Genomic DNA, 144,179 nt, shown 5'->3' on the forward strand with positions numbered 1-144,179 from the left:
ATTGTAAATTGTGCTGCTATGAACATTGGGGTGCACAGGTTCTTTTGGACTGGTGTTTCAGAGTTCTTAGGGTATAATCCCAGCAGTGGAATTGCTGGGTTAAAGGGCAGTTCCATTTTTAGTTTTCTGAGGAAAGTCCATACTGTTTTCCACAGTGGCATCACCAGTCTGCAGCCCAAAAAGCAAACAACTAATAGGTGGAGTAAGTAGCAGATAAACCGCAGGTATTACTGATGATCATAAAATTCTTAAATGGAAAAGGAAAAAATACAGATGATCAATATTTTCAAAATATGATATTTGAAAAGACTAATATATTAAACTGAATGTTCTGAAAAACTTCATTAAACTGAAGGAGGTTCTGAAAAACTCCTAAAATTTTGATATATTTTTAATGTGGGCTTCTAAATCACTCATTTTATTGGTATAATTAATATGGTCTTGAAGTTTTAAAATTTCTTCAGTGTCTGCAGGTTTAGTACCATTTTCTATTTTAAAAATTATCTTCTTTCTAATTTTTTAGACTTGCAAAAAGTTTAATGTATTAGTCTTTTCAAATATCATATTTTGAAAATATTGATCATCTGTATTTTTTCCTTTTCCATTTAAGAATTTTATGCTCATCAATAATACCTGCGGTTTATCTGCTATTTACTCCACCTATTAGTTGTTTGTTTTTTGGGCAGGGACTTTTTTCAAGATTTTGTTTATTTTATTTTTAGAGGGGAAAGGAGGGAGAGAGAGGAACATCAATGTGTGGTTGCCTCTCATGCACCCCCTCCTGGGGACCTGGCCCACAACCCAGGCAAGTGCCCCAAATGGGAATCAAACCAGCAACCCTGCGGTTCACAGGCTGGTGCTCAATCAATTGAGCCACACCAGCCAGGGCTGGGCAGGGACCTTTTTTAATTTCTAAAATTTCTCTCTTTTTTTAAAATGTGGAGAGTAGTTGTTTATATTCTTTTTTATGTTGAAGGCCCTTATTCCAAGAGCCTTTACTCAGTAATGGTGGATAATAGATAAAAATCATTGTGGGTATCCCAACAGATTTTCTTTCTGCTATGATAATCCCCTATTCCTCCAAGGGGTTAGGAGCTGTGTGGGTTAATAAACAAAGAAGTTCAAGCAATTACAAACAAGATAATATATAGGGAAAGCAGGCAATTAAATTTTAAATAAGGATAATTAGCGCTGAAATTGATAATCCAAACTGCAAAAAAGAGAATAAAGAGTTCAGGGATACACATAGTAAAGTTTCCCTAAAATGGGGAAGACATTAAATATAGATTGAGAAGGTAAACATGTTTCCAGGAAATTCTTAGGATTTTCCTGAGAGTGACCCCTCAAAATTATATGAAGCCCAAGTGATCATTCAAGCTTCAAGCATACACAAAAGGTCCCAGAAAACATAGCTCAGCAAAATCTAGCCAACAATAGAGTGAATCAAAATAAAAAACTAGAAAGTAGAGATACTTTATAAAATGATGGGTAAACAATAAATCTTATAAATACAGAACCAAGATGAAACAACTATGGAAAACTGTATGCAGAACACAGGATATAAGTTGTAAATAATATGTCATAAAACTCCACGGTGCATAAGGAAAGAATGCTAACTACATAATGTCTTATAACAAGACCTAGTTGGATAATGTCTAACCGTAAACTCTGAAGGTAAAGAGAAACCACAGGGACTTCTACTATAAGAAATAGCAGATTCTTACCAACTCTCTCACTGAGGACAACAAAGACATTAAGTGAGCTTGGCATTTAGAACTGCTCTTCAGCTCAAGATTTCAAGTAATAAAATAGATTGCAAAACTGATGAGTACTTTTGACAGCCAAATGTTTGTGTGTATATGAGGGAGGATAGAGAACTAGAGTACCCAGTTTTGAGGAGCCAAGGACTGCATTCCAGGAAGACCAGTCCACACAGGGACTCAAAATCAGTGTCTCATCATGTGTATATTTGTAGCTGCACTCAAGCAACACAGAATGCTAGTGACTTTGGCTTCTGGCAAAGATTAAATGTAATTCCTCTCTAGAAAACAGCTTTTTTTCTAGGCTTAAAATTATTTTTAAATATTATAATGACTAGTAATAAAAAAAATAAATAAGCACATGAGATATAGCATAAAAGAAATAATTTTTGAAAAGACATATGAGGGAGAAAATCAACAGAAAAACAGTATTTTTCATTAAAAATTTCATAAATCTCCTTTATAATTCTTGAATAATATAATTAAATTATTTCAGAGAGGAAGATAAAAAGGAAAGGAAGGAAGGAAATATGGGGAGACAAGTAGAAAGAACACATTACCAATATCAAAAATAAATAAAAGGGAAGACATCACTATAGAGAGCAAATGATTTTCTTTTTTTCCTTTTTTTTATTGTTGTACAATTACAGTTGTCCCATTTCCCCCCCATTACTCTCCCATGTCCTACCCATCCCCACCTCCCACAGTCAATACCCCCATTGTCCGTGCCCATGAGTCCTCTATTCATGTTCTTTTGCTTGCCCCTTCCCCTTCTTTCACTTGTATTCTCTCCCCTTTCCCTTCTCCCCTCTGGTTGCTATCAGTTTGTTCTTTATTTCCATGTCTCTGGTTATATTTTTCTCACTTGTTTGTTTTGTTGATTAGATTCCACTTATAGGTGAGATCATATGGTATTTGTCTTTTACTGCCTGGCTTATTTCACTTAGTATAATGCTCTTCAGTTTCATCCACGCTGTTGTGAAGGGTAGGAGCTCCTTCTTTCTTTCAGCTGAGTGGTATTCCACTGTATAAATGAACCACAGTTTGTTTGTTTGTTTGTTTTTTGTCCGCTCATTTACTGATGGGCACTTAAGCTGTTTCCAGCACTTGGCTATTGTAAATTGTGCTGCTATGAACACTGGAGTGCATAGGTTCTTTTGAATTGGTGTTTCAGGATTTTTAGGGTATAATCCCAGAAGTGGAGTTGCTGGTTTGAAAGGCAGTTCCATTTTTAGTTTTTTGAGGAAATTCCATACTGTTTTTTTTTCCCACCAACAGTGTACCAGGGTTCCCTTTTCCCCACAGCCTCACCAGCACTTGTTGTTTGTTGGTTTATGATGGCCACTCTGACTGGTGTGAAGTGCTATTTCATTGAGGTTTTAATTTGCATCTCTCTGATGGCTTATGATGCTGAGCATTCTTTCATACATCTCTGGGCCCTCTGTATATCCTCTTTGGAGAAGTGTCTGTTCAGGTCCTTTGCCCATTTTTTTAATTGGATTGTTTGTCTTCCTGGAGTGGAGTTATGTGAGATTATATATCTATATTAGATCAAACCTCTGTAGATCAGACCATTGTCCAAGGTGTCATTTGCAAATATGTTTTCCCACATGGTTGTTTCCCTTTTCTTTTTGCTGATATTTTCTTTAGCCATGCAGAAGTTTTTTAATTTGATGAAGTCCTATTTGTTCATTCTTTCTTTTATGTCCCTTGCTCTAGGGGCCATATTGGTAAAAATTCTGTTGCATGGAGAAAGTCCTCTAGGACTTTTAGGGTGTTGCACGGATAGTACAATATTTGCAATGAATAAATGCAGTACATGCCATAATTTTTCCCAACAAAAAGGAAAGACAAAAATCACATCATCATATCAATAGATGCGGACAAAGCATTTGATAAGGTACAACATCCATTTATGTAAAAACACTCAGCAATGTGGGAGTAGAGGGAGCATACCTCAACATAATAAAGGCCATATACAAGAAAACTAAAGACAACATTATACTCAACAGGCAAAAACTAAAAGCTTTCCCATTAAGATCAGGAATAAGACAAGCGTGTTCACTTCCACCACTTCTATTCAACATAGTATTGGAAGTCCTAGCCACAGTGATCAGACAAGAAAAAGAAATAAAAGACATCCAAATTGGAAAAGAGGAAGTAAAACTGTCACTGTTTGCAGATGGCATAATATAGATTCCACTACTTGACCTAATAAGTGAATTTGGCAAAACAGCAGAATAAAAAGTCAATATTCAGAAATCGAAGGCATTTTTACACAAACAACAAAATATCAGGAACAAAAGTCAGGAAAAAAGTCCCCTTTACTATAGCAACAATAAAAATAAAGTACCTAGGAATAAACTCAACCAAAGACTCAAAAGACCTTTACTCAGAAAACTACACAACACAGAAGAAATAAATTAAGGAAGACACAAATAAATGGAAGCATATACTGTGTTCATGGATTGGAAGAATTAACATCAAAATGCCCATACTACCCAAAGCAATTTATAGATTCAACACAATCCCTACTAAAATACCAATGACATATTTCACAGATAGAGAACAAACATTTAAAAAAAATTTATGAAACCATAAATGACCCCAAATAACCTCAGTAATTTTGAGAAAGAAGAACAAAGTAGGAGGGACCACAATACCTGATATCAATATGTTACAAGGCCACTTACTCAAAACAATCTTGTACTGGCATAAGAACAGACACATAGATCAATGGAATAGAACAGAGAGCCCAGAAATAAATCCAAGTCTGCTATGTTCAATTAATATTCAACAAAGCAGGTAGAAGCATAAAATGAAGTAAAAATAGCCTCTTCAACAAATGGTGTTGGGAGATATGGACAGCTACATGCAAAAAAATGAAACTCGACCATCAACTTACACCATATACAAAAATCAACTCAAAATGGATAAAAGATTTAAATGATTTTTATAATGTATTTCAGTGGTCCCAGTTAGTGCAGTAAGGCAGTAAAAAGATTTTTTTATAAATTTTTAAATTTATAAAGATTGCAAAGTAAAGGTAAATGCTATTTTTCAGAGAAGATGGCTATATACAAAGAAGATCCAAAGTTATCTATATTTTGAATCAAAAGTAAATTTATAAGGGGGCAGAAATTGTGATGAGTGCACAAAAAGCAAAATCAATTTGCATACCTATACACTAGAAATTGAAAAATGAAAATTTTAAAATGTCACTTAAAATAGTCACAAAATTATATGCCAATGTATGGCTGCAAAAAAAGATGTGTAAGACTTCTATGATGAAAAGTACAAAACAGTACTGAGGAAATTAATAACACCTACATACACATAATGTTCTATACTCAATAATTGGAAGACTGAGTAATATTAAAATGGCCATTCCTCCCCAAATTAAATGCAGTTTATATATATTATACACACAATTAATTATAATGATAGATATAAAGTTACAAGTTGGGGACAAGAGTAAAATAATAATATTATGTGCTCTTTGATTGACAAAGTTGAAATGATACATCAAACATGGGAAAGAGATAGGAAAGGGAATAAACATCCTCAAATTATGTATCCCAGGTGCCTCTCTATTCACTCTAGTCTTGGCTGTGATATACCCAATAAATAAAAAAAGCTTTTCATTATTTGTTAGGAAAACCCAATTTAAACTATAAAGATACCATTGTACAAATACTGAGTTCTCTAACATTAAAAATACTAACAATACAATTATTAGTGAAGGTGCAGAACAATGAAAATTCTCTTACATTGCTGGGGAGAAAAGAAATGGGTGAAGCTACCCATTTACACATTTGTACTACAAGATATGTTCAAGAATGTTCATAGCAGCATTATTTGTAAAAAGAATAGTAGAACATAGATGAATTTTAAAACTTCAAATTAAATACAATACAATGAAAAATAACAAATTAGAACAACATGTAACAGCATTAATTAATGCCGAATGCATAATGTTAAGCAAAAAAAAAAAAAAAAAAAAGGAATGTGTATTAGTTTCCTGAGACTGTTTTAACAAATTACCACAAACCTGGTGACTTAGAAAAACAGAAATTTATTCTTTTATAGTTCAAGAAGCCAGAAGTTCAAAGTCAGTTTTGTAAAGCTACACTCTCTTTGGACGCTCTAGAAAATAATCTGTTCATTGACTCTTGCAGCTTCTGAAGCCACATTCCTTCACCGCGGCCCCTTTTTCCATTTTCAGAGCCAGCAGCATTACATCTTCAGCTCTCTGCATCCACTGCCGCATGGCCTCCTGCCTTCTCTTTTATAAAGACACTTGTGATGATATTTAGGGTCCACTCAGATAATCCTGGATAATCTCATCTCAAAATCCTCAAGTATGTCTGCAAAGACCCTTTTTTCAAATAAGGTAAAATTTAAAGAAACTGGGGTGTGGACACATTTGGGGGGCCATTTCAGCCAATCACAGAGTGGATATATGAATTTCTCAATACCAGAAAAAGTCTCCTCCAAATAGTGGGTACCTTTGAAAACAAAAGAAAAGGTAGTGATCTATTTTGCAGAAAATATTTCTTCACTTGAGTAACACTTGTTCAGGTAGTTGGTTTGTGATAATTCTTTTAACTGTTTAAATTTTGTGCTCTTTTATGTTTTGGCTATATATATATATATTATATATATGACATATAGATATAAGTATAACTAAAATTTAACAAAGAAACTATAATGGCTCAATCACCTACTGTTTTTTGTATTTTTCTCTTCTTCATATAAGTGTATCTTTTAAGAAATAGTACAATCAGATAAGTAAATAAATGCAGTACTTATATGTAAAATAGCTGATTTCTTATGAAATTATCTTTCTCCTCTATTCCACTATGTCTACATATATCCATCTTCTATCTATATACCTATCTATCGGTCAACTGAAATTTTAGGATGCATGAAATTTGAAATGCAATAGTTTATTATAGCTTTTACATTAATAGTACATGCTTATTTTTTTTTAATTTCAACACCACCAAAAAGTACAAAGTAAAAACAAAAAAGAACATCTAAAATGTATCTTACTACCTGTTAACACTGCTTATTTCTGGCAATTTTAGGTAATTTGTTTGTTTCTTCTTTGCATTTTCAGATATTGTTCAAATTTTTAAAATAATAAATGTGTTTGGAAGTAAAGTTATTACTATGAAAATCGCTTAAATAAAATTTATACATAAATTATAATAATGAAAACAGAATATCTGTTTATATAGCAACTTGTTTAGTACCTACTGTATGTTATGCATTATTCTGTATGTACTACACTTGCTTTCTAATCTGTACAATAATTTTACGAGAGAGGCATATAAAACAGAATTGCTCATCTATCTTATAGATGAAGAAACAGAAGTGCTTTGTGAGTAAACGTGGCAGGCCAACAAACAAATTTGTTGGAATATGGTACCCAAGACAGTTGGCTTCAGAGTCAAAACAAAAAATTTTGCTATACTCCACCACCATCTACAATGACTCAAAGTCAGTCATGACTGAATCAGATGGCTGTGTCAGCATTTCACAGGTAAAGACTATTCAACGAACTCATCATAAATTATGCAGATGTTTGTATTTCCCCCAAATCTTGCTCTCCTACTTTATCCTCCATTGCCATCCCCTCCCACAACAACTATACAATATACCCAAATACAATTAGTTCTTTGAAATTTGAGGTCATAGCCATATATATATATGGCTATGTATATCAATATGTATATAAAAAATACATATTGATACCAGAGTCTAGCACAATATTTCAAGTTATACAATCACTCCCAAAATGTTTATTATGAATGAATTAGTGATTAGATTCTAGCATAAATCCATAGCCATCAACTCAGTTGTCACACTTCCAAACAGAAGTTATGACCCCCATTGAAACTATGCCATTGTCACTTATTGTCACTCATGCAGAAGCATTGCAACCAAAACCAGAGCTTGGGTAGTAGGCAGTAGTAATCTCTTTCCGGCGTCCCACACAAAAGGAGAAACTTCATGCAGTCTACCCAGAGGTCACAGCATCACTGTTATAATAGTGCTTGCTGCTATAGTCTTCCGTAAGCGATGCTAATTGAAACTGAGGAGAGACAAAGCAACATCAAACAAAATTAAGTAAGAGTCTGAAGTAAAAGAAAAAACAGAAATTCATAGACACAGACAACAGTATGGTGATTACCAGAGGTAAATGGGGGATGGGGGCACATAGAAGAGGGTATGGGGTGACAAATGGTGATGGAAGGAGACTTGACTTGGGGTGGTGAACACACAATACAGTGTATAGATAATATAGTTTAGAACTGTACACCTGAAACCTAAATAACTTTATTAACCAACGTCATCCCGATAATTTCAATTAAATTTTTTTGCATCTGAGGTTATCGTAAAGGAAAGCATTTCAGAGGTAATTACATGCCTAATGTGCAAGTCACTAACATGCTTGTCTAATGTGTGACTTCATAAGATTAGTGTTATATAAATGTGGGTGAAAGAAAACAATCAGGAGCCAAAATCGTGTCTTAGAGAAAGCACATATAACTTTGTATTTCCACAAAATCCCAAATAGTACTGATTAAGCCAATATGCATTCAAAGCAGCAACAGCCACAATGTCCTGCCTGTCTGAGGAAGATCATAAAGTTAATGGACTCAAATTTAATACCCTTAATTGTCCCAGCGTAAACAACAATGAAAGAGTATGCTGTCCTTTCCATAGACAATCCTTCAAACAGTCTTTTACTGAGTTTTTTAAACAGTATGTTGAAAAAGAAAATCCCCCAAACAAGAACATAGTAAAGGCAAGGATTTCCAAAATGCAATTCAAAGATTATTAAAATTATAGCAACAAACTATTCCTTTTCATAATTATAATGTTCTCTCAAGCTCAGATTGTCTTCTTGCTGCATCTTCTTCATTTCACAATTTCTAGACATTTATGCAGCCTTTATATAGGAACACTGAGCTCCATAACACCTTTCCTCAGTTACGGCCGGAGAACCAGAAGTGTGAAAACAATTCTAAGATGTAAATATTCCTCAGGGGTCACAACTGAATCTTTCTATTCCTTACTGAACTAAAGATTGTGGCTTTTATCCGCATTCCAGTTGAAAGAAAATAATATGGAAGTAAATGAGTATTTTAAGAAATACCAGTTTTCAGCATGCATTTCTCTTTTGTATCTAATAAGATACTAACTAACTAATTCTCCTTTGCATAAATAACTACTCAACCCTCTCCAAAAACAACTTGCACTCTGACAAATTCTGACAAATAGGGAAGTGATGCATATATGCCTTCCTTGCCTCCAGTGTACAGCAAAGGGAAAGAGACCAAATTGACCAACAGTGGGAAGAAAGATGATTTGTTCTTGAAGACAGACATGTAAGGTCAAGGTACAAATTTTAGGTGGACAGGGAACAGCTTAACTTTTGAAAAGAGAAACAACTTGGCGATATGCAATGCACTTGCAATGCCAGAATAAATAAAATATTACGTTTCAACGTCAAAGTATCAAGTATGGTATTATAGTTAACCTAAAGGATGTAGATTTTAGCGAGAACAAAAGGATCGAGAAGTCATTCTTGGCTGCACTTCTTCCAGGGGTTGCCTCTGGGTACTAATCAAACTAAAGCTCCGTTATATTTGGGAGTCACTGCTAGAACTTTAATCAGCTTTGTTGTTGCCTTTCATCTGCTTCTTTGTTGCCTCAGAACTGGATTGATTTATTAATTTTTATTTTCATTTGTAAGAATTTTAAGAAAGATCTTTTAATGCCAGACCAAGGTACCCAATTTATAAAGTGCTAAAAATATTTTGTGAAGATGCAGCCCTTCCACTGAGTTATTAAAGCACTTAATTGGCCTCTAAAATAATAAGCATGATTTAGAGGCTTGATTCCAGGTTACAAAGTGCTGGCTGGCTCAGATCTGTCCCTTTCAAGCTTAATGAATAGTCTTTGTTCAGCTTCCAAACACTCCTGTGGTTAATAGGGCACAATATTTTCAACCAGCAAGGGAAGTTAATACATTTACTCATAACTCCTAATTGAATAGCCAATCTAGAGTCAAAATTTAGTTTCTATGTCTTTAGTAATTTGTATGTGTGGGGAGTTTTAGGTTCACTAGATTCTGTGCTCTGGGGCCCTGGTAAAAAAATGTGCTGCCAGAACATGTGTGATTGATTTGGTTTCATTGCTGATACTCACAAAAACTTGATTTCCCCTGACTTCCCACTCAGCAAGCTAGTAGAGAAATGTAATAGTGACAATATCATAGCACTTTTCTCTGAGGAGCTCGAAGTATTTTCCAAGCATCTCTTCATTAATCCTCACAACTTCCTTATGAAGTTAACCAACAAAGAGATTATTTCCATTTTACAGTAGGGATCAAAGTCTTCCATGGATAGGTGCTGTATCCAGAATTTTGTAAGCTGTTAATGGAAAATCAGGATCACAATTAAGTTTCCCATATCTCAGATAACCATGTAACTTAATGTCCAAACGAGGGCACTGTGAAAGCTAAATGGGAAGCATTAATAATTATGCCGGGACAATAGTCATAAACTGAGATACACAGGCACACTGCACTACCTAGAGTCCACTGAATGAAATAGTGACAAAGCCACGATGCCCGGGTGGAAGTCAACGGTTTAAGACAGAGACATTGAACTTACTGGTGTGGAGAAAACATATAAAATGTAAGTCAAAGGACTTGTTTCATTATTTTGTTACTATACAATAAAATTTCACTGCTAGTAGTTAGTTGTATTTACTTTTAATCTTGTGCTGTATGATTTTTAGAAAATAGCTAAAATTATATATTATATGGAATTTAGTATTCAGAATTTTTAATTTGACATATCAATTTTTTTCTAATTTACTAAAAATGCTTCATAATTTTTTTTAAATTACCACATTATGTTACAGGATATAGCTACCATGATCAATAGCCATAACCCAATTATTATTTATAACTTTTCAGATTTATGAATAGCACTATGATAAGAACCTTAGCATATATTTAATGTGTTTAATAATTTCCTTACAATATATTTCTTCAATTGCCTCCAATTATATTGTGTATTTTCACTTAAGATTCTTCTTAATTCTTTATGATTTAAGTTTAGCTTTTTGGTGATTTATCCTTTAATCCTACTGTGATTTGTCTGGGTGTTTGGTTGAAGGTAAAAATCAGGTTTTGTGTCATTGTTATTTAAAAAATCCTATGATTATATTTACAAATTCTTCATTTTTGTTTTTTAGCTTTATATGATATTGATGTATTTCTATATTAATATTGTCATGTTACTTTGCATAAGAGATTGTTTTGTATTGTACTTTGAGCTTCTCAGTGTGAATTTGTTTTTTTGATTTTGATTTTGATTTTTACTCATGTAGGCATTTAATGCTATGCACAAATCTCTGTGCAGCTATGGTCTCATCACCCAACCCGATATACAGAGTTGGAGATTTCCTCAATTAAGTGAGCTCTGCTCTTTTAACCTACCTGTTCAAGGTCTCATCTCATCAATGGTCTTACTTAGTGCTGTCACTTGCATTATTCTCTAGACGACCCATAACTTTTAAATTTTCATCTCTCAGTTTATTAATATTGAGCATGATTATTTCAGTTCTTTGTCCTCATGAGATTATTTTAGGTTTTCTTACCTAAATTTTGGATTCTTATTTCTAGTTTGGGAGTATTTTTTTATAAAGGGTAAATACTGTATATTGTGAATTTTATTACTTTGTTATTTAAAGGATCATATCTATTGATACGCCTATAAAAGAAAGATAACACATGGGTAGCCGTGTGTACTTTTACACCGCAAGGATTTTCTTCAATTCTACTCTGAAATTCATATGGCCCATCTGGATGTGATTTTGCTTTACATTTGCTGGGCATATCTTATCCATCTTAAACCTCACCCCCTGCCCCCTGCAGACAAACACTTGTACAATTTTACTGGGTTTTAAGATTATTTTTGTAATCATCATAGGACCGAGGTTGTGTTTGACTAATTTATTCTGGTACTCTTTGCTTCTGCTAAGGAAACAAAACCGTTTGTAATTGTAATCATCTCTAATATTTGCTTGTATTATAGGCTTTGAGATGTTTTATTTTACCTAAATTTTATCTTCCTTTCTTGCAATGGAGTAAAAAGTTTTTACATATATTTAATGGATTCAATTTTATCAACAGCTCCTTGGTGCAAATATTAAAAGCTGACCAGTCAACCAGGTCACACTGTAGGTTTCATGGGAGCAGTTTGGAGCCAGAAGGTCTTCCTTGGGATCTTGATTCTGGTACTTACTAGCTGGGCCAGTAGCTTCTGCAGTCAGATGTAGGTATGCCATGAGGTGGACAAAACCATCCAATGGTGTGTTGAGATAATTTTTTTAGTAATTCTATTCCTATCTTTTCTTAATCTGAAAATGGGGAAGTAAAATAAGCTTTCCTAACATTACAGTATAGACTCATAGCAGTGCTCCCGATTGCTTGTTACATCAGAGTTGTGTTTTATCAACAGCAGCGGAACCATGCTGAGGACAGTGGCTGCTCCACCTTACAGAGAGGGTGGCAGGGGTGCCGTCTTTTATTTGTAGATCACAGAATATTGTGATCTACTGCAATCGACGTGAACAGAGTTAAATACATTTAATTAACTAACCTTCATAAAATGATCAATTACATTAAGATGATTTCTAAAACGATATTACATTTTTAACATAACCATGGTTATCTTAGTTAAGAAACAAGAATAAGGAAAATGTAAAATATATCCTTCTCCCTACTTTTCAAATAAGCTAGGTCTGTGTCAGCCTTATTTCTATTGCCTACACTGACAATCAAAACATATCTGCCAAAAATTAGACAAAATTATTTTAATAATCAAGAAAATTCTTTGAATGTGTTTATTACCATAAACTTCTTCAATGAAATATACTAAAGGAAAGTATATACATATATTTGAAATTATTATTGTTTCCTTAACTCTTACTTTTTCTTTTTATTAAATTTATTGAGGTTACATTGGTTATTTAGATTATATAGGTTTCAGGTGTATATTTCCATGACACATAATCTTCACATTGCATTGTGTCCACCACACAAAGTGAAATCACCTTCCATTACCATGTATCTGACCCCCTTGACCCTTCACTTCCCCCCCGAACCTCTTACTTCTGGTAACCTCCATACGTGTTGTCTGTGTCTATGAGGTTTTATTTGTTTTTCTTGTCATTTGTTGCTTACAGTTTATATCCCACATGTGAGTGAAATCATATGGTTTTTAACATTTTTCTGTCTGACATTTTGTTTAACATGATATCCTCAAGGTCCATCCATGTTGTTGCAAATTTTCAAAATTATTTTTTATAGTTTCAAGTAGTACATGGAAATTTACAAGCTATAAATATTCAGTTTATATAAAATGCTTTTGCTGATAGAGAGTCAATGAACAAAGTTGTAGACCTTTGACACTGAGCTTCTTAGAGGCAGGAGTGTGTTTATTTTGCTTGTCCTTATCATGAATTATGCAACTTAAGACCATGTGTTTATTGCCATAAACTAATCCCTAAAGTCTTCTCTTTTCTCAACTGTAAATGAAAAATGACATTTGTGATAATATGATTTTCTCATTTCTCATGTGATCACATGACTATCACATTTAATGAGAATGTCTCATTAAATGAAATAAGTCAGACATCAAAGAATAAGAATATGATTTCACTCACATGTGGGATGTAACACAGAAAGCAACAAATGAACAAACAAAACTAAGAAAACTCATAGCCACAGACAACAATGTGGTGGTTACCAGGGGGTAGGGGTGAGGGGAGATTGTACAGGGTAAAGGGGGTCAAATATATGTGGATGGAAGGAGTCTTGACTTTGGACAGTAAGCACACAACGAATGTAGAACTGTACACTTGAAATTTATATAATCTTATTAACCAGTGTCACTCCAATAAATTTAATAAAATAAAAACAATTGTTAATGCTATACATTATTTAGTAATGATTCCATGATTAAAGGAGCTCTAATGATTGCTTAGTACTCTTTCTATATTATAGAGAACAATGTTTGGAAATAGGTAAATGTTACTACATCATAACTTTTCTGTTTATTTAAATAACATAAAATAGATGTTTCTTCATATATATATATATATGAATGAAGATAGGGAAGTAATCTTGATATATATATATATAGATATATATATATCTATATATATATATATCAAGCTCAATGGTTTCCAAGTTCAGATTAATAATATAACTTGACATACTTACTGATGTCCATGAAAAGTTAGTCCCACAGATTACTAAATTGCTGAGAAAATGTTCAGGGAAAATAAACCTAAATTGATACTGCCTATTGGCACAATTTACTGTTCTGATCTCCTCCTTCACCATTTTAACACATAAATCAGACAAAATCTGGTCCCACTTAAAGATAACAATAGGAGAGATATCAGCATTGCACCTGCGCAAAATACAGGGTAGTACAAAAGCCGGGCTACAGTTGTTCATATGAAAATAACACAATAATTAATAAATAATAACACAAGAATAAACTCTGAGTTTTGCATACTCATATAAATCTACTCTTGCTCCACCCTGTATATTTCAAGTTGAATAAAGTCAGGCGACAGAGACAACATAACAATAAAAGATAGATAAGGATACGTACTACATTAATTACCATTGAGTCATAAAGTTAATGAGAATTTGGAAAACATTTCCCCATACAATAAAAACAAGCAAAAAACTTCTGAAACAACAGGCCTCTTCTTACACAAGTGACCAAAAATATGATAACAAGGCTGAAAGCTCGTTTTTGTTATTTACCCTGGGAAAACGTTCTTAGAAATTAGAAAGATGAAGTAGATCAAAACAATAATATGCATATCTTAGAGATATTACATGTATAAGTAGTTGATGTTAGTATTTCAATATTTACAGAATGACACTTTTAATTTCTATTTTAAATGTGTAAACGAGTATTTAAGCTCTGCTTTTTTGAGATGAAAACTATAAGAAGGCTTACTAAGTTGACAATAGTTGCTTAACATTTAAGACAATTTAAGATTTGTCATTTTGTTAGTTTGATTTATTATATTTGTAAAGATTAACTATTGTGGAAGGTTTTGTTTGATAGATAATTAAAATGTTCACAAAGGTAATTGAACATATTAAATTTACAAGTGCAGTTTAAAATCTTTAAGGGAGTTTAATTAAGTTGTAAATGGAACCAAACATTAATCAAAGTCCCTCTTAAAAATATTTTCAAATGTACTAGATTTATAAATAGGCTAAGATTTTTAATTTAAACTCTAAATTTTTAAGTGTGTTTAAACTTCTATTTTAATATACTGTAAACATTAATTTAAAATACTGAACTCACTGTCAATACTTCTTTTTATGTCAAAAAACATGCTGAAAAACACCCTCAAATGCTTACCGATAGCTACTGTAAAACTCTGTGAGCCGTAGTCCTGAATAAATTATACTCTCTTGACCTGAAAATCCTGCATCAATTCTCTCATTTTATTATTTTGTTTTTAATTTTAAAATGTTGTAAATATGCATAGGTTAAGGAGCCAAATAGGTCTCGAAAGTTTATGTACATTGGTAATATCCCATCCCTGCTACCCTCTTACCCCCCCACAGAAGATACTACTGTCAATTATTTTCACATTGCTTTTTGATTTTACTTCTATATTTCTAAATAAGAGCCGAATACTGAAACTTCATTATTGTTCATCAGTAAGTATTTTCTATTGATTTACTATTACGATAGGTAACAATTTAATTCTCCTTCCCATCCTTTCTGTACAATTATATCTTAACTTTGTTTGGATCAAGAGTTAGGGTTCACATTACATGACTAGGCTAATGCTACTCACAGCTGACCCATTTAGCATAAATGATAGTATTTCTCTCCTCCATAATATTTTTTTTTAAAGATTTTATTTTTTTATTTTGGAGAGGGAAAGGGAGGGAGAAAGAGAGGAAGAGAAACATCAATCTGTGGTTGCCTCTCACGTGCCCCCTACCAGGGTCCTGGCCTGCAACCCAGGTATGTGCCCTAGACTGGGAATCGAACCACTGACCCATTGGTTCACAGACCGGCACTAAGCCACAACGGCTAGGGCTATTTTCCCTTTTTTAAGCTGATAACTTTCTTGTTTTTGTTTTATTTAGTTTCTATATTTGTATCATAAAAAATGAGCTTTGCATTCTACTCCAATCATCTAAGGAGTCTATCAATACATTCAGAGGTATTAGGTACTTTTATCAGTTTTATCTTTTTGAAAATGTTTATTGTTCACTTCTGATTTACACAGATTGTGATTTACACATGCTCTACTTCCTTAACAACCCATAGATTCCTTACGCCGTGTGTCATTTTCTTTCCTCATTGACTACTCGGTTTAGTGGAACATTCTTCGCTAACTGTTTGAGATGCTATCCATCAGAAGTGTCATTTTAGAACCTTGCATGTAGAAAATGCTTTTAATTATTTTCTCTTATCTGATTGATAGTTCAGCTAAGCCTACCATTCTAGTTTGAAATTAATTTTCTCTTACAAATTATAAGCTTTTGCTTCATTGTTTTTTATTGACCTATCTTATTTTTTTCTCTGAGAAAACTTGAATTATTTTCTGTTTTGTCTCAGTGTGCTTATTTTCTTCACTGTTTTTCTTGGTGTTGGTATAGGTCTATTTTCACCCACTGATTGAACTCGGGCATATCCATTCAAATTGAAAACTCATGGATTTTAATTCTTACCCATTTAAAAATTTATTTAAGTATACCAAAACCCATTGTATTGTTCTCACTTTCATTATAGATTTCTTGCACTCCATATTTTACCTATTGGCTCAACAGGACTGATCGTTTAGTCCACTAAATTTTTATCACCTAATTTCCAACTCTTATGTTTATTCATTTTTCCAGAAAATGCAGTTGCCTTTATCCTTCAAATCTACTATAAAGTATACATTTTGCCAATAAAATTTTGAATTTTCAAGAATTCTATTATGTATTTTGGAAATTCATTTTATGTCACAACTTGTACTTGTTGCATGGTATATTGTCTTATTTTTATAAGAATATTAATGATAACTTTCTTTCTTCCATGTATAGATTCTGTTTACTTCTAGTTACTTTATTTATTTCTTTTCTTGTGTTTTATCTTACAAGTTATCCTCAGATTCTCATAGCTGTTGAGAGTGTTTATGTTCAAGAGTAGTGCAATAAATGTTCATAGTAATCTCTAAGTGCATGAGTAGTAATTTTCAATTGTGGTTTCCCTATAGGATAACCCAAGTGGATGGACTATTTCTTTAGAAAAAAAAACCCCCTCATAACAGACCCTTAAGTCTATTCTTTGGATTTTTCTTTAAAGAAGACCCTTCCAGTATCTGTCTCAAGGGTATAGGACTAACAGATCTTTATACTGTGAGCCAAGAGAGGGATACAGATTCCAGAGATCTCAGCGTTCATCAATGTGTGTTGTAGCCCCATATTTTATGTACAACTAACAAAGTTGATATCACCCATCCTGAGACATGCTGTTTTACCTTTCCAGAGGACAAATCTCTGCTTTTCTGCAAGGAGAGCCAAGAGGCATTCACTAGACATGGTCAATTTGGCATTGCAAATACTCTTCCAACCAGTCGTCCTGATTCTTACATCTACTTTTACCTGAATGTTCACAGGTATCTTGTGCTAATTTGTAAGTCTTTTGTGGGATCAGCTCTCCCAATGTCCGCATAGAATTTTGTTCTCTTTGGTCAGCTAACTCAGTTCCAGTCCTCTGTGGACTCTCTATCTTTAAAACAAATCACTGCTTTCTCTTTGCCTCTTAGGGTTTATATCCTTTTAACAAACCATTAGCCATTATTTTATACTGTTTCAGGAGGAAAAAAGTCTACATGCATTTAATATGTCATATTTGCTAAGATATGTTCACTTACATTATTGCCCTCACCCCACCTTTTCCTGAGGAGAAGAATAAACTTTCATTACCCTGGACAATTATTCTTCATAGTTTGGTTTAGTAATTTTCGTGGTGTTTATTTTTAACAAGATTGATTTTTTAATTTTTTTATATTTCTTTTTATTTTCTCTTGTTTTAGGAAAGAAATGAAGGACAAAGATATATTTCCTATATTCTCATTAATCAAAAGAACAATTCGAACAATGCAGGAATTAACTTTTCCATTAAGTTAAATAGGACCTGCATAAGAAATCATGTGGGCCACAAGCTTTTAGGTTGATATGACTTAGTGACCTTTTTTACTTCTTCTATGTTGTTGGTATATTCAAAATGTTTTCATTCCTCCAGATTGTTTTTATAGTTAAATATTCCTACATATTAACCTCTTCATGTACATTTTCAAATATATTGGCCAAAATACATATCATATTCCTTTGAAAATTTTAAATCATCCAGTTTCTCATTCTTTCTAATTTATATATTTATACTTTCTCTTTTGGGGGGAATGTCTAATGTATTTGTCTTGTCAAAGGACTCTTCATTTGATTAACATTAAAATTCTACTGGAGAAGGCCAGGATGGGGTGATCAGAGGCTGGGTGGAAGTGGGAAAGGAGGGAGAAAGTGGGGGATATCAGTAACAATGTCAACAATAAACAAAGAGATTGGTAGATAGATAGATGGATAGATAGATAAAGTTAAAAAAATGAAAGACCTTGTTGACATTATATCACATTAACATAAAAACCTATTTTTTGTTGTGGGGAAAGGTTAAATCATTTAAGTGGGAGTATATTAGTTTGTAGATTAAGAGTGATTGTGTTTATTATAAAATATGCAAATAGTGCAAAATTTCTTAAAGTAGGTAGTGGAATATTTTGTGTATCCATGTTTCTCTAAGGGGTACAATTGAGCCTTCAGACTAAACAATTTTCCCTTGTGCAGGATGCCTGGCCCAATACAGAATGCACAGCACTTCTATCTTCTACTTTGAAAAAATGTTAGTCACATATCTGCCACTGATAAAATCAAAAATGACCTATGTTTCCAAATCACTCTAAAAGGAGTAGCCCTGAGAAACTCTCAACTCCTCTTCTCAGATTTAACGACTATCAAATAATTGAACAAGTACACAAACTATTAATGAAAGAGGAGTTCAGAGTTGGAAAGTATGAAAGTATGAAAGACTGATAATTGCACAATTGTTTATAAAATGAAAAAATGGAAATGTCTTAAATTTTCACCAATTATGCTTGGTTTAAATGCAGGTATAAATTAACACTTTATAGTCTTTTTAAAATAATGCTAAGATGGTCAATGTATTTTGAATAATATATTGGGAACTATAAATAATTAGTATAATATCATTTTTTAAAAGATCCAGATATATATACTTATGAATTGAAGTATTTAGGATATAATCTAAATTTTTATCAGTGGTTTCTAAGGAAAAGGCACATCAGATTGTGGAGAAAGGTATATTTCAATTTACATTTAATTCACTTCTGGACTGTTTGAGTTTTTATATTGACCATTTATGGATGTTATTTCCTAGAAAAAAATAAAATGAGAATACCAAGTACCAGCTTCAGCAATTGTAGTTTTCATAAATGACAATTTCCTGCCTTCATGTTGCACTAATTGGTGGCTATTAAGTAAAGAGGTAGATTCCATACTGTGCAGTGAGGATAAAGGAAGCATGCTCATCTATGTGCCCTGGCTTCCCCCGTCCCTAAGCAAGCTGGGAAGCCATGGGGCCCAAGCTTCTATGTGTGTCAGTGAAACAAAGATATTTTGCTAAAGGCCTTTTTTTTAATGGTGAAAACATTATGTTAGGTAATAAGAAAGATACATTTAATATGCTGAGGAAAACTATGGGTCAATGACAGAGATTTTCAGTTCTTTTTGAGATCACATAGAGCAGTAATACAAGGTAAGTTTCAATCAGAATAATTTCTATAAAAATAAAGGATGCTATTGATCATCTTCTTGTCCCCTGAATATTTTTCTATAACTAAAAGCAAACAATAATTTGAAAATAGCATCACAAAAGTATACAATTAAATGCTGCATTTTAGGGGTGGCTTTATGTACTGAAGGAATTCACATAGGACAGTGATCAAGGTAGCAATAGATGAGAGAAGAAAAAGACCAAACCAGTCATTGAAGGATGGCTAAAAATTATATGGCAGAATGGAGAAGAAGGAGCATTAATGGCCAAGGGAACTCAAGGCAGAAGTCATGAGGTTTGAAAAGGAGAACACATAGGAAGAACAGAAAAGAGTATTTAATGTTCTTGGGAGCTGAGCTAGAAATACTTCAAATTTCTTAAAAAATGTAGTTAAGTATGGTGGGACCATGAAATAGAGAAAGACTAAAGCAAAGAGAAGAAAAGTGAGTATATTTGTATGTTTCTGATCAAAGGATACAATGATTAAAGTCAGATTATAAATTATTCTGATTGCAAAACTAATGATAAACTGAAAGAGATAAAAGTCAGAGAAACTAACCATAGCTTCTCTCTTAAGTGAACATAACTTCATTTTAGAACTTAAAGGATTTACACATCTACATTAATTACTTTGTTTATAATTTACACAAAAGTATCTGTATATAAAAATAAGTGTAGAAAACTAAATTGCATGTTTTCTAAAAAAGTAAAATATAGGATTTCACTATATTTTAGTGAAATAGGATAGGATAGGTCAAGTAGCATTTGTCATAGGTCCCAGAAGAATGAAACCCAAGAAGTCCAAACCAAGATACATTATAATCAAATTGTCAAAAGTCAAAGACAAAGAGAGAATTTAGAAAGCAGTAAGAGAAAAATGACTTACCACATACAGGGATCCTCCCTAAGACAGTGCACTTCTCAGGAGAAACAGTGATGATCAGAAAAGAAGGACATGATATATGCAAACTGCTAAAAGAAAAAAAACTGAAGGAAAAAAATGATATCAGGCAGAACCTAGACTTCAGAAATAAAAGAGAAATAAAGACTTTCCTAGAAAAACTAAAGTTGTAAGACTTCTTCAGTACTAGAGGAATTTCAAAAGATATGCTAAATGGAGACCTTTAAGTTGAAACAAAAGGTCACTTTACCCGCAAAATGAAAGCAAAGCTTGCTGGTAAAAGTAAAACTATAGAATAATATAAAACACTATACTATAGTAACAGTGGTATATAAATCATTTTATTCTGTTGTAAGACTAAAAGACAAAAAAATAAAAATATCTATAACTAGAAAAATGTTATTCGACACAAACTATAAAAAGATGTAATTTGTGACATTAAAATCTGTGTGTAGAAAAGGGAGAGGTAAAAGAATGGAGCTTTTGTATGTAATTAAAGTTAAGTAATCTGTTTAAAATATCTTGTTATAAGATATTTTCATAAACTATATGATAATCATAAAAATATACAAAAGGAAATAAGAAATCAAAGCTTGTCATTACAAAATAATCAATGAGACACAAAATAAGTCAGCAAGAAAAAAAAGGGACAAATGCTATAAGATAAACAGAAAACAATTACCAAAATGGTAATAGTAAGTTCTTCTCTATAATCAAATACTTTAAAAGTAAATGAAATGGCCCTGGCCAGGTGGTTCAGTTGGTTGGAGCATCATTCCACAGACCAAAAGGTTGTGAGTTTGATTCCTGATCAGGGCATATACCTAGGTTGTAGGTTTGATTCTGGGTTGGAGCATGTATGGGAGGCAACTAATTGATCTCTCTTTCTCTCTCTCTCTCTCTCTCTCTCTCTCTCTCTCTAATTTCCTCTCTCTCTCACTCTCTCTACTGCCTTTTCTCTCTAAAATCAATAAACATATCCTCAGGTGAAGGTTAAAAAAAATAAATGAAATCAACTCCCCAATCAAAATACATAGAATGATGAACAGAAAAACAAAACAAATCCAAGATACAACTACATGCTGTCTGCAAGGGGCTCACTGTAGATTTAAGGATAAAATACATAAATTAAAAAGAAGGGAAAAATCATATTCTACACAAACGCTATACAAAAGAGAGGAGGGATAGTCATATTTATATCAGACAAAAATCAACTTTAAGTCAAGAATGGTCACATAAATCAAAGAATATTATATAATGATAAAAGGGTAAATTAATCAGGAAGATATAGCAATTATAAACATATATGCACTCAACATGAAAACACTCAGATATATGCATAAAACCTTGACAAAACTAAAGGAAGATATACAGTGATATAATAGGAGTAGATGACTTTAATATTCCTTTTTCAAAATATATAGAACACCTAGACAGAATAACAATAAGAAAACAGAGGCCTTAAACATACCACATACTCAGTAGACATATACAGAACGTTACATCTAACAGTTGCATAAAACTTATTCTTCTCAGGTATACAGGGACCATGCTCCAGAAGAGATCACATGTTATTTCACGAAACAACTCAACTGAAGAAGACTGACTTCATACCAATTTACTTTTCTGACCAAAATAGAATGAAACTAGAAATTAGCAGTTTCACAAATGTGTGGAAAATAAACACAAAAAAATAAAGTTAATGGGTAAAGAAAAAATCAGAGTGGAAATTAGTAAATATACTGAGAAAAACTGAAATAAAAACAACACTACCAACACCTATGAGCTGCAGCAAAAGCAATACTAAGAGGGAAACTCAAAATGATAAATCGCTACATTAAAATAAGAAAGATCTCTTATGTGAAGTGAAATAAGCCAGTTGGTGAAAGACAAATACCATATGACCACATGTATGAGAGGAATCTAATAAACAAAATAAACTAATGGGCAAAAGAGAATCAGAGGCTTAGAACCATGGAACAGACTGACAGCAGAAAGAGGGGAGGAGGAAGAAGGGGACTCTCTGAAAGAAGGTGAAAGAATCAGTCAAAGAGCATACATGGAGTGCCCAAGGACATGGGCACTGGTAGGGGGTTGACTGTGGAAGTCGGGGGCAAGCTGGGTGGAGGGGAGTAGAGGGAGGTAATTTGGAACAACTGTAAAAGCATTAAAAATAAAACATTACAAAAATATATAAAAATAATCAAACAAAAAATAAGTAAATAAAAATAAGAAAGATCTCTCAAATAATCCAAATTCATGTCTTAAGTAACTAGAACAAACTAAGTCCAAAGTTAGCAAAATGAAGGAAATAATAGAGATTAAAGCATAAATAAGTGAAATAAAGCACAGGAAAAATAACAAACTTTCAGTTAGACTAAGAAAAAAGACAAATAAAAACATAAATGAATTAATGCTATAGAAGAATACAAATAAAAAGTTGTGATACACACCAACAAATTGAATAACATAAAATAAACAGATAAATTCTTAGATACATATCACCTACCTGAATTGAATCATGAAGAAACAAAATCTGAACAACACATCTATGACTAATAAGATTATTTAATCTCTGCTGAGTATCACTAGCCATCAGAGAGATGCAAATTAAAACTTAAATGAACAGACACTTCTCCAAGGAGGACATACAGAGGGCCCAGAAACATATGAAAAGATGCTCAGCATCACTAGCCATCAGAGAGAGGCAAATTAAAACCACAATGAGATACCACTTCACACCAGTCAGAATGGCCATCATAAACAAATCAACAAACAAATGTTGGAGAGGATGTGGAGAATAGGGAACCCTAGTGCACTGTTGGTGGGAATGCACACTGGTGCAGCCACTGTGGAAAACGGTATGGAATTTCCTCAGAAAACTAAAAATCGAATTGCCTTTTGACCCAGCAATTCCATTGCTGGGATTATACCCTAAGAACCCTGAAACACCAATCCAAAAGAACCTATGCACCCCAATGTTCATAGCAGCACAATTTATAATAACCAAGTGCTGGAAGCAACCTAAGTGCCCATCAGCAAATGAGTGGACAAAAAACTATGGTATATTTACACAATGGAATTCTATGCAGCAGTAAGAAAGAAGGAGCTCCTACCCCTCATGACAGCATGGATAGAACAGGAGAGCATTATGTTAAGTGAAATAGGCCAGTTGGTGAAAGACAAATACTATATGATCTCACCTATAAGTGGAACCTAATGGACAAAACAAACAAGCAAGTAAAATACAACGAAATACATTGAAATAAGAAACAAACTGACAGTAACCAGAGAGAAGAGGGGCGAGTGATAATGGGGGGAAATAGGGGAAGGGCCATCAAGGAACATGTATAAAGGACACATGGACAAAGCCAAAGGGGGTAGATTCGAGGGTGGGAGGTGGGGATAGGTCAGGTGGGGGAGGCCTGGGAGAGTGAAAATGGAGACAACTGTACTTGAACAACAAAAAAAAAAAAGAAAAAAAAGAAAAAAAAAGAATTTCTACAACTAAATATTTAAATAAATAATAATAAACTGATTAAACATGGGCAAGGGACTTAAATAGACATTTCTCCAAAGACATACAAATGGCAATAGATATATGAAAAGATGCTCAACATCACTATTCATAAGATAAGTGCAAATCAAAACCACAGTGAGATTTCACATCACACCTGTAAGGATGCCCATAATCCGAAAACAGAATAACAAATGTTAGTGAGAATGTGAAGAATTTGGAACTTTTGAGCACTGTTGGAGGAAATGTAAAATGGTGCAGTTGTTATAGAAAACGGTATGGAGGTTCCTAAAAACTTAAAAATAGAACTAACATAAGATCCAACAATCCCACTTGTGGGCATCTATCCAAACATATGAAAGCAGTTCTGGAAGAGATGTCTGCACTTCACCGTGTGCTATATGATGCACTGCAGCATTATTTACAGTAGGCAAGAGATGGAAGAAGTCTAAATGTCGTTGACAACTGAATGGATAGAGAAAATGTAGTCCACTGGAATATCATTGAGACTTAAAGAAGAAGGAAATCCTTTTATAGTTACATGGTTTGACTTATACGAGGTATATAAATTAGTCAAACTTACAGAAACAGAAAGTAAAATGGTTGCCAGAGGCTGGCAAGAGAGGTAAATGACAGGTGCAGTTTGGGGTACAGTTTTAATGGCAGGTGCTATGCAATGGGTATAGTATAATTAAGAAAATGAATACATTAGTGAGATCTGCTGTACAAAAATGTATGTATAATTAACGATATTGTTCTGTACACCTAAAATTTTGTTAAGAGGGTAGATTTTATGCTATGTGTTTCTTACCACTATAAAAAAAATTGTGAGTACGGAGGTTACATTTTAGTGGGAAAAGACAAGGATAAAGACCCTGAAGTGAATCATGCTTGGTTTACTTCAAAAGAACAGCAAGGAAATTTGTGTGGCAGACAGGAGTGGGGGTGGGGAGTTTGGACATTTTGTAAGTGAGGTAGTTGAGGAAAGGATCCTATAGGGGCTTTTAGGCGTGGTAAGAATTTTGAATTTTATTCTGGATGTACTGGGAAGCCATTGAAAGAAAGAGTGTTTGTAAGCAGAAGAATGAAATGATCTTCCTTATATGTTAAAAAGATCATTCTACCTGCTCTACAGAGTAGAAACTAGTGGAAAGCTAGACAGAAATCATTTAAGGGGCTTATTGCACAAATCTTATGTAAGAAATAGTGGCCATAATGAGAGGTCATCAGCTTCCAGCTACTATTCTTCCAGATAGCAGGGCTCAAAGATGTTTGGACTCCTCAGGGCTTCCTCACAATTTTTACATGTCTCAAGTGAAAACATAATCCCTTCTCTTCTGTGATGTGTTAGATCTGGATCCCAGCTAGAGAGTCAGCAGCCCACTGCAGTCCGCTCTTTTGTCAGTGTCCAAGACTTCAGATGTTTTGATATTGATACATTAATATAGAGGTCAGAGGCACAGGGAAGAGGCAAAGTTCACCTCCTATGTCCACAGAAGCACCAGAAGTGTTGAGACACATCTATACAGTTTTCCTATTAGCATAAGGTTCTTGTATTTTATTAGGGAACAATCATAAGGGATATATAAAGAATTTTTCTACCTATTTTCATGACTAGTCTTCATCATAAAAAGAAGCCAAGGCATTTTTGCTTCTAATTGTTCCTTTTCACAAATTCACCACTGTCTCTAGCTGAATTATTGATGCTTTTCCTCAAACTGTGGCATAATGTTGCTCTCCATTCTAAGTTTTCAATGGCTGAGTTCTGACCCTGTTATGGCCTCATGCCTGTCTTAGCAAACAGGACAGGCTGCATTGGAGTCACTTGATCAGATGTTGTTTTCATCCACCACAATTTTTCAATAAGGAAAAACATCAACACTGTTTCTCCTGACTTTGCAAAGAATTTCAAGGGAGAGCCCCAAAAAATCTAAACAGCTGCAAAATGTTACAAACCAAGGGTCCATATGAGGTGAGAGTTAAAATGAGAAAAATGTCCACATTACTTTGGGCAATGCAACTCCAGGGAAATAGTACCTGAGAGCTAAATAATTCTAGAGGAATAAATATATATTCTGGTGTTCAGGGGGAAAATGACATCATAGAGATATTATGTCCATTAAACATACATTTGTAGACATGACAGAGGGAAAATTGTTTTTAGAGACGGGAAAAGGAGAAAAGCTCATCTTATTTGGCTAACAATTCTACTGGGTGCTTTTCACTAAAAGAGAACCATCCATATGTGTATAACGGTGAGAGTGTGAATTGCAATATTTTTCAAATTACATGAGAACCTAAAGTAAATTTCTCAGTTTCAGGTCATTGAGTAATACCTCCTTGTACAGTGTCCCTAAATTCTGTGATTTTTATGAATAATTCAGAGCAATGATTTTACCTTCTTTTTCTACTACAGCACTTGGCAAGTTTCCACTTCATTTCTGTTGTAAAGACATAGCTGAGGTGCTTAGATTGGGAATATTGTTTAGAATGTATTTTTACCAAAGTAAAAAATATTATGAAAGGGGTAACTAAGATACAGTTTATAAGGTTTTCAGTTGTGATAACTAAGACAGACTTAGCCTCGAGGAAAACTGGCCTCTTGATAACTGCTGATGGTGTGAGAGAAAGAAGACAACATTGGGCCAGACTGGGGAAGGTGGATGCAACTCACTTATAGATCTGTCACACAAAGCATAACGAATTCAAGGTTGAATGAAGCTGATATTGATACTGAAATATTTTTGATAGGTGGAGATGGTAGCAGAGAAGGATGGCCATGTGAGCAATCAATTACTTTAAAGCAAACTCCAGCTACTGAATTATGAAACCAAAAAACACTAAGCAATGTATCAGTATATCAGTGAAAAGTATTTGGGACAGCAATGTAGATCAAACAGGGGAATTGTATTAATATGTAGCCAAAGCAAAATTGTAACCATAACTAATGGGAAAACCCACTAGACTAGGTACATGAGAAATCTATGATTTATTGCACAATTTGATTCAGGATTTAAAGTAGTATTTCAAATTATGGCTTCAAGTCTGATTCAATAATCTCAAGTGCTTCCAGCCTTTGGTTTAGGGACCGGCTTAACACTGAAGGTAGCTGAACATGCAGGTGTCTGTTTTGAGCTGAAAGAAACCAGGAGAAACAAGACTCTACCCTTAGAAAACACGAGCTGGAATTAATATTCTTCCCATTTCAAATGTAAAGACCAAAGTCTCCATCAGCATCCTTACCTACCACCACCACCCTCCCAGATAATATCAAGGATTCAAAGAAAGCAGCTTTTATTGATAAAATTTTGGGTTCCCTGATTGCACAAGAAGAAAATTACTCTGTGCCTTCCTTTAGCTATCTCTTCTTCCTAGAATAAGCTTTCTCTTCCTATGTACCAATCAAAATTGTTGCAAATTTTCCAAGAAATATTCCTGGGTAACTTCTCCCATTGCAGTCATAATTAATCTCTTGCTTATTTATCCATTCAAAGGATTACATGAATAGCACTTGATTTGAATATAGCATAACATTTATAGCTATGCATCTTGCATTTCAGTAACTTCCATGTGTTGCTAATTTGTATATATTGTCAGCTCTTATACAGTTACCAGTATGGCTTTCCAAACTTAAGTCTATCTCAATCCTCCACCCTATCTTCACTCCTTCTCACGATTAGCATATTGTCAATATCTATTCATTAAATTGAACCGAATATACCAATGCTCCAAATTCCCTAATTTGCATAAACGTCACGTGTGCATTCTCACCTAGGAGAACAGAAGATAATTTTTTGCCTGTGTGTGTATATGTGTGTGTGTATATATATACACATATATATAATTGATATATACATATAACAATTGTTATAAGATCAGCAGCCAAGCCTAATACTAGACATGCAAATCTTGCCAAAATATACATATTGAAAACAGCACATGGCAATTGCAAAAGGGACCCAATAAATGCTTTAATTTTTGCAATCCCTCCAAAATATTAAATCTTCTCCTGGTATTACATCCAAATAAAAGAGATTTTTTCCTCTTTGGAAAAAAAATAGTTTGTTACTATGTTTATTGAACTCTTATTGCACAACTGAATAGAGTCCATGTTCAAAGATTTTAAATGTTCTTATATATGATTGCTTCTCTCCCTCTCTTTCTCTTTCCCTCCCCCTCTCCCTAAAAAAATTAAAATCTTTTTAAAAAATGAAAAAAGAACTAACCATATGGGAAACCATATTTGCAAATGATACCTCAGACAGGGTTTGATCTCCAAAACATATATAGAACTCACATGATTCCACTCCAGGAAGACAACTCAATTACAAAATGGGCAAAGGACCTGAACAGACACTTCTCCAAGGAGGACATACAGAGGGCCCAGAGACATATGAAAAGATGCTCAGCATCACTAGCCATCAGAGAGATGCAAATTAAAACCACAATGAGATACCACTTCACACCAGTCAGAATGGTCATCATAAATAAATCAACAAACAAGTGGAGAAAAGGGAACCGTAGTGCACTGTTGGTGGGAATGCACACTGGTGCAGCCACTGTGGAAAACAGTAGGGAATTTCCTCAGAAAACTAAAAAATGGAACTGTCTTTGATCCAGCATGACCACTGCTGGGATTATACCCTAAGGATCCTGAACCAACAATTCAAAAGAACCTATGCACCCCAATGTTCATAGCAGCACAATTTATAATAACCAAGTGCTGGAAGCAACCTAGGTGCCCACCAGTGAATAGTGGATCAAAAAACTGTGGTACATTTCCACAATGGAATTCTATGCAGGAGAAGGAAAGAAGGAGCTCCTACCTTTCGTGACAGCATGGATGGAACCGGAGAGCATTATGCTAAGTGAAGTCAGCGAAGCAGTGACAGACAAATTCCATATGATCTCACCTATAATTGGAACCTAATCAACAAAACAAACAAGCAAGTAAAATACAACCAGATACATTGAAATAAGAAACAAACTGACAGTAACCAGAGAGAAGAGGGGCGAGTGATAATGGGGGAAAATAGGGGAAGGGCCATCAAAGAACATGTATAAAGGACATATGGACAAAGCCAAAGGGAGTAGGTTTGAGGGTGGGAGGTGGGGATGGGTGGGGTGGGGGCATGGTGAGGGGAAAATGCAGACAACTGTACTTGAACAACAATAAAAAAATAAAAAATAAAAAATCACCCAAAAACCCCAGACAAGTTCAATTTTCTTTTCACTAGTTTCTTTTTTAAAATTATATTTCAACATTTGCCATCACATTGTCACCTGTACATTAAATGTAGTGTCATCGACACTCTTCCAAACTTGAATTGAGCTAGCTGCTAATCACACCGTTCCATTAGCATTGCAACCATTATTAACCTACTTTATTTCCCTTTTATTTTTCAAATTTCTGGGTCATTGTTTACTTTCACATCAATTCCTATATGACTCACAATAATTTTATATCTAATTTTACCTAATCTGAAAATACTATTTGAATTTACACATAGGCATTTTTCCTTTGCCTTTGGAAAAATATTACTTTCATTGGGGATCATTTTTTTATTCCCTTTTAAGAATTCTTCACAATTCTTGATCAAAGCCTTGATCCTTGCAATGAGTAAAGACCTACACTATATTACTGTGTTTAATGTGTCATGGTTCCTAACTGGTTTAAACAGGAATCTCTAATTGTATACTTTGGCTAATCAATAAGTGTAGGGAGCACGTGCAATTAGTGGCATGTTTCTTCACTTATTTCTCTGATCGAGAATAGCAAATACAATAGGGTGGGGAGTGGAGAAAAGAAATTAAGTGTGGCTACATCTGCTAGTAACAATTGCAGCCACTTTGTCAAGGGTAAAGCAATTATCAATGAGCTATACAGATGGTTTGTCACCAGAATAACTGAATCAAGAGGTTTCAATTCATTGATTTTTTTCATTCCCATATGCCCGAACATCTGGGACACAAAGAAACGATAACGTGTGTGTTAATAGGCAATGCAGTGGTAATGACTTCTACCTACCAGAAGCAGTTATCCATTTTCTCTTTACTATCTAATTTTACAAGAAAATACTTTAGCTGAATTCTGATGGAAATTGAGAAAGAACTATGGCACATATAAATATTAAGGTAATACAGTAATGGCATAAAATTAAGGACAGCATGTTAGACAAATATTTTTAAGTTTGATTTGAAATAATAATACACAGCTAAAAAGTATAACATTCAAATTTTGTGTATAGCTTCTTAAATTCACATACTATCTTTTGGCCTAAAAGACAAAAAGTGGCGATAAATACTGTAGAGAATGTTGAATTGTATACCATGTTTATTCCTCTTGTGAGTCACTACCACATTCCAATAGTTCATCAGGTGTTCAGTAAGTTAACATTCAGTCTGTGAAAAGTACCACACGAATTATTATAGAAATACAGCAGGAAATACACTGTGGCTCTTCATATTCTCAAGTTTATAATTCAGTGTGGAGACTACACTACATCCTTGTGAAAATACCATAATCACGCTAATAAATTGATTTTAATATGCAAATTAACATGCTACAACTGAATACATATGTATGGCGGCCAAGATAAAGCAATGACCAATACCAGAGGGATTAATCCAGAAACAGCGTTTGCAGGAAAGTAAATTTTAAACTGAATTTGATATATTTATTTATTTAGCATTCATTTTATGTTTTCTATTTATAAAACTAATGTATTCTTATGGTAATAGATTTGCAAATTTCAAATTAGTAAGAAGAATAAAATAAATTAAGAATGTCCTATCTGAAGATAATCACTATTCAGGTTCCATTCTTTTCTTTCCATTTTATTCTCTGAAACTTCCTACATCGAAGCCACATAATATTAGATATTCAGTATTAATATCCTCTTTGTGGTCCGGCTGCCTATACAGACAGAGTTCGAGTGGCATAGATACCTCAAAAATTAAGATTAACATCAGTCAAAATAAATGTACCACATTCACAAACAAGTTCCCTTTAGCTAAGCCTGTAAGTTTTTCAAAAGTTTTGTTAAAATAAATAACTTCAAAAAATATTTTTATTGACTAATTTTCCCTGGGTATTATTTCCTTATGGTAGACTTCAAAAATTTATTATAATCAATCATAGATCATGAACGTTTTATGGTCCCTTATATCTGTAAGATTTATAAGTAATAAAAGCCATCATTTCTTTATAATTTCTTAATTCTGTATTATATCTTATTGCATTGTTCAGGATTTTCAGAAATGTGTCAAATGCTAATTATTCATTCTTAGATTTCTGATCATTTAATAGTAATAAATTTAGTAAATATAATGCAGTTTATAAACTTTACTGGCATGCTTGACATGTTAGTTAAGGAGACTGGCATTTCTATTCCCAGTAATTTTGCTTGTTTTTTTTTTAATCAGAAATCAACCTTGAATTGTTTTCAATAATTCTATGATATTTATTCCAATTTCATATTGCTTTTCTTTAACATAATGTCCATATTGAAACATAATCTTTAATGGAGTAAAAGTGAACCTACTGTAAAATATATTGTCATTCAACTAGGTTACTTGGACTCTTTCAGGTAAGCAATGAAAGGCCATTGATGGCTTATTGAGCAGGAAACTGATATGGTCACACAACCTGATGACCAGATGCAAGAGAAATGGAAAATATCATATAGGTATTGTTAGCTCCCAATGTGTCGTAGTTTGGAAACTATGATTTTCCAGATGACATATAACAGAAATCTGTACTGAGATGTGGCAATGCAAATGATGATGAAAGCATACTAAATATATTGCAAGGGCATAAAAACTGGATAGACTTGACAATTATTTATGCAAGGCATGGAAGAGTGAGGAGCCACAGATGACTATGAAGGTTATGAATGTCATGAATGGGAATAATATGGTATATAATTTTCAGCAAAATGTCTCAACCTTCAGAGTTGAGGCACACTGATAAAAAGTGTCAAAAGTAATGTAATACTAATAATAGTCTTATAATTATGAATAATTTATTCATTCATGAATTAAAGAAGATTCAAGGTTTTCCTCCAGAATAACACTGCTCACTTTCATTCCTATATTCTTTTTTCAGAGAGGAAGAGAAGTTGGAGGGTGTATTGTGAAAGCTGATACTTCTCTCTCTCCCATCCTGGTTGCAGAAAATGAGCTTAACTTTAATGACTGTAACAATTAAACATTCCTTGTCTTATTTTGCACTGTCTTCATCCACCTGTAGATGTCCCTACTGCAAAGTCAGAATTAACTTTGCTTAGAAGTCGGCCACTTTGGGGAAAGCACCAGTCTTCATTGATTTGGAGGACTGGTCTTCGCCAGGAGTTTCTGTTTTGTTTGTTGTAGTTTATGCCATAATGCAAAGGTATTTGGTTGCTTGTATGCTTCATTTGTATTTCTCACTGAGCTATGATATGTTTAGGCATGATGCAGGCAGGGCAAGATGTCAATTTTGCTTTTTCATTGCAGTTCTGGGACCAAAATTCAACAACAACAACAAAAATTTGTCCTTGACTTCAGTACTCCAGAAAATGAAAACTTTGGAGGAAAAGCTGATCTGTGGGACAAGAAAGGAAAAATGATAATGTTTACGTCATATAACACATCTAGAAGAAAGTCACTTTTCGATGGCAACTGGCTCCTGTGAGTAGATTCATACATGAAAAGATTCTCTTCCACACAACTTGCTTATGCTATTCTACCCCAGCCACACAGAATTAGTACTCCTTGCCCCTTGCACTTGACTATTTGAAGTTCCTCCTTTTGAAGTGGGACTCTCCCTTTTTCATGTTTAAAGCTCTAATACCCAGTATAAGCACAAAACCTGGTCCATTTACAAAATGGTTGGTCTTTTAGGCCAAAAGATAGTATGTAGAATTTCACTGAGGAATTTGTATTACTTTATATTTCTTTCAGAATGGACTATTAATTCATTACTATTACTGTATGTGTTTTGTAAAAACATATGTGGTTGGCAGAAAATATTTTGTGCCATAAAGTGATATGAGTACATTTTTTTAAACGAGACTATAGTTTTCTTGAAACATACTTATTCAATAAACATATCCCTTCATGAGAGCACATATTTATTTCTCATGGTACTACTAAAACCACTTTGATGAATTTTAACTACACTGATGAAATTAGAGAGTCTATAAAGCTGTAGGAGACTTACAAATACTGAAACTGTACAGTGATACATACCATGTGTCATAGCAGCTTGTAATATTACCAAGTTCACTGTAATTTTCAAACTTAATTCTCCTAAATATGATGACAGAGGAACCCTATTAGCCATAAGTCAAGTCCTCTTTTCTATTTCTTTTTAACATCAGTCACTTTTTTTTTGAAAAATTAAATTTTCACAGTTTAGCTAATCAGAATTCCAATATTGTGCATTTCATTATCCAGTCTTTCTTGCCTGAAATGATACCATATTCAACTTATTGTAATTATGTATTTGTATGTCAGTTTATTTGACCTTATTAAAATCTCAAGGAGTATTTTTCTATCCTCTAATGAAAAAGAAATGAGTACTTTGTCCTTATATGCAAAAATGATTGTTTCCTAAGTAATTTTCTTAGATAGAAAGCAAAGTAACTTTTCAGCAAAATATTTTTAAAAGATAATATATTCTAGGGGGATGAGGGTTAGGTAGAAGAGGACAAAGGGAGGATAAATAGTGATGGAAAGAAATTTGACTTGGGGTGGCAAACACAGTACTACAGACAAATGGTGTATCATAGAATTGTACACCCAACACCTATGTAAACTTATTAACCAATGTCACTCAACAAAATTCAACAAAAATTTTAAAATATAAGTTCTAGTGATCTCACCTATAAGTGGAACCTAACAACAAAACAGACAAGCAAGCAAAATATAACCAGAGACATTGAAATAAATAACAAACTGACAGCAACCATAAGGGAGGTGGGAGGGGATAATGGGGGGAAAGGGGGAAGGGTTTTTGGTAACACGCATAAAGGACACATGGACAAAACCAAAAGGAGGTAGGATCAGGGGTGGGAGGTGGGGATGGCTGGGGCTGGGGGAGGTGGTGAGGGGAAAATGGAGACAACTGTACTTGAACAACAACAAAAACAACGTGAAAAAAAGCTATAAAACTGATAAAAAATAAAAGTATTAAAAAAACAAAAAAATTAAAATATATTCTTAATATTTTCAAATGAGCATTTATCGTGATGAGATTTTTTTTAACAATAGCATGGCAGGCTTTTTAATTACGTGACTCTCTTAGGAAAAACTAAAATGATTCATCCACAGTTTTTTACTTTTGGGTACATGGGGGTCACAGGTGTCTAATTAAAACAATAAAAAGTAAACTAGAACAATTTCAAAGTCCATTAATCCTGGTGGCATTTAGGGTGTATTTTTGCTTCTGGTGTTGCATATGTATGTTTCTAAGTCATCTACAATGAGTATGTATTATGATGTAATTTTAAAGATCACTCCATTATATCAAAGTTTATATGTTTCTCATTTTATAAAGCAGGGACTTGGAAAATGTAGAGACAGCTATATGTAAAACGGATCCTCGCAAAACCCTGATTCTGGGCTAGTATGGTTTGCCTCCTTAATAAGAAAAACACAGGATTATGGCTTTGAAAGTATTTTAAGCCTGGCACATAATGAATCCATCTTTACTTTTAAAAACACAAATGAATAGAAAATATATTTTTATATATGTGGATTTTAATTTTAGGACTACATTTTGACTGCAGTCTTTTGCTTAACAAAATATATCTGTATATTTGTAAATTCTTTGCTGTGAGGCAAAGAGTAAAACTGATTAGATCTCAAATCTGTAAGTTAAAGGTTTACTTTTTGAGGAGTTATAAGTTAATATCCTGATTTGGGTTTTTCAAAAGTATAACTTCTTACATAGACTGCATTATAAAAGTGGCTCTCAAAGTATAATCTGGAACAATTAGGGGTCCCCAAACTCACGCCTCATTTCACAATAGTGCTAGAACATTCTTTTCCTTTTGCACTTTCATTCTATTACAAGTGTACGTTAGTATTTCACAGAAGCTGCGTGCATGTGACATCTGAGCAGATTGAATGCAGATATTCCTACATTCTACAAGTGCTTGAACTGAGATTCCTACCATCTTCAATTAATCCAGATATGGAAAAGATTTGGAAAAACAGCCCTGCCTGGCATGGCTCAGTGCATTGAGTGCAGGAATGCGAAGCAGAGGATCACCGGTTCGATTCCCAATCAGGGCACATGCCTGGGTTGCAGGTCAGGTTCCCCATAGGGGTTGCACAAGAAGCAACCACATATTGATATTTCTCTCTCCCTTCCCTTTTAGCTAAAAATAAATAAATAAAATCTAAAAAGAAAATATTTGCCAAAACATAAAGCAATATTAATCATTTCACTGATCTTTTTCCTTTGGAAAATGTAGTTAGTTTTCATTAAATTCTCATTTATTTTGATATGTGATAAAATTACTATGTCTATTATTAAATTAATATACAGACACTTTTAAATTCTGTTTTTATTGTTGGATATGATAAATATACTTATAACCAACATAAATGAAAGTTTAACTGTGACAGTGATTCTGACACAAAAGGTTGAGATCCCATCTACACCCTCAAGTTTAAGTGTCTGGGGTCTAAGTAATAATCACTGTGTAACAAAACTATTCATTCATTATGTTTTTAGTACTAGATCTAGACCTTTTAGTAGAACAAAAATCAACAAACTTTTTCTGTAAAGGGTCATATAGGCCAGTAAATACTTTATGATTTGGGGCCAGTCTTCGTCACACGTAGTCAATTCTGCCATTGTAGTGGGGAAGCATCTATAGGTACTATGTATGCAAGTGCATGTGGCTATGTTCAAATAGAGCTTTATTTACTAAGACACATGGTGGACCACATTTAGCCCACAGGCTGTAATTTACCAACTCTTGCCCTAACCTCAAATTTGCTTTGGAATGTGTGTGTATGTGTGTGCATGGGCAGGGGGAGGAATTAGAAGAAAATTCACATTTATTGGTGACTTCGAATGGATTAGTATCTAGTAACATCTATGTACTTTATGTAAATAGTTGTGTTTGTGAGTTTGTTATAAACAGTAATTTTTAAACCCATATTGTAGCTGAAGAAACCATGATATAAAAATGTGACACACTCTAAGTGTGTCCTAACAGAATCATGTGTTTGAACTGCAGTCCCTCCGATGGCCAGTGTGCCGAAACGCTTGCCATCATCATCAGCGTCAACACCAGTTGCGACACTTCCACACACTTTTTAGTATACAAGGTGCATAGATTTACCTCATTCCATCTCCAAACCCACACATACTCACACACACACCAAAGGAAAAAAAACAACACAAAAATAACAAAACTCTCTACCAGATAAACCAAGTATTATTGTCCTCAGTTTACAAATGAAAAGAATGAGGTTGGGATTATGTGATTTGTAGCTTGTCTGTAGAAGAGCCGTGGATCTGACCATATCTTGTTATTCCCATTCCTAAGATTCTGTTTTTACAGATCAGTGTGTAGAGTTTACCCATTTTAAGATTCCTGGGAATCAAGTATTTCTCTCTGTTTTTCATACCTAATCTTTCAACACAAAAGTTCAAAGTTATAAAATGCCCATTTTTCCAATAGAGACATACAGAATGGAACATAGAGTGGAAATGGGCACTTTATCTCCATCTCTGTGAAATAGAATTCGCGCTGAATCAATGGGAAAGCATCAAAGGTCACAGAGATGGAAGGGACCTCAGCTCAGAATTAGTAACATTTTCAATGATGTATTCTTCTTTGAAGCAAAAGGTCATAGGGCTACTAGGCCATTTGTGTGACCCAGTGTTATGGTGGATTTCATTCCTTTACACCTAGAATAAAGGAGAGTAGAAACCTGAGCATCCTACAGAGCTCAGACAATAATCTCTGAGTCTCTTAATGACCATTTGAAAAGTCCCACAATTACAAGTTGATTCATCTGTAGTGAAATTTAATGTTTTGTACAATATAAAACATCCAATGTGGATAAATATGTGCTTCAGGAAAGAATTTTCACAAATCTTTGAATTGAACTATAGTTTATACTTTTTTCTGAGTCCTGATAGTTATTCAAGAAAGGAATTCAACCAAACAGGATAACACCTAAATTGAAATAAACCAAACAGGATAAAATCTAAATTTATAATAGGCTTATAAAAATAAAAAGTTATTTGTAGCATCTTTTGTTTTAATGGGGTAATTCTTGGTGGGCTTCAGGTTGGGAGCTGGTTCAAGCCCTGAACCAAACCCTGGAGCCTGAGACAAGATGAAGAGGCTTGGAACTCCCTTTATCCCCTGGGAAGGGGAGAGGGGCTGGACACTCTATTAATGATCAATTGTGCCTATTTGATGAAGCCTCCATAAAAATCCCCGAAGTGCAAGTGGGGAGGAAAACACTCACATGTTGAAAGTGTGACACACCTCAACTGGATGCGGACAGAAACTCCTGTACCCAGGACCCTTTCAGAGATCATCCTGTGAAACTCTTTATCTATCTGTTTTTTTGGTGTCGTTCATTATATCCTCTTTAATAAACTGGTAAACGTAAGTGTTTTCATGGGCTCAGAGCCATTCTAACAAACTACCAAACCCAAGGAAGGAGTCATGGGAAACTCAATGTATAGCCTGTCAGTCAGAAGTACAGTGACAGCCTGGATTTATAATTGGTATCTGAAAAGGGGGGCAGTCTTGTAGGACTGGGCCCTTAACTTATGGGACCTGACACTATCTCTGTGCAGATATTGTCGGAACTGAATTAAATTATAGGATACTCAACTGGTGTCAGAGAAATGCCTGATGTGTGGGAAACCCGCACATTTGGTGTCAGAAGTGAAGTGTGGTAGCAATGTGAGAATACAGCAGAAACACAGAGTGTGTTTCTCCCACTTACAAGGAAAAATTAAGTTACATCTCCAGTAAAACTTTGATTCTTCAGCAATTATTGGATTGCAGAAGACTCAGCCAAAAAGAGAAAATAGAGGCCAAATTGCTTAAAGCAATGAACTTGGCAAAACACTCAGTGACCTATTATAGTGACCAACATCTCCAGGGCGGGGATGAAGCCTTGGTGATCTAGTAAGTGTTTTTCATCATAATTTTCATGCTTCTCTGATAATTGTAACATTGCTTTTTTGCTGTGTTATTCCCCCCATTCTGAGAAACTACTTCAAATTCTTGAGTGAAAGTCTGTGGAAATCAAGCTGAAAGGACTCTGAGAAGAAACGGTAAAGGCTAAGTTATTCAGCCACTACTGATTATTTTATGTAAAGCCAGACATTACTGATTTTTGACTGGCAGTCATTGTAGTATTATTAAAATTCTCAGAAAATTCAAAATGAAGACAAGTATAACTTCAGAAATTAGGGAAAGTATAAGGACAATAATCAGCAGCTGATTTCTTAAGCTAGTTTGGCCTCCACGAGTGAAATCATTCATGCAAAAGAGATCAATTTAACCAACTATTTTGCAACCATGTAATGAATCTGCCTTAAATGCATGATGACCTCAAGATGGGATGATAATTGCAAAAGGTTTCATCACATCAGAGGAAGAAATTCCAACATCAAGTTTCCTTAACACAATTTCTGCTTTAGAGGTCTTTGGTTCTCAAATTCTAGTACGTGTAAAAATTACATGCTTCAAAAATAGTGTGCTGAGGGAAGGGAAAAAGAAGCAAAGGATTACTTACTGTAGGCTCCATTTCGATGAGTCTCAAGAACAAATATAACCAATGTACATTGCAAGAATCAGAATTGTGCTTAACACAGTTGGAGTATTGAGGAGAAATGGCTACAAAGGGGCTAGAGAAACTTTCTGGGACAATGAAAATGTCCTATGTCTTGGACTAGGTGGTCATAACATAATTTATGTTACACAATCATATCTCTGTAAAGTATTATTTGAAAAAATCTACTGGCTATTGGGTTAGAAATGCAAATTCTCTGATGTAGTCCCATTTGTTTATCCTTTCCTGTATGTCCCGTGCCCTAGATGATGTTATTGGTAAAAATATTGCTGCGTGGGATATCTGAGATTTTCCTGCCTATGTTGTCCTCTAAGACTTTTACATTCTTACAACTTATATTTAAGTCTTTTATCCATCTTGAGTTTATTTTGGTATATGGTGTAAGGTGATGATCGAGTTTCATTTTTTTGCATGTAGCTGTCCAGATCTCCCAAAACCATTTATTGAAGAGGCTCTTTGTACTCCATTTCATATTCCTGCCCCCTTTGTCAAATATTAACTGACCATATTGACATGGGTTTATTTCTGGGCTCTCTATTCTGTTCCACTGGTCTGTGTCTGTTCTTATGCCAGTACCAGACGGTTTTGATTACAGTGGCCTTGTAATACAGTTTGATATCAGGTATTGATCCCTCCTATTTTGTTCTTCTTTCTCAAAATTGCTGAGGCTACTCAGGGTGGTTTATGGTTCCATATACATTTTTGAAATGTTTGTTCTATGTCTCTGAAATATGCCATTGGTATTTTGACAGGGATTGTGTTGAATCTATAGATTGCTGTGGGTAGTATGGACATTTTAATGATGTTAATTCTTCCAAACCATGAAAATAGTATATGCTTCCACTTGTTTGTGTCTTTCTTAATTTCTTTCCTCACTGTTGTGTAGTTTTCTGAGTACAGGTCTTTCACCTCCTTGGTTTTGTTTATTACTAAGTATTTCATTTTTCTTGTTGCTATAGTAAATGGGATATTTTCCCTGATTTCTGATTCTGATGTTTTATTGTTGGTGTATAAAAATGCCATCGATTTCTGAATGTTGACTTTGTGCATGAATGTTGCCATTTTTCCAAATTCATTTATTAGGTCAGGTAGCTTTTTTGGTGGATTCTATAGAGTTTTCTATGTGGACTGTAACAGCTTTGCTTCCTCTGCAAGCAATGACAGCTTTAATCCCTCGATTCCAATTTGGACATCTTTTATTTCTATTTTATTAATATGTATGTGAATTTTTTATTCTGCCACTTTTCTGAATTCTATTATTAATTATATTAAATTTTTGGTGGATTTACATACCCCATAAATTTTGCAAGTTTATGTTTTAATTTTCATTTGTTCTCAAGGTAGTCTTTGATTTCCAGTTTGATGTTTGTCTTTAACTCACTAGTTGTTTAGAAGCATGTTGTTTCATCTATACATATGTGTGATTTTTCAAGTTTTCTTCCTACAGTTGATTTCCAGTTTCATGCCATTGTGGTTAGAAAATATGCTTGATATTATCTCAATCTTCTTGAATTTTTTGAGAGTTGCTTTGTGTCCCAGCATGTGATCTGTCCTGGAAAATGTTCTGTGTGTGCTTGAGAAAAATGTGTAATCTGCAGTTTTTGGATGAAATGCTCTACGAATTGTCTACCAAGTCAAACTGGTCTAATGTGGCATTTAAGGCCATTATCTCATTAATTTTCTCTCTGGATGATCTATCCACTGAAGTAAGTGGAGTATTAAAATCCCCAATCATTATAATATTTTCATTAATACTGGATGCTCTTATATTGTATGTGTAGATATTTACAATTGTTATATCCTCTACTTGGACTGACACCTTTAAAATCATGTAGTGACCTTGTTTGTCTCTTTCAACATTCTTTGTTTTGAAGTCTGTTTTGTCTGATATGAATATCACTACCCCAGTTTTCATTTCTATTTGCATGAAATACATTTTTCCATTCCTTTAAGTTTGTGTGTCTCTTTCAATCTAAAGTGAGTTTCATGTAAGTAGCATGTAATATATATGGGTCATATTTTATTATACATTCCTCCACCCTATGCCTTTTGATTGGAGCATTTAATCCGTTTATATACAGAGTAATTATTGATATGTGTGTGTTCATTGTAATTTTGTTCATTGTTTTTTGGTTGTTTTTGTTATTCTTTGCTATTCCTTTCTTCATTTTATCTCTTTCCTTTTGATTTCTTGGTTTTCTTTAGTTTTTCATTGAATTAACTTCTATTCCTTTTTATGTATTTTTGTATGTTTTTGATTCATGATTACCATGAGATTCATATATATATATATGTGTATATATATATATATATATATATATATATATATATATAGTCCATTTTAAGCTTACAGGCATTTAAGTTCAATTGTAGTCCAAAAGCACTATATTTTACACCCCCACTTCATTCTTTATGTTTTTGATGCCATAGTTTATATCTTTTTGATTTGTATATCTCCTGATTATTCATTGTAGTTATAGTTAATATTGTTACTATTTCTTTTGACCTTTCCATTAGTTTTTCATTTTTTATTTTTTATTGTTGTTCAATTACAGTTGTCCTACTTTTACCCCATTGCTTTCCCCCGCCCCTCCCCCATACTCCCACAGTCAATCCCCACCCTGTTGTCCATGCCCATGGGTCATTTATACATGGTTAATTCATTGATTCTTCAATATTTGCCTTTTTTGTTTCCTGAGATTTTTTCTTTCCTGTATTTTCTTATTTCTGGTTATGGCCATTAATTTTTTTCATATAAAAAGATCCTTTAACATTTCTTATAACACTAGTTAGGTGGTTGTGAACTCAGTTTTTGCTTCTCTGGAAAACACTTTATCTCTCCTTTAATTCAAAATGATAACCTTACCAGGTAATGTTATCCTAAGTTGTCCTATTCTAAGTTGTAGATTCCTTTCTTTCAGTACTTTAAATGTCTCCCACCACTCCCTTGTGGCCTATAATGTTGCTTCTGAGAAATCAGCTGATAGCCTTATAGAGTTTCCCTTATATGCAACTTGGTTTTGTTTTTCTTTCTTCATTCTTCCTGCCATTAAGATTGTCTCTTTTTCCTTATTTTTGCCATTTTCATTACAGTATGTCTTGATGTGGGTCACTTTGGGTTTGGGTTGTTTGGAACTCCAATTAGGTAATCTTTGGAATTTGATTCCAAATCAAGTTTGGGTAACACTTTGAAATTTGCTGACAAAATAGATAGTACTTCCCTTTTAGATAGAGTTAGACGAGATCCTTACAGAGCATATTAGAATTTTTTTCCTTAGCTACAGGAGGAATTCTAGGTTCTTCCCTTCATATTTCTGTATTAAAATCCAGTGGATTGTTATGTTGCTGTCTTTAGTCTCCTGAGGGTAATTAAAGTGGAATAATCATTCCTGTCTCCTGTCTCTCTAATGCATGTCCTGGTCTATAGGTTCTCACAGGGGGAGCTTATGGATTTGAATCCCAATTTTGATGACTGACACCAGAGATGCTGCATTTCATGTTTTTAAGCTTCTACAGAGTAAACGGTTCAATATTCCAAAGGTTTGCCACATTTCCATGACCCCATGTCAGGGGTCATGGAAATGTGGCAAACCTTTGGAATATTGGTGAATATATGTACATACAAAAGTATTATTTTATTTTCTCAAGAGAAATGTCCATTATCTGAAAGCTAACATATTGTAGAGGAAATGTTAAAAATACAAGCTATAAAATGAGGTAAATTTTTGTCTTTTAGTATGATTTTTCAAAATCTTATCTTACTGACTTATAAAAAAGAATAATGATTTATATATATATTTAAACAAAACCAAAACAATTCCTGGATAATTTATTAAATTTTACAGATAGTTATTGAAATGTTTTTTTATTACAAACTATACACAAAACCAAAAAACTTTGTATGCAACTTAACACTAAAGATTTATCTCAGTACAGAAGTCATCTAATTCACCCTAGTTATGAAAAGATGGCTTTAAAAAGCATTATTGGAATTGAAGATGGCAGCCAAGTAGGTGGAAGTTGAGTCCAATTGCTCTTGTCCCCAACTTGAATTCTCAACTGATCTTCCAACAAATAACCTTAACAATCAATGAAATCTTAGCTGATATGAAGTTTTGAAGCCAAGGAGTACAGATAATGCTTCACAACAAAAGGAAATTTTATAAGTTGAAGGGAAAATACCCCATGCATGGCACCTGCAGCAGTGAAGAGACTAGTCAGAAATCACAGATTTGTGTTCCCTCACCTCCCAAAGCAGGGAGCCCCAGTCTCATGCAGTTAAATACCAGACCTTGGCCAGGAGTGACTTGAAGAATATACAAAGTTGGGGAGATCCAGGCTACACTCACAGCAAGCAGCACATCAATAGCCGCAGTGCCAAATGCCAACCAAGAAAGTGCTAGAGAGAGAGAGGGACTCTATCTCCTAAAACAATAAGGCTGCACCTGGGTTGGGTGGAGGCAGGCCGTGGCCGGCCATGAATGTGAAAGACTTTTGGCATTTTGGAAAGGTGGTGTGTGCAGAGAACTGGACAGTGACTCAGTACTGCAGTAGAAGTGCCACAGAGAGACTTTTTAAAAGGGGAGCCGAAGTATGCTGGGCAAGGACCCCAGCACATCTGCCCTGCCAGCAAGGCACAAGATTGAAAGCACAATTGTTGCCACAGAATGCATCTGGACAGGGAGATCAGAAAGTTGTAGAGCAAAGGGATTTTGGGGCCCTAGCCCAGCATGGCTAGCAAGCCAGGAGCTATGCAAAATGGAGAGTTTGGGACTGTTTCTGCTGCAAGGGTAGCATGCTGGGGATTAGATGGGCAAGAGTTGAACACCTGAGATTATGTACAGCCAGGCCGAACCCGCTTCTCCAGCAGAGTTCATATTTCTGGGAAGGGAAAGACATACCCTGCCCCCACCTCCTGTAAGACTATAAACATGGCATCCAATGGGGAAGCTCTGCAAAATAATCAGGACAGGCTTAAGAACCCCCTGCAAGGTGCATATCTGCAGGAGAAAGACTGGAATATAAATACCTAAAGGGCCCATTTTGTACTTCTCCCAGGGAAATGAAATACACTGGTTCCTAGAGCCCTATTCCGCTGAGACCAGCAAAGCATGGAGATAAAAAATCAAATTGTTTCAGCAAGGGGGAATCAGGGCCCTGTCCAGCCTTGGCTGGCACACAGAGCTGCCATCACACCAAGAAGGATGGAGGTGACCCTCTTACACAGATTGGTCCTTCCCTTGAAAAGGACAGTTAGTTCATCAGAAACTATACATTATTGAAAATAATCTGGGAAAGACCAAGACAGGTGGCACAAGGGCAGAGGAACACACCCACACTTTTTCCAGAAGACTGAACAGCACCTCCCAGGAGAGACCCAGGGGTCTCACCCTCCAGATTACAGTAGAAGTCCCCTCTGTAGGCAAGAGAATGTGATACATGTGATGCTGCCAGAAGTTGGATAATCCACCCCTGGACCTTGAGCTGGTAAAAAACTGGAGGCAGACCCAGAAGGAGAAGACAGAAGACAAACACCAAACTCTGCTGAGATGAAATCCACCTTATTCTTCTTCAGTAGTTGTTTTATTATTTTCTCTCACATAGCTTTTTACCATTTTTTTCTTCAATTGCATTCCAATTAATTCAGTATTTTTTATCTTTTATTTTTATTCTTTTTATTTACATTATTTTATTTTATTTTTATTTCAAATCTCACATTGTACCTTTCTCGTCTTGCTCCATTTTCCCTTCTTCCTTCCCTTTCTTATGTAAGTGTTGTTTTATTCTCCCTCCGTTCTACACCGAGTTCATATTCCTTACTCTTACTATTTCTCTTCCCTCTATCCTCTCATTTTCTTCCCTTAACTCAGCTTACAATCTTTTTCCTTTTCTTATAATATTCTTACTTTTTCCACCTTTATTAATTGTTGCTCATTTGGCATGGATATTGCAGTTATTGGTGTTTTTCTTCATTTTATTCCTATTTGTTCACTTTTTAAATTAAATCTCACAGGTTACTCTCCCCCTGTGTTACTCCATCTTGCTTTCCTCCTGCCCTTGCTTATTTGAGCTTGGAATTTTATTTTTCGCTTTCTTAGCCTGGATTCTATTCCTTACTCCTGTTATTTCTCCTCCCTCTCCCCCCTAAAAATCATTGTTCTTTCCTTTAGTCATCTCATTTTCTATTTTTTTATTTTATAATATTCTTAATACTTTTCCACCTTCATTAATCTTTGCTCATTTGCTGGGTATATTTTTGATGTGGTAGGTTTTTTTCATTGTCATTTTGTGGTTTTTTGGAGGGGTTTTTTTGTTTGTTTTTTTGTGGAGTTTTTTGCTGGCATGGGCTTAGTTATCTAGGTAGTTTTTATTCATTCTGCCAGCACTGGTACAACAGCAATAAAAACATGGTGGGGGTTGTGACTCTCAGTCAGCCAGCTGGAGGGGAGAACCTACCAATGAATGAGCCATCAATAACTAAAACCGAAGTACAACAAGAGAGCCCACATAAACTGAATACGGGCACCCTTAGAGCATCTAGCTCAGGATATAAAAGAGACTGCACCAACTGAGTCCCATAGATCCTACCACAGAAGGCCGCACCAAAGGGAGTCAAAGCAGCATAATCTGAGACACAGAAACAAACAGAGTCACCTAAAATAGGGAGACAAAGAAACAACCTGAAAGATACAGAATACCTGAATAGATTTATAACTAGTAAGGAAATTGAATCAGTAATAAAAAAATATTTCCTAACACAAGCCCTGGACCTGATGCCTTCATTGGTGAATCCTTCCAAACATTTAAAGTTGAACTAAAACCAATCCTTTTCAAACTTACCCAAAAATTGAAGTGGTAGGAACACTTCCTAGCTTGTTATGTGAGGCCATTACCTCACATTACCCTGATACCCAAGCATGACAAAGGCACTAGCAGAAAAGAAAATTACAGACCAATATCTTTTTAAGATTATTGCTATAAAATTCCTCTACAAAGTGTAATAGTAGCAAATGGAATGTGTAGCAGGCAACATTAAAGGAGTTAAGGGAAATAAAACACAAACACTGATGCAGAAAAAGGGTTTCACAAAACTCAACTTACTTTCACGATAAAAACACTCAACAACCTAGGAATAGAAGAAAACTACCTCAACATAATAAATCCAATATATGAAAAACTCATAGATATTATCATACACAGTGGTGAAAGATGGAAATTTTTTCAGTAGACTAGGAACAAAGCAAGTACACCTACTTTTGCCACTTCTATTCTACATAGTCTGAAAGTCCTAGTCATAGCATTTAGGCAAGAAAAGGAAATGAAAAGCATCCATTTTGGATAAGAACTAAATTGATCTCTGTTCATAGATTTTGTATGTAGAAAATACCAAAGATTCAGCTGCAAAAAAGCAAAACAAAACAAAACAAAAGCCTGTTAGAACTCATAAACAAATTCACCAAACCAACATGATACAAAGTCAACATAAAAATCAGTTGTATTTTTATGCACTAACAATGAACAATTTAAAAAGGAAATAAAGAAAACAATTCCATTACAATAATATCTAAAAAATTAAAAGACATAGGAATCAATTTAACAAAAGAGTTGAAAGACTGTACAGTGAAAACTACAAAACATTGCTGAAAAAAGTTAAAGAGGATAAAGTAGCTTTCACCCCATGTTCATTGATCAGAAGACTTAATATTATTAAAATGCCAATAACCCAAAATGACTTACAGATTTAATATAACCCTTATCAAAATCTCAATGACTTTTTGCAGAAATAGAAAACCCATGCTAAAATTTGTATATAATTTCATGGGACCCTAAATAGCCAAAATAATCCTGAAATAGAATAACAGAGCTGGAGGATTCACATTTCCTGTTTTCAAAATCTACTACAAATCTACAGTAATCAAAACAGTATGGTACTGGTACAAAGACAGACATAGAGACCAATGGATTAGAATATTGAGTCCAGAAATAAAACCTTCAGTATATTATCAAATGATTTTCAACAAGAATGCCAAAACACAATCTTCTCAACAAATAGTGATGGGAAAACTGGATATCCACATGCAAAAAAATTAAATTGGATCTTTACTTAACATTATATACAAAACCTAATTCAAAATAGATCCATGGCCTAAAACTTTACAACATTGGATTGGCAGTGATTTCTTGGCTATGACACCAAAGGCACAGGTAACAAGAGGAAAAACAAACAAATTCATGAAAAAAATTTTAAAAATTGTGTATCAAAAGGCACTATCAATAGAGTAAAAGGCAACTTAGGTAATAGTTGGAAATATTTGCAAATAATATATCTGGGGGTTATATTTCTAGGAGATTAATTATAAATATCATTAATTAATTATAAGACTATACAGACAACTCCTGAAACTCAAAAACAAAAAACCCATTCAAACACGGGCATAGGACTTAAACAGCAATTATCTGAAGAAATACAAATTGCCAATAAGCATGTGAAAAGATACTCAACATCCCTAATCATTAGAGAAATGGAAATCAAAACTACAATGTGATACCACTGGGATGGTGACTATTTAAAACATACAGAAAATAACAAATGTTAGCAAGGGTGTGGAAAAATTGGAATCCTTCTTGTGCACTGTTAGTGGAAATTTAACAAGGTATAGCCACTGTGGAAACAGTATGGTAGTTTCTCAAAAAAAAAAAAAGTAGAATTAACATACGATCCACCAATTTCACTTCTAGATGTATACTCAAAAGAATTCAAAGTAGGATCTCAAAACATATTTGTACAATCATATTCACAGCAGCATTGTCCACAATATCTAAAAGTGGAAGCAACTGAAGTCTCCATCAGCTAATGAATAGATAAGCAAATGTGGTGCAAGAAAGAAGGAAAGTGAAGGAAATTCCAACATATGCTACAACATGGGTGAACCCTGAGGGCATCATGCTTAGTGGAATAAGCCAGTCACAGAAAGACAAATACTATACAAATCCACGTATATGAGGTAATTATAACAGTCAAAATCATACAGAGAAAGTGGAATGGTAGTTGCTAGGGGCTATAGGTAAGAAAGACTAGGGAGTTACTGTTTAAATGGGTGCAGAGTTTCAGTGGGCAGATGAAAAGAGTTCTTGAAATGCATGCTGGTGATACTGGCACAATAATATGAATGTACCTAATACCATTGAACTGTACACTTAAAAATGGTTAAGAATATAGCCCTGGCTGGTGTAGCTCAGTGGACTGAGCACTGTGAACCAAAGGGTCTCTAGTTCGATTCCCAGTCAGGGCACATGCCTGGGTTACAGCCCAGGTCCCCAGTGGGGGTCATGTGAGAGGCAACCACACACTGATGTTTCTGTCCCTCTCTTTCTCTCTCCCTTCCCCTCTGTCTAAAAATAAATAAAATCTTTAAAAATAAAACTTATTAAAAAATTGTTAAGAAAATAAATTTCATTACATGTATTTTAACCACAATTTTTAATTGAAAAACAGGAAAAAAAAGACTGTAAGACCCCTGAGAATTGTGCTCTGATAATATCTGGAAGACCTAGATATGTGGAAACTTCCAATTAGACATGCAAGTAAATTGATATGTAAGTTACAAATAAAGTATTTCATTTACTTTTCATTTTAAAGCATAGAGTACTTCATCATATGAAACTTGCATTAAAATTGTTGTATGTACTATTCATATTTACACTATGCTTAAAATTTCAGACTACTCTTTATTTAAAGGAATAAAAATGTACTACAGATACAGCTAAACCCACCCCCTAGATCCATTTCCCTCCTTTCCTTCTCTAAGGGAACAGTCATCCTGAAGATGGGAAACGATTTTTATTCAGGTTTTTGCAGTTTTACTTACATACGTAGGTATCTTGAAACAATACATTTGTTGTGGGGTTTCTATTTACATATATAGCATTTCACTTTTTGAAACGTTTTTCACTCAACATTATGTGTTTGAGTTTTATCTGTATGAATAAAATAAGGGGAGGAGCCCATCTGAGGGCAACCTGTCACCGCCAGAGCCCGCGGGAGGAGGAGACCACGACTGAGTGCTCAGAACCCACATGCCCAGACTGGGAGTGGTGGGGAGAGGCCCTCCAGGGCAAAGAGCAAGAGGAGTCCAAATGCGCCCCCCAACACACACACACACACACACACACACACACACACACACACACACACCCTACCACGTCACTGTCCTGGCCCCCGTGGCCTCGGCTTCCATGGTGCACAGCTCATACTGAAGACAGGAGTGCTGCAGATGCGGGGACCAAGGAGTTGCTGGGCGGGAAGATGACATTGATGTCGCGGAAGATATGCACTCGGTGTCCACAGAGAAAAGGCTGCACGCCAGGTTCCCGGAGCACCACAGGTGTAGAAGGCACAAAGAGGACACACGTGCACCTGGCCAAGAGCTCCACCCATAACACGCCCTCCAACCAGGCCGGCCTCTGGCTACAAGGTCATGCCCCGCCCCAAGAAAAAAATACCTAAAATAGCTAGTTAAATCACTTTGATTTCAATGTAATATTTAGTTAATTAAATACAATGTATTGCAAAGCCAAATGTTTGCATTTTTCTATGAAAACATTGCTGAAGAGAAGAAATCCTACAACATGTTTACATGTGCAAATTTTTTCTACAAAGAAACCAAGATGAAAAGTTAATAGATCATGGAGTATGCTCATTTTTAACTTTAGGAAGTTGTTCCTCAAAGAGATTATGAAAAGCCATTCTTTGTTTACAAAATGCTAATGTAATGCATAATGAAGGAAAGGAACAACGTCCTTTAGGAAGAAAATGTTTACAGTCAGATAGGTCAGACCCCTTTATTTTGAAATATCTCACCCCTTATTTTCTTGTCAGATAATTTCGATATCCAAAAACTGGTTAAGATAGTCAAACACCTCAGTTAAAATGCATTTGGTGCACTGCTAAAAGCCTTTCTAATGGCATGAGAGAGGGAATACACTACTGAGGGAAGAAACACTGATTTTAGAGTATATGTTCATTAGGGAAATTAAATGAAGATTAAGCAAATTATATACATAATGAGAGGGAAAAGACATTATGGTCTTTGACGAAACTGTCAATTTTTGACCCCATTTATTTACAAGTCTAAAAGTAGTGTAGTATGTGGCATAGTTTGTAATGTGATAGCTTTTTGGGTTATTAGCTAACAAGTAAAGTAAGAAGTAAAATAACAATCATTAAGCAAATGCCAAACTTCTTAACCTTACCTTGAATTTTAAGCCTACGTGATTACGTGGTAAAAACAGTGGGTCAAAGTTACCTTCACTGAGTTTAGGAAGCAGGATGGCAAGGCATGTTTATTAGAAGCAATATTTCACTTACCTTTGGTTTTCCAAAATTCTGTAACATAAACAATTTACATATTCTAAGTCAAGCTTCATTTACTGCTTGAACGATCTATAAACATGTAACTTTCTCTTTTATCTTTTCCTTCTTTCCTTGTCTTTCTTATTTTTAAATGCAGTTGCAGATGTAATATTTCTTTCAAGATATACAAGGGGGCACAAAAAAACTCAGAATTTATTTATAAAATTGTGTATTTACTCTTACATGTTTAAACCTTAGTCACTTTCAAAGTACTCTCCATTTGAAGTAATACACCTAAAGAGATATTTTTTCCAGTGCTCAAAAACAGTTTCTGAACTCATCGATTTTGATGTTTATGCCTTCTAGTGTTTCTGCTGTTTTTTCTTTTATCATCTCTTCCACATCGGCAAAATATTTAGCTTTTAGGACTTTTTTAATTGGGGAAACAACAAAAAAAACTGTTGTGGGATGTGAGAGCTAGTGAACAGGGAGGGTGGGGCATAGGGGTCATGCTGTTTTTGGTCAAAAACTGCTAACACTCAGTGCAGTGTGGGCAGGTGCACTCATAGCTCATAAATCACCCATCACGAAACAGGTAAACACATTAGAGTTTTTTTTTTTTAAATCACTGAAACCAAATACAGCCTCTCACAACAATGCCAGTTGGTACACTGATACAGATGGGTTCCTAGAACACTCACCTAGTGGAAGAAGCCTGTACTACAAGGGGCCCGCTCTCCAGAAGATTATTCTGGATTTTAGGGGGGTTCCCTCATAAAGTAAGTACAGCAGAAGAAAGGCCTGCTTGAGTGTGGTTGGTACGGTAATAATATGGGTATAATAATTTATAGTTTTAATTTGAATATTTTAACTAAAATGTCATATGGTGTGCTTGAGTGTGATATTGTTATGTTATAGAATTACATGCTTGTGATTTTGTAATAATAAAGGGGTGTTATTTGTGCCAGACCCTTGTGTGTGTGTGTCTGTGTGTATATTCAAGCTACACTTTATTCTAGTAAATAAAACAAACCTCAACAAATTTTAAAAGATTCAAATTATATAAAGTTATGTTCCATGAAGTTATTAAATGAACATTGTGAGCAAAACAATGTGAAAAAAAATTCCCTACATATTTGGAATTTGAAAACACACTTCTAAATTATCCATGAGTAAAAGAGAAAGTCTCAAGGAAGTTTAAAAATATTTTGAACTAAATAAAGATGAAAATACAGCATACTAAAAATTTTGGAACACAGCTAAAGCCGTGTTTAAAGGGAAATAACTTAAATGCTCATTGAAAGATACAAAATCTGTAACCTTACATTCCACCTTAGGACACTTGAGAAAGAAGATGAAACCAAATCTTTTTTAAAAAGGAGAAATTGAAACAAAAATAACAAAGAAATTCAATGAAACCAAAGACTGGATCTTGAGAAATATAAGTGAAATTGATCAACCTCTATCCAGCTAATGAGAGAGAGGACACAAATGACAAGTAGTAGGAATGGAAGTAGGGACATCCTATTCCTCCCATGGAAATCAAATGGGAAATAAAGAAACACTATAAATAACACTATGCCAATAAATTTTACAACTTAGTTAAAATGGACCAATTCTTTGAAAAACACAAACTACCAAAACTCATGTTAAAAGAAATAAATAATATTAAGTAGTTCTGTATTTAAAGAAATTGACTTTATAGTTAAAATCTACCAAAACAAATCTGAATATCCAAATAATTTCACTAACAAATTATACAAAGATTTAGAATATAATATGAATTCTTCAAGTCTCCTCCAGAAAATACAAGAAAAATAAATACTTTGGAATTCATCTTATGAGGCCAATAATTCCACTGTACCAAACCAAAGACATTATAAGAAAAGAAAATATCAAATATAACAATATATAAAAAGAATAATACATCACGGATAAAGATAACATATCAAGTGGGATTCATTTCAAGAATACATCTTGTTCAGCATTGAAAAATCAATACATGTAATTTGTCATATTAGACCAAGAAAAAACAAATGATCATATCCATAGATGCAAAAATGCTGATAAAATAGTGCCAAATTCAACATCCATTCATAATAAAACCCCCAGTAAACTATAAATAGAAGAAAACGTCCTTTGAGTAATAAAGGGCATTGCAAAAAAAATATCATAGATCTATGATTCATCTGGAGTTAATTTGTATTTAAAGTCTAAAATATGTGTTAAATTTATTTTTGCATTTTGCATGTGGAGATATCCAATTGTTCTAACACCATTTGTTTAAAAGTCAACCATTTCTTAGGGGGGCCAGTGGCGCAATGGATAACACGTCTGACTATGGATCAGGAGATTGTAGGTAAAAGTCAACCATTTCTGTGTTGAATGGTCTTTGCAATTTTGACAAAAAGAAGCTCACCCTAAGCCATGGCCAGGTAGGTCAGTTGGTTAGAACATTGTTCAGATACACAAAGGTTGCAGGTTCGATCACTGGTCAGGGCAAATATAAGAATCAACCAATGAATGCCTAAAGAAGTGGAACAACAAGTAGACGTTTCTGTCTCTCTCTCTGTCTCCCTTCCTCTCTCTCTCTGAAGTCAGTAAGTAAGTAAGTAAGTAAATAAATAAATAAATAAATAGACCATGTAATTGTGGGACTATTTCTGGCCTGTATAAGTTGTTCCATTAATCTATGAATTATATCCTCTCATCAATCCTATACTGTCTCAGTTATTAAAATGTGATTAATCTTTACATTGAGTAACTGAAGTCCTCCAACTTCATACCTTTTTTCAGAATTGTTATGTTTACTCTCACTTCCTTCCTGTTACATATACATTTCAGAATCATCTCGTCAATATCTATAAAAATATTTTGGGGGATTTTCATTGAGATTCAATTAATATAGTTTAAATTTGAAAAAATGGCATCTTAATTTTCATCTTTCAGCTCATGAACACAGACTCTCCTGTCGTGGCATATGTAGTAGAAGTTTGATTTCTCCTATCAGAGTTTTGTAGTAATAACAATCTTTGTACTAACCAACCATGTAACAGCCCAAATGCCTATGAAGAGGTGAATAAGTAAATAAATTTTAGTTTCTATACCATTGAATACTAGTCATAACAAAAAGAATAAACTAATGATACATATGACAATAAATCTGAATTTTAAAAATAAGTATGCTAAATGAAAGAAGTCAGTCAAAAAATAGTATGTTTTATATGGTGTTATTTATTTAGATTTCTAGAAAGTGTAAGCTAGTCTATAGTGGCAGATCAATGGTGGCCAGTACATGGGGTGTGGGCAGACAGACAGGAATAGAATGGAGCGTTTGCAAAGGTACAGAGGTAAACTCTCAGGGCTGATGAATAGGCTCACTCTCCTGATTATGGTGGTGATTATATGGGTGTACACAGGCACCGATCAAACTGTGGAATTTAACTACTTGGAGCTTATTCTATGGACATGATAACTCAATGAATTTTGCTCATTTTAGTATCGCTAAGCTTCATTCTGGATGTTTGACAATATACTAATAACTACTATGTCTCTTACCCCATATTTCCCCCCCAAAAAAGGAATGTGGCAACCTTATGTAGATATCAATCTATGTGGAACTCTGATAACTCTATCAGGCTAGTTCTCACTCTAACATCTTTCTTTTCTAAATATATTATAATATCAAAGTAACCACATAATCACACATTTATAATTAAACACTCATCTAAGTTAAAAGGATATTTTCCCTTGGAAGTCAAAATTGTAATAATATATTGCATTAGGCAATCACAACCTGGAAGAATGGATGGTGTCCCATTCAGAGTGGTTCCTCTGGACATTATAATGGCACTGTCACATTCATCACAGCATATAACAGACATGACATTTAAGTACAATGGAAAGGTCATTAATGTAGAAAGGTTTTAAAACTGTCATCATATTCATTACAGTTGATACCAGTATTTTACATAAAAATTGCCTGCTGTAAGGATAAGCTATCTGAGATCAGATCTTTGAAGAAAATCAAATCAGATTCATGATTGCTAGGTGACATAGCTGTTAAAAGGACAGACACAAATATATATGAATAGGAGCTTGATACATTGAAGGCAGAAATGTCAAGAGAAAAAAAATTTAAGAAATAGGCTGATCCTTTGGCTAGAAGCTGAAATACAATGGAGCCCTGTTTTTTGAAATAGACCTGAGGATTATTATTTTTTGTCTATGGTGGAAAAATATTCATCAACATGTTCATATACTGTGGGCTCAGCCAAGTAATTCAATCCAAGTAAACTCACCTTTGTTCTCTTCTTTCTTAAATCTTGACATAGAAAATGTTACTAGAAATTTGTTTAAACTCAGTCTCGCAGTAGTAGGCTTCAAAATCAACATTAAGTTTTTCTTTCAATATTCTGATATTAAGCCATTTACTCTGATAGAGACCCAATATCAATAGATTAGTGGACAATGCACTTCAATTTGTAATAATAAGGATGCTATCAGGAGGACTTATGTTTAATACTAAACTGTAGGCATCTGTTTCCTCTGAGGCTACTACATTTCATATACTTAAAAAAGGGTAGACATTTTATTGAAAGAAGAAAATTTTGTCCAATGGGTTATCATGATAGGATTTTAATGAATTTATGAAAGGGCTGTGAAACAATCTGGTAATTATTGGGTCTTCCTATCACCTACTTGAAACTCCATTCATACCTATTTTGTGATCAGCATTACTTACCAGGATGGAGACACAATCCTATGAAGACCACAAAGATCATCACTTAGCTAGAACCTGAATGAATAACACGTGAAGAAGGAATTATAATAAAATTGCAGAGAAGAGTGTGCTAAGAAAGCGTTCTTGCCTTGAAGAACAATGAGGATGGATTTAAGAAGGTTCAAAAATGGTCCAAAGACATTCCTTCTTTCACTAACATCTTATTCTTTACTAAGGATGCTGATGGGGTGGCTCACAGAGTGGCCCCGCTATTTTCTGTACACATAGTACCTACCACCCCTGTACCTTTCTCTAATCCTGAGGTCATTTATGTTGTATATGTGGACATACACTTAATCACATGAAAGTCTGTTTTTATACACCATAGTCATTCAAGCCACAAAGAGCATCAAATTGTTCATCACTGAGGGAAAAGACCGTAGGTATATTTTTTCTTTTTTCTACTTTACTCCATATTCAGAATATTTCAAATGAGCTTATATTCATTTTTTCAAAGAGGAAAAGTTAAAATAAACTTGAAAATAGTAACTCATAGTAAACATCTGGAACTAAATCTGGCAGAGTAGCTAATTAAAGGGAAATTTTTAAACAGACATTATGCATCTTCCATATGACAATTTGGTAACATAATTGAGCAAAATAAGAGGAACGACCTGCCACCTGACTGACTGATGCAGTCTCCCAGTAAAACATCTTCAATTTAGGTCTCTGTTTCATAATTCATTATTTAATGTAAATAACAGCCTTCTTACTTCACAGTCCTTTGAAAGGAGAAGAAAACCTTTATCTCAGGTAGCAACATTGTTGCAGAGTATCTGCGTGGCCTCTGTGGTTAGTCCTGGGAAGAGCCACACGAGCCAGCTGGGATTAGTCCAAGACAGTGCACGGAAATGACAGTAGAGTCCCCTTGATGGGTCTAGTTCGTGATACCCTTTCTCTTACTTCTGATTCGGGGTCTGTAAACTGTTTTAAGTATATGCTGCTTTGGAAATGTAATTGGAAATACTCCACCCAAACCATTTTTAAATTGACCTTTTAGGTTAGGAAATTTCAGTGGGCCATTTATTAATAATTTCTGATCTTATTAGGATTACACAATCCTTAGACTCATGTGGTCATTAAAGGTCCCAAATAAATGATGAGTTCTTTGATATTTTGAGTTCTATATTATGAGTTCTTTGATGAGTTCTTTATATTTTTTATAAATTACTTTGTAGACATCATTATTTTTATTCTGATCATGAAATATGATGTAACTTTTGTTCTATATTAATTAATGTTTAGTTCATAATATGAACAGTTAGATTTTTCACACGTGTATGTGTGTGCTTGTATCTTCTGGGATAATGGGTTATACATAATTGTGTGAGTTCATTTCCTTTTAATTCTCATATTACTATTCCTTAATGCCCATTTAAACTATGATCTCTAACTGATTAAGTGTTATTGAAACTTCAAATGATGCCCACATTTGTTAAGAATGAAATTTCCTTTGATTTGTTCAATAAAAATACTTTCTAAAAATGTAACAAAAAATACAACTCCTGCCTTCTACATTCAGCTAAAAATTTTATTAGCTCTTAGCCATTTGCAAATGTATTCTACAAAAGCTGAAAATACTTACAAATTTTAAAAAAGGAAAGAAAGAACACACCTGTTTTGGACCCAATTATGAGTTGCAGAGAGCCATCATTCCTAATTACTAAATAGCTACAGAGTGCTCATTTAAGTCAAATCAACTACACTTGAAAAATGAACTTGGAATTTAAATATTATAATCATTTACAGTTCATTCTGCTTCTGCACACAAAAATAAGGCTCAATTCAAAAGCAAGTCTACAGTAGGACATGAGCTTTGCAATCTCACTAGGTGTTTTTAACACAGATGACATCAAATTTTGAAAATCTGAATGAAAGGCATTTTTTTCCTTATGCACATTCTGTAAATTAATCTTAATCTTGATAGCTTCCTTTCCCACTACTACAAGAAAACATAACCTATAATAATTCTAAACATATTTTAATGTTACCATTTAAATATTCTAGAAAACTGTAATATGAAATCAAATTTAAGAAATTTCCAGACATAAAATAAATACCTTTAATGTGTCAGAATGGGTATAATTAGATCTCAATGACTGAAACAATGAGTATCTACTACTCACATATCAGTAGAATCAATGACCCAAAGAACTCCAGTGATAGTTTCTCGGGTAAAATTACTGAGGCTACATGACTCTCGGACCTCAGATGCAGTTAATATTCTCCTAAGAAAGACTAACGTCCCCCAACATCAATCATTACTTTGCAGGCATATTGCAGTTCCCCCAATATGGACAGTTTTCGTCTTCATTTAGAAAGAGAGAGCATTTCGGTCATGACATAGATCATTAAAATATGCATATTATAATTACATCTTTCTTCAAAAAGGCATTTAACTATGCTTGAAACAATATGTGCTGTGTAGGAATTTTAATTAAAAAAACCATAAAAACAATGGCCACTTCTTTTTGTAACTTGGTTTTGTTAAACAAGGCTGCTCCTTTAAGTTATTTTAAACATATTTTTCGTTTTTGTTTTCATTTCCAGTTATAATGAGATCACAAATAACATTGTAGATAATAACAAATTTTCTTCCTCTAAAAGCCACCTGCTGCAACACATTTGCTCACAAAAGCACAAAGTGCAGGATTGATTTACAGGGACTATGACAACATAGATGGCAAAGTTTAGCATTCCCTGAAGATTCCATGTGCACATAACAATTTACAATCAGTCAAGTGTATCTTAAATTAAAGCATGGGCTGCATCGATAACGAAAACATAAGTCTCTGTGTTATTTTCTTTTCAGTTTGCATGGTCTCATTTTCTGAAATGTTCCATGTAAGTAGGGACACTTTTGAGTTCACAAAGAAAGGAATGGAATTCTCAGGCCTGTTGGGAATCAAGATGATCATAGGAAACCTCACTAATCCTCGATTGGGGTGGGAAAACAAAATTCCACCATTTTATTCCTGATGTATAGATCTGGGAGGGAGTAGCTTAGTGTATATAATTTATTATCCAGCTTTTGTTCTAATGGTAAAGAAATAGTCAAACACAGACTTTGGAATTGGCAGAAATGTATTTGAGCTCTGGCTTTGCCACTAAATGAAGTGTGTGACTTTGGACAAGTCACTAACATCTTTAGATCACAGTGTTATTTCCCACTAGAATAGGGATAAAAAATTTATTAAATTCTTATAATACAGATCTTGGCTTCTGTAATTAATGATAGCTAAAATCTGGAAACAGCCCAAGTGCCCATCAGTAGATAAATGGATCAAAAAGTTGTGGTACATTTACACAATGGAATACAGGGCAGCAGTAAAAACAAAGGAAATCTTACCTTTTGCTACAGCGTGGGTAGACCTGGAGAGTATTGTGCTAAGTGAAATAATCCAGTCAGTGAAAGATGTACATATACCATATGTTCTCACTTATATGTGGAATCTAATTAACAAAATAAACTGACAAACAAAATAGAAACAGAGGCATGGATATGCGAAACACACTGACAGCTGTCGGAGGGGGCAGGGAAGACTGGTTGTAAGAAGGTGAAGGGACTAGCCAAAGAACATATTATGCATGGCCCATGGACACAGACAACAGATGGCCAGAGAGAGGGGCAAACAGGAGCTGGGTGGAGTTGGGCAAAGGGGGAAAATGTGTGGACAACTGTAATCGTATAAACAATAAAAAAAGAAAAAATTCTGATGCGTTGATGAAACGGTACATGTAAAGAAATTAGTAGCTGACACACAATAATCAATAAGTTGTACTATTATTATTACTTTTGAGAGTCAGCTTTATGACAACAAAAATCATTGGTGAGTTTTCACAATGTATGGGGTAGCATAACTGTAAAAACTAGAATATTTCATCATCCTAAAAAGTTCCCACGTAGAGTCATAAACATTTAAGACTTGAAGAAAAGTTTGTGGCATCTATTGGTAGTTCAATTCCCTTATTTTATAGATGAAGAAACCAAGGTCCCACGTGGTGCAAACAATTATCCATGCTCACTTACTTTAGCAGTGTTAAAGTCGGTTAAATATCTCACATCTCCTTCCTCTGGACTCAGTTCCTGGCTGCTTTACACACCGGCTCCAAGGAACCGTGAGGTTCCAGGGAAGGCCCCTTACTGTAAAAAGCTATCCAAAGAAAGGCAGCCACACAGAGGGCCAGTACCAGGGAACAACACCTCGTGCCCTCATTTGGAATGCAAACACTAGAAAGATTACCTGCTCTTGTAGTTTGGAAGCCCCTAAACATTGCTCTATTTTTGGAGTCCACAATTTTCAATAGTGTATACCAAGGGTAACTAATATGTACATTAGGCAAACAAACTATGAGATTTGTGGGGGGTGAGTGTGCTATAGGAAAAGAACATTGTATTAGAAAAACAAGAAAGACTTCACACATCATAGTCACACAAATCATAAATTTTTTATCAAATTCTTTGTTGTTCTTAATAGAATTTGTTGATTCTTTCTTGGGAGAAATGTTGCCTTATCTGATGCCAAGACATGGTCCCTGAATCCTAGTCCCAATGGGGTTTTTTAAGTGTTATAGAGTACGTTGGTTAGGATCGCAGGATTTCAGCACGCTGGTTATTCTGAGATAAAAGGACCTCATACTTTCTACCATCTTCCCTTCATCAAAAGCCTGGGTGAAAGACCTGATGTTTACACATGGTAGATAAGATAGTGGCTTTATAACATTTTATTTTTCTTCCCTAAAATAATTTTGAAAAACTATACATTACCTTGTATATTTTAAGTTGACTTCCAAAATTTTCCATACTTTTAATGATAAGTAGTTTCAAAATGGTATGACTTGGTGTTTTTAAAATTATTAACATTTAAAACAAAATATTAGAGCACTATTTCAAATGTTTCCAATGAAATCTGATTATCATTGTGATTTGATGCCCACCATCTTCCATTAAAAGAAGAAAATAACAAGTTATTCTTCAAAAATTTGCCATAATTTTTTGCTTTGTTCTTATATTTCCATTTCATCTCCCCATATAATCTTGTCCTTATATGATCAATTTAATGTATGAAAATCTTTTCTAGATAATCCTATAATACTCAATTGCAGCAAATACATAAAACAAATATTTTTGTTTGTAATTTTCTATGACCATCTAAATTGACCAAGGCAAAATAAATTTGTTACAAATCTTAATAATCATTAAGGACAGTAAGTAAAATGTTATTAGGAATGCATTTCTTAATGAAATAGATGATGGATGCTCTTCCTTGTTTCAATTACTTTGTGTACTTTCTTTAAAATGAAACAAAGTTCAGGATCAATTTTATTCCTGTTTTTTATAAACATATTTATTTGTATAACTTATTCTCATATAAATAAATAAATGGGAATGAAAAGAGTTTTGTTATGACAATAAAACTCAATTCATTTAACTCCTTTCAATTTATAAGACAAAAATAACGTATTGATCTCTCATTAAAAATATCTGTAATGATGTAATTACTAAATTAGTTATTCATTCAATTTTACTGAAAGCAAAGAATTAGAAACCATCCAATTGGCAAAAGAAATTAGTTCCCACTCATTGGTATCATTTAAATTATTCCTTTGATTGGGCCTGCATCTGGAGATAATGCGCCATATAAAGATCCCCTTGTGTGAAGTCTATGACTTTCTTTTGCAAAGTGAAAGAAAAGCAATTGCAAAAGAGGATTAAAAAAGAGGAATAACAGGAATCTTCTAGTATGATACATTGGTCACTAGTAAATTGTCAAGCACATCAAATCTAGGAAACTACATGTATGGCAGTTAAAGATTTAAAAATGGGTTTTCTTAATACTCTTCCTGCCTGAGTGCCTGGTGGGAAGTCTTAATGGGCCCCCAGGGAAAATCATATTCTAGCATAGACACCACAATCTAGCTATGTAGCTGGGGAGGCCAAAATTTGGTCTCATGAAAATTACTATCCTTTGGGAAACTGGTAGTTCATCTGGTTTAATATTAAATTATTATGTACAACTTTCAAAGATTGTCAGATAAGCAAGAGTTTACTCTAACATATGTTTCATTTACAGAGTGTGTGTTTTTCTCGACCGTAATACTATATCTCTGCATGGTAGCAAACAGCTATTGGTCTCTGATTGCAGCAGCTACCAGAACTACGGACAGGACTCACAGCAACAAAAGTAACCAGAGTTGGAATGGCAAGGGTAAAGAGACCTCATTGCCTTGCTTCTACATTCCACCAAATTTGAAAGAAAACAATTCTGCAACATTTGTCTAATTTACATGGGCATCAAGTTGGGAAGAAATAGTTTTGGGGATTATCCTTCCTTAAAGACATATCATAATTTATTGTTTAAAAATTATGTGTTTAGCACTCATAAACCCTGGGTAGAATCTTGAGCCCATTATGGAATACCAAATCAATGAGTTCTCAAATTCCAAGATCTAGATCATGATGCATTAAAAAAAAATGACTAGATATACCAGATTAAAAGTCCATTCACAGTTATAGTGTTTTAGGTAACATGCTTTCGGACCATGCTAATTTGAGTCTCTCATTATACAGTTTTTACTGCATTAACACATACCTAAGTAGTAGTAGTATTTTTTTTGCTTTTTAAAGCATATTGTATTGATTATGCTATTACAGGTGTCCTAATTTTTCTCCCTCTGACCCCTCCACCCAGTACCTCCTTCCTTCCAGCAATCCCCCCTTCGTTCATGTCCATGGGTTGTGCATATAAGTTCTTTGGCTTCTCCATTTCCCACACTACTTATAATGTCCCCCTGTCTATTTTGTATCTACCAAATTATGCTTCTTATTCCCTGTACCTTTTCCCCCATTTTTCCCCTTCCCCCTCCCAGCTGATAATGCTCCAAATGATCTCCATTTCTGCAATTCTGTTCTTGTTCTAATTGTTTGCTTAGTTTGTTTTTGTCTTTGTTGTTTTTTTAGGTTCAGTTGTTGATAGTTGTTTGTTGTTATTTTATTTTTATTTTTTAATGTCATTTTAATATTCAGATTTTTAACCTTTTTCTTAAATAAGTCACTTTAACATTTCATATAATAATGACTTAGTGATGATGTATTCCTTTAGCTTTACCATGTCTGGGAAGCATTTTATCTGCTCTTCAATTCTAAATGATAGTTTTGCTGGATAGAGTAATCTTGGTTGTATGTCCTTGCTTGTCATTATTTTGAATACTTCTTTCTAGTCCCCTCTTGCCTGCAAAATTTCTTTTGAGAAATCAGCTGATAGTCTTATGGGAACTTCTTTGTAGGTAACTCTCTGTTTTTCTGTTGACACTTTTAAGACTCTCTCCTTATCTTTAACCTTTGGTATTTTAATTATGATGTGCCTTGGTGTGGTCCTCTTGGGCCCAACTTGTTTGGGTCTCTCTGTGCTTTCTGAACTTATATGTCTATTTCCTTTGTCAAATTAGGGAAGTTTTCTTTCATTATCTTTTCAAATAAGTTTTCAATTTCTTGCTCTTCCTCTTCTCCTTCTGGCACCCCTATGATTCAGATGTTTGCACTTTTGGAGATGTCCTAGAGTCTTATACTCCTCATTTTTTAAAATTCTTATTTCTTCATTCTGTTCTGGTTAAATATTTATTTCTTCCTTATGTTCCAAATCATTGATTTGAATCCCAGCTTCTTTGCCTTCACTATTGGTCCCTGTGAATGTTTTTTTTTTTTAATTTCACTTAGTGTAACCTTCATTTCCTCCTTTATATTTTTGCCATACTCAATAAGTTCTCTGAGCATCCTGATCACCAGTGTCTTGTACTCTACATCTGATAGGTTGGCTATCTCCATTTTGCTTAGTTCTTTTTCTGGGGTTTTGTTCTGTTATTTCATTTAGACCGTAGTTCTTTGTCTCCTCAATTTGGCAGCCTCCCTGTGTTTGTTTCTGTGTATTAGATAGAGCTACTTTGACTCCCTGCCTTGGTGCACCTTTTAAGTTGTATGGGGTGTTGCCTTAGGCATTGGCCAGAGTGGGGCAACCCGCTTTATCTCTTTGTGGATCTGTGTTGGGTGTAAGGGTCAGAGAGGGGACAATGCTACTGCCTGGCTCCTGGAAGTTTGCCTGGCACTTGCCCCATTTCCAGTCACTTCACCCACTTCTTGTCCAGACTTTCTTGAGAAACTGGCAGTTTCTTCTGCCACCCCAACACCCACTGGTTTTTATACCCAGAAGTTGTGTGGCTTTATCTTCCCAGTACTGGAACCCTGGACTGCAAGGTCTGCCCTGGGTCTGGGATCACTCACTTGGAAGGTATTCCTCCTGAATTTTATCTACCACACAGGACTGCCCCTCTGGCTGCCACTGTTGCATCCTCTCCACACTACACTTCATCTATATCTCCCTGTCTCCACATCTCCTATCCATCTGGATGAATGTGGCTTCTACATAATTTGATTTTCTGGGAGTTCTGGGTGTTTTCTGTTTAGAGGTTAGTTGTGATTCTTCTCATGGTTGTGTGAGAAGGTGGAGCATGTCTACCTATGCCTCCATCTTGACTGGAAGTCAATAGAATCAATAGAAATAGTCAATTAGAAAACAACACTTACCGCATTTATTATGGTTCTAGTTGTACCTCTAATATGAAAGACATTCTGTGAATGTAACTTCATGGGGAGGGGGACTTTGAATTAGTTTATTTTAAGAAAGTTAAAAACATTTCACTTGAACATATTTGTGAAGCTTAAGAATATTTTCTTTTATTGATATATACCACTGAATGATAAACCATTAGAGACCTAAGTTCAAACAGAGGATTGCAATGAACAATAAAAATACTAATGTGATGTTAATTAATGAGATGGCTTATAACCTATTTTACACTTTAATGACCTCTTTATTTCTTCTTATGTTCTGTCAGATATATTGTATAAGAGAATGCCTTAAAATTATAGTAAGCTTGATAAAATAATAGATCTCAGCTCTATTGTAAAAAAAGTTTCACATATGTATATGTAAAAATATTGGGAAAAACATACATATAAAATGTTAGTCACTATCAGAAAATATAGATATTTTTAATTTTCTCTGTGATTTTCTATATTTTGCCAATGTACTTTGCATAAATATTTTAATGTCATGGAGTAAATATGGATAAATATTAAAAATATGACAAGATTCTGACAGTTTATAGGAGACAAAGACTTGGAATTAAATAATACCTAACTTCCATGGATGGAACTGGAGAGCATTATGCTAAGTGAAATAAGCCAGGCAGTGAGGGACAAATACCATATGATCTCACCTTTAACTGGAGCATAATCAACAAAAGAAAAAAGCAAACAAAATATAACCAGAGTCACTGAAGTTAAGAACAATCTAACAATAGCCAGAGGGGAGGGGGGAGGGGACAGTGGGGAGAGGGGATTACAGGAACTACTATAAAGGACACGTGGACAAAATCAAGGGGGAGGGTGGAGGTGGGGGAGGGAGGTGGGTTCAGCTGGGGTGGGGTGGAGGGATGGGGAGAAAAGGCACACAACTGCAATTGAATAACAATAAAAAATTTAAAACATAAAAAAATAAAAAATAAATAATACCTAAGTTCCAACTATAGCATTTATAGTATATATATCCTTACAGGATAATATGCTTTATAATAATGTCATACTGCAGTACTGAAAAGATACTTTATAAAGTGGGTGGGCTGTGTGTCCCTCAGGACATTCAGTGTGGGGTTTCACTTCTGCAGTGGGCTTCACAGTTATTGAATACTTGTAAGATCAAGCATCCCATGCCTAACCTGTCTGTCTCCCTGTCTCTAGTCTCCCTCATATTGATTTGGATGTCCTTTCTCTAGGACAGGCAAAACATGCAATTATCCCAATAAACAAGAAAGTAATTAACTGGGGGAGAAATATGCCCAAAGTCCATTTTTATCCCAAATAGTCAATTAGTTAAGAGTGACTAGGGAGAAGATAAGCATGCTTTCTAAATAATCTAATAAGGTAAAACAAAACATAACAACAACAACAGGTGGGGCAACCTCCTTGTAACAAAATAGGAATAAACACACTTAAGAAAAGTCATGCAGGATACCCCAGCTTAGATAACACAAAGGATAACTCTAGAAAGATGAACTCTGGGACCACCAACCCATTCCTCTAAGCCTGAGGAATGAAGGAGGGTCCTGACCTTAATCCCTGCCCCAGGTAGCAGACATTATACTGTTAAATGAATGCTCTCTAGGGATAAAACATGACAAATATAAATAAAAAGGTCAGGTAGTCATGACTTGTATAAAATGTGAAAAATCAACTGCTCAATAGCATGTTTAGTAGAATAAATTTTCTAATTTATTTTCTGAAATCCTATATCCATTTATTCATTTGCTCATTCATCCATCTATCAAACATGCAGCCAGATTTGGGGGGCCAGAAGCTTATGAAATTTATGGGGTCCTCTATAATAAAAAGGATATAAAATTAGGACTACCAGCCCATGCAAGTGAGAGGTCCTGAAGCTTTAGTTTCATCAACTTTGTAGACACCCACCCTTGTAACGGGGTGTCATGGCCTTGTACTACAGTTTCCTCAATCCGGAATCTAGCCCCCCTGCCCCCGGCCCCACAGGTAGTGGCGGCCTGTGTAACTGATTCCATCTGGCACATGAAAGACACGCAACTCTCATCAATCTGCCTTTTTTTCTGTGCTTTGTCAATTTGCTCACCCAGAGATATTGCTGCAATCATCTGCCAAAGCAGTCAACTGTGTGACATGTTAGGGAGGTTAGACTCACTCAGAATAAGGTTACCAGATAAAATACACGATACCCAAGTGAATTTGAATTTAAGATAAACAATGAGTACTTTTTCAGTGTAAGCATGCCCCCTGCAACATTTAGGCATCCTGAATTTTGCTTGTTTGTTTGTTTTTGCTCATGCTTGCAACAAACTCAAAAAAGCACTGAATTTATTTCTTGACTTGGGTGCTAAGGTCATGTAACTGGTTATGTTACATGACCTTAAGCAAGTTATTTAACCTTAGACTCTCTTTTCTCTTCTGTAAAGTGGGTATAAACAATGTTCCTGACATCACTCTGTAACAATTAAATAAGACCATATATGTGTGTAAAGTCCTTTGCACAGTGCCTGGCGCTGGGTGAGCTCATCTTCAATGGTAGCTAGTGGCACTGTCAAAAGCAGGTTTCTGAGTTAGGCTTCTATAGTTTACATAGACCACAACAGGCCCACGCTTTTCCTCCTTTTTCTTTTTCTCCCAGAAAAGTACCTGACTTCTCAGAAACCCGGACAAATGCTGGAATGCCCAAGAAAGCTTAAACAACATAGCGACCCTCTAGAAAGGAATATAGGAGTGCATCTGGCCTTAGGAAGTCTTTTCTGCTCCGTTAATTGGATTCACTGAACTCTCTTTCACAATGACAAAAAGCAAATGTTTGGTGTAAAAACCTTTCCTCAGACGAGTAGAGCGCAACCATTACAAATAAACATTTTGATCAAACATTTCATTTCATAGATTGTGTTTGCCCACAGAGAAGCTTCTTCACCTAGGTGCTCTGGTTTTCTCCATCCCAAAATATTTGCCTGGCATTTTCTGCACAAGGGTTGAGAGCACCAAAAATAAAATATTTTTCTTTTCTTTTTATTATTTTTTCTTTTTTTACTGTCAATTGTCCAGACTCACTGTCATTATTTAATGATTTTTTCTTAGCATTTTATTCAATTAAGGCCTATGACACATGATAAAGAACATTTCACACTGACCGAATGAAGCCTTTTACTATGTTCTCTGGTTAATTTCCTTATTTTCTAGCTTGCAGATCAGGATGTCTCTTTCTTCCTATGTTCGGCTCAACTTCTGTCACCTTTATTTGCCCTCTCCATTGGCTTCATTATCATGGTTATGATATTATTCAGCAATATTATTTTCCAGATAGGGTTTTAGATCTGGAAGTACACAGAAATAAACTTCAGTCTTCTCTCTCGAGGTGCACAGGTCTAGAGGCAGAGACTAACAAAGGAGTGGTGACTCCACTATATTATCAAAAATCTGTCACAGAAATATGTCCCATATAATAAGGAAGTACAGGGGAAAAAAGTGGTCACATGTGGGAGGGGATGGCATGAGGTCTGAAGAGATGAGGATAAATAAGTTACCAATGAAGCCAAGTTAGAGAATAAATACAGGCTCGTGAAGAGTGCACAAATGGCAGTTAATCACCCGGAGGGAAGAACAGAGGCAAAGATCCCCTTGCCTGAAGTGTGTGAGACGTCAGGGGAAGTAGAAATACTTCGGTAAAGCTGAATCATAGGGTTCATATAAAACTTGAAAAATAGGTTCTGCCTTGATTTTTAAGAGACTTTCATGTCAATCTAAGGAGTTTACTTCACATTCTACAGGAAATTAGGAATTTGGGGCAGGCTTTGTGTTTTGGAAAGGTCAATCTGGACTACAAGTTCCATGAAAGTTGAACTGGTAGAGAAAGAGATAGACTTGGAGAACACTTAGAAAAATAGTAATATGTTTACTAAAATAGTAAATACAAGAGAAGATGAGGGTCTCAACCAAGGTAAGGCCATGAGAATGAGAAAGAGAAAATGAATTTAAATGTTACCTAGGAAGAAAAGTGAAAAGCAGTTAGAGACAAGTGAGTCATGATTGGTGCCCAAACTTCCTTCTCTCTGTGTGCCTCACAGAGAAGTCAGACACGCACACGTGCACACACATAAAAACACGCCAAACATAATATGCCCCTTAAAATATGCTGCGTGTGTACGTTGCACAAGAAATTTCTAAGCAAATTGAACGATTAAATGTGTTTAACTATTTATGAATGTTATTACTATTTAATTATTATGTTATTAATAGAACATGAGGCAAGAAATCCAAATGGCAATTTTCAGAAAATCTGTGATTAGCTACAGATTTTATGCTCCACAAGAAAACACACAAGGTATATTTACTTCTTCAGAATAAGCATATGTGAAATTTTAGTCTAGCCATTATGCTAAGTAAGAATACAATTTAATGCTTTCCCATTTATTTTAATCATGGTGCTATTATATGGGGAACTGTTCCACACGTGGGAAATGTAGCCCAGCTCCCACTTGGAAAAGCCAGTGGGTGCGAGGTTCGGCAGGCAGGACCCACGCCCACAGACAGGTTCTTCCATGCGGAATCAGGCCTGCATTGTACCTAGGCTGCTATGAGACTTGCTTTTGCTAAAACTCCCTCACCCTGAATTGAGGCAGCAAATGTTTACCAAGTATCTTTAACTTCCTAAAGTCTGTGCTAAACCTCCCAAGTATGGAGTATAACCAGTTCAACCACTTTCCCCCTTGATCTGTAACATCCTTTTCTTTGAAGTAATTAGCAGCATTCTGTCTTTTGTTGTCTGTAAAAGGTAATCACCTACAGCAAACCTGTGCATAGTAAATGAGGACCATCCTCGATGTAATGTGCCCAGAAAAGCAATAAAAGGCTGTCCAGGCAGGGGTCAGCTCTCTCTTGGGCTCTCTCTAACCCTCTCACCCTCTCACCCTCTCTCACTTAAAGAGAAGCCATGCTGTCCCTTTTTCTCCACAGGATTTCTGTAGTCCATGTGTATTTTTCTATTGCTGCCACAACACAGGAACCTGCTGGCCAGGATCTGCATCATTATTGCTGTTTTGATTTTTAATTGTGCTATTAATTATTAAATATATGCAAAATTATATTTATAACATATCAAAGTGTAAAGAATAATAGTAAAATGAAGATCCATATATTCCCCTATTCATATGTTCCTTTAGAAAGTGTGGCAAATACTTTGAAGCCTCTGTGTGCCCCTCAGGGATCTCATCACCTTCTCTCCACACACCCCACTCTTAGACAACTACACATTTGATTGTTCAGAGTTAATGATCTCCCTAGCTTTTTCCCAGTTTAATCAATATCTTCATATTCTTAATCAACCATTTTACAGGTAAATTAAATCCTACTTATATATTCTTTGTGATTTTTATCTTTTGCCAAATACATCGTGAAGATTTGTCCATTTTGATATACACACACATATAGACATATACATATATATACATATACATATATATATCTGTGCTATATTCATTTGACTCTGATGTAGGGTATTCATTATGAATACATCCATTCATAGATTGGTTTATTATGGACATTCACACTGTACTCTGAACATTATAGGGCATGTCTTTTTATGCATATAGTACATGAAAATAGTTGATCAGCTGTCTTTTGTTTATAATTTCCTGTTATATCTTCTTATATTCTTTTTCTTTAAAAATTTTGAGAATCCTTATGTTTTAAGGATATCTCTTGCTAACTATACTTGTATAGTGTTTCCAAGTCCATATAACCACAAACATACAAGGTCTGTCCTGAAGGTATCCAGTCACATAATATGGAAAATAGAGACATTTATTGAAGAAGATACAAGATACAAGAAACATGCACACAGGACAATGACGCCTCAGTCCCCTTCATAGTAGGCACCTTGGGACCTCACACAATTCTCCCAATCTCCATCAGTTGTCCTGTGGTATTTCACTGAATCTCATCAATGGTCTGAAATCCCTCCACTTTCAAAGGTTATTTTAATTTTGGGAAAAGCCAGAAGTTGCAGCATGCCAAATCTGGGCTGTAGGGTAGCTGAGTCACCTGGATGTTTTGATGGTTCACCAAAAAGCTCTGCATAAGACGTGATGCATGAGTGGGCACATTGGCCCATGATGAAGCTGTCAATCACCAGTTGTCCATAACTGCAGCCTTCTGAACCATCCAAGTAGTTTCCATGGAGGAATGTTCAAACTTAACATAAAATTTGATGCAGATTTATTGCTCTATTCACTCAGTTATTTTGAATGTGACAGCCAAACAATACACATGTTCACTCAATGGCGTCTACTGCCCCACTGAGTAGTACAGTGAAGTCGTCATTGTTCTCACATGTACATTCCAGTCCACTCTCTTTGGCTGCCAGGTTACATCGAAGTTGCACAAACCATTCTCATATTAACAATGGCTGGACTTTTTCCAGACAGTCCTCTTATATGTATATATATTATACAGTGGTACCTCGGTACTTGTAGTTAATTTCTTCTGGAACTTGTGATGAGTGTTGAAACCAACAACAACTGAATAACAAAGCATCTTCTCTTGTGGGATGGCATCATGATTCATACAAGTTCTAGCAGGTGGGACAAGTCCTGAGCAAGTGCCAAGTGCTAAAACATTTTTTTCTCATAAAAATGTGATGAGTACAGGGTTTGACAAGTTCTGAAGCTGACAAGAACTGATGTATGACTGTGTATGTGTATATATATGCTTTTAACAACTCCTAGAAGAAAAAATAAAGAAAAAAACTGTGTCAACTAGAATTGGAGAACTGCTGCTATGAGAAAGAATGAAATGAGATGCTACATTTATGGGGAAAAAACAAACCTTGATTAACACAATATTTATACTCAGAAAGAAATGCCACTAGGAAAGAACTGAGCATACACAAAGATAGCTCATGAAGAAATTGAAACATGAAGTGGTTTCTGGGAGGAATTAGAACCCTGTCTAAAGGAAGGAAGAAAAGAGGTGGAGTAAAAAAGAGATTTTACTAGTTCTGGAAGATTGCTTGGGGAATTCTTGTATCCAGAGGAGCAAATATGAGAACAGATATACAGTTGTACACTGTGCTAACAATATATTAAATCCTAAGGTCAAGTGACAATTACCATGACCATAATTCAGTAGCACCTCAGAAAATGCCAGGAGATCCTGAACTTGGGCTCGCTTGGACTCACCTGAGGTGGCAGTGTCTTTGTTTGATAGCACCACCATCCTGCTCTATTCCTAGGGCCTTCATGCTGCCTGCCAGCTACATAGAGCCCTCATATTCCTGCCAACCCCCAACACAGCCTTCCACGGAGTAGTCATGTTCCTTTACTCCTTTCCACCGTAAACTTGGTCATTGTCCAAGACTCGATATTGTTAGTATTCCTCCCAATTTTATGAAAGTATATAATTTATCCTTATAACTAAATCTCTCATGCAGTGACTTATGAAAGGCAGAACAATTTGTTGAACAGTTTGTGAAAGGTTTATAACGTGAGGGAGCAGATGACACCGTACTATGATGTCAAACTGACATCACGGAAAGGCAGAATGTTTCCTGGGTGGTGTGAGAACTTTGTCTCTTTCTAACAGCACAGAGCTTAGTTTAGATACCGAACAGTGTTCATAAAACAGAGGCGTGATGCTAAAGGTGGACAAATGAAGCATGTGATCATCGTGGGCACTTTCACAGAACTGCAGTCTTCCACTATGGTAGTGATTGTATTATGATAATTTTGCAGATTTTTCTAACATTTGTAAGTATGATTCAAACACCCAATGTTTGAGAATCTCAGGAGTAGCTGAAAGCTCTGTTAGGGTAATGAACTTGTCCAGCCTGGTGAACAAAGGCACATAGACAGTTGGATGAATGAATGCTTTCCCTTGCCTTGTTCTTTCCTAGGGCCAATCTGATAAAATTGTTTGGGTTAACTTGTTTAGGCTGATAAAAGGTGATAATGTTTACCTAATAGTTAAATATTTAACAGCCAACTCAAAGCCTTATCACAAGGATCTGTTCAGGTGGTGAGGAATTTCAGACAAAGGTGCCAGGCTTACAGGGAAACTAGGAATAAAAGTAATACTGAATTCAGCTTCCTTCCTAAATCACAAAAATCAAGGACATGAGATTGCGGCAAGGAACATGTATAAAGGATCCATGGACAATGCAAAAGGGGGGTAGGATTGAGGGTGGGAGATGGGGGTGGGCACGGGGTGGGGGGGAAGTGGTGGTGGAAAAGTGGAGACAACTGTCCTTGAAAAACAATAAAAAAAGGAACTAGAAGAAAAAATATGTGGCAAGATGTATTTATCTTGCCCTTTCCTTAAACAAGCGTTAATGCATACTAAAGACAGACACCCTGTCTTAATGGGAGGACATTGACAATAAATACAATAAATAAGAAAATTATGTAATATGTTAAAATATATTAAGTGCCATGGGAAAATACTTAGAACAAGAAAAGAAGTTCAAGAAAGCAGAACAAAGGGAAGTTAAAAATTCACTCATTCACTCACTTGGTCAGTCAGCCAGCACTTCCTAAGCATTTGCTTTGTCCTCACCATTCAGAACATAAAGACTATGGATGGCCCTGCTTAGTCTCCCTGACACACACATGAGCCACAGGAAGAGCTAAGCTCTCATTTTGTGAATAACCTAATAAAAATGGGCATATGGTATTGTGGGGACTCCCAGTAATGGCTAGCAATTCAGGGGTAGCTTCAGAGATGAGAAGCATTTATATTAGATCTTAAGAACGGGGTTAGATTTAATCAGTGCAGAGGAGAGAAAGGAAATTTTTGGCGGCAGAAACAGCTATTGCAACACCATGGAGATATGAAAGAGCATAGCAATTCAAGGAAAGGTGAAAAGTTTGTTGTAGTGAAAGCATAATTAGAGCAGAAAGCAAACAGGGGTGTGAGGTGAAGATGGGTGGGGGGGCGGTGAGGGAGCAGTTTTGCAGGAGTTGAGCATGGACAGAAATCACCTTCCCAACACACATTAAGAGTTTCAACGTACAATGAACGCATTTGTATGCTGCCCTGTATTTTGATCATATGAAACAGCAGGCTTAAAAGTACTGTGGAACAAAGCAGTGTACTTTTGTTTTTATCACGGGTGTGCTTGGTTTTAACTGGACCCAGAATACAAGAACATAAACCTGCAAAACAGATAAAATAGGATGTGATTATTTTGTGAACAAAGGGATTCTTAACTTTATAAAAGGATTTCCGTTCTTTGTTCTCAGATATAAAACTAGTGCCTGAGCTTGTCAAGTCTCTGGATGTCAGGGGTCCACCAAAATGTAGGTATTCCTGACATGCTTCTGACTCCTCAGTAGAACTATTTTTTCAGGCTTTGTTTTCAAAGTTAGAGTTCTGTATAAACAGAACTTAAAAACAATTCTATATAAGACATGAATTCGTATTTCCAAATGCTCTTAGTAATTGCTGTGAGTTCAGCTTCCAACCCCCACCTCTCGTATCCAATAAACAAACTGAAGGACATAAAGGGAAAGGAACCACTCAAGCAGCTTTCATGGGTTCACATCAGAACCTCCCAGAGCTGTGGCAGGAGAATAAGCTCATGGTGGAGATAAGAGTCTCTGAATCTGTAGGAGACACTAGTGGGGCCACTGAAACTGTATCACAACCAGCACCAAAGGTTCCTGGCAATGAATGGGGATTCAGGGTACAGAAAAGTCTTATGAGAGTCTTGATTTTCTTGATGGCAGCAAATGAGATAATCAAAATCCCATGGGGGTATTTGTAGCCAGGAGATAAACTTACCGAGTTCCTTAAAATAGTGATATTTTATGGGAATATGCTGTTGTCAGTCAATATCTTTGTTAGCTGTATTCTTATTTAAACTTTTAGAGAACTATTGTATTTTTTAATTTAAAAATAATACAAAAAAGGTTTAGGGAATGTACTCTCTCTCTGGTACTCTCTCTGTCGGTACTCTCTCTGGTACTCTATTACTGCTGTATCTCCTCAAAATACTAGTCCAAATACCTCACTTCATTAAAGGCTCAAAGTGTAATGTTTCAGTTGATGGACTGAAGTAATAAATCAATACTTATTAACTTATTAAAGTAATATTAATATTTTAGAAATAATATTTAAATATGTTAATAACAATTCAAATGGATAAACCACTTACCTTATTGACTGAATATGTTTTTCCATAACATTAAAATGTGTGTATTTGTGCATTTCTTTGTATGTACCCTCAGTATCTACAGCCAGCATATGTACTGGTAAAAGATAGAGTATTTGTCCCTTAAGACTGGGAATAAAGGTAAAAATGTCTATTTTCAAAACTTTTAATGAACATTGTACCACAGTTCTCAGCCAGTACAATGAGGCAAGAAAAAGACAAAAGATTTTTATTCTTAAAAGAAAAGATGGAAGGATAGAAGTAAAAATTTTCCTATCCATAAATTATATGATTGTCTACATAGAAAATACTAAGGAATAATTCTTAAAAAATACAAAAAAGTGAATTTGTATTTTTAATTTCTATATATTAGCAACAAACAATCAAAAATGAAATTAAAACTAAGATCATTTACAATAGTATCAAGAACATTAACTATTTAAGACTAAATTTAACAAAAATGGTGTAAGACTTCTATAGGTAAAACTAAATAAAGGGCATTGTTAAGAGGCATTAAAAGAATATCAAAATAAACAGAGATAAATGACTTTCAAGAATTGGAAGACTCAAATCTGTTAAAATACTCATTTTCCTCAGATTGATCAATGTATTCAATAAAATCTCAATCATATTTCAAGCAAGCTTTTTTTTCTTGTTAATGGGCTGATTCTAAAATTTATATGGAGAAACAAAACATTTAGAATAGTCAAATTAGTCTTGCAGAAGAACAAAGTTAGAGGATGTACACTACTTGATTTCAAGATTTAGTATATAGCTGTAGTAATCACGATAGCCCTGCGGAGATATAAACATGCAGGTCAATAGAACAGAATAGAGGTTCCATAAATAGAATATATGTGTGTGTGTGTGTGTATATGTATATATACAGTGGGGCAAAAGTAGGTTTACAGTTGTTCCAATGGAAAATAATACAATAATTAATAAAAAATAATGCAAGAATAAATTGTTTTACATACAACTGTAAACCAACTTCCCCCCTACCCTTTATATGTACACATATATACAAATATATATTCAAAAATTTTAGCAAAGGTATCATTTCAATTCAATGAAGGAAAAAATCTTTTCGACAAATATGCTAAAACAACTGAATATCCCTATTAAAATTAATAAACTTCAATCCAATATTACATTAAAATGAAACATAGACCTAAATGTAAAAGCTAAAACCCTAACCTTTCTAGGAAACACAGGAGGAAAACTTCGCGACACTGAGGTAACCAAAAATTTATTAGATACTGTATAAAAGCACCAACCATGAAATAAAGAGATAACAACCTTCAACAACATTAATGTTTTCTTATTGTCAAGCAACATTTTCAAGAAAATGGAAATGTGATCCACTGAGGAAAAATATTTGTGATACATGTATCTGACAAAAGACTTGTAGCCAAATCATTTAAAGAATTACTAAAACTCAACAATAAAAAGTCAATCAACTCAATCAAAAAAGTGGACTCTCAGACACAGACGAAGAGAATGTTTCCAAAAAGCCAAACTTCATTTCTTTTAACATTATTACTGTAATATAAGCCCCAGGATTTCCATCATAATTAGTTTTGGTGTTAACAATGCAGCGATAATAACCAAGCAGGATCCTCTAGAGTGGAAGCAGAAAAGCCCCACAAATAAAGGTGGTAAGTTTTTAATGGGCTATTCTGGTTTTATGCTAACCCAACTAATTATAGAGTTATCATTAGCTTTCTAGCATCACGCCATATAAATGCTAATTAGAGCTTCATGCTCTTTCCTCTGTCTTGGAATTTTCCCACGGCTATCCATTGAAAAGCAGACAGACCTCATATCAAACCCAATGGAACTGGGGTGAGAATTTTATGTTGGCAACAAAATAGACTGACAAAAATGTAATCTCTTTATTGGAATAAAGGGGGAAAATAGAGACAACTATAATATAATAACAATAAAAAATGATTTAAAAGTAAAGGAGGATATGTGCAATAAAAAAAGAAACAAAGATGTACATGGAAATGTTATGTATTAGTATATTTGAACATTAAATCTTATCAGAATATAAGAACTTAAAAACAGTTTTATTATACAGGTAAGTAATGTCTGTTAAGTCAAGTCTTAAATGCCATTCATGCTACATAAGCCTAAGAAAGAAGTTCTGGTTAGTTTTTCTTAACATGAAAAAGGAAGCTGTACATAGGAACATCTCAAATGTGCAAGACACCACCCTCAAATTTATAAATCAGGTTATTACAATTAAATCAACTTTATCAAATTGGTATTAGTTTGAGCTTATTTTTTCTGATGATGAAAAGAATACATGCTTATAAGAAAAAATGAAGTATACAAAATGTAAAAGAAAAAAAATTCACTTCAATGATCCAGAAGAAATAACTGTTAAAGGTTTCGGTGCTACTTTCCATTATTTTTTATATCATTTAAAGATTTCTTTATATACATGAGATTATAGGGTAGATATATTTCTTTAATGTTGCCTTTTAATTTACCAATATATAACTTATATATTTTAATTACCTATTTAGTTTAATTATGGGGTTAATTTTGTGTAAAATTTTGGACAATACAGAAAATTGTAAAGACTATTTAAAGTTAAAGACTTATTAAAATACTTATTAATAACTAAATACCATTTGAAAACTTATGAATTCCCACAGCCAAGAGATGAATTTTATTGTACATTGTTATATTTCTACCCAATTTCTTCTCTGTGCTTTTATTCCTATTCATATCTGTATGAAGTTTTAGACCCTCAACTAAGTTAGTTTAGTAACTAAACTGTGAGAAAGTACAAATTTTATTAAACCCCTTGCTAGCACTAGACAGTATAATTTTTAAAACCTATTTAATTGATTTGAATTATCGCTTTTGTTACATTAATTTCCATATCTTTGTTTCTCATGAGGTTAGGCATATTTTATATGTTCTTTGGTATTTTCCTAATGGAGTATTACTACTTTCTTAATAATCTGTAACCCTTTCTTCAAAATTAAAAATATTGATCTTTGCCTGTTATATCAGATGCAGAGTATTTTGCCACTTTCCCGTTTAATATGCTCAGTGTTTTGCTGTAGAGATGCTTTCGAATTGTCGTTTGGGCGATCCTGCAGATCTCCTGTCCTGTGATTCCACATACTGCCTTCACACTTGGACAGCTTCTACATGTCTAGCCCTTTTTTGATATTCACTTACATTTCCTTGAAAATTGTTATATAACTAAACATTTAACACTCTCACCAAATCTCTTTTACATTTCTGTGTGATACTCCTTATGATAAGTTAAGATTTTACATATATTAGCATTAGTTTTAGTGCTGTCTGTTCTGTTCCATTATTCTGATATTCAGTTCCGATGTACAGAAAATAACACTTTAATAACTGTGGTTCTGTAAGACCCTAAAATATGTATTACAGCAGTGTATGTTCTTTATGATTAATGCTTTAGTTATGCTTATTTGTTTACTTTTATTAAAGACATGTAGAGTCAGTATTTCCTATTAAATAAAAGAAAAAGAAAACGTTTGAGTTCATTGGAATTACCTTAAAGTAAAAAATTAATTTGAAATAGTTGAAACATGTTTACAATATTGAAGAAAATGGTTTGCATTGTATTATGTGCAATCAAATCATCTTTAAATGATTCTAGTGAAAACCATTAATGTGTTCCCAAGTATTAAACCACTTTGCATTTCTGGGAATGAATCCTATAAGATTAGAGTGGAAAAATTATTAAATGTGGTGTTAAATATGGCATCTTTGTATATTGTTATTGAATTGTGCCTCTATGTTATCATTGAGCTTTCCCTATACTTGTTTCTTGACCACTTCTTCTTCAGTCTAAAGATAACTTTTAAAAATTACTTAGTTTGTCTCTATTGTATTTTTAAGGTTATGGAATGTTTTGTGTAACTATAATTAATAATTTCTTGCAAACTCAGAACTTGCTTATAAAACTTTTCTAATCAAGGCAATTTTTGATAACTACCTATTAATATACATTTCTAATTTTCACCCTGATTTATATATTTTTCACAAAATTAGGACTTCCTAATATACTTGTATGCTATTATGCATTACATTACGTAAAGTTAAAATTTCTCCTGTATGTGTTTTTATACTTACTTTATTTTCTAGTAATTTTTTTCCTTCTAATATTTATATTTTCTAAAGATGTCCATTAAAATCAACATATTTTATCTACTCACTATATATTTTCTGTTTACTAATTCATACTTACCATTTACCTGTTTTCCATAGGGCTGCCTTCTTTAAAACTTTGTAACTTCTTAAATAAAATTTTTTTCTCATTCACTTTATATTTCTTAAATGATAGCACCTAGGGTATAAATTTAGATTTGTTATGTATTTTAGACTCTCCCAGAAACTTTGACACATATTATTCTCAGTTTAATTATGCTCTAAACACATTTTAATTGCATTTTTAATTCTTTCTTTAACTTAATTTCTATTTAATGTAATCTTAATTAATTCTTAGTTTTGTTTATTCTTGGACAAAAGGATGTAAACTGGCCCATCTGATTTCCTTTTTTTAACAGTTGAGTTTTTTGCATGGCTTGAATGTGATTAAATTTTATAAACATTCCTCAAGCATTTGACAAAGTGTATATACATATTTTTATGTGAGTATAAATTTATATTGTTCATAAGTATTTGTGCTTAGTTAATTCATGTAAGATTTGTCACAGTCTGATAGTACTAAGCTCTTTAGTACTATCTCACTCTAATTGTTTATATGTCAAATTGTTTCTAACAATTTTGCTGCTATATTTTGTGTGCGTGAAGAGGATGTATTACTGTTTGCCCTTCAGGTTTTATCAAGAGACCAGAATTACCCACTGTCCCATTCAATGCTTTTTTTCTCCTTGAGATCCACTTTGATATTATTATTGCTAAACAAAATCAGAATTTTGTTTCTGATTTCCTTTCTTTTTTTACTTTTGCTGTTAATAGAGGAGTTTAAACCTCATGTACATGTCACAATCATCATACTTAACTATAGTTCTATTATTTTATACCTTCTCCATTTCTTTTCTTCCTAATGACTTTGTATTGATTTTGCTTTGTGAGCTCTGTTTTATTTGCTTTTTTCCTATGTTTGCTAAATAAAATCTTATTGTTAGTTTTACTAGGATTTGCCTTGAGTTTGCCAAATATTTAAATATTTCTTATTTTTTAAGGTAATTGCTTAGGAATATCATTTAAAATAAAATTACTTAAACTAAGACCCAAATGGTGCTATATGTGGTTGGCATAGAGCAGAGAACCATGTGCGACTGGTACATCTCAGCAAAAACCTGAAAACTGTGACTATTAGGAAAATATGTCTGTGGTTTGTTTTTAAATATATTTATATAATTGCAACTGTGCTAGAATTCATAAAAGGAACAAGAAATAAACCAAAGTGATGATTTTCTTGCCACTATTTTCCCAACAAAATGTTACTACGTCCCCTTTGAATCGTGCTGCAAAAGTGCCAGCCTTAACACAACTCATGCATTTAAAATTTGTTTAATGATTTCTTATTATGTCCTACAGGCTATGAACAGATCAGATATGGTTCCTGCCATTATAAACATACAGCCTAGTTGGGGAAACAGATAATAAGCAAGTAAAAAAGAAACACACACACACATATCCTCCTGTCTTTTGGCCATTTTTTGGACTTACTTTAATGAGGTGGGAAGAGGCCTCACGTGTATGGAATATATATGAGTAATCCCATATATTAACATGAAAATTCCAACTTCAATTTTTATCTTCAGTGGGGCGTTATTTCCATCATTTGCCTTTAAGCCAGTAATGACCCAAAATATACTCACTTGAAATTTCCCTGTCCCAGAGTTTCTGGTAAAAATACTTTGTCTTTTACAGAGAATGACACAACTGAAAGGCACCTTAGCTAGCAATCGCTTAGGCCCAGGATGTTAGATGTCGGTCGTACTCCCTCCTCTCTTGGCCGTGGCAGACATTGCCATTCAATCTTGGTGCCTATTTGCTCCAAGGCTAGATAGAGCCGACAGACCACTCTCACTGCAGCGCTCTAGTCTGCACTAAACACTTGAAGTTTTTGAACATGAGATGAGGCCTATTTGACACAATTCTTGTTTCAGGGTGAACAAACGTATTGCTAACTAAAACTTAAAAACATAAAGTAATTACTAGATCTATATTTAAAAGAATCTCCACAAATAACAATTTTGAGAATCAAAATTTCGAGAGTAGGGTTTCATTTTAAAGTGACACAAATCAAAATGAATTCTGCCATACTGCTCATTCTTAGCCCTGTTCCTGCAGCTCGGACAATTTTTAGGACTGTTACTTGAAAGTCTTGAACAAGAACTGTGGCATTAGAACATTTGTACAGCAATTTCTTTGGCACATACCCTTTGTCCAATTTCCCCTAGCACACACACACCTTATACTTCATTTCTCATTCTGTTAGGCATTATTCTCTGTTAGAACCACATAGCAATACAAAAGCTGAGCATAAGTGTAGTCACAAAAGGATTATTTATGAGCATTGCACAATTGAGAGCTTTATTACTTATTCAAATAATATTGTGCTAGGCAATGTGCTGGGCTCTTGAGATATGTCACTAAACAAACTGAAAAAGTTTCAGGCATTGTAGAGCTTTCTAGTTGGACATGGCAGAGTTGGAAACAAACGACGAAGAGGACAGTAAATACTGTTGTGTATCAGAATAAATTATATTACATAGCAGAGCAGATGAAGGGCATTGAGAATACTGATGGGGTGCAATTTTCACTGAGGCCTCATGAAGAAGGTGAAATTTAAGCAAAGATTTGACAGGTAAGAGAGTTAGGTGTGCATACAGCTGAGGGAAAGGTGTTCTATGCAGAGGGAACAGGAGTAAACCTGGAGTGTTTAAGGAATAGCACGGGTTCAGAGACAACCAGAAAAAGAATGGTAGTTGGAGGTGGCAGAGGGAGGAAGGGACAGACAACTTAGGGCCTGTCCCTTTGCACAGGAAACCAAAATAGTACACAAGAAAAAAAATATGAATAGATATTAAATATGTTAGTGTAATTAGTATACTAAATTTAATTGTGTGTAGGTAGTGGGTTTTAGACAAAAGTGCAATAGGAACCTGATTCCATACAAGAATCCCCTCTCATTTCAAGCCCTTTTCAAAATTTCCCCATCTTTCCTTTAATTTAACAAGAGACCTATTTGTGAAACTTCTCTTTCCCTAGTCTTTGCAACTCACCCACCACTTTTCTAAATGCAATCTCCATAACAAATTTTCAGATTCAGAGTCTGTGTTTTTCTACATTAAACATAACTACCTGTGAAATGTTTTGTGATATTTCTGCAAAGTAAATTATACTACAGTGCATTTTGGGCTTCATTTACAAACTAAAACAATTGATTTGAGCTCATTGCCTCGTTGGCATCATGATGTGAACTGAAACAGTTTCCATCAAAAATGCTAAAGGTGTCTCACGAGTACCCTTCAGACTTCTCCGATGGCATCGAAATGAGGTGATGATTTCATACAAACTCAACCAGCAACACGTCTCTGTGTAACGTCTGCTTTCTTTGCAAGAAGATTGAGTCTCAGCCCTTAGAGACACAGAGTTATGCCTGGAAATTCAACTGCCAGGAGAAGGGCTAGCTCCTGGGGACACAGAATCCAGCCACATTGTGTGCAGCTATTGTGTGGCACAGTGACACTGCCCAGCAGTGTGGAGAATATGCTAAGATAAGGCAACTCTCACAATCTCTTTTGGCATTTGTACACTATTTTATAAATTTCAAAACATCCATGGTTTTGCCCCGGAAAGATGCACAACATGCTGCTTTTGTTTTTTTTTTTTTTAATTGGAAATGACTGGAGAGCCAAGCCATACATATGCAAAACTGACAGCAATCAAGTTACAAACTCCTCAGCCCCTGCCATAATTGCATCTGCACAGTGTGGAGTCACCCGAACTAGTTTTAAGTCCTGACTCTACTACTTACTACTACTTACTAAATCCGTAACTTTGGATAAATTAATAAAACTCCCTGTGCTCAGTTTCTCACCTGTAAGCCTGGGCTAGTTGGAAGTTAACAAGTACTATTCAAGGAGAGGCTTAATAAGTTCTTGCCCTTCAGGCTTTGTTCTCTTATAAGACCCATTCTTGGAAACCAGCCACCATATAAGGGGCTAGACAACAAAATCATGAAAGGCCAGAGGGTGAGAGGCTGTGGTGGACATTCCGGCCACAACATCTCTTCCAGCTAAATGTAGCCTCCTGAGTGACCTCAGTTACACTGTGTGGAACAGAAGAACCATCCAACTGATCCCAATAAACCCATCAAATTATAAGAAATAGTAAAACACTGCTCTTTTCACTACAATGTTTTGGAGTGATTGGTTAGTGACAATAGAGAGCTAAAACAGCCGAAATATACTTCTTTTAATATAATATTGAAACCATTTGGATTTGACCTTTTCAATAGCTTTTTATACATTGTACTGGTTGAGACAATAAGCAGTCAAGGAGAGAAGAAGGGTTCATAACTCTACCTGAGACTGGATACAGGAAGTAGGTGTAATGAGGTAAAGAAAACAATTAATTATTAATATCTGGCAGTAGAATTTTTTCTTAGGCTCAGAATTGCACTCGTTTGTAAAAAAGAAAATTATTTGGTAAGTATAGCAATTAGGATTAATATTGCCAACTTGTAATGGGAGAAAAAACATACACATAACACATTAGATGTTACATGAGATGCATCTTATGTAAGACGGATCTTTATTTTTCTTGCAATTGTACACAAAACCAAAGGAAGAGTCTCTGCTTTTCGGGGACCCAGGCTCCTTCCAGCCTGATCCTGTGTCATCTAATGGCACTGCCTCCTGGCCGTGATGGCCGGTCAGGCTCTGCAGTTCGGGTCTGTATTTCAACAAAGGGGGAGGAGGGGAAAGAGACTGTGCTAAACTTCTGTTTACTTCTTGAGGAGAACTAAGTGAAAATGCCAAACACTACTCTCAGGAACAAAGAAAAATGCATGATTTTATATTTCTTGCAATGTGTGATATGAGCAATCTATATGGCTGACAACTCTTCATAAAAACTACCCTATCAAATTACTCTGTGTGAAAGGAATGTGTATGTGTGCATTTTTGTATAATTTGTTGAAAAGACAGAATCATACATGGGAAGATGTGAATGGCAAAGTGATCCAATGTGAGGGACAATCCCAGGAGCAGAGGTGACCAGCACATTGTAAGCCTCCCAGAGTTTCCTGAAGAAATTGTAGGCAGGGTTTTATGCAAAACAGAAATTCAAGCAATCATTTCTTTCTTTACTTCTCATTACAGAAATTTTGAGACATGCACAAAATTAAAAGTAATGATATAATGAACCTCCCTTCCCATATCCAATATCCATCGCTCAGTTTCAATAATTTCAACATGTGGTGAATCTTGCTTCATTTGCATATCCTCCCAACATTGGATTATTTTCAAGCGAATATCAGACAGCATATTTAAGGTTAAGGTTTTCTAGATCACAAAGAGTCAAAGAATCTGAAAGCATCTGGATTAAATATGAAAAATGCATAGTTAAAGATTACAGAGTCATAGAGCAGAATTGGACAGTATAGAGAGAAAATAGTGGATAGTGTGAGCAGTTTAGAATTGAATAAAAATGACATATGAGAAGAACGGTAGGATAATTAAATAACCAAGATAAGAATAGGAAAAAACATTCCCTGGATAACATGAAATAGAAGGCAGTGGTTTTGTGAAATAGTGAAAAAGACCTACAGAAAGAAAAAAAGAAATTATTCAGGTTATAGAACATTCAAGAAGTTGCCAGTTGGATCACTAATGAAGACTTAGAAGATGAAGACAAAAGAGAAAGGTGAAGAGGTCAAAAACAAACACTACTAGTTACTTGCATAACATCCATCCTCCTTTTTCTCCTGAGTAACAGAACCTAAATATATTCAGGCAGCAGCGTGTTTGACTAAAAGTGACATTTTACTACTCCTCCTTTCACACAGAGTATGTGAAATTCAATGCACAGAGTCCTGGAAAGGCTCTTTAAAGAGGTTTATTCACCTGGGCTAACTTCTTACCCTTTTTGCCCTTTATCCTTTTCCCTCTCCTTCTAGTACATAAAGAAGTGACTACTGGAGTCCCATCGGCCATTTTCAGCTATGAGGCAGTTCAGGGGTGTTGGAGGCTGCATCCCTGATAACCCTGGGGCTGCCACGTGGGCTGTGACCTGCTGAACTCTGCATTCTGAGGCAGAAGGCACAAATACGAGCCACATTAGCTAGGAAAGCGGCGGTCTCTGTGGAATGAGGCCGAGATTAATTTAATTAATACAGGTGCAGTGAAGGAAATATAGTGAAAAGTCTCTGAATGAAAAATGGAAATTTTTGTTGAGGAAAGCAAAATGAATGAAACATTTTCCATTGGTCAGATGTTGTTATTCGGTAAACAGTGTCTCTCTCAATTGAATTTTTAGGTGAAAAATGTTAGGCATCAAACATTTCTTGTAGGGCATTTCTCCAAAATTGATCCAGAATCAAAGACTCAGAAGTGTTACTTGTTATCACTTTTAATTGTTAAAATTCTACAACTTTGTCAACTCCACGACACCTTCATATATTTTGAGCACTGAATGTGTGTGAATCATTATAGTTGACATGTCTGGGCTGTGACGCGCTGCACGGATCATGGTGTCAGGTAAGGCCAAACAGTAGCTCGTCTTTACTGATGAATTACATTGTATGACGCACTAAGTGAAATAATTTACAGATATTTTCTCATTTAATTTCGTAACAACTTTATGAAGTGATTGTCATTATCGCTGAGTGCTAGGTAGAGAATCGTGAAGTTCAGAGAGGTTGAAAACTCACTAAATTAACTCAGCTGGAACACAGGCACTGGGATCCAAATCAAGCACGGTCTGACTCCCATGTCTCCCGATGATTCAAAATGGGGGATATGCGGTGTTCTTAAAAAATGTAAAAATGGTACAAGTAAGAGTTCAGAGATGTAAAGTATAGAAAACTAGGGTCTTTGTTCTATTTCTACAGAAGAAGAAAGTAAGTCTCAGATAAATTAGTGACTTACCTCATATGACTTAATCTGTCTCTCTCATGTTTCCAATATAGGACACAAATTGTCTCCCTTTCCACCCTGCCCTTGGTACCACCCAATACACATCTAGTTGCCAGAAATCGTAGGGGAAATGATGTAAAAGAAGCCAATGATACTTACTTTATTTTAAAAACTTTTTAAATAGCAACACTTTACTTTGTTTAAATTATAAAAATTTTACACAATTATTTAAATAAAAAAAGTAATCTAAGACAATAGAAAGGCATATAGTGGAAAGTTACGCCCCCCTGCTCAGCCTCTTCTTTCACCTGTGAAGTAGTCGATGCGATGGAACTTGCGCATGCCATGAGCAGCCGGAAACTTGGACACGATGTACGGAACTTCTGTTTGCAGTCACCGGGCAACATGCAGTGCAGGCAAGAAATGCCCCCAGTTTTCTGCCTAAAGGCAATTTCCAGAATGTGATGAAGGATGCGGGATCCCAGCAGAGCACCGCAGTTTTAGTGGGTAGAGGAGATGGAGACAAGTGCCGAGGACTCCCTCTTCGCAGCCCTCCCAGCACATAGAGGAACAAGTGGGGTCTGGACAGTGCGTTGGGGAGAATCTACCACATGGCCTTCAGCTGGAAAGAGATGACCAGAGCAAGACAATGAGTCTTAACATTTAATCAATTTAAGTTACAGTTTAATAACGTACTAGTTCTTTAGACACTGCACAGCACGGCATGGCACGCTATTTCTGTTTCACTTTCACGGCAGTACTCAAAGTATTTAGACATTTTATCAGTCTTCCCAAGGAACTTGCACAATCCCATGATATTCAAATAACTCTCTTAAAGCACTGATGATGTTACCATCTTTCAACACTTTTCTCCTCTTCAATGATTAATTTTTTAATTATATTTTATTGACTATGTTATTATAGTTGTCTGAATTTTCTTCCTTTGCTCCCCTCCACCCAACACCCTACACTCCCTCAGACAATTCCCACACCATTGTTCATGTCCATGGGTCATGCATATGTGTTCTTTGGCTTCTCCATTTCCTGTACTGTACTTTGCATCCCCATGGCAATTCTGTATTTACCTATTTTTACTTCTTAATCCTTTCACCTCTTCACCCATTCCCCCATCCATATGGCAACCATCAAAATGTTCTCCATATCCATGATTCTGTCTCTGTTCTTCTTGTTTGCTTAGTTTGTTTTTTAAATTCAATTGTTCATAGATATGTATTTATTGCCATTTTATTGTTTATAGTTTGATCTTTTTCTTTTTCTTAAATAAGTCCCTTTAATATTTCATATATGAATAGTTTGGTGATGATAAACTCCTTTAGTTTATTTTGTCTGGGAAGCTCTTTATGTGCCCCTCAAATCTAAATGATAGCTTTGCTGGGTAGAGCAATCTTGGCTGTAGTTCCCTGTTTTTCATGACTTTGAATATTTCTTCCCTCTCCCTTCTTACCTGAAAAGTTTACTTTGAGAAATAAGACGACAGTCTTGTAGGAACTCCCCTGTAGGTAACTGACTTCTTTTCTCTTGCTGCCTTTAAGATTCTCTCTTTCTCTTTAACCTTTGGCATTTTAACAGTTGTGTCTTAGAGTGGGCCTCTTTGCATCCATCTTGTTTGGGACTCTCTGTGCTTCCTGAAATTGCATGTCTATTTCCTTCAACAAGTTAAGGCAGTTTTCTTTTATTACCTTTTCAAGTAGATTTCCAATATCTTGCTCTTTCTCTTCTTCTGGCATCCCTATGATGTGAATGTTAGAACATTTGAAGTTGTCCCAGGGGCTGCTTATACTATCCTTGTTTTTTTTGGATTTTTTTCCCATTCTTATTCTAATTGGTTGGTGTTTTGCTTCCTTATGGTCCAAATAATTGATCTGATTCTTGGTCTCATCCATTCTACCGTTGTTTCACTATAAATTGTTCTTCTTTATTTCAGTTAGTGTATCCTTCATTTTTTACTGGTTCTTTTTTATGCTGTTGAGTTCCTCACTAAGTTTCTTGAGCATCCTTATAACCAGTGTTCTCAACTCTGTATCTGATAGATTGCTTATCTCCATTGTGGTTAGTTCTTTTTCTGGACTTTTCATTTGGGCCATGCTTCTTTGTTTCATTTTGGAAGCCTCCCTGTGTTTGTTTCTTTGTATTAGGTAAAGCTGCTATGACTCTCTGTCTTGTTAGAATGTCCTAATGTTGTAGGTGTCCTGTGGAGTCCAGTGGCACAGCCTCCCTTACCACATTAACTAGGTACTTGAGGTTCACCCTTCATGTAGTCTGAACACACCCTCCTCTTGCAGTTGAGATTTGGTTGCTGCTGGCAGATGAAGGGGAGGTATTTACCCAGTCCAGTCAGCTGCAAGGACGGGTTGTGACCACTGACCACCAACCTCCGTGGAGGATCAGTTGTGCAGGGGCAGGGTGGTGGTGCTCCAATGTGGTCTGCAGCTGTCCACTGGGTGCACAGGCTCTGGGGATTCCCAGGTGGTGCAGACCAAGGTCAACTCCCTCCTGTGCTCTGTCTGGGGCCACACTGCATGAGCTATAAAATAATCTGAGATGGTTGCTACATTTGATTGGCTTGGAGATTCCCAGGCAAAGCCTAGCTGTGTATCTAAGCTGACTGCTGCTAGTGCTGAGCCTGTGGCCACTTAGCAAGAGGTATATGGCTGTCTGTTGCTTGTTTGAGAGGATTTAGGAAGTCATGAAGCATGAGCCAAGACCAGCCATTCATATGGAAAAGTCATTGTTAACAGCTTTGGTAGGCCCATAATTTCGGTGACACAGAGTTTCAGGGGATCTCTAGGGTGGGGTAAAGAATGTTAGCCAGGTCGATGGATTCTTGGATATGGTTCCTGTCTACTGGCTCTGTGACTCTGTCGGGGAAGGGTTCAGAAAAGAGACAATGACCTCTGCCCACCTTTCTATCTGGGAGAAAGCTGTCTCCCAGCTCTTGCCTTGATGCCAGACACTTCAGTCCCTCCCTGTATGCCACTGGTGCCTTTAAAGCTGCTACCACAGTGCTGGAGCTCAGAGGGAGTGAGTCTGAGTAAGTCCGTGTGTGGATTCTGTAAGAGGAACTGGTTGGGACTCTAGAATTTTCTTTTACCGACTCAATCCCTGCTGGTTTTGTAGCAAGAAGTTATGGCAACTTATCTTCCTGGCACTGGAACCCTGGGATGGAGGGTCCTGGTATAAGGCTGGGGCTACTTGCTCCCAAGATATCCCTCACAAATTTTTATCCACCACATGTGGATGTAGGATTAGCAGGTTCTGTGTCTCCACTCCTCCTACCAATCGGGATGGATGTGGTTCCTTTAAGCCATAGTTGTCAAACTTCCACTCAACTCGATATCTGACAGTTCTGAGTGATGGTTTTTTAATAGCTTAGCTGTAATTTTGATGCGGTTGTGTGAGGAGGTGAGTCACATTTACATATGCTGCCATCTTGACTGGTGGTCCGATATTCATCTATTGTTGGCAAAAATTATTGTATTAAATCCAAAAGACTGTAAATGATGGAGAAACAGTTTGAAAGTAAAATAAACAAACTACATATTAGTCCAATTTATTATTTATATAATAAATAATAGTGTGCTAAACATTTTGTGTGACTGAATGGAAATCCTCCACTAGTTGAGTAGATTTATGATCAATGACCAACTTTTAGAAGAGTTACATCATTATATCTTTTCCCACCTCTCTTTTGTCACATGTGGAGCAAAACATCTGCCCCATGCCAGCATCAAGGGGTTAAATGTTGTTTTAGCCTTGCTTTAAAGTGAACGTGCATGCCTGTCCAGAAAGTATCCAGCCACGTAATTCGGAAAATAAAAATGTTTATTGAAGAAGATACAAGAAACATTATATATAGGACAATGATGCCTCAGTCCCCTTCAAAGTAGGCACTTTGGGACCTCACACAGTTCATCCAGCATCTCTTTCACTGTTCAAAACACTGCAAAATCCTTTGTTGGCATCATCATTAACTGTCCTGTCATATTTTCTTGAATCTCATTGATGGTCTGAAATCTTTTCCCTGGAAAAGGTGATTTTAGTTTTGGGAAAAAACAGAAGTCACAAGCCACCAAATGTGGGCTGTCAGCCTGGTGATTTGATGTTTTGCCAAAAATCTCTGCACAAGATGTGATACATGAGTGAGCATGTTATCATGATGAAGCTGCCAACCACCAGTTGCCCTTAGCTGTGGCCTTCTGAATCATCCAAATAGTTTCCGTGGAGGAATGTTTAAGCTTAATGTAAAATGTGATGCAGATTCTCTTGTCACTCAGTCATTTTGAATGTGACGGCCACACAGTACACGTCCTCACTCAACAGCGTCTACCTCCCCCACTGACTAGTACAGGGAAGTCATCACTATTCACGCATATGCATTCCAGGCCACTCTCCTTGGCTGCCAGATTACATCGATAGGGCACAAACCATTCTGATTATGTTAACAGTGTCTGGACTTTTGCCGGACAGTCCTCATAAAGTCCTCATAAATTAGTTCATCTCAATGAAAGCTGATGAGGAGGGTCAGAGGTTCAGGGGGAAGGAGAAGAATGAGAAAATGCATAAGCAACTGAAGAGTTAAAAATAGGATTGTCAGATTGAGAAAATAAAAATACAGGGTTCCCAATTAAAATTGAATTTCAGATAAACAATGAATAAATTTTAGTAGAAGTATGTCCCCAAATCCCAAATATTACATGGTTCACAACAGGTTGCAAAATAGAGACAATTTATTGCCCCAAATATTGCATGACACATGCAAAAAATTATTAGTTGTTTACCTGAAATTTGTTTAATTGGGTGTCCTGCATTTTATCTGGTAGCTATAGTCAGAGATAGAGAGAGAAAGGAAAGGGGGAAGAAAGAAAAGAAAAATCTAGTACAATTATCAAGGATCTTAATTTCAGCTACTAGGGCCTCTCTGAGGTCAAAAGAGCCCGGGCCACATTTTTTTGTTCAATTGTTTTGAGGTTCCAAGTATAGCGAAATATAAGAAAAGTTCCAGAAAGGGTTACAAATTTTATGAAGACTTTATATATGTTTTAATTTTACAAATTAACCCCAAAAATGAAAATACATTTTTGCTATTCACTAAATAATTACAGAATACATATTTTAAAATTAAGCCATCATACACTTAATGCAGTATGATAAGATAGTAGAAAACAAATATGAAATTTCAAGTTCACTTTAAATCATGTAAGTGTGTCCTAGTTATTGTATGCCTTCATTATTTGGAGATAATGACAGTCTGAATTGGAGGGCTTTTGCATAGTATTGTGTTCTGAGTCAAATCCCCCTACGCTCCCCCTACTGATGCCTCCACTAGCCACAGAAGAGGGGACTGACCAACTGCTCGGAACACCTTCTCCTATTTCATCCCCAGGTATACAATGTCATCTTCCAGATTTTGGAACTGTATTTTATGCCTTTGGTTTCTATAACAAATGACCACAAACTTGGTGACTTAAAACAACACACATTTATTTTCATATAATTCTTGAAGTCAGAGTCGAAATCAATTTTCCTGGATAGCAATCAACATGTAGGCAGTAGTGTGCTCCTTTACCAAGATCGTAGGAAAATTCCCCGCTTGCTTCTTCCACCTTCTGGTGGCTGCCATCATTCGAGGCTCTTGGTTGCATCATTCCAGTCTTTGCCATCGTGGTCACACTGCTTTCCCTTCTCTATATCAGAACTCCCTGTTTTCCTCTTAGAAGTACATGTGATGGCATTTAAGACCCACCTTGATAATCCAGGGTAATATCCCCATCCTGAGATTCTTAATTTAATCATATCTGCAAAGTACATTTTTGCCAGTGTAACATTTACAGGTTCCAGGGATTAGAATATGGATGTGGGGGAGCATTATTCAGCCTGCTATAGGGATCAAGGAAACATTTTGTACAAAGTAGTGTCCCTGAGAAATACAAATGGGCTAGCTGGTGGGCTTAGTCAGGAGTCAATTTAGCTGGAAGTGTCTTTGACCAGCTGTGAAGGAAAACCTGGAATTCAAACCTGAAAGCTTAGTTATCTCACATACACACTTAAAGTCGTGAGCTTGGATTGTGTCCCCCTCAGGTTTCAAATACAGGTCACGGGTGGGTCCTTGATCCCACTAACGAAGGAAATTTTGGTGATGCTGGGTCAATGATATGTCCTCAATAACCTAAAGTTCCACCCAGTTCATTAGTTACCATCTCCTTTTCCTACTAGGAGAAGCTAAATATAGATGAACAGATATTCATTATTTAAAAATATTTGTTAACATCCCCTAGGTGCAAGAGCTTGTAGCCGGTCATGTAGCAAGATGATTAGAGAGAAGCCTGTGAGGCGGATGGTGAGGAATCCAATTCTGGCTCCACTGAATAGTGGCTATGTGACTGCATCTCTGTGCCTGTTTTCCATTTATAAAATAGTCTCTATTTCATAAGGCTCAGGAAGATTAGATGAGCTAATAGATGTTTAAAGTGCTTGGAGCAGTGGCTGGCTGTTAGATGTGTCTCTAGCTTAATAAATATTAGCAGCTGTTTAGTTCAATGGAGAAATAAGAAAAAAAGATTCGTGTAAGACATAAGAATAGCTGAGGCAAGATATATGCAAAAAAATTAAGTGTAAGAGTTAAGACAATAAGTGCTACAAGATGTCTGAGATTAAAGAGGGTTTTTTGTTTATTTGTTTTTAAAATCTGACTTACGAGGGGTCGAGTTACCGAATTGGATGAAGGAAGGTAACAATTGGATCTTTGGAGGCCCGCCAGCTGGGCAGGCTCTCTGTGGAGTTGGTAGGTAGCTTTAGCATGTGGCATGGGACAGTCAGGGCAGGAGGTCGTGTGACACGAACATCGGCTGGTGCTACTCTGAAGAAAGAGCACGGACACTTTGGAGCTTCGAACTGGTGACCTTCACCAAGTTAGAAAAAGTAGGTGATACTGACAAAAATAATTGTTTTAAGGATTATGTTAAGGAACACATGAGAAATCACCCAGCCAAATACAAAAAGTGTTATTTTACTATGTGGCCTATTAGTTGGGATAGACTTAAGCATTAATTCGATTGAAGGCTTCGTTCCTTTAAATATGATATAAAATCACCAAGACTTGCAGTATGCAGGGGTGGGCAAAAGTAGGTTTACAGTTGGAGTATGCGACACACAGAGTATATTTTTGTATTATTATTTACTTAGTAATTATTGTATTATTTCTTGGTGTTATCTGTCTTCTTGTTGTTGTTATTTCATATTCTTACCTGTGATTTATCTTCTAGCTAGTGTCTTCTTCCATACCAACAACTATATACTTACTCTTGCCCACCACTCATATTTAAGTGGCATTCACTCCTTGAATAGTTTTTGAGCATCTATTATGTACTGGGGACGGTACCAGGAGCTGCTGATAAAGTTATTAGTATGACAAGTTGTGCCTGGAGAACTTGTGGGCTCTAGCAGAGGCAGTCAGGTGAAGAAAGAAGAGCCTACAGGTGGTGAGAACGACTACGAAACGACGGACAGAGTGCCGAAGGGAACACTAATAAAGGGCTCTCTAACTTTGCAGGAGCAGGGAAAAGTGAGTACCAAAGTATTTCTGTAACAACAGCAAACACACAAACACACACACACACACACACACACACACACACACACACACACCCCGAAGTGGCTCAGCGTAAAATGTCGTTAGTTTTTGTTTGAATTGGGCAAAAAAGGATGTTCTGGAACTTTGCTGGGCTTCTTGCACATGGAGAAAGCGGGGCTGGCAGTCCAGCCCGAAAGACTAGTGACTGGGTAGGTGCTGATGACTACTAACTGACACTCCGGAATATATTTCTATGATATTGAAAGTGATATATGGCCCCGTAAGAAATACATCCTTATGTGCGGCACACAATACCTAAACCACAACATTGACACAATCAAACCAACGGGTTCTCTGCACTCGGGGGCTGGGGGCTTGCGTGTGGGCGAGGAGCTAAAGGTCAGCCGCCATGCTACCCCGGGCCGGGCTGGGGCGCGCAGACCCCGGCTGGGGCTTCCGAGCAGAGGTGGGGGCTGCCGCAGGGGAAGTTCGGAGCAGAGGGAGCGGCAGAAGCACGTGGGCCGAGGGGGGTGGGAGGACGCTGACGCCGGAGTAACCGGTGGAAGTGTCAAAGAGGAAGGCGTGGAGGGCTGCTGAGGTGACAGGGTGTGGCCTGTGGGGGAGCAGGCGAACCGCGGGAGGAGGGCAGCGAGACCCACCCGGACAGCGGCGGCGGCGAGGCGCGTGCCGGCGTCGCGCGGTGCGGTGACAGCTCGGAGCGCGGCGGGCGCGGGGCCGGTGGCGAAGGGAGTCACCCGTCCTCGAGACGTGGAGCCCAGCGAGCAGCTGCGCCAGCGCCTTCCGCCGGGGCCCGCGGCGGCAGACACCTGCCGAGTGCGGCCGAGCCTCGGCTCGCAAGTAAGTAAGTGTTACCTTCTCCCTCCGCGCCTGCTCTGCGCCCCAGCCTCTGTGTGTGCGGAGCGGGGAGCTCCAGTCGAGGGGCCGCGCGGAAAGCGCCCCGGGAACCACTGGGGCGTCCGGGGATGCTCCGGCGTCCGCGCGCGTCCCGGCGGCGCGGCGACCGGCCCCGGCCTGCGCGGCGCGCACGGAGGCGGCGGCAGAGTTGCCGGCACCGACACTACCCGTCTTTTGTGTCTTGCCCGAACCCTGAGCCGCGCCAGGCCGGGGGTGGGGAGAGCGGAAGCCACTTTATGGCTCCTGGCCCCACCTCTCGCCTCCACCCCAAATCCTTGGGGATTTCAATACGTCGCGGACTCGGGCTCAAGTGAGTGCCAAACCCCCAGCTGGGTAGCGGGATGGGGCGGGCAGCCGGCTGGACCGCCAGGCCGCCCCCTCTTCGGGTTTTCTTTTTAGGCACAACATCTTTAACTGGTGGGTGAGGAAGGCTGATGGGGTGGCCACGGGTGTCTGGGCGTAGAGAACGACCCACCTTCCTGCTGTCCTCGCGATCTGGAGGGGAAAGGATGGGAGCACCCAGAGCCCCGGAGGCCGGAGCGTCCCGCGCTAGCGGGCTTGCGCGCGGCCGGCGAGCAGGCTTTCGCTGGGTGGGTCCCTTGTCTCGCTCATTGTTCGCGGTGACTGTTCTCGGAGCCGGGCTGAGCCACCCCGGCACCGTACAGGGGCCATCGATAAAAGTGAGGACTTGGATGAATGAGGGGCAAGGCTGCCTGCCGAACAGGACTTACCCAGTTTGCAAATGGACTTCTCAGGGCTTGAAGGGCGATAGTAGTCGGAAGCGAAAACCTCTCCTGCGTGTGAAACTTAGATCTGACTCTGATTCACGGAGGTAGCCTAGTGAATTAAACCCTTGGAAACAGGGCGCGGTATTTCCCCATTGAAATTATTTTCGGAGTAACGAAGATAAGAGTTTTAAGTGTCATTGTCAACTGGCTGCTTTCTCTTGCTAGCACCTGTTTCTCTAAAGGTTCCTGGGGGTGGGGTTTATTTTTTCGCCCACCCCTCACTTTTTTTGGAATGCGTGTTTATTTCATTTGTGCTTTCGGCCAGTCGGATTGCATGCTTCCAGGAGAAGAATCCGTTTTTAAAAACAAAGTGCAATTTGCACTCTACAAACTGCCAAGCGCTGGCTCCCCCGCCCCAGCCGCGTGCGACCTGACATTCACAGAGGCAGACATGTGCTCTGGAGTCAAAGGGAGCCTGGCACCCCTAGCTGGAGACGTCAGAACGCAACTAGTGCGTGCTTGCTTTGTTGGAGGGTAGGGCCCTGATGTTTGAGCGTTTTCATCCCATAAATGACGATAATAGCACATATTCATGGTTCCTGAGCCCACTATAAAGGAGGGTGCATCTTCCTGCGGAGGGCATTTCTTCTTTTTCCAAGGTGCTTGGGTAACAATCAAAATAAGCATTTGGCAAGAGGGACTTTAAAATTTTATATCTACACATAAACCATATGTGTGTGTATGTGTGTGTGTGTGTGTGTATGTGTGTATATATATTTGTAAACCCCAGTGGTTAATAACACACTCTGCTGCCCTGGTTATATTTCACTTTGACTTCCCGCATGGACTTGGTAAGTGCATCAGCCAGCTGAAGCCTGGAGTTCCAGCCCCCAGGAGAAATCATGTGAAAACCTCTCTCTGACCATAGTCTGATTCCAGGAGGGAAAAGCCATGCAGAAGAGTGTTGTTTAAAGTATGAAAAGCTGTGAGATTTATTCTAAGCTGGGGAGAGGGAGTTGAGTAGAAAATAAATAAAAATGGAAGCCTGAATAGGCACCCAAACCATACTCACAGTTCCACAAATACACATACATATGGGAAATACATAGTGTTGTCTGTCTCTCTCTCCCCCTCTCCTCCTCTCCCCTTTATCACTTTAATGTTTATATTTTTATGCTTTTGATCACAGTATTTGTGCCTCTTATGATTTGGCTTTAAAAAAAACCTTTTATATTTTTAGTCTACTGCATTTTACCAATATCAATAGTGCTCATTGAATGCATAGGATTATCTTTTAAACTGTTCTTTTGTGTCTCTATTTGCATACCATGTTCAGCCTAGTATGGGACTGCATGAGCAATGAATCAACTAGGTTCTAATGAAGATTAAGACACGGAAGGTATCCACAGCTATGTATAAACTGTATACTCATTTAACCACCTTCCCACATGACCAATTTTAGCTAGTTGCTTGTTCATCTTCTGCAGTCTCCAGACTCCAAATTCTTGCCCAGATTGATTGCTGCACTAAATCTTGATTGTACAAAGAACAGAACTTAATTATTTTGGTCTCATTTATCAGTCAGCAATGTTTTAGTGTTGCTAATTCAATTATATCATTGAAATATGCATGACTTTAAAGTATGTTGAAAAAAAGGTCCTTTTAAACTTGTTTCTTCATCAAGGAAAAAAAAGTCCTACTGGAGCCATAATCTCACTGTTGCGAGGCCCCTAATCATTTGCGTTTATTGAGTTTACTGTTCCACATGAAGAAAGGGCCATTGTTTTGTTGTCTAGGAGCTGAAGGAAGATGGAAAGTGGGAAAGGAAAGTCAGGCACGTTAAAATGCTATTTTCTCTACTTGGGAAAACTATTTTTTTTAGTAAATACTGATTATTTTCTTAAAGATACATTAAAATATTCTTAAAGGACCCAGAGGAAAAGAAAACTTCAGGTTAGAAATGCCAGCAATTCTAAATACTCATAAAAGGGTGGTGTATACAAACACATGCATTTTTGAACCAAACTCATATTTTTTCTTCCTATAGAATTATAAAATTTTATTAAATTATTGTTATTAAACATTGAAATCTCAAAATCAATATTTAAATATACTGTCTTTTTGCAAGTGCTTTAATTGTAATAGCCTGTTTGTTGGGATTAAAAAGAACATCATTGATGTCATGGTGTGCTTTGCATTTTAAAATAGCAGCTAATGAATTACAAACATTCATTACTCCACAACCACTTGCTGAAATTTCTCAGGACCCCCAAATAGAGAATTATTTGTACTATATACTATCATTCAGGCCCTTGCTGAGTTTATATTCATCCCCTTTTCTTCTTCAAAATTAATTGCCTTTTACATTGATATTCTATTGGCTCTGAATCTTTTTTAATTTTTTTCTCATGCCATGTATTTATGTGTAAATATCTTCAATATTGTCCTGTTAGGGGACTTCCTATTGAAAATATGTGGGAGTTAGTGGAAGGAGGACTGGAGAGAGTGAATAACTTATTAAACCTAGAATGAGTCAGAGCTTAACACAGGAAAAATGGGTAGGTTTCACTGAATAAAATTCATTGAGGGATACATTTTTGACTTTTAAAAGTATAAACTATGTAGAGCATAATATACATTTCAGTAACTAAGGCATTAACTTCACATATCATAAGGCAAAGTAATGGAGTGTCATATGTTTCTGCTTTGTTACATTTGAACGGTGACTTTAATTCCATTCACTTTTCTTCATACTAAGTAATGAAAACTACCCACTGTTTTCTTATGCTATTTTTTTTTTTTTGCCCAGAGTGGAATGCAGGTGCCTGGCATTTTCATTTCTGAAATATTTTACTTAAGAAGTTCAGTTTCTTCTATAAGTTTCCATAAGTTTAGTACTTATTAAGTGTTTACTAAGAAAGATAAAGGTTGGCACTCAACTTTCAGAGCCAGATGCAACCAGAAACAAATTGGTTAAATGATTTTAATTAATACATGTAAATGTTAAATTTAGTTTTTTTCCCAAAAACTAATATGAAGAAAAATATTCAGTTAGGTATTATTTTCAATAACTAATATTCATGTAGATTTTCTTCAAAATTAAAATTATTGAATAATAAAAATGTAAGCAATTATGAAATGAAGATATGAGGCTATGCAAATTAATTATTATATATACTTTTGATACATATACATGTTTTTTATAAATTAGCAATTTTAATCTCAGGGTTAATGTGAACTTTTTAACTGATCACATTTTGTTTTGCTTTGGCCACTAGAAAGCTCAGAGCCAATCCAAGATCTAATTTATCGATCACATAAGGCGGCTCCGTGAAATACATATGCATGTGGTTGTTCTCAGTTACCTTATCTTATTCTACTTATTCACTCTTACGAAATGTCATTTTTTTAATTGTGGAAGGATATAGGCCCTGCATGTTAATATAAATGAGTGTTTGGAAATACAATCAAGTCTACAAATATTATTAAAATCTAATACTGAAAATGCTAAAGGGATATTAGGCAAACTAAGGCATGACTTCTGATCTAAAGATACTTATAGTCTAGCTGGAGAGAGAAGATAAAAACACATAACAAATTAGCTAACAAATGAGTCGGCATGTGTAGACACATTTGTTGCATTGAAGACTCAGACCTTACCTTTAATGAAGTTCAGCTTCCACTTTCTAGAAAAACGCTATTAATAGTACTGACTAGTAAAGCAAAGTAACTGTTATCTTTTCATTAAATATATACCCTCTGGGTATAGAAAACTCCAAATAGTTTGAGGGCATGAGGTTGAAAATATGTGTTGGAAACACTGTGATTCTGTAGTACTGGAGACTTCTAGATATTTCTGCCCCCTTTTTTCCTCTTTCTCTTCTCCGTTCTCTGCCTTTCATTAGCTTTTTTGCTTAATACCCAATAAGCCGGTGGCCGGACCTGATTGAGAGTAGGGGCAATTCTGACGGCAAACTACACCCCACCACGATGGCAGCTTATGAAATTTCTGGCTATGTAAAAACGTTTGTCCTCAGTAGTATACTTAAATATAGTAGTTAAGTTTAAGTGCCCAGTGGTTGTTTCCCTTTGTACTTGAATCAACAACCATTTCAGCTTTCAGAAGGGACCACCCATAAGACCACTCTTTTAACTGTAGAAAAACTGGGAGAGAGAGGGGACAGTAAACACCTGAAAAAAAAAATAGAACTAAATTGTTGACCCAGGGTGATGTGTTTATGACTAAGGTGACAAGCTCTGAATTAAACTTAAAATCTAACCAGCTGCCTTTGGGTATGAATCTGATTTTCATGTTCTCTGTCTCCCACATAGACGTAATTTTTTCCCAGACATCTCAATTGCAGTTAATGTTAAAAATAATTTAAAGTCTAAAATGTAACCTGTTGTCCTGAACTGAAGCAAACTCCCAGGCAATGATAAACACTGACCATTTAAACTTGGCCGTTTAAAAAGCACATTGGAAAATCTGTGTATTGGTACACTTACTTTGTTTCCAATCATGGTGTAAATAGTGCATAAAGCTTAAAAATTTTCATCAAGTTAATGTTGCACTGACATGCAAATTGACTACTGACATCTAAGGTGCATGTCATGTGATAATTCCTAACTGACAAGTGAACCTCAGAAGGTTATTTATAGATTACATTGCAACAAAGTGTGGGACTAAATTCTCATTGTGCAACTCAATTCAAATTGATGTTTTTGCTTTGATTTCTTCACTTTTTTTTTCACATCCCTTTTGATCTCTAAAGCATCTCAGATATAAAGTACCTAAGGTGCTAAATATATAATTAATAATATTTAGGCAGAGAATTTGTCTTCAGATTATCCCTAAGATATTGGAGCCCAGTTAAGTACCCCTCACCAGCTTATGCAGGTATGACTAACTCTTGGGGCTGTGAATTTGAACTCAGAGACTTGGTAACATCCACTTCCATCCAGAGCACACAGGATACATATTCACACAGACAAGGTGAGAAAGAAACTTGAACATTTATCAAGTGAATTAATTTTTAAGAATAGCTGCCTCTAAAGATCTAAGTAGAAATCCTATTGTATTTTCTAGTGGCAACTGAGTTTCTTTTATCTCTACTTTCCACTACATTTTGTGTATGAAGATTGCAGTGACAGAATTGTAATGTATCTCAAATTCCCGTGCTATGTTATTAGGTCAAAATTTGGGTTTTCCTTTTTGTATTCCATGTGTATGTCTGCCTGAAGGTAGAACAATCAAGTAAAACATGAAAAAGTAAGTTCTTCCTTTATTCTGCACATTTTATGTTCAGTATGGATTTTGTACATGATCTCATGAGGCGAAGCTATATAAGCTATACATTTCACCTACAAAGATATATCTCATTAGGGAAGTTTACAATTTATTAACCTTTAGATATTTTCTTTATGCTCTACACAGCCTGGAATGTTCTACTTTCTAACCATATTAGTGAAATACCTGTCTTTCTTTAAAGATTTAAATAAAAGACCCTTCCTGTTTGAAGGAATCCCAGTAATTGGATTTGAACTTGGCAGTTTTTGAAAGAGAGTATGTGTGTATGTGCCTGTGTGTTTTACTCATTTTGTAAACATGAAAATGTTTAGAGCCATCTAAAAAATTCTATACAAATATAGCATTATTATAGTTATTACTGCCATTCTAAAGTTAAAGAGATAAACTAAACATTGGGTCCAAGCTATGTGAGGAAGTGAATACTTTTCTCAGTTCTAACACTTTTGACTAGTAGTTAAAAAACTTGGTCTTAGGCCTGTTACTTTTGTTGACAAGTGTCTTCATTAGTCGTGCATGGTAGGGTATGGGTATGATAAAGGCAACTTGATTTCTTGATGGTGAAGGTTTATTAGGAAATTTATCCCTTAATTAGGAAACACTCATTTTCATTAATAAACACAGAATGAGGAATTACAAGGCACTAAGAATTGAGATGGGAAAAGAACATTTTTAAAAAAGCAAACAGTAAAAAAGATCCCTGCCTTGAAGGAATTTAGAATTAAATGGGAACTAGAGACACTGAATAAATGTGCTGAACCAGCTAATGCAGATGACCGGGGTGTGTTTGGGGAGCTATGAGGAAGAGTGTATGTTTGAGTCTGGGTGGATAGATGGTGGACTGGGAAAGTTTAATGGGGGATTTGAATCCAAAAGGGCGGTAGAAGTCTAGGAGTGAAGAAGCAGTGGACAGGGGTCTCGCATAGAGCTACTGCAGAAAAGGAAAGAAGAGGAAAGGTGAGGCAGACAGAAAATCCAGAGAGCCCAGCAAGGAAGTACCGTACATTAGACCCAAGACCAGCAGAGCAGTCTGGAGATCAAGACTTGGAAATTTAATCCTGATGAAACCCAACTCTTGTACACTACGAGCCTGTACCTATATGTCTGAACTTTAGCTGAACACACCTAAGGAAAAGTATACAACCATGGTATCATTTCATATTCATTAATCTTAAACAGGTTCTTGCATTTTACTTCTAGTTTAAGAGAATGTTGAATAAGACTCTGTCACAATGTCAAAATATGTGGATTAAAGAAGTTTATAAAGTCAAATTAATTATTTGATGCTATGGGGGAAAAAAACAACCAAAACTGTTTTCTTCTTTGATTCATCGGGTTTTGAAAATGGAAGTTAGTCAAATCAGAGAATGTGTATCGCATGTGCGTGTATATCTCGTCAGTTTTGGAAAAGATGTTTTCATGTACTGCTTTTGATCATAAAAATGTAACGGCCTGGGAAGTTTTGTATCAGCCGATGTTCCCTTTTACCAGGAGGTGTCACTGTAGCTCACTCAAACTCACCAGTGCATTTTGCAGGGACAAACTAGTGCTAGCATTTCACTAGACTGTCACCACCCACCAAGTTCTCCACTACGTTACCCAGAGGAAATTTGATGAAAACAGAATTCTCTTCAGGTGGCTATTTCTCCTCCAAATACATGTTCTTACTGGCTGAAAACTTAAAGACTTACTTAACATTCTAGAAACAATAGGATTCCTTTTCCTTTGTTGAATGGGGGCAATGGAGAAGAAACGAAAAAAAAGAGCAGGATAAAGGAGAAGAGACAGACATACAGAAACATGAAAAGAGGAGTAAAGTAGAAATGTTTCCATTGATAGCAGGCTGCTTGAAAATCCCTGAGAACAGTGTTCTCCCATCCTTCCTGCCTGGTGTGTGTTGCCCCTTCCCTGACCCTCTTCTCTGCCCAGGTAAGTCTTGCTTGCTCTGCCAGAGCAGCTATTGTTAATGATAACCTTATAAAATAGGTGTCATTCCTGAATATTTTTCAGGCAAGGGAAATGGAAATTAGAAAAGTTACATCACTTGTATGTGTAGCTATGATTTGGCCATAGGCTCATCAGGCGTCAAAAACATACCCTTGGTCGCCCTTGATGTGTCTAAAGAGTCCCTCCCAGTGGAGACTTTCCTAATGCCCTTCACCCCTGACAAATTTCAATATCCCTCCTCTGGCTCCCACAGTCCATATCTGGTGTTCGCCTAGTGGGAACACTCATGTGACTGGGCCATGACCCTCTCTTCTCTTCTCTCCCTCTTCACCTGGAGTTGGAGCATTTTGAGAGTGGAAACAATGTTCTCTCTCTAGAACAGCACAGGAGATGCCTAATGTTGGCTTACTGGGTGGGTGAACAAGAGAAACCGTGCGCACAAAGATAGGGGTCCAAGGTGTGTGAACGTATGGATGAAGGAAACATGGACGGCAAGGGGCCATGGGGCTGCCGGCCTTCGCCCACTGCAGTTGGCCTCACTTGCTCCAAAAACAACCGAATAATGAAGAGGGAAGCCCCAACATTTTTGGACAGAGGAAGAACAGGGTTAAGTGTCCAAAAAAGAGGGGATATTTAGCATAGTCCACCTTGTAGCTAGCTCCTCTAGAAGTGGAGGGAAAAGACGGGCATCATGGGAGCTGTGTGCTCTGCTGACCTCCAGGTGGCAGCATGGCCCGCCTGTCAGAGACCTCTCAGTTCTTTGACGCTCCTAAAGCTTCAGATTCAGAACAGTTTTCAGGGCATTTAATGCCCTGGGGATGATTAATGGTGCTGCCGGCTTGCTGTACCCGGAGGGTAATTGAGCCTGCAGTATTTGGGAGGCTGCAGAGAGACGTCCTGAGCCTGTGTCTGATAGAAGGGGCTGCAACATGTTGGACACTGTATCCTTCCAGAAACATCCTGGAGGCCTTCTTGTTTGCACCCAGAATCCGGTCTTTGGCAAAATGTGTTAAAGGGGGACAAAGACCACGGGCACCCCTAAAATATGGGGAACTTGTCTTAATTTTTTTTAGATGTTTGGTTTGCTATGCATTCCATATTCTTTTTCCTTCTTTGATTCTGAGACAATATTCCTTTCCACCTGACTTAAAGCAAATGCTGTAGCAGGTAGCTTATGTTAATTGAGTATTTTGAAAGAGTGCAGGCAGTGCTATGTATAATGTCTTCATTTAAATAAGCTGTAAGCCCTTTTGTATTGTAAGCTGAAGTATTTAAAAGTAAGATGACTGAAAATTTCTAAAGTTGCAGACAGTGCAAGAGAGTGTGAAACGTGTTAGAATGAACAGCATAAGGGTACAGCGTCCATTTGTTCTAAATATACATGTAATATTAATTATAGAAGACAACCAGCAAAAGATCTTAAGCTTGTCGAGTTGGGTTTGTGTGGCTGCTTTTCATTAGAATTTTTATTAACTGGGAAAAATGCCAGATTCTAAACACTGGGAGATGGTGTGATGAATAGGATATACCAGTCTTAGCACTGTTAGGGAAAAAAAGACCACTAATGGATTCAGAACACTTTTGTCCATGCAACTAAGTGGGGAATCTGAACCTCTACCTTTCTCTGGTTTGAATTTACATACCTCTTGTGGTTGTTTGTAGGCAGTGGTTTGTAACTTCTTCAGTGAATTCTTTTTATATCACTTTGGTACTTTTGAGAACAATTGTTCTTCCTTCAAAACTGAGATTTTACTCTTTGCACAGAAGTTTCTCCCATGGTAGCCCATAATGATTTAAAATTGTATAAGAGTTTATCTCCTATTTCTTTAGACAGCCAAACTTCACTGATCCCCATGTGTTGACACTTTTAAGTTTTAGCAGGCAGTAAGTCAAACTCTTTACATTCTTTGAATAGAATAGACAATCAGAAGAATGATTAGGATGGCTCCCCAAATTCTATTTTTTCAATTACATTTCAGGTGTAATACCGAGTGCTATTACATTATCTTCCTTTGCTTTGTTAACTATATCTCAGAGGTTGAACTTGCAATACTGTGTTTGTGATGAAGACTTAGGCTAGGGATTGAAAGTAAGGGGTGAAGATGGGAAATTAATTAAGTTAGGTGCACAGTGGTTTACTCATAACCCTTGATTTAGCTCCAACAACAATAAGATCAGTAGGGAAAGAATCCCAGCACAGCCTAAAATCTTGTTGGAGGATCCGTGACCCTCTGAAGGGTTTTTTCCCAGCCTACCGGTTTCTATTTCTTTGGCTGCTCCGATCAATTCATCAAAATCGTCTTGATTTTATCACTTGATATAGAGATCTATAGTTCCGTGCTGCCTTTAATTAATACACTGCTTAACATATAAACACAGTACAGTGTCCTAAATATTATCATTTATCTTTCCTATATATTTTTAAATTTTTCAAAAATCAAATGTAATTTTTAAATATCTATTTCATATTTTTAAAGGAACAATTTTGCATATATCTAAACAATTTCCTTGCAGAATCAAGAGGATTTGCCCTAGAAAAGGCCAGGATTGGCAGTACTTAGGACAGAGAGCCCACTGATCAACTTTGCATTTCAAAGCTTAACTTCTTGACTTCTTTACTTAAGTACAGTAATGTTCTTGAAAATCAGGTATTGTTGAGGCAAAAGGATTTTCTAAATCCATTAGCTTTCATCAAATCAAGAATCAATGCGGGTGGAATAGATCAGACAGTTTCAGTGCGTTCCAGGGGGTAGAGCCAACTAAAGATGAGAGGAGGAAATGAAAGGCAACTCCTTTGGCCTTAAGGAATTGTGGCAGGAAAAAAGTGGAATTAAGGGGCCAGGTGGTGGGTTATTTAAGATCCTGACTTCACTTCTTTGAGTTTAAGGCCAGAAAAAGTGACTCAGTAGGAATGCCTGTCATGTGCTTCCCAGATTTGGGGACTTTTAGAGGAAACCATAAAATTTTAGGAGCCCCAATATGACATGACCAAGAGTAGAGCAGTGGTGATGGAAGTCAGCTTGATTGATGAACCTCCAAAGAGGGATCCAGCAGCTGTGTCCCAATGAGGTTATCCCAGAGATTATGGGATAGCCAGTAGATTAGTGGCGATCTGCGGTTTGAATGAGAGCTGCTTGCCTTGGATGGAGTTGTAAGGACTGGGAGAAATGGCTGTACTTATGGACACCAATGAGGGGCATCAGTAGGTTCTTCCAAAAGACTGGATGAGACAATTATGGTTCAGTAGTTACCTACAGGGCTTATATTTAGCAGGTCTGCAATGGCATGCTTACATCATTTACATAAATCAGTGTCTATTCTAAGTCTTTTTCTTGGGCTGGCATGCATTCTGATTGGTTCATGCCATGCCATTATTAAATATTTTGAATATCACTCCTGGTTATCTTCATAGGGAGTAGTGTAGTCCAGCTGCTCTATCTCAGGAACCAGAGACCATGTGAAGTTCACTGGCATGGACTGGAGCCCTTCAATTCACTGTAAGAAACACATGGTAAAGCCAGGAATTATCTCAGGGAAGGTAGGAAGAGGAGGAAGAGAGCTGCAAGACTGAGCATTTACTAAGAAAGACTCAAGTAAATGGCTGTATAACCAGCTCCACTTGGGAGTGAACTATGAATAGACTCAATGTTTAAGTTTACTGAGCCTGTTCAAAGTAGGAAAAAATTTAAATATTGTGAATTAGTAAGTCTTAGTGGGATAAAGCAACTTAAAGAAGAATCCAATCAGAGAAATGAAACTGTATGTTCTTTTCATGTCTCAGAAATAGGATGAGTGAATTTCCGCCCACTTCTTACATTCTCCTGCTGAGTACTTTGAAACTATGGCCCAAACTGACTTCTAATTTCTTCTGTTTATACCTGTTGTTTCTCACATATATTCAAAAGATGTGCAGGAGGTTGCCTCGGTGAGCCTCCTTCCAAGTCTCACTGACGCTAGACATTCCCAGGTCTAATTCAGAGGTAGGGCTTTCAGCCTCTTTCCCTTTCTGAGCTCCCTCCAACTACATCAACCTGAATGGATCCATTTTCAACTTAGTAATGAACCTATTTCCTTGGGTTTGTCTCTTTACCTCTATGATATTCTTCTCCCTCTTTTAAAATGTGGATCCTATTGTAGCTAAGATTATGTTTTTCCCTAAAGATAGTAATTGAAGACAGTGAAATAAGTGTGATTAATAACACCTTGGATCTTGTCTTTTTCATCTCTTAAACTCCCTCTGCTTAGAAGGGCTCCTGAGTTGCATAACTCCATCGTGAACCTATAACATTGTGGGTGTGCAGAGCAGGTGCCCAGATTCCCACTTGCAATTTGATGAGACTTTCTTTGTTTCTTTTTTCTTTTCTTTTCTTTTTCTTTTATTTTGGGGGGGGGGTGTCTGGAGAAGAGTGAGAAGAGGTAATAAATTAGTAAGCCAGAGAGCCAGCTAGTGCTTGGTTTTTTCTAAATCCAGAGGCCAAAATTTTAATTCCACTTCATTGGCACCAATGTTGATATAAACTGTTGGTAGCTAAGGATAACAAATACATGTAATGACAAGAGGGAGGGCAGTTATATGTCAATATGTTTTTGCATCCCTCTGAAACCCCTAAATAAAGTAAGACTATAAACAACCAGGAAACAAAGTACAACCAACTAACCAAGCAAATTTAAGTGGTACTTGACTATTAAGGAGTTGGCAGTCCTTCCCTGGCTGAGATATTACATTTTATAAAATTCAGATATTTATTGAAAACAAAATGTTTACCAGAAAGCCTAAAATAGGTCTGGAGTAAATTCAAAATGCTACTTTTAATTTATAATCCTTAGCATCTCAGTCATATTAACTGTTGTTAACTATTATAATCCAGTCGATGGTTAAAATTAAAAAAACAATTACGTACTCTTCTAATCAGCTAAAATTTCTGGAGTAAAGTCATTAAAACTTTCAACCTGGTATTGGAGTAAGATTGCTCATGTAATTTTGCCATTTCACTTGTGCTGGCATTTTGAATCTGAGTTAAAAATGCAAGGTATTTTTTTAACTGCCCTATATACATCATGTTAAAACATTATTAAGTATAAAAAGATATTTCCTGAAGTTAACTTAAAATACTGCTGTAGTTTCCTGGTTTCTGTGCCTAACAAAATAATTTTTGATTGTTCTGAAAAAATTACCAGAACAATACGAAGACTTAATGACTTCTTCTTTCACCAGAGCTGCGTGGTTTCTCTGAGTATGTTTAAAGAGAGAGAAAGAAGGGGGAGGATATGAGAAGTCGATATGAGAAGTGAATATGTGAGCGCCACTCAAGGTAGTCTCTGACTTTGTAGAACGAAGAGAAACTATCTTTTGCCTTGTCGTATTCATCTGTCTGGTAGAAAGTTTGCGTGATTTCCATTTTGCAATGTTCAGGCCTTTTAATTTACTTCTAAATAATTTGTTTTCTACATTAGGCTGCTTTGTTTGTAGAGAACAATACCACACAAGTGTTTCATGAAGTAAAATGAACTAACACTACACTCTGTAAAGAGAATTTCAAAATAAAAACCATTAAGGATGAATAGCATGTATTACAGAAATCTGTACCATATGTCTGAAAGGGGCTGTTGTAACCAAGCTTATTTACAACATTCACAAGCACTAATTTATCTAAGAAATGGAGTGATAATGCTTTCACACCAAAAAATAGATTAAAATGTAGTAAACATTAAAGACACATGAATACTCTTTCCTGTGACCCTGATTTTGATCTTTCCTTTTGGATTATATATTAAAACTCATACCAGAAGGACTGTTTCAATGATGAAATTATTCAGGCTCACCAGAACATTGGCATTATTAATTCCTGGAGTAAGGTGCTTTGGGGGATGGGAGAACTTTCAATAGCATTACAATGATTATACAAAGACATTTGACCAAACTGTAGGAAATTCTGTCACCAAAGAATTTCAAAGACGTACATTCTATCCACCATATGTAAAAATACATCTCAGACAAATTTCCCCCCATGAAGATTGGCCATCTCACTTCAATGAAAACAGAGTGAGAAAGGTTTATGTACTTAGATGACTGAGTGTATTTTAAGAGTTATTTCAGAAAAGAATCGGGACATTTGTATCTTCAACACATTCTGGATCTACCGATTTGAACACACTCACCTGGTGAAACATTTCACAACTAAGCATAAATACCTTGTACATTTTAAGAGTTACAAAATTAATCTCATTGTTTTGTGGATTTTATGAAAATTCACATATTTCTATTTATTTAATTTGATTCTGAAAATATCATGTTAATGTCATGTATGTATTGATATTTTTGCACAAAATGTAATTATTTTAAAAATAAAATATTTGTGGAGTAAATACTACAAAAATTTGGTGATACAGAATCCAGTAGTAGCCATAAGGCATTAACAGCAATTAATGCCCCTTTTGACTTAGAGTAGCATGGTGCTTACTCTTCAAAGGACCATTGGAACTTGATGAGACCTCAGAGAAGTAAGGGTCAAATTGGCATAAATATTCAGTTTCCATTTCGATAAATGGTCTTTCAAGATGATTTGTGAGGAACTTTCAATTCACTTGTCAGCATTATTTAATTTCAGCTGTTGTTCAGAAATGATCATCTTAAGATATTCATGAGCAGCAAGGCCGAATTCAATGCAAAATTTAATCCACTTTTGGCACTGCATCTGCCAAATGCAGGATGCCTGAAAACCAGGTACTCCACTGTGAGGCACAGAAATACACTCTCTCTCATAAGATAGTGCCTATGTGTAAGGGATCATTAGTGAGCCAAGTAAACTATGGAGCCAGAGGTGGATGTTTATAATAAGTTTGAGGTCATATCTTCACAATAGCATCCAATTAAGTTAATGATGACCATTCTAAGTCACTTACTTAGGGTGTGGATTGAATTGGTGTATTTGAGTGCTTATTTTATCACAGAAATGTCTATCTAACACATTTATTGGGTGTTTTCCCCCATTTTGGTTCCCTTGAATGCCCTCCAATAGATTTCATGTAGGTAGATAACACTACAGGGAGACTGGGCATAGGTATTGGTCCTTTCTCCAAAGCTGAAACACTACAGTAATACAATATAGAATCAAAGAAGAGTTTAGAGATCAACTAGATGGCAATCCCAACTCTCTCACCGATCAGCTCTGTGACCTTGGTCAAATTATATAACTTCTCTAATACCTGGGGTATAAAGCAGATTGTACGAGAGTTAAATGCAATAATATATGTAAACATCCACCAAAGTGCACGGCACACTTCAAGTACTCAGTAATGTTTCTCGTTGTTTGAGGGAGGACTAATGGTGAAGAACAGTTAAATTTGTTGGGTAGGGGCCTAGATGAAATTTTAACAGGTGAAGGGATTTTATCCTAAAGAAAGTAGTATACAGGCTTTGAGATGAAGGAGAAAGGGGTCATAAAAAGAAATCACAATTTATTAAGCATTTACTATATTTTGGACACTGCAGTAGGAACATGAAAGAAGAGAAATAAGAGGAAGTAGGAGAACATTTAAATTCACATTTACCTAATTACAGTTCTTACTAATTCCTTTGCAAAACTTCCTGCCTCTGAAAATAATCTGGGTTGCACTTTTATAACTAGTTTATTTATTCATGGAAAAGGGTTAAAAAACAGTTTTGATAATTGTAGATGCCTAGTATATTTCATTGAAAAATATGATATTAAGGAAAAATAATGAGCTATTTTTTGTCTTTTCCTGTTTGTCTTTATGCATCCTGGAACATGCTGTGATGAAGGCAGTGACCACATATGTGCCCACATAGATTTCTCTCTTTCGGAAAATAAACCATAAAGGGAAGGCATGTCCCTGTATAACCAGGTCCTGACAGATTGCCATTCCCTGCTTGTGCCCAATGAAAGATTTTGAATGAATGAATGAGTTGTACTGAATTCATGAATAAATGAATCCGCAACTTAAGTCTAGGATTTTTTTGAACAAGGTTGAAACATATTTATTGATGACTCTTTGTCAGACACATCACTGTTACTCTGCCAGTTCTGAAATGCATAGATATTACATCATAAAAATGATCACCATTAAGATGGTGAAATTTTAGTAAAATTGAAGTGTACATTCCTTGCTAATGGCTTTATCAATTGATAATCCCTTTAGAAAGTAACATTAACATCTGTAGCATAAATCACAAATATATTCATATCCATCACCTCAGAAATTCATCTCTTATGGAAACATTTGAAGAGAAACAAAAGAGGCTAAACATAAAAGAATTTATTGCAATCAATATTAATAGCTAAAAGTTTGAGACAAATTAAAAGTTCAGGAAATAATGATTTTATAGATTATGGTCCATCAACACAATTTAATATTATGAAGCCACTGAGATGATAATTATGTAGCAACATCATTAAGTTTATGACACAATATAAGTGAAAATAGTGTAGTATAAAATATTGTGTATGTGATTACTTTAGTAAAATAATTCACGTGCATTGGTAATATGAATTAGTAAAATTAGTTGTATAGGGATAGTAAGTGATTTTGTATTTTAAAGACTTTGTTCCTCTTATGTCACCTTTCAATACATTTTTGAAAACATCTTATTTTCTTTTGTCAAAATAGATACTATAGGCTTAATTGTGCCTTTTCTTCTACTAGTTCAGTGTCTTTACAAAGCCCAAGACTCATCCTCAGTAGCTGTCACCCCTGCACTGAAATTCGGAGTGCGCAGATGGCTGTGTTTGTCGTGTGTTACATGGATGGATCTCTGGCTGTGTATTTGGGAGTGCTTTTTAAAAAACAAGTCCCCAGTATACATTCAATTTTATTCTTTGTTTTCCCTGAAAGTCAACTCAAGGTTAAAAGTCAAAAGCCAACGTATATATGTATCTTTGTTAATTTGGAGGTAGCACATTATAATGGAAAGGAAACCTTGACCAACAGGATGGGTCTGTTGAATTTACAGATGGGGAAGCCTGGAAGGCCAGGAGATGAAGTGATTTGGGCAGGGATATAATGCCCATTAATGGCAGAGTCAATATTAAAATGTACTTGTTCTGAGTACATTGAGAACTTTTTCACCCCATTTGGAATGCTTTTCCCGTCACTCTGAAATAAGCTGTCAGCTTCCTTCCAGCTTCAAAGCCCATGAAGACTTTCCCTACTTGCAAGGTCATATCTGCATTGTATCCTCATGTGTAAGGAAAATAAGTGTTTCCATCTCAGCCAGAAATTGCTACTTGGCACATAATCACACACAGGTAAACGTGTGGCTCTTCGATAGTCTTGTGTACATGTTTTCACTGGTTACATGTCTTCAAAATCAGGAGCAGTACTTGTCATGTCTCCAGCGTTAATCTGTTCACCTCGCTGTGGCATTCCTATCTGTGTCAACAGTCTTCCAATGGCCACCCTCCTCACCACCCACAGGGAGAATTCTGGTCACAGCAAGCTGCTCCCACTGGGATAGCTTCCAAAAATCCACAAAGAACAAATTAGTGTTCCTGATCTGTTTCAGAAACAAACAACAAAGAAGCCTCTCCATAATGCTTGGAAGAAAAAACAAACAAAAAATAGCTTCAAGGAAAAACCTACTGCTACTCTTGTTTTAAAAGATATTATTTATTTTCAGAGAGAGGGGAAGGGAAGGAAAAAGGAGAGAAACATCAATGTGTGGTTGCTTCTCACACACCCCCTACTGGAGACTTGGCCCACAACCCAGGCATGTACCCTTACTGGGAATCTAACCTGCAACCCTTAGGTTCACAGGCCAATGGTCAATCCACTGAGCCACACCAGCCAGGGCCCTACTCCTATTCTTAAAGGGAGCTCTAGCAGAAGACAAAAAACATAAATTGTTGCTAAGGACTGTCTGCCCATTAGCCTGTGGTGGGCCAATTAGAAGGCGGTAAAGGGGAGGATAAGTGGTTAAATTTATTTGAGGATCCTATGGAACCAGCCTTGAAATAATTTTTTATTAAAACAATGAATAATTTGATTACCAAAATTAGTATATTTAAAGCCTAACACCAGTTCCATCCATGCTGTCGCAAGGGGTATAAGCTCCTTCTTTCACTCTGCTGCGTAGAATTCCATTGTGTAAATGTACCATAGCATTATGCTAAGTGAAATAAGCCAGGCGGTGAGGGACAAATACCATATGATCTCACCTTTAACTGGAACATAATCAACAAAAGAAAAAAGCAAACAAAATATAACCAGAGACACTGAAGTTAAGAACAATCTAACAATAGCCAGAGGGGAGTGGGGAGAGGGGATTACAGGAACTACTATAAAGGACACGTGGACAAAATCAAGGGGGAGGGTGGAGGCAGGGATGGGAGGTGGGTTTGGCTGAGGGGGGTGGAGGGATGGGGAGAAAATGCAAACAACTGTAATTGAATAACAATAAAAATTTAAACAAATGAACAAACAAAGAAGCCAACACCATTCTAATAAAGGCACAATTTTTAAAGTATTTGTTTTAAGCTCTTTAATCTTTATAAGTTAACTAATCTATTTTCTTCAAATCTCTGCAATAGTTCTTTAAAATCACAACATTGGTTAGTAAGCTGACTTTTTTGTGGTCTAAACAAGTAATTGTAAACTTTTAATATTTTGAGTGCTTTCACTCTGATAACTGGATCATTTGATATTTCATTTGTATAACTCATTTGCAGTCTCAAATTTTTTAGTGCCAGTCCCTGACATATCATGGAAAGTTAATTTTCTTTGCATTTTAAAATATCTGGGTCATGAGGAAAACGTGATGAAAATGCAACTGAAAAAATACACTCACTTGTTTTAATTATTTTGATAAAATGAACATAGATAATTATATTTAGTCTTACATTGATGTATAATTTGTCCAAGCAGGCATCACTTAAACATGGCTTCCTCCTTTGCTTCCACTTGTTCTTTTCCTTCTTATTCCTTCCTGCACGTTAATATGGTCAATAAGTCTTTCTGCTTTACCTCCCACTTACAACATTGTGGGAAATTTTGATTCTTTTAAAGTCAAAGAAATAGGCAATTATTAATCAGAAAACCCTTCTATGTCTCTTTAGAAAACCACCAGTTTATTGCCTTTTTTTTAGTAATATTCATCCAGAACCCTAGACAGTGCACATTAATTGAGTACCTACTATGAATCAGACACCAGACTAGCCAACGTGAAAATACCACATTTGAGTAATGCTTGTTCCTTGTCCTCAAGGATTTCATCATGTGAGAAGGGGATGTGAAGACTTCCTGGGATAAGGTGCTGATTAGCCAAATCTTATCTGGCTACCCTATTCGTCCCTCCTCTTCTCATGGTTTCTGTGAATCCAGACAGTGTCTTTGATGAATAAGGCAACCATCCAAGAGAGAGGGGCTCTAAAGCAATGGCTCCAAACATAGGTCCTTGGATCTGCACCTCCAAATTAATAGGCTGTGCTTTTTAAAAAGTCTAGTATGAATCAGAGTATCTTGGGGAGAGGACTGGGATATCTATTTTAAAGATGCTGTCTCAGAGATTCAAATACTTCATCAGGGTTGGAAATCAGTAATGAAGGGGTCCATAGGGAAAAAGATGGAGTGATTGTGGAAATGAGTAAGTAGACTTATATGGAGGCAATATAAGTGTTGGTTAAAGACTACTGCTGGTTTAGTTAGACTGCGGCTTAGGTTTGTGGGCAAGCTTTAAAATCTGGTTGGTCTTTAGTTTCCACATTTTGTAAAATGAGAAAAATAATATTACCTACCTCAGGGATTATTGTAAGGATTAAATGAGTTAACCTATTTTAAAGCACTAAGAATATGAACAGAGGTATAGAAAATTCCCAATAATTGTTACCACTACTACCAGTTCCTCTTCCTCCTCCTGCTGCTGCTGCTGCTGCTGTTGTTGTTATTATTATTACTAGGAAATTTATGCTTTGAGTCTTACAAAAATACAGATGAGGTGTAGGAGTTCCTCTATTTAACCCCCCACAGCAAATAAAGCCAAAAACAAAAACAAAACCCAAAAAACCTGCTGGTACATGGACCCTTCTAAATTCATCATGTAATAAAATAGACCTTTTTGCCTCGTGTTTCTTTAGAAGACTGTAGGCTGTTGGGTGTTTTCTGTGCCCAGTAGCTGGGTGATAACTAGCTCCTACCGTCATCACTGCACTATACTGCTATGCCTCCTGTTGCTTTCTATTTCCTCAGTTCGAAGATCTTAGGAACATATCGGTTATAAAGCATAGAAGAAACACTAAATAATTTTTAAATTTCTTCAGTTGCCCACTTCTCATCATGGCCTTAAGTGGGCCCAAAAGTAATATTGTTGTCCAATTATATTTATGTCAATCAATAACTTTTCTGCACATCACTGGGCAGAGGTTGGCATGGGCTGCTAGGAAGTATTCAGGCATCAGATTCAAAAGACTGGGTTCTCATTCCAGGCCTGCTCCTGACCACTGGAGTGGTCTTGGGCATGTCATGTAATATCCCTGGGCTTATTATTTTCATGAATTAATAAGATTGAGTTAATTTCTAGGGACAACCAAAGAGCACCCCCCTCTCTCTCTTAGTCCTTTATCTCACTGTCTCTTGTGTAAATCCAAGTTACAATAAGGCAAGGATATCCACTAATAAGGAGTCTAATTAGTTTACTTTCAGGATGCTGTGGTCCACAGACTTAGGATATGGATATTTAGATTCTTCTTTTCTTTTAAACGTTCTTTCTCTTTGAGATATTCCCTGTTTTATGTGGTGGCTGGGCCCAAGGCCATTTTATTATTAACAACAGGGAGGATTACCTAATGTTCCCAAACTATCTTCTGTATAAAATATTAATTCAATAAAATATTAATAAGTACATGAGAAAAATATTTTCATGATAAAAAGATTAAGAAATAATATGTTAATATAAAATGGTTCATTTTTGACTACTCACATCTGCAATATGCAAATGTATATTGTGAATCATCAATAAGAGAATGTAGTACAAATACTTTCAACATATTTTGATCATAGAATTCTAACTTTCAAGAAATATTTCACGGGATCAGTATTCTATGGAGTATACTTTTGCAAATGTTAGAAGAATATTCACCAGTTTGGGCTTTCTAAATAAATGTTAACCTTATAAAAAAACAAGTTTTCTATCTGTGGTTCTATGATAAAAAGTAACTTATCCAAAGACACATTCAATGGAAATGGAAAATTTGAAAACCTTATATATTTACCCAGGAATACACTATAGCACATTCTATTATTTGAAGTCAAAGGTTTCAGGAACATTGTACATTTTCTGAATATTTTATTTAATAATGCATAAAAATATGGGATGGGAGAAAGAAATCTCACAACCAAGTCTTGGTCCCTGCCACCTGCCCAGGTCTGCTGTGCTGGTCCTCACCAATGCCCACATGCCAAACAAGGCCCGGCCTATCTGCCTGACACCCAGTTTCTGAAAGGCTGCCAGTCCCTACTTGGTCTTTTGTGTATAGAAAGGAAAAGGTTGGAATTCTTACTCATGCTTGATTCATTGGGCCAACAGGGCAATTTCCAAGAGCCCATCAAACCTTACGGTAGGGTGGCAGGTGGCTCTTACTCCAGCGTGGATGTTAGGTTTTTGTCCTGAATACGTGCAAACTCACTGCAGTCCCTTTCTTTCAAAAGGCGGGTGGGGTGGAGAAACTTAGATAAGTATTTACTTGTGATAGGTGTCCTGTGTCTGGAAGGGTTCAAAATTTGTCTTCTTATGACCTATCTTTTATGTTTCAAACTTTAATATTTTTGAATATAGTTAGCTTCTTAAATTCTATAATATTTTCTTAAAATAAAGGGAGATTTCACTGACTTTTACCATATCCAGACTTTAGCAGAACCCTGAATATATTTTCAAAAATATTTTTTCTTTTTTAGATACACATAAAATCTTTAGCTGTGTGATACTAAATTGACAATCTTTTGAAATACAATGTAGCCTAAGTATCCTTTAGCATAAATAGTAGTTAGGAGAGATTTGAAAGTCAGAATCAGCAGTTCTTCTCCTCAAGCCATATTTATAGAAGATTTGAAATAGAAAGTTTGTTTTTTTCTATGGTGACCTTGAATCAAAGAGGAAGACATTTAGCTAAATTTACTTGTAATCACAATTTATATTATAATCTGACAGTCAAGGAGTCAAGACTAGGAAAGAGAGAAAAAAGAAAAAAATGTTGAGTTAGTTTTATGTGCCAAGGATTGAGTTAGGTGTAAACACGTATGTTATCATTAATTAAAGGATTATTGTTATTGATTATTTAATAATTAGCTTTCCCCAAGTTATTTCCAGACACTATGAGATGGATATTTCAGGCAGTCAAGTCTTGATTTTTTCCTTAAATGTACTCTCATTTATAATAGTTCTGCCTCTATGATTGATGATAAAAAAACAACTCAAAAGGGGATCATATTATAAAGGCCAAGACAGGCTGAGATGTTTCTAATATTAACAATAACCTGACAGGAACATAAAAGGTGTATGAAAGTTAAGTTATTCACCCAAACCTACCAACATACAAATTTTAATGTCAGCCTTGCAAATGCTGGTGAATACCAGACACAAAGCTTAGGGGAAAAATTAGGGCATACACAAAGATAATCAAGAAACAGGTGAATTAAAATTTAAATGAGGACTTTCAACAATGGCGATGCATTTCTTCACTGACCGACATTGGACATTATCTGTTCTCTCATCACTTTGGTGTGTGTACCTGAGAGGAGGCTTTGGGAAATTTCACTTCAGGAGATAAGAAAGAGGTTAATCAGTCAGACCTTTCTGCTTTTCAGGCTGCTATTTTATCTCTGACAGTGACATCCCTACCAGCACTTCAGAGGGTGGGTGATTATGAGCATGAAATATTGAGCACAGTAAGGATTCACTCAATGATAGCTATTGTTATGATGATCACTGTTACACAATTTCAGATTTGCCAATTCACTCTTTCTAGTTTTTTTTAATAATGAAACTACCAGTCATTCATTTTCTATCATTCCATTTCCTTGTTTACTTTATTTTTATTATTGACACTATTATAGGTGCCCCCATGTCCCCCACTTTGCCCACTTCCACCAGCCCTTGCACCCTCTTTCCTCCTGCCATAATCACACTGTTATCTGTGTCTTTTTTCCTTTTAAGTCTGTATCATCTCTCAAAACAACACATTTTGTATGCCTGCTGCCTGATTGAGTTGCATTTCCTTTCTTTGTATGTACCTCAAAGACATAACACTTCATTCTTTAATTTTCTTTTTCTCTAATAAATCTGTATTGACCATGTGAGTGTTATTCATGATTATATTGATGTCCAGGACCAGTGAAAAGAATACGAGATGCCAGGTACATGTGAATTCAGGTCTCTGTGAGTCTCTGCTGTTAGGTCAATAGCAATTCGGGGCTGTGAGGATGAAGTGACATATGGAAAACACATAACACAGTGCTTGGCAAACAGTAGGAGGTGAGAAAATACTATTTTTCTGCCACAATACTACCTCTGTTCCTTACATACTTCTCTTCCCTCCTTTAGCATCGAGCATTAGGGATGCTGTGGGTCTGGAGCAGTACCATCCATGGAACGTTCCCAGTGAAGAAAATATTCTCTATCTATGGCGGCCACTAGCCACATCTTGCTATCTAAATTTAACTTAACTTACTCAATTAAATTAAAATTGTAGTTCTTCACTTGCACTGACCACATTTGAAATGCTCAGTAGTCATAATGCTAATGGCTATGCATATTGAACAGCACAAATACAGAACACTTTTCTTATCTTAAAGTTCAGTTGAATAGCATTGCTTTCCAACTATAGGCTGTAAGTGTGACTAGTATGAATGCAGACCAGAATTTTTAATTTTAGTACATTTTAATTCATTTTCATCTTAATTTAAAGAGCCACAGGTGGCTCCTGGCTGCCACATCAAACAATACAATTACAGAGTATCACAAGCACCAACCAACAGCTTTACATATTTTAATTGGCATTTTGAGATTTTATATGATGCCAGTGATTTCTGAGGATTGAGTAGATTAATCTGTCAACTCCAAGTGTTTGTAATGTGTTTTTGATCCCCTCCTCTCCACTACAACTAGGCCAAACTCAGCCCACATCTGAGGTTCTCATATAAGAGCACCTTTTTAATTCAAAAACTCTGCATCTCATTGGATTTTACTGATATCACTGATTCTTGAACCTAGCTATAAAATCAATGCAGGACTTTTTTCTCTGCCTAGCACTGTTTAGTGAATAACAAGGTTTAGAGAAAGCAGGATGTCATATATGAGAAGATGACACCCTGTAGCAGGAGGTCTTAAGTAAAGAGACACAGCACACTGATGAGCTGTGATCATTTAGAAGTTGTGTGGCAAGCAATTTGTTGCTGTTAATAAAGTGTCAACATTTGCAAATTGTTCCCCTTTTTATTTTAAGAAATTAAACAGTCTTGATCACTGCTATGATAATGTTAATCTTACTCATTTACATTCTGTCATGCTTTCTGGAGTGGGAAAGAAAGGTGATGAGGAGGTACAAGTGGCTCCTGGGGATTGCTCCCATATCTGGGTTCACTTCTGGGAGCAGGTCATTGGTGAGAACGCCATCCACATGTGCTACCATGGGGAACACTGTTAAAAGCACCATGAGCGATATGATATCAAGCAAAACATTATTCTGATGCCTGATCATGAGGACTGATCATTTTTCTGTCATTGCTTGAATCTTGTTTTTAAGATATGAGACAGTAGATATTTAGTAATTAGACTGGGTTCAATGTAAAATGCCTGACTTAACACATATTTGAGGTGAAATATGGTCAAGGATTCATCTTGTTGACAGAAAGAATGGGAAGGTGATGCAGCGCCAGAGGTGTTAGGGGAGATTAGGACAAACGTGAACAGCACTGAGTCTGGAAGTCTTCACAACCAAAGAGAAGTTTAAACATTTTAATGGAGAAGGAAGAAAAGGTCACACGAATACATGACTGAAGGTCAGGAAATAATAGAATATTGCAGGCAGCATGCAGAATGATTATTTAACTGAGTTCCCTGAATGTGTTCAGGTTTTTGTTTGTCCAATAGATTCTGAAGACACGTGTTTATAATACACATAATGAGGGAATTTGGCTTCTGTTCTTGTCTGGTTCCATTATTTTACTTATGGGCAGAACAAAATTATTGTAGAAAAGATAACATGTCAGAAAATCTCGCTGGGCTGTAATCTTTCAGCCTAGCTACAAATAAATGACTCCAAGAAGTTTCATCCTGAGCAAAATTGTGATCACGGCTCATGTATATTGTTATTAAGGTGAACTGCGCCAGAAAATTTATATTTCCAGGTTTTCTGAGGGTGGAGTCTGAGTTCATTCTAGAAAATTGCAGAGGGACACAAAGACCGTATCAGACCTTCTGACTGCTACAGGGAGAGGGAAGTTTGACTAATGTAGTATCATCTGCCCATTTGGTTTTGCTTTCTTTGCTGACGGTCACGTGGTTTAAAGCCCATTAGGGAAGACCGTGTTCTGTCTGTAAGCCGTGGAAGCACCTGATCTGATGACTGTTCTATAAACAGACCTAAGCTTCTTTTTAGACAGGGATAACTTTTTATTTATTTGAAGGCTAATTATAAATTGGAACTATTTTCATTTTGATGGACAATTCAATTGCATTTAAATTGAAATTAACATCTGCTGTTTGTGTTTTATATTGTGAAATCTACCTGAATTCAGACAGAAGCTGTTAAAGATCTGTGGCTAGAGATTCTTTGTTCTCTGAAGAGTTTGAAGGAAAAAAGAGCATTTTTCTAAACCTTTGTTACTGGAACCAGATGGCAGTTGTCCTTGAACATCAGGGATGCTTCCCTTTGTCCACAAGTGTGTTAAAGGGGGTGGTGCAAATAAGCACAAGTACATCTTGCTACAAAGGAAACTGTTAAAAATGTTTGGCATTTTTCAAAGATATACGTGTTTTGAATGAATAAGGCACACATTATGCCATTCATATATTTTTGTTCAGATATTGCCTTCTTTAAGAATTTAATTTATATAAATTCTTAATTACACTTCAATCCATAGATACATTAACTCTATGGCTATACAGAAATTCACTCATAGCTATACTTTATATATATGAACCACATATTTATAAATGGTAATATTTATCTGTAGTTACAGGGAAGAAGATAGATAGGCACATATGTACATAATAAATCAATAGGTCAAACTCTCAAGACTGGGGATAATTAGCTGCAGCTCATAGTTTTGGGTGTTCTGCTTTTCTTCAAACAACTCTCACTCACTTAACAGATCGCATGATAATATAGATTCCGTAGCAGCTGAGTGATCACGTGTTGGCAAATGCTTGAAGAATGTCTGTGCTTCCCACCTGAGAAGCACGCAAAGTACAATGACGCAGGAACAGAGAGTCAGTGCCCAATGGTTACTGCAGAGTTGTGGCAAAGATACAGTACATTTATAAGGGTTACTTTTAAAAGTATAGAATTGTATAATTGGCATTTCTTCTAAAATTAATTAGACAATTTATAAAATGACAGGAAGTTCTTATGGCATGATACCTGTGTCTAAAATTAGTCCTGTTATCTAATTTACAATGTTGAAGAGAGAACTGATCCTGTTGAATAATTGTTCTTATTTTTTTAATTAACATTAGATGATTTACTTTATTATTTGAGAAGATTTTCGTGGCAAATCAGCACAAAATTATTAATACAACATATTTTACACAACCATGAGCTTGAATCACACATCAAGGTCTTTGAAATATGTATTTATTGCCTAATTATTTGTTTGGCAGACTGTGGTTTTGAAGCTGCAGCCAATGTTAATCATTGACAACCTTGAACTGGGATGAGTGAATGTGAACCTTTACAAGGATCTCAGGAGGGGCACAGAGTTCAGAGGGTCAGTGTTTCAAATCCCTTGAATCCTCCCTGTTCAGCATCTAATCTTCTCTTTACATGTTAATAGCAGTCTCATGCCTCCTAACAATTCATCTCCCTAGAATGCTTCCCAGTTAACAAAAACCAACAGTGACCTAAGCCCTACCTCTACATTTTTCCCCATTGATGCCAAGAGTGTTCCATAAAAGTCGGAATGAAGGGTGAAGTTGGGGTTGGGGGAGTGTCAGAACAAGCTGACTGGCTTGGTACATGGGACACAACCAGGCGCCATGCAGAGTAGCATGAGCATGGCGTTAGCAACGACTCCATGTGTTATTTTCAGTGTTGCAGGAGCAAACAATGATTTATTAGCTCATCAAAATTGGACCTGTCTCTCAAGCCTCAAATGAACAAAGATTCAGAACCAGACATGTGCACAAACACACAGTCCTGAGCAGTATATTTAAAGCCAGATTGCCAAATTATTACTCAATAAAAGGAAACACAGCTGCTACACGTGCCAGACTATTCGTAATAGCGTAACCAGAACATATTACCTCGCAATCCAATTTCAGAGGAAGTCAAATCAGAATCAGAAATTTGTATACAAAGATGAAATTGAATTCAGAGAAGTGGCTTACTGGTAAAAAGTGTTCCTTATGGAAAAGTCTGCTGGCTACAGGAAAAACAAAGCCAGTTCCTTTTTCGAAGAACCTGTATAAATCAATAAGAAAAAAAATAGCATCAATTTTTAAAACTGGACAAAAAGATAAATACCCAATAAGTGAAAATAATTCACAAAAGTAAGTACAATTACTAGTAAACATAAAAAATGATAAACATCACACATAATTAAGGAAATGAAAATCAAACGATATTTTTATCCTATAAGTTTGGCAAAAATTAAAAAATCCAGTAACATTTAGTGTTGGTGAGAATATGAAGAAAGAACCCAACTCAGACCATATGAGTGGGGCAGAAACTGATGCTACATTTCTGAAAGGAAATTTGGCATTATGAATCAAAAATTTTAATTCATGTAACCTTTGACCTAGCACCTCCACAGCTCAGGACTTACCCTAATAATAAGCTTTTGCAACATTATGCTAAGATATTTGAACAGAATATATCTTGTAATAGGAAATAACTGGAAAACAAAATTTCCCAACAGGGGATTGCCAATAAATTAAGTTAATGTGTTGAACAGAATACCCTGCAACCGTGAAAAACTTAGTTAGATCTGTTGATGATGATGTAGAAAGAGCTATAAGATGTATTATTGATGCACAAAGTGTGTATTGTATGTTCTCTTTTATGTAATACATGGAATTGTCATGCAATTTACTAAAATACAGTGAAACCATAGGTGGTGGGAGATAGTTAGATTTTATTTTACATGTCCCTGTACTATTTGAAAAATTTATATCATTTGCCTAGAATTCATTTAATTATAGTCAAATATATATTTATATAGACACATTACACACACAGTTAAGCACATGCAATATCACAAACGTTTGTAAGGTATTTCTTAGCCACAGAACTTGAAAGGGTCTTCCTGCACATTGAAGGCACCACCTGAAATCCATTAGCAGAAAGGCTGGTTTTTGATCACTTCTTGATTAGTTACTGACTGCATTCAAACCGCTCTTCTTTCATTATCTGATTGTTATGTAACTTTAGACAAATTAGTCTTTCTGAGCTTCTAAGTGTTGTTATTGTGGCTTATTTATGTTTATTGGTAGCATGAGGGAACGAAAGGCCTCTGGAGTAGATGCTGTAAAGATTAAATAATAAAACTTCTAGGCATATAGTTCAAAGCCTGGAACCTAAAGGATGCATCATAAATATTAGTTATTTTTCACTTATGCAATGTTTTTCCCCCCTCCATAATGTCCTTTCCTTCTTTCCTATGTCTTTCTCTTCTACCACATGAGGCTCTACTTCTGGGACCAAGTTGAAAGTAGTCAACCATATTATGGGTCAAATATATTCTTCTGAGGTGGCTTGAGAATCTAACCACCATGTATGAAACTGTTTCCAGAAAGTGAGTCACAAATTAAGTTTTGGAACACAATCCTTTGGAAATTGGATAGTACCTGGACTGTGACTAACAGCATCAAACAAAAATGCATTCTTTCTCCATTTTGCTTATTATCTGCAACTCAGTCATGCTTTTCGCTGCCTCAAATAGTGTGATTGAGCTCTTGATAAAACTCTTTCAATTTATACACTATGATAGCCACAACAAAAGCATTCGTGGAGATTATGCTTTGCCTTCAACATAGGGAACTGGCCATGCAAATTTATCGAGCACTTGCTGTGTACCAAACACTGTGTTAGTTGTGTGCTATGTTATCTCATTTAATCTCCATAGTAACCCTATGAGGAAAATAATTACTGTAATTGACTTTTAAAGAGGAAATAGACTCAGAGAATTTAAGCAATGTGGACAAAGTCATGTAGCTTGTAACGGGCAGAATCAAAGTTCAAACCCAGGTCCATCTGGTGCCAAAGCCCACACTTTCTCTAGTGGTTGTTAACTGGTTGAAGTTTGCCATACCAAAGATGTTTACAACTTGTATCCAAACGTGTCTTTAATTTTTTTTGCCAGCATTGGCATTACACCATTTAACCCATATACAGTCCTCCTGTACAGCTTTAAACTTGCTGCTTAAAGAAGTAAAGCTTTTTTGACCTTGGTAGAGTAATTTCTCAATGACTATCTTACAGAAGAACACATTTTTGGTTGACAGAAGCCATTGTTGCTTGTGTGGTCACCCAGTGCGCTTACCAAAGGATCTGGTGTGGAGTGTCTACAAGTATACTCTATCTAGATGCTCACCACTCTTCCTGACAGCTGCCAGCCGTGGGCCTGACTCTTGACCATACACAACACATACACTAAGATCCATGAGGAGGCTGGAAGTTGCCAGGTCATAAACACTGTTGCTCTATCACACTGAAATTCAAGGTTTGAGAAAACATGATACAGAATCTCTTACGAATGTGTTTTTATTGCCCTTTGTCTTTGTGGCTACCCACCCCCCCGCTGTGTACTACACCAGGATCTGTAACTGTTTCCTTCAGCTATAGTCCGACGCACAAATGTGATGTGGTCAGAGCTGAATTCTTGCACTACCTCCATTCTGTATTTCCTATAAGAACTTCCCACTCATTTTTCAAGCACAAGAAACCTGATTTTTTTTTAATTGTTGTTCAAGTACAGTTGTCTCCATTTTCACCCCACTTCGGCCTCTTGCCCCACCCATCCCCACCTCCCACCCTCAAACCTACCCTCCTTGGCTTTGTCTATGTGTCCTTTATACATGTTCCTTGATGGACCTTCCCCTATTTTCCCCCATTATCCCTCTCCCCACTCCCCTCTGGTTACTGTCAGTTTGTTCTTTAATTCAAGGAGAAACCAGATGTTTTCATGCTACCCATATTCCTTTCAATATTGTGTACTACACTGGGCCAGATAGGGTTAGAGTCTGTTCTTTACTATATTGATTAGCTATTGGTGTATAACAAATGACCCCAAAATGTAGTGGCTGAAAACAACAGTCATTTATTTTGCTCATGACTGAGCAGGTCAGAAATATCAGCTGGGGTCTGCTCGGTACTTTCTCTAGTCTTGGCTGGGCTTCTTTATGAATTTGTGATCAGCTCATGTCAGCTGTGGACCAGCTGTACTGATCTTGGCTCAGCTCTCACATGTCTGCAGCCTTCGTTTGGACAAATGGTCTGACTTGATTCTGATCCACATGGCTCTCATCCTCCAGCAGGCTAGCTCAGGCTTGTTCACACAGCAGCTGGGCAGTGTTCCAGGAGAACAAGCAGATGCAGGAAAGGTCTAATAATACCTAGGCTCAGAACTGGCACACTGTCATCTCTGCAATATTTTAATGGCCAAAGCAAGCTGTAAGGTAACCCTGATAGAGGGAGTGGGAAATAGACTCCACCCCTTACAGGTAGGGGCTGCAAAGCCACTTTGCAAATGGTGTGGATGCAGGAAGGAGTGAAAAATTGGGGGCCCTGATTTTTGCGAGCAATTAACCAAAACTTACTTCTTTATTTCACTTCTATACCTCTCAGCAAAGTAATATTTAGCTCTTTGTTAATCTCTGCCAAGGTGCTGTCCTTGTGAGCTAGGTAACCACAGTAACAGGTATACAATGGTTTATTTGTGATATTTAAAAGATATGTTTTGATTAGCATGGTTACCACAAGCTGATGTCCCCATTGGGAAAGCTGCAGAGCACTCTCATCTGCCCAGGACCCAACTGACCACATGGGACGTGCAAACTGCTCACTGGAGGAGTTTGGAGTTGCTGAGCTAGGTAGGAGGGCACCCCAACAGCTATGGAGGTATGGACACTTTCTCAGCTATCACTAATACAAGATCAGGATAAGGTATCAAAGCTGTATAGACATTCCAATCCAAAATGCTCAATTCTCAACTTTCACTGCTGCCAAATAATTATAGCTGCTCCAGAAATCAGGTCTTTCTGGTCTCTCACAGGTGCTTACTAATATGCTACCCTGGCTAGACAGTTAAAGAACTAACTTGCAGATGAAATATACATCCCCAGAAAATACTAAAGAAGCATGTGCAAACTTTTGTTCTAAAGAATATTAATCCTCTATGATGTTCCTTGACAATGGATTTGGAGATAAGAATTTTGATAAACAATAAGTAATTAAGGTATTCAATGACCATAGTGCATGTTAGTATACTGAAGTATCTGGAAATATCCACCCTAAAGAAACATAGTGAACCAGCTTTGCTCATGTTTCTTTCCACACCACTCAGTTTTCCATCCTTCTCTGCCCTCCTGAGTCCCCTGGAGCCTAGCCCTCATAAAAAGACTCACCTAGGCTTTGCGGCAGCTGAGCTTTAACAGGGTTTGGCCAATAGAAGATACATGCAGAAGATAAAAAAGGGCAGGAGGAGAATGGCTTTTTCTTCCCAGATTCTTTTGCTGCTTCGGTGCCAATTCTCTGACAGTGGTGGGCTTCCCCTACAGCTCTTGTAGGGCAGGGCTCCCCCACGGCTTCCAGCCTCCTGGGGCCTGGAAACACTACTTCAGCTGCAGGATTTCCCCTTGCTGCTACTCCCCGGTTGCTTCTGCATCCCCTGAGTTACTCTGCCTGTACTTCCTTAAGCAGTCCCTTCATAAAATCTGTTCCTAGGGCTTCTTAGCTTAGGTTCCAAGGATGCTAGTGACATCTATAGATAGAAAACAGGATCAGTGAACTTGGATGGGAATAAATAAGTCTTTCAACGTGCTTAGCAAAAAATTTACCGCTTCATTTTCACTAACCCTTAAAAGATACTTAGCATTTTCTTCAGTCATGAATGTAGGCAAAAGGCATTAGTAGTACCTCTAACTTTCTCGTCAACAGATATCACAGACATTTTCATGTCACATTGCAGGTTGGGTTGACACCTTCAAACAGTATTGTAACACAGGAGCTCCAAGCTGGGGAGCTGCTGGAGTGTTTGTGACATTCTGAAAAATCCACCCGGAAGGCCAGTGGGCGTGGACATGCCCTTTATTACTCACAATACAGGGGAGTGCTGCAGTGGCTGCAGGTCAATCAGTACAAGAGACACTGCACCCCACCTGCAGCCTCAGGAGGGAGCACTGGCAGCGGGGAGGGGGCCACAGGAATGTGTGAAGGTACTACAGATCTGTGAGAAACACAGGGGCCTCGAGAGACGGGGTCCTCGAGAGACTTTTCTCATTCCTTATGGCTGCTGGCTGGGCAACCACCTGTTCTCTGAGGTGGAGGGGCCGTGTCTTAAGCTACCTCACAAGTATTTATCATTATTACTAATTTGACACGACATTAGTTATGAGACCAGATGCTAGCTAATATTATTTAAATGGACTTGTAAAGAAGCACACTTATTCCTATACTAAATATTTTTAACTGAATTTTAATTTAATTGGTATCCTTTTGTAACCTTTATATTTTATTTTATGTGTTTTCTAAAATCAGGTTTGCAGGCTTCCCCAGGCTCCCCAAAAGTTTCATTGAGCGCTCCCCTGGACCCCAACACACATGAGATCAAGAAGTCCTGCTCCGTTTGAGGGGCCGTGGCTGGTATAACATGAGCTTCCCAATGTATTTGACCAGAGGATCCGTTGTTCATGGTCATGCATTAGCGTTTTATGCAATGAGTCTTTCACAGCACACACTCAGGAAAAGATATCCTGCAGGAATGACCCATCATAGGAAATTTCCAAAAACAGGAGCGATCAGTCACAGAGATGTCTGGTGAGAAAGGGACTGTTGCCTCTCGAGCCCCACCAGGTACAGGGCTCAGGCTCATCGGGCTGTCTCTGCCACCTGTGTTCTTCCCAACTGGCTTCCCTTCCAGATGCCGCTTTTTCCTCTTAGGGTCCAAGTTCTTGCCGCTTACCCATTTTCTTCTACGGTCTCTGCTTGAACACTCTTTGCTGTCGTAAATCTTATTTCACAAGCCCTCTATTTTCATTTGCACGATGAGAACACACGCATGAATTACAATATTGGTTACAGCTCCAAACACTCAAAACAAAACAGTAACCCACTATCAGCCACAAAGGTTCAATATTCATTTTTAACTTGGAACAAATCTGTTAGCGACTCTGGCTTTGCCAGTGAAAACACAATTTAGTCTTGTCTTTATATCTTTATCTCTGGTTCCTTACTAATTAACCGTGAAGAACTAGAGATGACCACCATGGTGATATTACAAATGCACGGTCTCCATTTACTGTGCTCTTTTAAAGCAACACTTTTCTCTTACTTATTTTAGTATTTCCAGGTCCTAATACCAAGAGTTCAATTACGCTTATTGAATGAATAAATGAATGCCAATTTAAGCCAGGGCAAAGAGGGTTTGCTTTGTCAACAGATTTAGTGGCTGAAAAACTATGCTAAAGGAAACTTAAGGACAACATTCATACTATATTCATTATTAGACCCACTAAGGACCATGCACATAACTTTGGAAGCTTCCAGGGGTGTCCAACTTTTTGGCATCTCTGGGCCACGCTGGAAGAAGAAGACTTGTCTTGGGACACACATTAAATACACGAACACTAATGAAAACTCATGAGAAAAAAAAAGATTTTAAGAAAATTTATGGTTTTGTGTTGGGCCACATTCATAGCCATCCTGGGCTACATGCAGCTGGCAGGCCGCGTGTTGGACGCCCGTGGGCACTAGACCAGGATTCCAGCTTCCATCCGTATTTCTAGAGGGAGAGCCGATATTAATACATTTACTCTCTAGAAAGAAAAACTACAGCCCTGGCCAGTGTGGCTCAGTTGGTTGGAGTATCGTCTCACAGGTTCAATTCCCAGAGAAGCACCTGCCTAATTTGTGGGTTTGACCTCAGTTGGGGTACATACCTAACTAAGAGGCAACTGATAGATATTTCTCTCCCTCTCTCGCCCTTCCATCCCCCCTCTCTAAAATCAGTAAGCATGTTCTCGGGGGAGGATTAAAAAAAGCATAGAAGGATTAAGTACAGTACTGACCATTCTTCCTGAATATTTTGTTTCTTTGCAGCTATTTACAAAATATTCACAAGGGTTGTGACTCTCTGCTTTGTGTTTTTAGTCCCATATAGATTAATGCTAAAACATATTTATGCTAAGACTAAGCTTCCAAATAATAATCTTTCATTATATTCTTTAAAAAATAGAGAAAAACCATGTGCATTCTTCTAATGCAAATTTGTAAGATACCATTACATATATATATTTGATGTTATATTATATATAAATATTCCAAGGTTTTCCCTCTTGGTTAAGCATCCTGTTTTATTTTCCACACCTGTGACACCTCTCTCTGTTTTTAACCAAACTTTTTGTTTGAAATATGAAAAATTCTGTTAATTTTTCTTATTAAAGTATTAGGAATCATACATAATGTTTCAATTTTTAAATTATTTATGTCTTTTCAAATTAATTTCTCTACCAACTTACTTTCTGAGGAATGTTTTCTACTTTTGATCTGTTCTGTTTTCTATAACTTGTTCTTCCAGAGATATTTATAGAATCTTTTCCCGCAGAGCTCTTTAAGCATCGTGCTGCAGTTTGAGATGTCTCTCAGTTGTCTCCCTTTGATTTTCATTTTTTTGGCAGCTGTGGCAGCTCTCTTTAAGGACTTCTACACTGAAGTCCTTATTTTGAATGGCACTTCACACGGCCAGTTCTCCTACATCAAACTTGTGTGTTGTCCTCTCCTGTCAATGGCTCCGAGTCACTCTTCAGCTGGGAAGGAAGGGGTTTAGAAATCACCTTCTTGTTGGTGCCCTCTAACTATTGATAAATAATGTGGACACGTGCCTCCACCTTGCTTTATTTTTATGGTAACTAACCTTATTGTGAAGCCCAAATTCTGTCCAGTAAGTGAAACTATAGATGGGGGAGGGTATTGTCCTGCAATATATAATACTTGGACTTACAAATGGTACATGTATTTATTTGAAAACTCTTTTTAATTACTCCAGTTAATTCCCCTACTCTCTTCTTTACTTTTTTAAGTAATATCTATAATTTATAAATCTCAGCAATAGCCATAAATTCCTTTTTTAAATAAAGTGTTTGTTATAAGGTTATGATTGCAGTGCCGAAGCATTGTAATTCTGGACCCCTCAGTGTCTGCAGTAAGAAAGATAGAGTACTATGAGTTTCCATGGCTTTAACCCTCATCCTAACCCTGACTTCAAGGGCCAGGATGTGTATCAACTCCTTAGTGGATCTATTCTTACATGTTTCCCATCAAAATTAATTCTTCCCTCCTCTGTGCTACAGATTTACTCAAAGTAATATTCATATATTAATATAATGAAAATTGTATTCATTGAAACCTGATGTTTTCCAGGCACTGTGCTAAGTAACTTGCATATATAGCTAACTTAATTTTAATGATAACTCTGTGAGTGAAGTATTATCATTGTCTCCATTTTGCACATGAGGAAACTGAGGTGCAGACAGGCTGTGGGAATGAGATTTGATCTCAGGTCTCTTTAACTTCAAAACTGTAGCAGCCACTCAGGACTGTTACCTCAAAGGAAAGACTGTGGTTTATTCACCATTTTATTCCTGGTCACCAAAAATCTTGCCACATGGTTAATGCTCCATGAACATTTGTTGAATGAGTATGAAAAGAAATTATTCACAAATGAAAATTGTTTTGTTGAACTTAAAAGTACAAATCTGGGACCTCCTAACAACCACAACTCATCAAAAAATTGCTTTTTTATTTTTATTTAGTTTCATCTTGATCTCCTACTTCTCGTCACCCCAGTCCAGCAGCTTTATCTTTTCTAACTTCTTTTTAGGTGCTTTCTCCCTCTCTTAGTGCTCAGTGAAGATAAGTGGATAGCAGAGAAGACCCTGCTTGGCTGTGTAATCACAGAAGATCTATGTTCCAATTTGGGGGGTCCTGAGTGCCTTTTCCCATTCCTCTTCCCCATCACACCCTGGCTGGGGAGCCCTGGCATCTTCCAGGCTTGCGTAGTATAGAGCTCCATGCCCCTGAGTGGTGTGGCCTACTCAGAACTGATGGGTCTGTCTTTTGTAATTATTGGACCTCCATTATCTCTGGAGACTTTAGTAAGAAAAGGCTCACTGCAAAGAGGTCACATTTCTATAGGAGCCTAGGAAGAATTCTTTTTCCATTACAGAATACACACAGTAACATTATTATTATGGGTTAAATTTTGTCCGCCCTCCACACACACACACACACATATCAAAAGATGTTGATGTCCTAACCTCTAGTACCTATAAATGTACCTTATTTGGACATAGGATCTTTGCATATGATGACGTTTAGATGAGATCATTAGGGTGGATCCTAATCCAGTATGATTGTCTCTTAATAAAAAGGGGACATTAGAGCACAGAGATGCACACAGAGAATGTTACGTGAGAACAAACGCAAAGATTAAAGTTGAGGAGCACCCAATAGTGCCAGCAAACCACCAGGAGCTGCGGGAGAGGCACGGGACAGATTTTCCCTCACTGCCCTCAGAAGTATTCAACCCTGACAATACCCGATTTCAGATTCTAGCCTCCAACACTGTGAGACAATACGCTTCTACTGTTCAATTCATCCAGTTTGGGGTACTTTTTATGGAAGTTTGAGGAATCAAATGTGATTATCTATCCATATTTGGCCATCTCCCTGTCTAAAACATAGGTGAAATCCAGAAATAAACCAGGAAGTTATCTAAGTAGCCATAATAGATGTCATAGGCAGACCCAAACACAAGTAGGCCATTACCAGTAGGCCCTCACCCAGAGCTTGTTCATTAATTGTATCAACTTTCTTTCTGCTTTTCAAGTACATAGCTGCAACAGGTGATGCAAAAGGCCAAGAGGAGTTTCCACATAGACAATGATGGTGGAAGGCAGCAACGTGCACTGATAAAATAGCAAGGTAGGAGTCAGAGAACCCATGAATAGCAGTGTCAGAGGTGGCCAAGGAACATAGCTGCTCATGAGGTAGCAATGGAGGGCCTGGCTCATTCTCCCTGGACTGTGCCTTGGAATCTCCTTCTCTCTAACTTCCCTGAACCCATATCTTTGCTCCAGTTTGCACCAAGTATTGTGCTGGTTTGCTTTTGTTTTTGTTTTTAATTGTCTTTTCTGGCTCAACCATGCTTCCCATCCTGAATTTTTAACCCGGTAAGCCCATTGGTTCAATATGTGTCTCATACCCAAGCATGTTTTTCTTAGAAGCTCCTTCCTGCCAGCCAAGGGAAATAGGATTCACTTGTTCAAATGCCCAAGACCCCCAAAAGCAAAGTGATTAGGAGTTTATTAGGGTAGAGGCATACGTACTTGAACATGTGATTATCTTCAAGGGCATCATTGTATTTTATAAAATACTATATGATTATCACAATGACCCTGGGTCATAAAGTTATTAAAACGACAGATACATATAATAATACAAATTAGAAGAGCTTCTAATTTTGTTGTATAAATCATTAAGATTTTAGTTGCCTTAAAGTCATGAGAACTTCCCCGATCTGGCAAAGGAAATAGACTTCCGGGAAGTCCAGGAAGCTCAGAGAGTCCCAAAGAAGCTGGACCCAAGGAGGAACACAACAAGGCACATCATAATTACATTACCCAAGATTAAACGCAAGGACCTACATCCAAGATTACTGTATCCAGCAAAGCTATCATTTAGAATGGAAGGGAAGATAAAGTGCTTCTCAGATAAGGTCAAGTTAAAGAAGCTCATCATCACCAAGCCCTTATTATATGAAATGTTAAAGGGAGTTACCTAAGAAAAAGAAGATCAAAAATAGGAACAGTAAAAATGACAGCAAACTCACAGTTATTAACAACCACACATAAAACAAAAACGAGAGCAAACTAGGCGAACATCTAGAACATGAGGGTTGTCAATAAGGGAGTGGGAGGGGGAGAGGGAGGTAAAGGTACAGAGAATAAGTAGCATAGATGATAGGTGGAAAATAGACAGGGGGAGGGTAAAAATAGTGTAGGAAATGTAGAAGCCAAAGAACTTATAAGTATGACCCATGGACATGAACTATGGGGGGGGGGAATGTGGGAGGGAGGGGGGTGGGCAGGATGGAGTGGAGTGGGGGGGGAAATGGGACAACTGTAATAGCATAATCAATAAATATATTAAAAAAAAAAAAGTCATGGTGGCCCAAATTTTCTCATGGGTTAGAGGCTGTTTTGCCTCCCTCTGTTTTGTGCTCTCTTCCTGTTCTTACCCCACTTCCACTTCCTCTCCCTACCTCTCTCTCTTTCACACATGTACACACACACACACTCACACACACACACATCCTTTATAAAGATGTGGTGCCAGCAGTACGTATGCACAAGATTGGAACAAACCTTCCCAAAAGAACCCCTGCAGTCACCTGATTACCAGTTAGTAGTTTCCCACTTTTTGTCCAAGCTACAATACAAATGATGTACCACATAATGTGAGCAAATATTCCTGTGGCAGGAATTATGTGTAACCCCTTAACTTGGGCTATAATTCTCCAAATCTGAACAACAACAAAAACATGTCGGAATGAAGTCACTGATGTTGACACTATTATAAATAAATTGAATCTACTTTATTTAAAAATATATATCTTTGTTAATTCAACTATTATTACGTGACATACCACACAGCTATTTGACACACACTGGCACCCGGGAATCATGCTTATGGATTAGCTCATTTATGGAAAGAGCATTGGTTTAGTGAAACAAATCTGGATTAATCTTGATCCTATAACTTCTGATCTGGGACAAGCTTTCTGCCTTCTCCTTGCCTGAGGTTTATTGTGAGGATAATAAAACTGTTACCACAAGATAGTTATACAGATCAAATAAGACGATATGTGATAGCAACACTAAGCCCTGATAAATGTTTCTTTTCTTGTTTTTCTTTGTTTAATCTGAATCCATTTTTGAATTGTCACTAATATGTAGAAAGGAAAAAAAAGATTGAAGTCCACCTTTATCTTCAGGCTACTCAGATGTAGTCCTCTTTGTTTGGGGCTTTGACACCTTGGGGTTTATTAGATGAATTAATTGTCATTCTGGATAGCTGAGACTAGGAGCCCGTAGGGAATGAAATGCAGACAGGTGGAATTTCCTTAAGGAAATATGGGGGGAGTAAATTAAAGATAAAGGACAGGCATCAGAAGAAATTCTGACAGTCCAAGTTCAGCGGGCCAGAGGCCAGCCTCTCTGGTGTGCCCACGTGGGTCTCAGTGTAAGGGTGGGGAAAGGGAAAACAACGAGCTGCACACTTTTGCCTGGTGATGAATAACAAACTATGAATAAATAACTCTCTTAGCATCCATCACAGCTCCTAGCAAATTGCCTTGCATATGGCAGGCTTTCAGTGATGTTTAATGAATGGATGATTTATTCAATTAATCACTGAATACGAAATTGGAAGAGCTCTGAGAGATCATATAACCCCAACTGTTGCATTACAGCGAGGTCACTGAAGTCCAGAGACTGTCTCACTTGCGAGCATGCTCCAGACATGACGACCCAGATCTACGGACTCCAAGACTGAGACCGGACGCTCTAGCACAGGTCTTTACTTCAAACTAGAATCCGAAAATGTGTTGGAACCAAAGATCTACTTATTTTCTGATTGAAAACACCTCAAGCATCAGGTTCTATTTGTGTCTTAAGGGCTCAGAATATCTGGGTACTCTGCAGTGTGCTCTGTATTCGAATCTCTCCAAGTGGTCCTCGTGAAGCTGAAAAAAAACAAGGGTGGGTTTGGTGCTCATGGACGTACATTGCAATATGGATGAGGGTCAGTAATCATGTTCTAAGGCACCTGGTGCTACACAGCTGGTGAACAAACTGGCTCAGTCTGTCATGAGCGATCTTGTTCCTCTCCCACTTTCCGGCTGCCCTTGGTCTGACTCTACACCTCATAGTCATGAGCTCCACTTCATCTGCACAGTCTCAGAACCAGCTTTTGGCTAATCAGATTCTACCCACATTCAGGACAGCCAGAGTCATGTTTGCTGATGAAGTTCCCCTTCCTTGACTGTCTCAGTCACATTGGTCTTCCCCTTCACTGCACTTTCAGAGTCTCTGCAGTTTGACCTTATTTTTATTCTTTGTTGTTTTACATGTGGCACAGAAGATGCTGTATGTTTCTATCTTTTCTCTTTATTTTTACTGTTTACACTATTACACTTGTCCCCACTTTCCCGCCTTTGTCCACCTCCACCTAGCCCCTGCTCCCCCTCCTTGAGGCCACCAACACACTTTCGTCCAGGTCCATGAGTCATGCATATACATTCTTTGACTAATCCCTTCACCTTCTTTCATCCAGTACCCCTCCCCCTGCCCCTTCAACAGCTGTCAGTCTGTTCCTTGTATCTATGCCTCTGTTTCTATTTTATTTGTTAGTTTATTTTGTTCATTAGATTCTACATATAAGTGAGATTATATGGTATTTATTTTTCTCTGACTGGCTTATTTTGTTTAGCATAATACTCTCCAGGTCCATCCATGCTGTCACAAAGGGGAAGATTTCCTTCTTTTTCATGGTTGTATAGTATCCCATGTGTAAACATACCACAACTTTTTTATCCACTCACTTACTGACGGGCACTTGGGCTGTTTCCAGATCGTGGCTATTGTAAATAATGCTGCTATGAACATAGGAATGCGTAGATTTTTTTTGAATTGATGTTTCTGTCTTTTTTATAAGACTGATGACATATTAAACATTCATTGAGTGAATATTTGAGTGAATATTGAGTGAATATTTGGTAAAGTCTACTTGGATAAGAGTTGCCAGACAAAATACAGGGTACCCAGTTAAGTTTTAATTTCAGATAAACAATGAAAAACTTTTTAGTATAAAATTTTCCCAAATAGTGCAAAAAACATATTTGTTTAAAAAATTATTTATCTGAAGTTTAAATTTAACTGGATACCTTATATTTACATTTGCTAATTCTGAAAATTCTAACTTGAATGTGTTTTTACTTCAAGCTTCTCCTATAAAAATTCACCCTTGGGGTAAAGACTATTTGGACTTAAGTAACTAAATTACCATCACTAAAATCCACACATAACTAAACATTTATCTTTTAACCCTTGGAGCCCAAGTCTACTGGGATTTGTTGATTTATCTGTTTCAACTTTTGCTATTTAGTCCTCACTCTCTGATTTGATCAAATTTATTGTAATACATGTTTCTTCTTATATAGAACCTGGTATATGCAAAGTTGTATACTTTGGACTGATGTCTATAATATGTTTTACTAATCCCGAATGTCCATGGTTATGTGTAAGAACAATTACTATGTACAAATCAGATCAAAAAAAAAACCCACTGCCAACAATCGAATATAAATGCATAAATATCAGTATTCTGTCAGCTCCATGAGGATAAAGATTTGCCTGTGTTGCTCTCCTGTCTCTGTTCTCCAGTACCCAGCACAGGTGTCAGGTGCTCTATTAAAAAAATGGCTTCACAGTCTGCCTTCCATTTTCTCAGTGACAGGTCATCAAGATGTCTTGTTTTGTACTCTTTTTAAGTCAGTGGTTCTCAAAGTGTGATCCCTGGACCAGCAACTTTCAGCCACACCTGAGAACTCGTTATGGATGCGCAGGTTGTGGGCCCCATCCTTGTCCTGCTGTCTGAGAAGCTTTAAAGGTGGGCTCAGCAATTTGAATTTTAACAAGCCCTTCAGATTCGGATGCTCTTTTTAAAGAAGCACTTGGAAAACCAATGGTTTCCTCTGTTCCTATGTGTAAAATACAGGTAACTGATGTGGGGGTAATTATCTCACTGCTTAAATGTACTTGATGCAAAGAAATCTAGGTCACTCTTCAGACTTTAATAGATTTTCCTCTATTTTACTTTCTTTTTCTCCTTCCCTGTTATTTACCTCCTCACAAAGTAAACCTTGTGTCTATGTTGAAAAGTTGGAATGTTGAAAAGAAAAGGTCTGGTCATCTCTCCTCTTCTCTTCTCCTCTTCCTCCTTCTCTTCGTTATTCCCTTCCTCCTCCTCTTCCCTTTTTTCTTCCTTTCTCCTCTTCTCTTTATCTTATTTGGTTGAAATTCCTAGTTTAACCATTGAAATCCTTCTAGCAGACAATTCTCCCACCCTTGTTCACTCACATAGATGACCCTGGACCAGCATCTTCTCTGCTAATGCTAAAGCCTCCTTCTCAACTCACCTACACTGGCTGCTCTTAACCAGCGGTTCTTGTCCTCCTTTCTAGTTCTCTATCTTCCATACACTTCTCTCTTTACCATATAGCTCTGTCTTAATCTTTTACATGCCTGCTGGTACTTCCTACTCTTAGCCAGTCACCCCCCAACAAACAATCCCCACATGATCTATGCATTACCATCACTAAAATCCACTTTTCATCACCCATACTCCCACTTTTTCCAGGCAGGGATGCTATTACATTCACACACATATTTCAGGAAATGAATGTCACTTATACTTTACAGATTTGGCCATTCACTAAGCCTCTATATATCTAATTTGTAATTACTTTTGTTTCTTACAAAGAACAATTTTTCTATTTCTTATTACACGAAACTGTGCCCCAGCAGTTTATCGCTTCAGGAGACGTCAATTAAAACAAGAAATATTTTCTAATTCTTATCCTGTGCTCATTGTTTCCAAAAAAAATTGTCTGAGGCTAAGCCATAGGATAGACAGAAATTAGAACCTTTCTTTGGAAACTGATTCTTTTTTTTATTTTTAAACATAGAATTCACATAGCATAAAAGTCACCATTTTAACCAATTTTCATAACATCTCAGAATTGATTCTTAAAAGATGAGACCCTCCTTTCTTGGGTAACTTGAGAAATGAATTACACCCGCTGGGCATGCTTAGTCCTACCAGAAGAGGGGGTTCTTTCCAGCTCTGTGTCTCCATATTTGTCCAGTATTGAGTGTAATAGAATTCTAAGTGCTGAATATTAGGATCAACAACATTCTATATGACCAGTGTCAGTAATTATGCAATTAGTAATCACATCATCAATTTATTCAGCCTTTTAAAATTCTAATGACATTACTACATATTATCACTTAATTATTATGTCTCTACTGTACTGTGTACAGTGGTTGTTTTTTTAAACTTCCAACATAAAAGATAAAAAGATATTTATGAGAAAATAACTGACTGCCTTAAGATAAATTATACTATTGCCGAAGGTTATCAGGAAGAGTAATTGCCTAAGAACATTTTATATGGAGAAAATCCTGCTAGAGGTGTGATTAGGCTAAAAATCTATTCCTCTCTGTAAAAGGGAATAAGAAAATGCTTAGAAATCCTTTGCCTTCCTTGAATATCATCTAACATCTTCTATAGGAAAGAGGAGAAAATGGATTATGAAGCAACTTGGGCAAACAGCACTCTACTGAGAATGGGAATATAGTTCTAAAACGTGACTGTGTCACTAGTTTACTGCATAGCCTCTCATACCCTCTAAAGTTCAGTTTATCATAGAGCTACTGAAGGGATTTTTTTAGACCTAAGGTGCAAACAGATGACAGTGACATTAGATCCATTCTTTTGGATAATACTTGTGTTTTGTTTGATAAAATGAATGCATTTTCAACAAAATACCACCAGTCTTTAGAGTGCTTCAAAAGCACTGGCCAGGTTATGTAATTCAGCATTGCTCTTAGGAATCAGATGGAACTGAAAGGCCGAGACATGCTAGCATCCTGGTCAAGTTCTCAGTGTGGCCAAACTCCCTTTTAGTTGCCAGAGCTCAAAGTTACAAGAAATTTTATATGTTCTATTCCAAGTCTAATAACACAGGGTAGACACCTTAAGGCTATCTGTTTTACTTATTGGTCCAACATGCAATGTCCCAGGAGTATTTGACAAATCTCAGAAGAATTCCAACTTGCCAACACTAGAAAACAACCTGCCATGGTAATTTTTCTAATAGTTGTCCCACTTGTCCTTCCTTCAAAGCGAACTACACAGGGAAGCAGGAGTGGTGTAAAAAGATCACTGTATGAGGACAGACGGTGCAGGAATGTTAGTCCCAGCTTTGCTGCTGACCAATTCCGTGAGCTTAGTCACTTCAATTGGCTTGGTCCTTTGGTCCTGCCTCTATGAAATGCACTGAATCAGTGGCTGTTCAAGTACAAATGTACAGAACTCATAGGGCTCTGTGGAGTTGCTTCAGGCTCTTGTTCTAGGATGTGAAGAGAGATCCAAACTATCCTCTAGGCGGGACTCCACTTCTACCCTCCCTTCAGCCAGAACAGTTCTACTTTTGTTTGTTGTATACAGTAGAGTTTTCGGATACGAAGCTCTTTGAGGGAAGGTTTTTAGGCTCTGACAGTCTATTTCTGGATGACTGCTCTTATAAATTTCCTTGGCTGATTGTTATTAAACTCCATGTTGCTAGTTTCAGCATGACAAAACTATACAACTTTAAAATTAATGAGAGTTCTAAAGCAGCAGCCAGAGAACCAGCGGCATCCTTTAAGAAAGGTCAGTGGTGAAAAGGAACTGCGGGATGATGCAGTTTATGGAGCGCGCTTGTCGAGGGTGCATTTATTGATAATGATGATGACACAAGTACTCTGACAGTAGCTGGATATTTTTGGTGTATGCATGTTCTTTTTCGCTGTAATGCATTTTTATTTTTGTCATATTTTGCCAAACAATAAATGAAGGCAACATTAATATTCATGAGAGGTTGCAGGAAGAAAATGTGGAGTTTATTTTGCTTTCAGGGACACAAACCACTGAAGAGAACATACTGTAAACTTGTAGTTGGAGAATAAAATAACAACAACAATAATAATAATCTACCTAATTCTCTAGGGTACATTAAAAACACACGTGGTTGTCTAAACTCATTTATGAGAGTAAAGCACATGTAAGGGCCCATCTCACCCTTGTGTGTCTTGACTTGACCCCTGCAGTGAGCTGGAACCCATTCAAATTTTCTCACACGTAGCACGAATTTGAACTTGGTTACAGAGTCAAAAGGGCTCCTCTGTACTATAACATGAATTGTACTTAGCTGCCAATATTTATCTTTCCCCTTCTACATTATATTTTTCTTGAGAAGAAGAATTCTGAGTTTTCCAAAATGCCTACCATAGTATTTCATAGCATTTTGCCCGTACTTGGAATTCAATGCATGTTTGTTGAAGTGGAAAGTTAAGGGAGTATAGATCAAAACTTTATGTTAAGACACAAAGGCATTTCTGTGCAATCCATGTAGGCTTTCTGGCCTTGGCTACTGGTAGCCATGCTTAGGCTGGTCAGGGCAGTGGAAAAATGGGCCCAGGCCTTGCCTCAGTGCATACCCGCAGTTCCAATAATGAATCAGTTGAAAACTAACAAGAATTTTCATCCCAAACAACAGGTTTGAGAAACATGAAGACTTAGAAAGAATGCTGGCTCTAAAGTCTAAGTCCAAAGCTCAAATATTTCTATGGCCACTCACTCTCTATTGGTTTTTCAACCAGTGTGCCACAATTGTTAAAGCATGCAATACCTGACTATTTAGCCAGGGCCACTGATCTTTTTTCCCTTAGATTGTCAAATTTAAAAAACTGTCAACAAACAGCACAACAATAGCCATCTGGTATAAACGAATAAAAATTATACTTATTTTTTGTCAGATTGGCAAAAAAATGTATTTTTGGTATGCCACAGATTTTCAGTAATTAGTTTATGTGTTCCATGAGATGAAAAAGTTTGGAAATCACTGCTTTATGAAATTGAGTATGGAAAAATGCTTAACAGCCTGGCTGCTGGAGCCAGATTATCTGGGTTTGGGAAAAGTTATTTATAGCCTCTTTGTGTAACAGTTTTCCATATGGTAAATGGGCATAATGCTATTACTTGACTCAGAGAGTTATTATGAACATTAAACGTTATATATATAAGATATAAATAATATATTAAAAAGAACTTGGTACCTGGCCCATTGTAAATCTTATACAAATATTTTCTATTATTATTGTTATTATTATTCACCTGTTTAAACTTCAGTTACTTCATCTTTATTATTATTGTTAATATATTTTAAAATCTTCACCCCAAAATATGTTTATTGATTTTACAGAGAAAGGAAGGGAGGGGGGAGAGAGAGAGGAAGAAAGAGAGAGAGAAAAACATTGATGGGAAGGAGAAACATTGATCAGTTGCCTCCCATGAGCACCCCGAATGGGGATCGAACTTGCAACCCAGATATGTGCCCTGACCAGGAATTGAACCCACACCTGTCCGGGACAGTCATTTCATCTTTAAAATGAAGTCACTTTTAAAAGTTGCAAGAGACTTTCAAATAATAGTTTTGAAATCCATGACATGTCATAAATGTTTATTAAATTAAAGCTGTTATTTTTATGACATTATTATAAGTTCTGATTCCAGTTATATGATGTGTAGCTGGAATAAACTTGATGTTCTCCTACATAAAGTGATTTATCATCCTCCAAAAGGGGCACCAAGATTGTCCCATCATTACCCATTGTCTGTGAACCCATAAATTATTTCTCCAAAAGGGAAAATAATTTGGTCAGCTTGTTGGTATTTTGCTGCTGCAGTAGATTTATCAGTTTTTGGCTCGATCTCTGAACTAGGACCCCTGACAGAAAATCTGGAGTTTGATTGCAGCCATGCCACTGAACTTGGGTAAGGTACCTCACCTTCCTGGCTTTCAGATGAGTTTTAGGAAAGTGGGGTTGTGATGGAGTTGTGGTGAGGGCTGTATGCACCGGTACAGCGCAGCACTTAGTACTATAGCTCTGGCTGTTCAGGAAGTTTTACTTCCCTCCTTTCCTTGTCTCTAACATCAGACCTTTTCGTTGTTGTTTTTTTTCTTTTTCTTTTAAAGATCACTTCCAAATTCAGCATTTGGTCTCAATATAATATTCTAGATTTGGTGTACTTCATATTTTGGCATCAACATGGAATTCTTGCATCTTGATTTCTTATGTCACCAGGGAATTTTAGGTAAACCTAACAGTATTTTAATGCTGTTGAATATTAACTTTTATGTTCTCAAAATTAGTAAAACCAGATTGCTGTGACTATAGAGAAAAGGACAAATATTTGAAACATGTACATAATCATTACCCTTTGCCAAAAATTCAAATTCATTGATTAGTCACAGCCAAATATTTTGGGATCATCCAAGGATTTAGAGAAATTAATCCGATTATATTACTATATTTCCTTTGTGAATTCCATTGATAACTATTTGGGGAAAATAGAATATGAAAATATAAATGTGGCTCAGAGAAATCTTCTAAGCCAAAAACATTGTGAGAAGTTTTGCTATAATCCATTCAGAAATTCTGAAAGGTAGGTTGGATGTATCGCCCTTACTTAGCCACTGAGGGAATTAAAACACCAAAAGAATGAGAGATTCCTCTGTCTCCCAGCATGGCAGGGATGGAGCCCGGATTAGAATGCAAATGCCACTGTTATCCAGACTAATGTAAAGCACCGTGCAACCCAAACTGCATACTTAGAAATACATTCCTACTGTTCAATGGTTCTGCTGGAGTGCATTTCCCTCTTACTCTTCCATAATCCATTCCTATTTGGCTCTGGTAGGCAATCTAAGAACCGCAGAATTTCAAACACATAAGGGGACTTGGAAATCAGAATCCATCCCTGGGACTTCACGAAGAAAATGACTGCAAGAAAGAAAAAGAAAGGGACGGTTGTCCACATAGCTAGACTATGCATGTGGTCACTACCTATAGAAAATTCCCTACGTGTTTTTTTTTTTAAATTCTAGTTCCAAATATATTCTAAGACCAAGCATATTGAGAGGAAATATTGCAGACATGACCCAGAGTTGGGCTTGAATTAGGTTAGCACCATTAGGCAGAGGAGGCAGGGAGGGAAGACAGAAGGAAGGAAGGAAGGAAAGAAGGAAGGGAAGGAGGAAAGAAAGAAGAAAATACTAAATAAAAAACCTTTTGAAAATCAATCTATGACCTATGACCCAAAGCACTGCACCAAATGTATATCCAGCTCATGAGGACCCTTTAATTCTACTTAATTACACATTTTCTTATTACATTCCCTTGTCTAAAAGAATTCACCTGGGTGGATATATGGGTGAGTTGTTATAGGGGAGAAAAAGTTTTATTTGATCCTCTTAGGGTCTCTACCTGGGCTTGAAAATTAAACCAACAAAGACAGATTAATAGGAGAAAAGCATACACATTTTATTGAATTTTTACAAGTACATGGGAACCTTCGCAAGGAACAGAGACCTGAAGAAGTGTCCAGAGCAGAAAGTTTTTATAGCTTTTTAGACAAAGAAAATATATATTTATGATGAACTGACAAAACAGTGGGGTTAGGTTATGGGTAGTTAAGTGGGGAAGGAGAAATTAGGAAGACAAGGGATTTCAGCCCCAAGTTCCCTGTCTCTCTCCCTCCTGGTACAGGAGGGCACCTTTCACTGGAGATATTTATCTCCTGCTTTCAGGGAAGAAGAGTAAGCTGGGGAGGCCTCAAACATCTTCATCTCAAGATACTCAATCTGCCAAAAATATTGTTGGATAGCGTGTGCTAGACCTGGTCATTGGAGTGAAAACACTGTAATACATTAACTCCTTCCTTGCCTTCCTGACCCAGCTCCTCTGAGTTTCCTGGCAGGGGCAGGATTACTCAACATGGACCAGCTGGTTGTAATGAAAATAACTGGGGTCTGGAGTCAAGGAGTGTAGGGGTGTGAATTCCAGTTTTGCTATTTACTACCTGTGTGACTTTGGGCATGTCACTTAACCAGCCTGGACTCCTAAACCTATGCTTACAATGGGCATAAAAATAGTACCTACTTCACAGTGTCATTACAAGGAGCCAACTTGGGGGCTGGCACAGATTGACTATTAATTACAAGGTATTATTATTATAAATACCATGGATTTAGATATGTTGAGGTATCAACCCATTCTTGCCTGATGATCCAGGTTTACTTTCTGTGGTGGTTTTTCAAAATTTGTAAGGTTCCAAAAGCTGAGCTTTTAATCAGAATTTTCCTCCCATTCGTTCCTTTGTGTTTTGCATAATGCTTTATAAACTTTGGTCAGTCTCAATCAAGTAAGTCTTCATACTAATTAATGACTTATGGTTGGTATGCACTGAAGAAGGAGCCATAGGGAATATGCATATATATGCAAACTTTGAGGATCAGGATTGAAGTTTTGTTAAATTTGCAAAAAACAGAATTTGAGTGAAGTTACAAACTAATGATAATTTGCTCAGGGTTCTGAAGGAGAAAAAAATCCACAGAGAAAAGGTCATTGATATCCTTATAGTAAACTACGTGCTATGTGTGACTAGAAATGCATTTCTTTTTAAATATATTACTTTCAATTAAAAAGGCAATACCTGATCATTAAAGAAAATTTAGACAAGTGGAGGTAAGCTTTGTTACCCAGAAGGTATATTTGCATTATCTATGCAAATATATTATGCATAGTATATGTATCCCTATTACATAAATGTTTTTTGAAAACTGAAGTTAAATGTTTTTTTGTGTAACAACTATAGTCTTAGCTAAACCTCTTGATCATAAGTTGTTTGACTATGTAGTAGCTATATATCACCTTCTTGAACCTTTCTGATGTTAAACGTCCCACACCTTGGAATCACACACAAGCACACACTTACACACACTTGCAAAGCTGTACTGAATACCTTTGTTTTTTGAGCTACTGGAAAAATGAGAATCTCCAAGCCTGAGTGGAGTTTGGAATTTGGGAAGCCATCTGAGGAGAAATGCATTATTAATTTAAAAAATGGAAGAGGAGTCAAAGTAGAACAAACAGCAAACAGTACAAGCCAGAGTAGGACATCTCACAGTTGCATACCTGGGCTGGAAGAAAGGTTGGTTTGACTCCACTCTCAAAACCCACTTACCTGTCATGGCATCGAGTCATGAACTGGTTATTTGTATGTGTTTGTCCCAATATAACTGTTGCAGCCCGTCAAGGCCTGGCAGGTCCACTCTGCATTCGGGGAGACAGAAGAAAACGAGCAGAACCGTGGGGATGCTTGACATGCCTTTATTCATGGGTGGGTGAGCCACACACACTGTAAGCTTCATGTGTCCCTGCATGTTGCTGTGTGGCACACTGCATGTCACCTGTCCCCTTGCGTGGCACATGTCATGGCATCTAGCAGGGAGTCTCTACCTGCTTAAGTACTAGAGGCAAACAAAGCTGGGTTCAAGCCAGAAAATTATATGACATAAC

This window comes from Desmodus rotundus, chromosome 7 (genome assembly GCF_022682495.2).
Source record: "Desmodus rotundus isolate HL8 chromosome 7, HLdesRot8A.1, whole genome shotgun sequence".
Classification (NCBI taxonomy): domain Eukaryota; kingdom Metazoa; phylum Chordata; class Mammalia; order Chiroptera; family Phyllostomidae; genus Desmodus; species Desmodus rotundus.